The 141,950-nt window shown below is 45.8% G+C and overlaps 5 protein-coding genes across 12 annotated transcripts in view; 1 reads left to right on the top strand and 4 right to left on the bottom strand.

The window, feature by feature from the left end:
* The window catches only part of LRRFIP1 (LRR binding FLII interacting protein 1), a 180,441-nt gene extending 167,578 nt beyond the window's left edge, over nt 1-12,863 (bottom strand). For 3 of the 6 annotated variants that reach the window (XM_051999230.1, XM_051999232.1, XM_051999234.1), the window contains exon 1: nt 12,735-12,851. In XM_051999230.1, coding sequence (XP_051855190.1) covers nt 12,735-12,830 — 96 coding nt within the window. In that variant the 5' untranslated portion in view covers nt 12,831-12,851. Of the gene's footprint in view, nt 1-12,734 lie in introns of all 6 variants that reach the window. The other 3 variants (XM_051999217.1, XM_051999218.1, XM_051999238.1) reach the window with 2 other exon arrangements.
* A 15,215-nt stretch (nt 12,864-28,078) lies between these two features.
* RAB17 (RAB17, member RAS oncogene family) lies at nt 28,079-50,217 on the top strand. Its single transcript, XM_051999207.1, has 8 exons — nt 28,079-28,216; nt 29,091-29,178; nt 29,288-29,541; nt 32,999-33,158; nt 39,480-39,631; nt 42,251-42,376; nt 46,589-46,682; nt 47,540-50,217. The coding sequence occupies exons 4-8, from the start codon at nt 33,002-33,004 to the stop codon at nt 47,650-47,652; spliced, it is 642 nt and encodes a 213-aa protein (XP_051855167.1). The 5' UTR covers nt 28,079-28,216; nt 29,091-29,178; nt 29,288-29,541; nt 32,999-33,001; the 3' UTR covers nt 47,653-50,217.
* Nucleotides 50,218-50,692: 475 nt separating this feature from the next.
* PRLH (prolactin releasing hormone) lies at nt 50,693-52,769 on the bottom strand. Its single transcript, XM_051999208.1, has 2 exons — nt 52,331-52,769; nt 50,693-50,954 (listed from the first exon to the last, which is right to left on the bottom strand). The coding sequence occupies exons 1-2, from the start codon at nt 52,428-52,430 to the stop codon at nt 50,791-50,793; spliced, it is 264 nt and encodes an 87-aa protein (XP_051855168.1). The 5' UTR covers nt 52,431-52,769; the 3' UTR covers nt 50,693-50,790.
* Nucleotides 52,770-59,336: 6,567 nt separating this feature from the next.
* MLPH (melanophilin) lies at nt 59,337-112,537 on the bottom strand. Of its 3 annotated transcripts, XM_051999203.1 has the most exons (17): nt 112,331-112,536; nt 98,905-99,040; nt 92,910-93,131; nt 91,839-91,972; nt 89,943-89,981; nt 88,420-88,517; nt 87,659-87,772; nt 86,533-86,713; nt 85,718-85,884; nt 80,123-80,209; nt 70,913-71,101; nt 68,423-68,566; nt 67,764-67,856; nt 65,741-65,809; nt 63,406-63,463; nt 60,866-60,966; nt 59,337-60,023 (listed from the first exon to the last, which is right to left on the bottom strand). In XM_051999203.1, the coding sequence occupies exons 2-17, from the start codon at nt 99,012-99,014 to the stop codon at nt 59,997-59,999; spliced, it is 1,833 nt and encodes a 610-aa protein (XP_051855163.1). In that variant the 5' UTR covers nt 99,015-99,040; nt 112,331-112,536; the 3' UTR covers nt 59,337-59,996. The 3 variants fall into 3 exon arrangements, with proteins under 3 accessions (XP_051855163.1, XP_051855165.1, XP_051855164.1); XM_051999205.1 differs by lacking the exon at nt 68,423-68,566 and having other exon boundaries at nt 112,331-112,537; XM_051999204.1 differs by lacking the exon at nt 80,123-80,209 and having other exon boundaries at nt 112,331-112,533.
* On the bottom strand, nt 72,666-80,114 carry LOC127563028 (3-phosphoinositide-dependent protein kinase 1-like). Its single transcript, XM_051999206.1, is given in 2 exon segments — nt 72,666-74,044; nt 74,047-80,114. Coding segments are annotated over 2 exon segments (1,575 nt in total). The 5' UTR covers nt 75,149-80,114; the 3' UTR covers nt 72,666-73,571.
* Nucleotides 112,538-141,950: the final 29,413 nt, after the last annotated feature.

Below are 141,950 nucleotides of genomic sequence, written 5' to 3'. Positions count from 1 at the left end.
AGAGACAAAAACACAACATAGAGACACACACACAAATGTACATACACAGACATAGACACACACACAGACACACACAGACACACACAGACAGACAAAAGCACAGCATACAGAAACACAGACACACATACATACACAGACATAGACACACTGACACACACAGGCACAAACAGACACACATACACACAGACATACATACACAGAGACACACACGCAAACACACACAAAAACACAACACACACAGACACAAAGACACACATACAAACAGACATATACATACATAGACACAGACAGCCCTCCTCCACCCCTCCCCACCAAATCCACCTTCTGGAGCCCGTTCCCAAGATAGCCTGACAGATGTCTGTCTTACTGGCCCCATTCTGTACATTCCTGGGCCTGGGCCATCAGGCCCTTTATTCCCCGTCCCCCAGAGGCCAAGCTCAGGCGCCCCCCAGCCCCCAGCCCCGGGCTCACTCCAGAATTTGCTAATGTTTACACAATTTCCCCCTTTCTTCATCGCTTCCTCCCTACATTTCTCTATCACATCCCCTGAGGGTTGTGGGGGCCCCTTTCTCCATCCACATTAACTTCTCTGAGATTTCAATTCCAGGAATAGTCCGTGAGGTACTGGTTCCGGTTCTGGTGAACCGTCTGGGCCCGCTTTTTCCTTCTTCCCAGGGACCCGACTTGCCTCCCGGTGGCCAGCCGAAGGGCAGAGTTTCTCTCTGCAGTTCGGGCTGAGCAAGGCCAGAGAAGGCAGGCAACCTGCGGGGCGCCCCAAGAAGTGCACGTTGGAGGCTCAGGGCCAAGGGCAAGGTGGAGAGGAAGGGGAGGTGAGAGCTGCTAAGGATGGGAGCGGGGGGAGGTGAGAGCTGCTAAGGATGGGGGGGGAGGTGAGAGCTGCTAAGGATGGGGGAGGGGAGGTGAGAGCTGCTAAGGATGGGGGGGGAGGTGAGAGCTGCTAAGGATGGGGGAGGGGAGGTGAGAGCTGCTAAGGATGGGGGGGGAGGTGAGAGCTGCTAAGGATGGGGGAGGGGAGGTGAGAGCTGCTAAGGATGGGGGGGAGGTGAGAGCTGCTAAGGATGGGGGGGGAGGAGAGGTGAGAGCTGCTAAGGATGGGGGGGGGAGAGGTGAGAGCTGCTAAGGATGACTTTTAGCAAGAGTCATGTGCAGGATGGGTGAGAAGCTGCAGAGACTCTGGGGCCAAGTGGGGCCACTCTGAGGAAGGCTAAAACATAACCTCAGAATGAGCTGCTGAGGCCCGTGAGGTCCGAGAAGACCCTGCAGGTCCTGGATGGGACCGAGGTTTTCCAAAGAACCTTCACGAGACCCAGGGTAGCTCTGAGAGTTGGTTGGGAGAGAGCAGACGGGGCCACTCGTGAAGGTGCTGGCTGGTGACTTCTAGGAGCTGAAGACGCAGCCCAAGGCCCGGCCCTCGCTCCACGAAGCCCCTTTCGGATTTCCCCCAAACTAGTGTCCTCCCTAACAGATCGATCGATCGATCAACAAGTATTTACTAAGAGCCAAATACAAGGTACAAGGTACAGATATACAGAGCAAACTATCCCTATTTACAAAGGGCTTCCATGTTTATAGGGGGGACAAGGCCAAGCATATGTATATGCAAAATAGCTGAATATAAAGCAAGGTGGGAGGGTGGGCAGCAGTAATTGGTATATTTTTGTGTTATATTTATTAACATAATTATATATTATATATTATATATATTAATCAATATATTAATATGTCATATTTATTAATAAGGAACATATTTTTGTGTTTGCGTATTGTCTCTCCCATATCCTCTGAGGTCCTTGCTGGTAGGGATTGTTTCATTTCATAGAAGTATCTCTAGCACCTACTAAGCACAACAGAGTCATAATGGGACAGAGGGCAGGGATAGATACTATAACTGAGTTAGTATGGGACCCTGCTGGATAAGGAAACTCCCTCTGCTAATATAGGAAGTACTTTCTCCACAACTTATGACTCCACTTAAGCGAAGTAATTGCCCAGGGGCACACAACCTGGATAGATCCAAAGCATGTTTTCCTGACTTGGAGAACAGCTCCCAATCTACTCAGCCATATTGTGCTTCTTGGGAGGGATCATAAAACTTAACAAACTTTAAGGAAGCAGATAAAGGAAAAAAAAAAAAAAAAAACCCATTTATTATGAAGAGAAGAAAGCTTCCATTTTTCAGGAATCTGCCCTAAGAAAAACTGGCTTGGAAAACAAATGGTGAAATGCCTCAAGCTTACTGAGACATCATGAATGCTGCAAGCGGATTCTGGAAAACATTACTGGGTTTCCATTCATCACTTTAAAAGGTGAAAGGATGGGTTGGTTCTTGTCCCATCTCCATCTAGCTACTGGACCTCAGACAATTCAGATCTCCCCGGGTCTCATTTTCCAATTTCCAAAACAAAGGAGTTGGACTAAATGGCCCCAACTTCTGGCCTCAACTCTAGATCTAGGATCTTATGTTTGTATAGAAACAAGGTTATTCTTTTGGTGGAGGAAGGACAAGGACAGTCAAGAATAGGGCAGGAAATGAACTGAGCCCTGAAGAGTTCTGAGAAATAGATGTGAGGAAGGACAACTGACTAAGCATAAACCTTTGCAAAGATGCAGAGGTGGGAGATGAGATGCTATCTACAGGATGAGGAGCTTGCGTTATTTGTGTAACTCTGGTATCTCTCCTTTTTGCTTGATTGTAGCAATAATGATAATAGCTCTAGCAGTTCTAGAACACTTTCAGGTCAGCAAAGGGCTTAATAAAATTGTCTCACTGAAGACTGATTTCTGAAGAGCCCGGAAAGACTCACATGAACCAGGAGAACAAGGTACCCAATAACAGCAAGATGATGAGATGATCGACTGTGATGAACTTGGCTCTTTTCAGCAATGTGGTGAGCCAACGCATTTCTAATAGTGTTGGGATGGAAACTGCCATCTTAAAAAAAATCTTTACATATATTTGGAAAAATAAAGAATCTTTGAGGAAAAAAACCAAAATGCAAAATTGTTTGTTTATTGTATCTCTAGCACTTACGAGTATCTGGCACATAGTAAATCTTTAATAAATGCTCTATCGCTGTATTTATCTATTTCTCTCTCTCCCTCATCTTGCTTTCCATCCAATCATCTAGTTAGCTATCACCCCACCATCTTTTTTCCCCTTTTTAAAAGCATTTTACTTTTCTAAATACATGCAAAGATAGTTTTCACCATTCACCTTTGCAAAATCTTGTTCCAAATTTTTTTTCTATCTCCCTCCCCACAGACAGCACATGTACAATTCTTCTAAATATATTTCCATATTCATCACGTTCTGCAAGAAAAATCAGATCAAAAGGGAAAAAAACACAAAAAAGGGGGGGAAAACCAAGTAAACAACAAAAAGAAAAGTGAAAATACTTTGCTTTGATCCACATTCAGTTTCTCTCTGGATGGGGATGGCACTTTCCATCCCAAGTCTATTGGAATTACCTCGAATCACCTCATCGTTGAAAAGAGTTAAGTACATCACAGTTGATCATTATATAATCTTGTTACTGTTACAATGTTCTCTTGATTCTGCTACTTCACTCAGCATCAGTTCACGTAAGTCTCTCCAGGCTTTTCTGAAATCAGCCTGATTATCATTTCTTAGAGAACAATAATATTTTATTACATTCATATACAATAACTTATTCAGCCATTCCCCAGCTGATGGGCATCTACTCAGTTTCCAGTTCCTTGCCACTACAAAAGAGCTACGATTTTGCACTTCCTTTTCCCTCTTTTATGATCTCTTTGGGATACAGACCCAGTAGAGATACTTCTGGATCAAAGAGTGTGCACATTTTGTTAGCCCTTTGGGCATCGTTCCAAATTGCCCTCCAGAATGGTTGGATCATTTCCCAACTCCAACAATGCATCAGTTGCACATCCCTCCAACATTTATCATTATCTTTTCCTGTCATTGTAGCCAATCTGAGAAGTCACACTACCGTCCTAAGGAACTATAGCCGGGATCAGATAAGGCTGGATTCAGGGGCCAGGGCACAGAGAGGACTCATGCTCACCACAGAAAGGCAACATCTGTGTCAAGGTCACAGAGTATTTCTAGAACCAGGGCTCCGGGTAGGGAAAGTGGACTGAAGGCAGTCTGAGAATCTTAGTGCTTCAAAGAACAATTGCTTCCATCCAGTCAGAGGTCTCCGGGGATGGGACTTCAAGGGGCCAGCCCCCAAATTAGTCCCTGATGACCGTGGGGGGAAGCTAGAATGAAGTGAAAAGCTCCACATCTAAACCAGGTCTCCAACTGACTATCCCCTCAGCCCACACACTTCCTGCCGTTACTGGGGGCACTCTGGGACAAACAAGGAGTATAAACTTGCTTTAAAATCCCTGACTTCAAATTTTAAGGGTTGGCCAAATCCTTTTGCCTCTCTGCAGCTGTTTCTGCAGCTGTAAAATGGGAGCAGTGATATTTGTATTGTGACCCCCCCCCCATTGTTGTGATCAGGATCAATAAGAGGGCTGAACTCCAATCCTCAGAGTCCCTACTGTCGCTATCTATAAAGAGATGAGCCTATGAAATGAGATAATGTGTGTCAACAGGCACTTTTAATACAGAGCCATTTACTTAAATCAATTTAACTCAATAAATATTGATTCTGCATCTTCCATATGCAAGATGCTGAGAATAAAGGCATTTTCAGATGCGGTTCCTGCCCTCCAAGAGCCTCCATTCTTCCGGAGGAAGAGGGGAGCGGAAGTGGAGGATGCACCAACAATGCAGCTAAGCACAGCACACGTGGGGTCATAGAATCTTGGACCTCAGCGGCCATCGAGTCCGACTTCCACATTTTACAGAGAGGAAAACTGAGGTCCAGGGAGGGGAAGAAGAGCTGGCTTTGATGCTGTATTTTAAGGCTTGTGAAGTATTTTGCATGTTATCTTATTCTATTCTCATAACAATCCTGGGGGTAAGGGTGGAAGCTGCTGCTATTATCCCCATTTTATAGATGGGGAAACTGAGGCAGACAGAGGGGAGGTGATAATAAATGTCAAAGGCAGAAATTTAAACTCAGGTTTTCCTGATTTCCCCACTCTAGGGCAGTTAAGATAAAGCCCTCTGTGAACATTTAAAGAAAGAGAAGAACAGTGGGAGGAGGGGAAGGAAGGCTGCCTGTCTCAAGGAAGTGGGCCTTGAAGTGAAAGGATTCCAAATGACAGAACTGGGGGGGATGCACTCCAGCATGGGGGCTGCCCCTGACCCGGGGGACAGCACTGAGTCTGAGCAGTGCCACATGGTCCAACTTGGCCAAAACACAGAGCACCCGCATAAATGGGAGACTCAAGTATTTGTGTTTTATCCCAGAATCAACAGGGAGCTATGGAAGGTTTCTGAGCAGAGGGCTGGCCAGAGCTGTACCAAGATTACTGGAGGGACAAGCAGAGAGGACCTAGGACTGAGAAACATCATTACGTGGCAACAGGAATTATGGGTCACTTTGGAGAGAATGGTTTCAACCGAAGGACGCGTCGAAGATAAAGGGAAGATTGAGAATTGGGGAGAGGGAAAGGATGGTGCCCTCTTAAAAACAAGGGAGTTGTAATTAAGGAACTCTGGGAGGGGGAGGTCCCCTCCGACCCCTCTGTCCCACTAGAAACATAAAACGGCCGGGTGTGGGCCTCCTCCCTGGTCAATGCTGATGAGGATCCGTTAAGGGGCCCCCCAGGAGTGATGACGGGGGGATGTGCTTGGCGGCTGGGCGGGGAATTTCGTCTGTGCATCTGCTTCCAGTATCTGGGGCTGCTGGCCTTGGATTAGGGATATAAATATCCAAGGGGCCCACACTTGCCCCGGCCATTCCTGGCAAGGCAGGAATGCTGTAGTTGCCCTGGAGATAAGGGGATGGGGAGGGGGTGGGAGGTGACACATATTTCTTCCCTTGATGGGTTTTATTCCTCCATCTGTACAGGAGGAATCAGGTAATTTAAACCACAAACAGGGTGGAGGGGAGAGAGGCGAGAGATGCTGACCAGTCAGCGTAGCTGGAGACATTGGCTGGAACAAGAGGGAGACAGAAAAGTCAGAGGGTTCGGACATCACTAAAGCTATCGCCATTATCAGGGAAGCAAAGGAAAGAACCGGCCTTCTCGTCCTGGATTTAGGGCCAGCAGGGCCGGGAGAAGTCATCCGTCCTCTTCATTTACAAATGGGGGAATGGGTTGAGGTGAAGGGACCCGGCCAATCATCACGCTAGCAAGGGCCCAAGCAGAATTGGAACTCGGGATGGCGGGTCCGGCACCCCCTGCCTCTCAGGATGATCTGTGCCATTTTCTAGTCTACTTATCCTTTAAAAAAAGAAATAAAGTGGGTCTGGAAAGGGCCGGCAAATGGGCTTCCCGAAACCCGCTACCCAGCCGGTCGGTTCCGACGGCTTTGTCCTTTTCTCAGTGTTCGTGAAGCAGCCCTTTAGAACCAACTCCAGAATTCTGCCAGGAATGAAGTCAGGCTCACTGGAGTTTTTATGACAACTTTTCAGAGCATGAGAAGCCAGTCGGAATTCTGGGATGGGTAACAGCTGCCGCAGCCCAGGCCCATGAGCCACTGGGGGAGCCGCGAGTCTCTAGCGAGTTAAGCCCCAGCTGGCCTTCCCTCGCCAGGAATGGCTCTCAGGTGGCCCAGGGGTACAAGACAACAGGCTTGTTTCTCTGGTCTTGGGCCAAGATTTATGGCAAGACTTGGTTTGGCAGCCTGGTAAGTCCGGGTGACGCCAAGGGCTGTACGGGGGGCAGGGGAGGTCTCCCTAGAGCTAGAAGGGTCCGGATGAGGCGACACCCCCCACTTTCCTGAGGGTTCTCAACTTCCAGATACAGCCAGTGAAAACACAAGAAACCAAGGGTTTAGAAAGAGGGCCCGGCCCCATGTGGGGCACAGGGAAGGCCCAGCAAGGATCCTGCAGCAAGGGGAATGTGCCCGACATCAGGACTGACGGGGCAGAGCCAGACTCTCTGTTAACTCAGGTGCTCTCCTGCTTCCTCCAAGACCAAGTCAACTCACCTTCCAAGGAAGGTTTGCCAATTCCTTTGGTTGTTGGGGTTTCCTTCCATCCACCCCCACCCCCGTTACAATGACAAGTTCTAGAATCAGGGTTGTTGAAAAGGACAAAGTAATCAGTAGAGCAGCCTGGGGAGCATATTCAGAAAAGCCATTGACAAGCCAACGGAAATTATATTTATTTTAACTGAATTCATAATGTCTATATGGGTAGTGCCCAGCCTGGAACACTCCTCTTCCTGAGCTCCAATCCAGCCTCAGACACTTACTAGCCGTGTGACCCTGGGCAAGCCATTTTGCCCTGCTTGCCTCAGTTTCCTCATGTGTCAAATGAGCCAGAGAAGGAAAGAGCAAATCACTCCGTTTCTCTGCCAAAAAAACCCAAATAGGGTCACAGAGAGTGAAAAGTTACAAGTAAAAATGACTGAACAAAAAATCGGGATCCGTGGTGTTTCCCCATAGGATGTAAGTTCCTGCTTCTACCATGAGTGATTTTGGTTTGTCTCCATTCCCGGTGCTGAGCTGCCCGAAGCTTAGTAAACGGGAGATGTTTAATAAACGCTTAATGGATTGAAGTGGATCCTCTGACTCCACATGGAGCACTTCTACGGGCCTCCACTGCTCCTCTGGGGCGATCAAGGGAAGCATGGGAGCCCCAGCTACACATGGAGCTAAGAGCCACGCTCAGCCCCAGCGCTGGTCTGGAAGAAGGGGAAGGAAACTAAGAGAATCAGTGAGGAAAGTGGAGGATCCTCCGTGCTCTAGCTCATCCAAGACAGCGGAGGGAAGGGGGCGGGGCAAGAAATCCGTACCAGTCAGGTCACACGCCAAGTCTCAGGTCCATGCTTCCACTAGGAAGTTCATGAAAGCCAACAGATCCCCGTGTCCTGGGGACTCAGAAGCACACGCACAGGAACTGACAAAGAGGCGCTTTTTTGTTGTTCTGGCCCGTCTCAGTCTGACTAAGGATTTCCGGAGCTGGGGCTCCCCGGGCTTCCAGACTCACCCTAGACCTGGATGGCTTCTGGCTCGCTACGACTGTCAGAGCCTGAGGGTTTTACACGAGGGCTGCCAGAGGGAGGAGGAATCCCTGGCTGTGCCCTGATCCTCTGGGGACAGACAGGCCGGCCGGCGTGGGCAGGAGTCTCACTCCCTGCTCCCCTCACTCTTCCCTCGGTTAAACGGGCCCATCTAACCCGCCCGTGTCACCATAGTTGGAGGACTACGAAAGAAGGCTCAGAAAGGGGAGCAGCATGAAGGCTTATGGGGGCCTGGAGGGCAAGAGAACATCAGGCACTAAATGGGTGAACACGAACAAATCAAAAGTAGCTTCACAGCTGTGGCAAATCTGAACTGGACTGGGCGGAGATATCAGCTTGTCCATAATGGTCCACAGACAAAGCTAGGCTGGTCCCAGCTTCGGCTGGAGGAGCAGACCGTGAGGAAAGCTCAACTGCAGGCAGAGCCGAGGCTTCCCGACGGCGCTGCTGGAGAGGACTTGTGAGCCTCCCTTGGACAGCAAGGAGATCAAAGAAGTCGCTACGCAAAGAAATTATTCAGACAATTCACCACAAGGTCAACACTGAAATACTTTGGCCACAAGAAGAGACGAGTCCTTGATAATGGAAAGAGAGGAGGCAGAAGGAAAAGGGGAAGGTAGAGGATGGATGGATAGAGAATGTCATGGAAGCAATGGGCACGAGCTTGGAAAGACTTTGAGAGATAGTGGAGGATAAAAGGACCTGCAGCGCTTTGGGCCATGGGGTCACAGATGGACGCAACTGTATCCTACCATCATTATCAGCAGCAGTAACAACGCTCTAGACTTCAAAGGGACCTCGGGTCAGTTAGTGCAACCTCCTTTTGCAAATAAGGAAACTGAGGCTCAGAGAAGGTCCTGGAGTGCTTCGGGCCATGGGGTCATAGATGGATGCATGGGATCCAGCACCACCAGCAGCAACAATAACAATGCTCTAGACTTCAAAGGGACCTCGGGTCAGTTAGTGCAACCTCATTTTACAAATAAGGAAACTGAGGCTCAGAGAAAGGCCTCAACAGCATAGATTTGGAACTGAAAGGGATAGAAGCGGCTTCTCTCAGGATAATAAGACACTTCAATGCTTTATTAAGTAGGGGGAATTCTCTGGTTTTTAGTTTCAAGCTCCCCCACTCCCTCTTTCTTGTTCTCTCTAATAATCCTAAAATAGAGAGTATAAAACACAAGATCATAGATGAAGAGTTCAAAGTCCTTGTGGCCCCCTAGTCCAATATCCTCATTTTACAGATGAATAAACTGAGGCTGGGAGAGGGAAGAACTATTTTCCTGAGGTCCTATAAGCAGAATTTGAATGCAGGATCTCTGACTCCAAAGCTACTGCGTGGCTTGGGAGTTTTTATTCCTCCTTCCTTTCTGCTCTGAATCACTGGTCCTGATGGACTCATGACTCACTTCTGGCCCCCATGACACCCCTCTTCCGGCTCCACTGCTCCCACAAGCAAAATCCAATTAAAGAAACCTCAATCTGGCAGCGACTCTGCAAGGTGCCGGGAACGCAAGGACAAACAGAACCAAAAGGGAGCCGTCCGGCCCTCGGGCTCGCTAGCTTAAGAGTCACCTAAAGAATTCCACGATCCCAAGGGGAGCCGGGCCGGGCCGGGCCAGGACCCTGGTGCAGATTATAAATAACCACTCACAGCAAAGAGGTGTCTATGTGTTTTAAGTGTTTACCCGGTGCTAGGCCAGCAGCAAAAACCTGGGGCCCCGGGGGGTCGGGCTGGAGATAAGGGCCCCTCCTGCTGGCCCCTCTCACACGGTCCTGAGAATCCCCCCTCAGCTGCGAGGGACCGTCCCGGATACACTGACAAAAGCCCTGAGCGCAGGTGACCCCACGTGGGGCCCGCACAGGCCTCTCCCGGGGGCAGCGGAGATAAGGGTCCTCCTGCTGGCCCCTCTCACACGGTCCTGAGAATCCCCTCAGCTGCGAGGGACCGTCCTGGACACACTGACAAAAGCCCTGAGCGCAGGCTGACCCCACGTGGGGCCCGCACAGGCCTCCCCCGGGGGCGGCGGAGATAAGGGTCCTCCTGCTGGCCCCTCTCACAGGCTCCCACGTCCTAAATCCCCTCAGCTGGGAGGGACCGTCCCGGACACACTGACAAAAGTCCTGAGCGCAGGTGACCCCACGTGGGGCCCGCACAGGCCTCCCCCAGGGGCGGCGGAGATATTGTCATGTTTCCCTTTAAAGGTGTTCAGTTAGGAGCCGCCATTCTGAAGGGAAATGAGCAGGTCCCAGAGGCTTATGGAGTCTAAGTGGGTTATGTCTCCTGCAGAAACGTGGACTCCAGCAGGAAACTTGGCCCGGACAGCCGAGAGCTTGGCCACGGGGCCGCCCCCTTCTCTGTGGCTTAGCCCAGCGCCGGGAGGCGCGTTCTAGACCAAGGGCTGCCCGAACCCAAGGGTCTGCCCCTGACCAGTGTAGAGCACGTCGGCCCCACAGGCCTCTGAAAGCCAGAGCCCGGCCTGGCCCCCACGGGCACAAGGAGCCCAACGGGAAGCTGTCCCTCCTCCGTCCCATCCAGCAAAGCGCCTTTGCTCTAAGACTCCGCCTCCACCCCCCCTCTCCCCACCCCCAGCTGAAAACCCAGCCAGGACAGCCGTCTAAGCTGGCCGTTGGGGGCCTTCCCTCCTCACGGAACTCCTCTTGTGAAAACTCCCTTCACCGGTGCTGATTGGCTACCGGCCTCTCCCTGCGCTTAAGCCAGTTTTCTGGGGAATTAGAGAAGTTAGTGGTCCACCCCGAGGCCACAGAGCCAGAGAGTCAGGCAGCGCCTGGACCCTGCGACCCACCCTCTGTGTACTACAATCCGTGGCTGCCCACGTTCTCTCAAAGCACTTTCAGAAACCTTACTGGGTTCTAGACGGACGAGCCATCTGTCCCATTAGCCATGTACAGTTTCCTCCATTGGCCAATTCCTTTCTTCCCCAACAACCCTCCACGTGAGGTTAGCAATGGAAGCATTACTAGTCCTGTTTGAAAGGGGGGAAACGGGGGTGATGAGAAGAGGAGGCTGGGAAATGTCTAAGGCTGGCCTGGAGTCCTGGGGGAGACCCGGCAAGCAGGCCCTTGGGCCTCTATCTGCTCATCTGCAAAATGGGAGAAGTTCCTTTCCGGCCTTAAATCTAGGCTCCTAGGATCTCAAGTATTTACTTTGTTATCATTTGAGGAGGAAAAGACACTAAGTTGTCACTAAGGGAAATTAAAAGCTTCCCTGGGGAAAGATACTAGAACTCATTGGTATGAGGAACTTCCTCTCTAATGGAGGCCATTGCCTCCCCTGCCAAAGATAGTCTTAGCAGCTGCCTCAGAGATTGACTGAGCTGTCCAGGGTCACAGAGGAGGGAGCTGGGCTTCTATTCCGGTCTTCCGGGCTCAAGCCAGAGAGGCTCTCGGAGAAGGTGGGCTTTTTCCGGAGGCTGGAATCCCGAGTGATGGCTTTACCCGGGAACCTTTGGGACGGAGGCCAAGGGAGGCTCGGAGGCAATCACTTGTCTCCTTCCCTGCCTCGGTGGCTCATTTGTGCCGGTCTCCTCAGGAGGAGGAGAGCTCTCTGAGGGCAGGGCCTGGCAGTTCTCAAGGCACCAAGCCAGCAGACCAGAAGCAGGAAAGCCGGGCAACTGGAAGGGAACAGTCCCTTGGCTCACCTCTGGGTGGCTCCTCCCGGAGCATCCATTTAGGGAGAGCCCCAGGCCAGCAGAGGGGGAGGGGGGTATCTCCCCCCTCCCTAAGTTTGGGTTCCCCCATTAGAACTGAAGCTTCAGGAGGCCTGCAACGTGTACTTTTTCCCCTTGAATTTGTATCCTTGGGGGCTTAGCACAGAGCCAGGCACATAGTAAGCCCCTAATAAATCCTTATTGACTGAATAGCTCCGTCATTCAAGGCACTTTTTTGTCCCATTACCCTCAGCTCAAGCGCTATGTTCCACACATAGTAGGTGTTAATATTCATTAATAAATGAATGCTAGACATCTAGCAGCAGATCTAAGGACAAACCCTTCTGCCCAAAGGATCGCATATGTAAGAGTTGGAGGCATCCCAAGGATCACGTAGCCTGCAATTTTACAGATCACTGGGATCCAGGGAGCTCACCAGATTTAACCCCTCTACACTCCACTACCCAGGAGAGCCGCATTTGAACCCAGGTCCTCTAGTCAGACGTCATCCAGTTCTGGGCTAAATATCTCCTTTTTGAGCTAGGGAAACTGAGGGCCGGGAGTTTTAAGGAGACGTTAGAACTAGAAGGCGCCTCCCAAGTCACCAAGTCCAACCTTCTCATTGTGCAGATGGGGAAACTGAGACCTCGTCTAAGAGACTTAAAGCTGGAAGGGGTCTCTCAAGCTGTCTAATCTAATCCTTTTATTTTACACATGGGGAAACTGAGGTCCAGAGAGATAGAAGAGCAGAGGGGCTTTGCGGGCTCAGAAGCCGAGAGCTGGAAAGGGCCTCCCAGGCCACGCGGCCGCTCCCGGGCCCCGGCCCGGCGAGCTGACGTCCCGGGCCGCTCCGAGCAGGCTCTTTGTATGTCCCCGGCGGGCCGGCTCAGGCGGCCCCGCGAAGGTCACCGGCAGCCCCGGCCCCGGCCCCCGGCCCCGGCCCCAGCCCCGGCCGGCGCACCCACCCACCTCGCGGGCGATCTGGCTGAGTGCGTCGTCCTCCGCCGTGAGGCGCTCCCGCTGGGGGAGCCTGCGGCGCCCGGAGCCCTGCGTGCCCATCTCCATCGGCCGCCTCCGCCCGGCTGCCCGGCCCGGCTCCGGCTCCGGCTCTGCTACTGGCCCCCGCCCCGCCCCCGGCCGGCCCCGCCCCGGCCCCGGCGGCCCCGCCCCGCGCTCGGGCGTCCTGACGTCAGCCACATGGGTCGGGAGGGGGGGCCGGGGACCGCGCCGCGGGCTGGCGGCCTCTGGAGGAAGGCAGGGAGTTTCCCATCATCCTCCAGTAGGGATGGGCGGCGGGCCCGCAGGGATGCCCGGCAACTAAAGCGGTGCCGGCGTGCAGCGGGGAGGTCGATTCTCCATCATTCTCCCGGAATGGCGGAAAACCGCAGTTTCTACTTTCATTTCATTTATTTATTTCAGACCAACAAACAAGTAAAATGAGCACGTGAGCACGTCCATAGGCAACGCCGAGCAGATGGAGAGGGCGGAGCAGGACACTAGAGACTCCCTGCTAGGTGGAAATTGCTTAAACGCTTTGTATGAGGATTTCATATTTCTGTTCATGCTTCTATCGTTCTCTCAACTTTTAACAACTTTCTAAGCAGTTAAATTTGGAGAACTTTAAGGTCTGCTATAGAGACTCACGCAGAAAATGCAGGCTGGCCCCTTCTCTGCAACTTAGCGACTTAAGAGTTGCCTAGAACACTGAGAAATGGGCACAGTCACCATGTCACTGTGAAGAGACTAGAACCCAGGGCTTCCTGCCTGATACTGAAGCCATCTGTCTTCCTAGCATGCTGTGCAGCCCTAGTTAACGAATTTCAAAAGGGAGCATTGTCTGATAGTGGCAATCCGGCATGAAAAGAGAGAATTCCCCATCACTCTCTGTCTCTCTCTGTCTTTGTCTCTCTGTCTCTCTGTCTCTCTCTCTCTTTAGGGAAAGTGCCCTAATGCCAGAGCTATCCCCAAATGGATTGACTTGCCTTTAGAGGATGGTAGAGAATTTCCCATAATACTTCAATGATGAGCATAAAAGCTGCATTGATGTCTGGTAAAGTGCTCTTTTAAAAAAATTTCAATGGTATTTTATTTTTCCAATTACATGTAAAATCATTTTCAATATTCATTTTTGTAAGATTTGGAGTTTCAATTTTCCCTCTTCATTCTGCCCAAGACAGCAAGCACTCTGGTATAAGTTATACTGTACAGTCATATTAATGTATTTCCATATTTATCCTATTGTAAAAGAAAAATCAGAATGAAAGGGAAGAACCATGAGGAAAAAAAAAATCACACTTCAACACCAAGACTGTGCTGCAATCAACTATGACAGACTCGGTTCTTCTCAGCAATTCAATGATCGAAGACAATTTTAATAAACTTTGGATTCAAAATGCTATCCACATTCAGAGAGGGAGAACTATGGAGACTGAATGCAGAGCGAAGCATAATATTTTCATCTTTTTTTCCTTCTGTGGTTTTTTCTTTCATGGGTATTTCTCTTTTGTTCTGGTTTTTCTCTCCCAAATTGGCTCATATGGAAATAGTAAAGAATGAATGTACACATGTAACTTTAAAATAATTTAAAATATATAAATTTAAATATTAAAAATCAATATAAATAAATAAAATAATTTTAAAAATTAAAAAAATAGATCATCATTCAGTCTCCATAGCTTTCTGTCTGAATTTGGATGGCATGGAAAGTACTCAACCCTACCCTCCAAAAAACTCTTTCATGTAGGTCAGACTACCTGGGATTAATGACTATCAGACTAAGAACTCTTTCCATTCTGAGAGTCTGTGATTATATGCTGTAGACTACACACAGTCTCAGGAAAACGGCAGCTCCTTGAGGGCAGAGGCCATTCCATTCCTATTTTTGTAGTCAGAGAGTATAGGGAACTCCCAGATGTGGAAAGTCCTTTTACCAATGCAAATCTGCACCTGCTCTGCTACTCGTCTTGGAGGGTTGCCTGTGAGACTGAGAAGTTAAGTGACCTAGTTAGCTTGTATGATTCAACAGTGAGATTCAAATTCTAAGGCTGGATCTCTTTCTACTGCACCACACTGCTCTTCTTCCTGATGTATCGAGGGTGATTAATAAATGCACTGAACTGAATGGTCCATCCTGTTCTTGCTTCAAGTCCTTCCTTCCCACTGATTTGCAGGGAGTCTGAAGGCACCATATTTCCATTTTCTTTCTTTTTTTATTAAAGCTTTTTATTTTCAAAACATATGCATGAATTAAAAAGTTTGTGGAAAAGGACCTACTGATGCATAACCTAGAGGAGACAAGAATTAGGTAAGGGATTGTCTTTAAACATCTGAAAGCCTGTCATAATGACAGAGGATAATATATTTTTGGTTGATCCCAGAAGAGGTTTGTGGGGAATAGACCTTAGCTAAGTATAGAAGGGAAAAAAAAAACTTTTTTATTTTTATTTTTAACAATGAGAGCCATCCAACAATGGGGCAGGCTGACTCTCTTGGTGGTGAGTTTCCCCTTTCTGAGAATGCTCCAGCAGAAATAGAATGGTCACTTGTTGGGAATGTTGTAGAGGGAATGAATGGAAGAGATGTTTGGGAGATTAAGATTCTATGATTAGGTGCCTACTTTATGCTCCAACTTTATGCTTCTGGCTAAGTTTTGCTTTTCTTGGGAGACTTTGGGTCTCTATTTTGATTTTTTTTTGCTGGGGTCTGTATTTTTTTGGGGGGTCTGTATTTTAAAAGATTTTGTGATACTTTGCACAGTCCAATTCTATTCTCTATTTGCTATCTCCTTTATTTTCTATCCTGCTGTGCCTGGTCTATAGTAGCCTCTCCACAATGTTTGATGAATGAATGAATAATTGAATAAAAGATTATTGACTTGCCTTTGGAAAAAAAACCTATGCATGGATAATTTTTCAACACTGACCCTTGCAAAACCTTGCGTTCCAATTTTTCCCACTCTTCCCCTCCACCCCCTTCCCTAGATGATTTTCTTATCTATAAAACAGAAGCTTTGAATCGGTTGATCTCTAAAGTTCCAAAGACAGGCAGGATTCAATGAGCTGTGAGTGTCTCCCTCTATTGGAGGGAGACATCAGTGGAGACAGAACTAGCCAAGAAGATTCTCAAGGCTTTAAGGGACCACATGCTTAGTTTGAAGTAACAGTGTGACATGGCAGTCAAAAAAACTTACATGATATTGTAATCATATTAGATTGCATTAAGAAAGGCTGGGGGAAGGGGAGGGAAAGCATTTCTATATTATGTACCAGTTATATGTCAAGTACTACTTACAAATATCTCCTTTGATCCCCACAATAACCCTGAAAAGCAGTGCCATTTTGTTCTCATTTTAAAGTTGAGGAAACTGAGGCTGATAAAGGTTAAGTAATTTGTCTAAGATCATACTGCTAATTAATGGCTGATGCTGAATTTGAACTTGGGTCCTTTGACTCCAAACCCATTATTCTGTCCACTCTGTCACCAGCTGTCTCTAGAGTATGCAGAACACTATATTCTGCTTTGTTACTCAACTCATGGAATCTTGTATTCAGTTCTGGGTGCCACATTTAAGGAAAGAAATTAATCATGAGGGTTTGTGCAGAAGAAAGACACCTGGAGAGTGAAGGGGCTGAAATTCTTGCCATGAAGACTGCTGAAAAGAAATGGGAATGTTCCATCTCGAGAAGAGAAGACTGGGGGTGATCCCAATACAGCCAGACTCATAGAATTTTGAATTTTAAGAAACCCCAGTGACCATCTAATCCAGTCCATACACCAAAAGATTCCTCACTCTAACAAGTCTGACAAACGGCCATCCCTCCTCTGTTTAAAGATCTCCCCGGAGATAGAACTGATCACTCATAAAGGCAGCCCAAGTCATGTTTGGACAGTTCCAGTTGTTAAGAATTTTTTCCCTTTCATATTGAATTTAATTTGCCTCTTTACAACTCCCACCCATTGCCCCTGGTTCTGCTTCTTGTGCCAAACAGAACAACTCTAATCTCCCCTCCAAGTGATAGACTTAAAGATGGCTCCCAAGTCTCCTCAATACTCTTCTGTTCTCTAGGCTAAAAATATTCAATTCCTCCAAGGGATTTGGATATTAATGCAGTTGAGGCAGCTTGATAGTTTTTGTCTGGGAACTCTTCACTTTTTCAATGGAAAGGATCTTGAACTGTGCTGCCCAAGACTGAGCACCATACTCTTCACGAGAGCAGAGTTTGGTGGTACTATTACCTCGATTCTGGCAGCTGAGCCTCTCAGCGAAGCCCAGGATTGTACCAGCTTTCTCTGGCTGCTATATTATACTGCAGACTAAAACCAAGCTCAGTCTACCACAAACCTTTAGAGATTTTTCTAAATAATTGCTATCTAACCACACCATCTCTATCTCACAGGGATGAAATTACTTCTTTTTGCTACCAAAGTGCAAAAGTTAATGCTTTAAAAGATGGACTCTTATGAGTATAATTTCTTCTATTATTGTATATGTTTTCTTGAAATGGAAATGTATTACCCGATACCAAGATAATGTTGAAATGGGTCTATAATTTAGATATAAAGGGTGATGCTATAAGTAAATGAGGGGAATAAGGGATAGTCTATCTCTCAGATCTGTGGAGAAGGGAGGAATTTATAACCAAAGAAGAACTAGAGAATATTATGAAAGGCAAAATGGATAATTTTGATTATATTAAATTAACAAGGTTTTGTACAAACAAAATCAATGCAGCCAATATTGGCAGTGAAGCAGAAAACTAGAAAAAAATTTTATCATGTTTCTGATAAAAGCCTCATTTCTAAGACATGTAGAGAACTGACTTATATTTATAAGAATACAAGCCTTTTCCCAAATGATAAATGGTCAAAGGATGTGAATTGACAATTTTCAGATGAAAAAATTAAAGCCATTTCTGGTCATATGAAAAGAAAAGCTCTAAGTCATTATTGATTAGAAAAATGCAAATTAAGACTAATCTGAGGTACCATGTCACACCTCTCAGATTGACTAAGATGACAGGAAAAGATAATGATAAATGTTGGAAGTGATGTGAGAAAACTGGGACACTAATGCATTGTTGGTAGAGTTGTGCCCTGATCCAACCATTCTGGAAAGCAATTTGAAACTATATCCAAAGAGTTATCAAACCGGGTACACCCTTTTATCCAGCAGTGTCTCTACTGGGTCAATATAACAAAAAGATCATAAAAAAGAACCCACAGTGCAAAAATGTTTGTACTATTTTTTTTTTTTTTGTAGTGACAAGGAACTAGAAACTGAGTGGATGCTCATCAGCTGATGAATGGCTGAATAAGTTATGGCATACGAATATTATGGAATATTATTGTTCTATAAGAAATGATGAGGAGGCTGATTTCAGGAAAGCCTGGAAAGCCTTGCATGAACTGATGCTGAGTTAGTAGAACCAAGAGAATAGTAACAACAAGATTTTATGATGATCAACTAGCATGGACTTGGCTCTTCCCTGAGGTGATTCAGGGCCATTCCAATAGACTTGGGATGGAAAGAACTATCTGCATCCAGAGAGAAAATTATGGAGACTGAATGTGGATCAAAATAGAGCATTTTCACCTTTTGTTGTTGTTTGCATGTTTTTTTCCTGTCGTGTTTTTTCCTTTTGATCTGATTTTTTTTTTTGCACAGATATGGAAATATGCTTAGAAGAATTCTATGTTTGACTTATATTTGCTGTTTCCTATGCATCCACACTGATCTATTTAAACAAATCCGAATTTTCCTCCTCACTGGAATGGTTTCCTTTTGTGCCTTTAAAATTTCATTCTTGAATATCTGCTATCCCTCCTGGGTTGGCTTACTCTGAAGCATTTTACTCTATGGGATCCTATCTTTCTTTTCTCCTAATCCTTTGATATTTTTGTTTCAGAGAATCTAGGCTGGTAGCAGACTATGTCCAGTTTTCTTCACTCTCTCTATCAAAGTAGATGGCACAGTGGAGTGGGCAAGATTCAGATTTGGGAAGATCTGAGTTCAAATCTTGCCTCAGATACTTCCTAACTGTGAGACCTTGGGCAAATCATTTAACCTTAAGGTGCTATAGAAGTGCTAACTACAGTCACTTCTCCCCAAGATTTCCTTTAATTTCACCCCAGCACTAGTTTTTTTCCTGTTAGTGAGAACCAGACCCAGAATAGGCATTCCTCTTTGGTGGTGCTTGTGACCTTTTGAAGGATAGAATTAACCCTAAAGCGAGTCAAGAAATTATTGGCCTAAAAAAAAAGAAATTATTAGCTGAGAGAAAGAGTTACACAAAGACAGAGACAGAAATAGGGAAAGATAGAGATAGAGAAACAAAGACAGAGAAAAACAGACAGAGATAGACAGAGGAAAAAAATCAGGGAAAGATGGAGAGAGACAGAGGCTGCCAGAGACAGAGAGACAGAGACAGAGCATTCTGTCAGATTTGGGGTCCCCCATTAGTCTAGGGACTAATTTTCATGCCTCTGGGGCAGGCCTGTGACCTTTTCCCAGACCTTTATTTTTCTTTCTGTCCAGGTGAAATGCTCCCTCAGAAGAGGGCTCCCATCTGTCCTGCTTGACTCCAGAAGGCAGAGCTAATAACAACAGGTAGAAGGTGCAGAAAGGCAGACTGAGGGAGCAAACCTTTCCAAGAAGCCGTGCTGATCTCTAGGAGAACGGCTGCCTTGGCAGAAAAGGGTCTTCCCCTGGCTAACGGCCTCCCAGAATCTCAGGGGTGGCCCCTCAGGACCACCCAGCCCAGTTTCTTCCCAGCATGCCTCACAAGGGCTCATCCTGTGTGGGCTCAGAAGCCCTGATAACGTGCAGCAAGATGTGAGTTTGGCCCTGGAAGGAGAGGGGACCAGCCAGCCAGATCCCAGGATGTCATGGAGGAGAGCCTGAAACAGGAAGAGCGGGATCCCGATCCCGCCTCTCTGGCCCGCTTGCTTGCTGTGTTCAGTCTTCAGTGCATCAGGCGACTCTCTATAGTCTGCGAGTTTTGGGGAAGGCCCAGTCCTGGGAGAGGGAGTTTCTCCAGCACTTTCGCCGGCCCTCCCGGCTCGGTGGTGCAGGAAATATGACATTTCTTGGGTTGGAGAAGTGGAAGGGCCGGGCAGCTCCAGAGCCAGGGATCACCCCCCCCCCAATTAATTCTCAATGTGCTGGGACGTTCCTGGAGGCCGCGTAAACTTCCAAAGGTCCAGAGTCGGCTTGAAGGAGCCGTGCCAGGGGCTAATGGCCAGACCAAGCCAAGCTGTGGGCAAAATGCCAAGGAAGCCGGTGAAGACTCGGAAGAAGGAAGAAGTCAGCTGGCTGTTTGGCACTCAGAGGGCCGTGAAGAGGAGCAAGAGGAACGACCCCTTCCCCTTCCCCTCTGCTTCCTCATCCATTTACTCCTTTTGAACGCCACCTCTTCCAAGAAGCCTTCCCTGATCAAGCTCTGGAGCTGAGAGGGCTCAAGGCCATTGGACCATCACCCTCATTCACACGTGGGGCCCAGGGGAGCTCTTCTCGTACACCCTGAGCTAGTTGGGACGTTAGAGTTCTCCCAATACAGCCCTCGTTAGACTGGTGAGGTCCAGGAAGGACTTGCCCGAAGCTCCCACAGAGACCGGCTCCTGGCTCCCTCAGTCACATCCCCTCCCTCCTGCACTCCAGGACCTCATCTCTCTACTGACCCCAAAGCCACTTCATTGCCATAATGAAACTAAGGAGGAGGAGTCATTCATTCATTCATTCATTCATTCATTCATCGGGTCCACAGCCATTTGGTAAACATCTGCCAGGTGGCAGGCTCTGAGCTTGGGGCCGAGGGCACAGAGATGAAAATGCCCTTGTTCCGCTCTGGAGGAGCTTCCGTTCTATCGGCAAAGATGGAGGGGAGGGAGCAGAAACCATTAACTGTAACACTCACACACTCACTCACACTCTCACACACACACTCACACACACTCACACACTCACTCACACACACACTCACACACACACTCACATACACACTCACACACACACTCACATACACACTCACACACACATGCGAGCTCATGGGGCTGGGGTTGTTGCTGCACCAGCAAGGTGAGGAGGAGGTGTTCCGGTCACACAGAACAGCCTGTGCTCCCGGTGTGGAGTCTGGCAATAGCGGGCCATTCACAGCACCTTACATTGGCGGTACTTTGCTAGTACATATTTATCTCCTCAAAGAAAAGGCGAGCTTCATGAGGGCACAGGACATCCCTTCTTTGGGTCTAACCTTAGCATTTAGCACACACCTTGGGCATAGAAAATGCTTAATAAAATTGAATTGAGGGGCAGCTAGGTGGTCCAGTGGGTAGAGCACCAGCCCTGAAGTCAGGAGGACCTGAGTTCAAATCTGACCTCAGACACTTAACACTTCCCAGCTGTGTGACCCTGGGCAAGTCATTTAACCCCAATTGCCTCAGCAAAACAAACAAATAAATAAACGGATGGATAAGCAAATAAATTAAATAAATGAAAGAAAATACAATTAAGTTGAGAGTCTGGGATACATAGATGTTCCATGAACTCACAAGGGCACCATGAGACAGTCAGGAAAACCTGATCTGATCCTTAAGACCCCAGCTACCTTAGCAAATAACCTCCCTCCATGGGCCTCAGTTTCCCCATCCTCATGGCCTCTAAGGCCTCTTTCAAAGCTTTCATCCTTTATGACAGTGGGCTTTGTGCCCAGCCAGGTCACAGCTTCCCGGGACCAGACAGAGGCATCGAGGGCAGCCCACCAGAGGAAGCTTTGTCTAGAACCAGAATAAAACGTAATTGAGAAATATTTAACAAAATAAATAAAAATTCGCTAAAACACATAATGGTCATTTGTGGCTTTCTAATTGGGAGATTTCGATTTTAGTTTGAAACCACTGCTTTTGGATGAATAATTTATGGGCAAATGGCTAGCCAGCCTTGGGGGAGGGGATTTCCACAGCAGTGAAATCGGAGAGCTGGACAGAAAGCCACGCCAAGCCGATCCCACCCTAGCGATGGGCTCCGGGGGCCGGTTATCAGAGATGAGGGGGCAGCGTAGCCCAGCAGAGAGACGCTGGCCCTGGTTCAGACACTCGGTCACTCTTCCTCCTGTGCTGCCCACCCCAAGGAGCACTGGGTCAGCAGGGCAGCCGCTGGGAAGCCCGTGACACTTCCCAAGAACCCGAGGGGCAGAAAAGGAAAGGGCCCGAGGAGCCCTTGGCTTAGCCAGAGATTTGCCATGTGGCCATTCGAGGGATCTACCGGACGTCACTTAGGGTGCTGAGCTCCAGAGTTCAGGAAGTCTTGTGTAGGTTCCAGTTGCGCTCGATGGCCCAGGCAGTCCCCATAGCTCCAAGATTCTGGGTCCCTGTAATGGAATCAGTACCTTGAAACACAATAGAGTATCACTATTGTTCTTTGCAGAAGAGAAAAAGCCAAAAAAATTAAATTAAAATTTAGTTATTAATTAATAATAAAAATTAAATGACCAATTTCTGGCTTGGACCCTCTTCACACAATTTGTTATAAAAATAGTAGCCAGAGTCTCCCCTCCAGGCTTCTGAACAAATTCAAATTCCTTCCAGAAAGTTTCCTCTGGCTCAGGGACTCCCAGAGTGACTTGGAGTTGAAAGGTGGCAGAGCGGGGAATCTCTCCCTCATTCTACTCAGAGTTTCCATAATGAATTTCCCCTTGGCAGAGGAGTTTAGAGCAGGTCTTTGAAGGACCCCTACGTTGCCCCCTCCCCACATTTGAGGGCCTCTCTTTCAGGAAGTGCCTTTCCTGCCAGGAGGTGGCAAGAATGAATCCTTCACACTCATGAGTGAGTCATTGACCGGAATTCTGGTCTGAGGCCCAGGGATTGAATGTCCTCCCTGTCTCTTACTGCCTGAGTGATCTTAGGTCACGTATTCTTTCTGGATCTCAGTTTCCTTCTGTGTGAAAGGACTAGATGGCTATGTACTAGAATGGAGAAAATGCCTACTATGCGCTGGGTACCGTACTGGGCACTGGACTTGCCAAGATTATAAAGAAGCCGGGGCCCTCTGCTCAGAAAGCTCTCCAGCTGTTACAGTCAGACAATCAATCACTTGTAAAGCACCTACTGTGTGGCAGCTACTGCATTAGGTTCTAGAGAGTTAAAGGAAAAAGCAAACATTCTCCAGAAAGAGAACTAGATGTGGGGTGAAAGGCTCCGATGACCTCAATGCCTTTTGACTGGGTTTTGCCACTGACTTCCTGGGTGACCTTGGGCACAAATCCCTTCACCACTTAGGGTCTCAGTTTCCCCATTTCTAAAATGAGGGGAATGAACCAGAAGACTTCTAAGGCCCCTTTCAACCTTAAGGGCTTTGAGATCTAAAGTCAGGGGTTTGGAATCTATGAAAAGAAGGGGGTGGGGGCTGGGGATCAGTTTACACAATTTTGTCCTTTTCCTCCTCAGTTCTTGTTCGGTCCTATCAGTCTGCAACAACAGAAGCTAAAGGAGGGGAATTTTTTTTTTTTTTCACTTGAGGCTTGTTTCTCTTCACCCTGGTCCAGAGTTCCCCGGGTTAATGTCAGTTTTCTCGTCTCCCTTAATATCTCATCAGCCCCAGCATTCCAGATGCTTTCCGGAACAAACTGTTCCTCCGACACTCACAGACAAACGTTTGCTCTGCCGCCCCGACTCCACTCCGGCAGCCTCTGGCAGCCCCGCGGCCTCCACGTTAACTGAAAGAATAAGAACAACGACGATCCGATCGCCGATATTCACCCACTTTCAGTGTTTGCAAAGTTCCTTCCCATCGGGTCTCACACGATCCCATCAGGGAGGAGCCTATTCTTTTCTGGACAAGGGATATGTCGGAGAAAGCTCCTACCAGTGCATTGGTATTGATCCTAGGCCGCGGATGCTCTTTCCCATGATTCTCTTTCAAGAGTTGGGGTCTCTAAGGATTGGAAGGACACTGGAAGGAAACGGCCCAGCCCTGGTTCTGCGGCTTACAGTCACAGGGAGCCCTGAGATGGGAAGGGACCGATCCACAGTCACAAAGCCAAGACCGGTCAGAGGTGTCCCAGCCTCCCCCACCCATCGGGACGCACGGTCTTTCTCCATGACTTTATAGCAGGCTTTTTTGGTTTTTTTGCTTAGCCTCAAACTTGTAATTTTCAAATGAGTGAATTAAAAAAAAGTATTTCTTCCAAGCTACGGGGTAAATCTCGCGGATTAATACTGCCAGGAGGTGGCAGCACTGAACCTCAGCCGCCCATTACAAGGAAGGAAAACACTGATCACTGTCATTAAAAAAAACAGTGATAACTACTATTATTCTGTTTATCGTTGGGTCTTAAGGACTGCCAAGTGTAATCCACACAGAGACACTTCTCTGCCCTCTCTAATATATCTCTCTTTTCTATATGTCCTCTCCACACATATACATACACTCACCCTATGTATATAACGTAGACACACCTACATGTATCCATACATATTTATATCTCTGCCCATTCCATATGTCCATAGGGTAATTATTGTAAACTTTAAAGCCTTGTCTATATCCCAGCTATCACCATCATAACGATGTTCACATAATATATGTATATAATAAAGTACATAAATATACACACAGATTATATCTGCATACATGTGGTAACCACACAGTGCACATAGAAACATGGTACATATAAACATACAAACACATGCCTACATAAATATACATGCATGTGCATATATACATGTCTCTCTCAGATCTCATTTAATTCTCACAACCCTGGGAGCTACTTTTACTATTATCCTCCCCATTTAACAGGTGAAAAAACTAAAGATGAGAGAGGTTCAAGGGCCCTGAAGTGTTTGATGAGGGATTCCAGCCCAGAGCTCCCCGACCCCCAGGGTCACTCCGTTACCCACTTTGCTGCCTCCCGGCCTCCTTGTTAGGACCCCGACTGTTTCTGTCCCATTGGAGTTTGGGCTGGAAGGATGGAAGGAAGGGCCCCAGAGTTCTGGAAGGGCCCTGCAGGGACAGAGGCTCAAGTGTTGGGGGGTCAGCTGCAGAGATACTAAGGCAGACAGAGGAGAGGGGGAGGGGGAACCCCAGAACTGGAGGAATTCAGGCAGACAGTGGGACCAGAAGCCTGAGGCTCCCCGGCAGGTGTTGGCACCCAGAGGTGGGAGTTGAGTTCCGGGGGCAGGACGCTATCAACGAGAAGGGGAAGGGCTGGGTCTTTGGTGGGCTCATTGCACAAGCCTCCCTCCTTTACATCCAATTCACTTGCATGTGACAGCATCATCTCTATGACGTCAGGGTCCTCTTGGAGAACGAAGGGCAGAGTTTCTGGGAGGAAGTGCGAGCTCTGGCAAGTCCTGCATTTGGAGGAGAGCCTGGGGGGGCTCTGCCCCTCACCTGCCCTCACTGAGGTTTCCTGTCCCCACATGCGATTCCTTTGAGTGCAAACGTGTTCCTCTTTAGCAAACACTGATGAGTCCTACAGGCAGAGGCCCAGGGGGCTTTCTGGGCCATCTCTCAGTCCCTCCTACTTTACTTTCCAAGACTGCTGGGTCTGCCTTTTGAGGTGAAGGTGAATTCGATTTCCGAAGTCCCCCAGGTTGGGAAGGCCTTGCCGGAGAGAGTGCTGGGCTTGGAGTCAGGAAGATTTGGAGCCAAAAGGATTCAGAGAAACCAAACAGCTCGTTTATGAATCTCACACATGGATGGGCGGTGCCAATTTCCTCATCTACAAAATGGGAATCATAATAGCACCGATCTGAGGATCAAGTGAGATAATAGATGTAAAGTGATCTGAAAACCTGAAACACTAAGGATGCTCTCATCACCATCATCATCAATAATATCATCATCATCATCACTGCCATCCTCACCAATATCATCATAATGACCATCATCATCATCATCATCTTATAGAGCATGTCCGCCCTCACTCTTCGCCCAGCCCAGCTCCCCTTCCTGTTACCCACCATCTCTAACAAACACTTTTTCCTTTTCCACTCTTTTATTTTTAAATAAACTTTTTACTAATTTCTTTTGAGGCTTTTTTATGCCACCAGAATTTCTTCAGGGCCTCTCTCCCTCTCCCTTTCTGGAGGAGCATCCCTCATAACAAGGATATTTTAGAATAAAAAATGGGAAGAGACAAGATAAGTAATAAAACCCATCCATGAAAACGTCCATGCACATGTGTCTCTCTGAATCCTTTTCACTCTAAATCTGGGCTTCTAGGATCCTAAGGATGAATAAAATCCAGTCACTAAGGAGATGGTATTTAACCTTCCAAAGCTGGGATGGATGGCACAAGTTTCCCAAGCCTGGTTTGACCCACCAGGAATCCTCCATCTTCCAGAAACCTGCTGCTATCCAGCGCCCTCTCTTTTCTCCCTCCTGCCTTCCCTTTCAGCTCCCCTCTCCTTTCTCCCTCTTTCCTTCCCTTCCAGTTCCCCTCTCCTTTCTCCCCCCTTCCTTCCCTTCCAGTTCCCCTCTCCTTCTTCCCCCCTTCCTTCTCTTCCAGCTCCCCTCTCTTTTCTCCCTTTTTCCTTCTCTTCTAACTCCCCTCCTTTCTCCCTCCCACCCAGGGGATCTCCATCTAGATATGGCAAGGATCTGGGGGACATCCTGCATTTCTCAGTGTGGTCCAGACTCCTTCATTATAATTTCCCAACACTCATTTTCCATCCTTCTGAGGGTGGACTCTCCATTTGTTTCCTTCTCGACATTGTCTATTGTTTCCCTGGCTCTGCTTCCCTTACTTTGCATCCACGGGTCACTGGCCGGTTCCATTGACCTTTGGCCGCCATTGCTGCTAGCTCCGTTTTACAGCTGAACAATTTGAGACTGAGAGGTTCATCTACCAGCCTGAAGTCCCTCGGCTGGGAAGTGTCAGAGGCAGCATCTGAATCCTTGTTCTAGAGTTAGAAGGCACTTCTCATCCACCCCTTCATTCAATTTAGAATCCCACCTCCACTTGTACGAAGTCTTTTTCAAGGTAATTGGAGTTAAGTGACTTGGCCAGGGTCACACAGCTAGTCAAGTGTCTGAGGATGGTTCCAAGACTACCTATCTACTCCTTATCCTTATCTGAAGTCTTAGAGATCTAGTTCAATCTCCTTATTTTACGGTAGAGAAATTGAGGCCCGGAAAAGTTGCGTGACAAATTATCAAATGATTATTTAACAGAGCTAGAAAAAATAATAATGAAACTCATGTGGAAGAACAAAAGGTTATGAATCTCAAGGAAATAATGAAAAGAAAGGAGGAAGGAACCTGAGCTAGAACTCAGAATATTAGAAAACAGTCCTTATCCAAACTATTTGGTTAAAAAATTCCTAGATTGAAGAGAGGAAAAGATGAATTTTTTTCTCTGTTAATTCCAAGCTGTAAAGTTGTCTTGGGGAGGATTGAGGCAGGAGGGGAGGAAGGTGGGCCCCTCTTCTCTCCCTCTCATCTCTCCCATGTGATGATTTCAAGGCTGAGCTGGACAAGGCTCTTGCCCTCAGGTTCCCAGGCTGTCCTTATGGCAGCTGGAGGAGACATGGTAGTCGAGGTAATGGCGGTGATGGTTCACCTTGACTGGAATTGTCCCCCCTTCTCCCGTCCTTGTCCCCCCTTCTCCTGTTGTTCCCCCTTCTCCCATGATGCTTCAGCTGGATAGGCTTGCCCATCCTACATGGACATTAAAACACCCCAATATAGAATAAGGGTTTGCAGCAGTCACCCTATTATCAAGCAATAGGAAAACATTTATTAAGTGCCTACTACATGCCCTGCGCTGGCTGGGGGAGACAAGTGCTCTACCGACAAGAAACACATCAAAACGGGGGGGGGGGGACACATTAAAGATGTCGGGGTGAATATGAAGTGAATTAAAACGGAACCCACAGCGCAGTTCAATACCAGGTATCCCGGATGGAGGGAAGGAAGCTGGAGGCAAGAGCTGAGTCCCGACCTTAAAGGAAGAAGAGAGGGACAAAGAAGGAGATAAGGAGAGAGGGAACCTCCCAGGCACGTACAATGCCGGGGGCAAGGGAGACGGGACCTCGGGGTGAGCCCCCGCGCGCCAGAGGAGGGGAGCCGGTTTGGGCGGCCCCCAGAGGGGAAGGGAGAGCAGCAAAGGGGCAGGGGGATTTCCGATTCCTCCCAGCCCGGGATCTGGGATCCCGCCTCCTCTTATCACCCCCTCCCCCTCTCTCTCAGCCGGGAGGGGCGGCCTGGAGCAGGAGGCCACGCCCCAGCCGTCGGAAGCCCTCAAAGCATTCCAACTCCTCCCAAAGGGGTTAGGGCGATGGGACGGCCTCACCTGGCGCTGGGGCGGGGTGGGGATGGGGTGGGGGTGGGGATGGGGTGGGGGTGGGGCGGGGGAGTCAGAGCAGCCTCCGGGCTGTGAATATCTGAAAGGAGATCCAAGACAGGAAAATTCCTCCCAATCTCTGAAACTTCTGGACAGGGAAAGCTGGAAAAATTGGTCAGTTCCAAGCACTCGGTTTTCTGGTGCCCTGGGGAGAGGGATGGGGAGGAGGGGGGAAATGCTGGTTCTCTATCTGCCATCCATCTCTCCCCTGTCTGTACCTCCTCCCCCCCCCTCCCCTTTTTGCCTCTTCATCTCCCCCGGCCCAGGGACAGCTCCCTCGAGAAAGAAAGCCTTGAAATCTTAGGACGTTCTGAAAGGCATCTTGGGTCATCAGTCTAGAGCAGACTAGTACTAGAAAAGGGGTTCTTGACCTTTTTGGGTCAGGGGTTCCTTTAGCAGCAGCCTAGTGCCCAGAGAGGTCATGTAGCCACAATTCAGGGGAGCTAGGATTTGATTTCTCCCAGGAGTCTTTTCTCAGCACCCCGGGAGTTCGGTGCTCCCTAAAAAGCAGAGCCTGACAGGGGGGAAAAATCCCTCCGGCCTTCCAGCCTGGTTTTCGGAAGGTTTCCTTGTCCCGGGCACGAGTCAGAGGCAGGGCACACTTGGCCGATTTTGTCGGTGCCTTTGATTTTTCTTAGTGCCTGGAACTGCTGGGGAGTCTGTAGCAATGCAGATGCCCCCTGTTCCGGCCCGAGCAGGGCTTTTCCAGCTCCAAGGCTAGTTCGCGTCAGAAGCTACAATGGAAGCCAACCCTGCTGGGTCAGGAGCCACCATTTGTATAAGATGGTAGGTCTAGAGCCGGACGATGAAGGCCGTTGGACTAGATGGTCCTTCTGGCTCTAAATCATGGCCCCATGAGCCTGCAGCCGAAGAAACGGGCCCACAATGACCTTGATCAGCAAAGAATTGCCCTTTGTCCCCTGGCCAGGGGTTTTCCGGCCTCGGATCAGCCGCTGCTGGGTGGGACCTGACCCTCCCCTACTCTCAGGTTTATGGCTCAGCCCTTTGGCCCAGTCCCACCGGCTGCATCCTGACGACTGGACCTTCAACTCTCCTCCCCGGTGGCTGTTTGTCGTGTGAGTGAGTGTGCGCCCCGGGGAGGTGGGGGCCCAGCAGAGGAGGAGGGGGGAGGCAGGGCAGGGCAGCCTTCCTTCCACCTGATCCTTTCCCTCTTCTTTGTCCCAGCTCGGGACCCCCAGCCTCTGCGCGCTGGCCAATCACCGACCCCGCTCGGGGAAATGAGCCCTGTTTGGTTCCAGGAGAACAATCCGGCTGAAAGGTGAGCTGGGGCTCCTGCTCGGCTCAGCCAACTGCAGAGCGTGGGGCGAAGTTCTCAGGGAAGTATGAGGAAGTGAGCCGCCCGTCATCCTCCAGCCCTGCAGCCAGACTCACAGGCCCGTCTTGTGGAGCCCCGGCCGCCGGGGCAGGCCCGAGCCCAGGTGAGTGACCAGAGCGGGATGGAGCTGTCCAGCGGGACCAGCAGCCTCTTGGCTGGGTCTCCTGGGGCTGGCTGAGGGAGGGGGGCAGCAGCCAGGGCAGTTTGGGGTCACGTCCCCGAGGGCAGCAGAGGTCACTTTCACATCCCTGGCACAAACTCAGCTGGGGGCGGGGCCCCGGGGCCCTGGGGCCCGGAACTGGTCCCAGCCCACAACTCGTCTGATCTAAGTCCTTGTTATTAGTGGGACTGAGGAGGCGGAGGAGTGGGAAGAGTCCTCCCAGGTCTGGCTTCAACTCTGCCAGGGGATACCCAGCTGTGAGATCTTGAAGGAGTCACTTCCCTTTCCCTGCTCCTGATTATCTTCTCCAAATTTGTGCGTGTACATGTGTATGCTTGCACAGGTACAGATAGACATGCATGTGCCGTATACATGTGAGCACGCACGGATAGATACATGTGTGCCTTGCACACACACGTGCATACATGTGTATGTGTATATGTGCATGGCCTGGTGTGGGCCTTACATGTATGTCTCTGTGTGTACCCACAGAAGTGTATGCACATGTATCTGTGATGCGTGTGCACCTTGTGTGTGTGTCTGTAGTGTGTGTATATGTGTGTGTAAGTGTCCACATAAGTTCGATGGGGGGAGAGTTCCATCTCTAATTTCATGACTCAGTGTTATTATCCCCCTTCCCCCCTGGGCCTCAGTTTACTTTTCTGTAAGACAAGGGATTATATTCTATGGTCTCCGAAGTCCCTTCCAGGTCCAACTCTGTGCTCTTATTAACCTGTACAAATGTAAGAGAGCCACTGCGCTGCTCTGGGTTTTAGGGCGTCATCTTGGCTAAGGAGGGAGGGGGGCTAAATGCTGGATGGCCGCCGGCCCCACCTCCTGCCCCGTGGATACAGGGTCCATTGTGGCCTCTCTGAGCTCCCCCATTTGTCCCCCATCTTGCTCCCAGTCTCTCACAGTCACTCACTTTTGATCTAGCAAAGGCTGATGTCTTTTAAGTGGGAGCTAATGAACCGCATTAGGAAAATGGGGGGGAGGGCAGATATTTAAAATATTTAAAAGCCTTGCAAACAACTGAAATTCAAATTCATCTGGAGGATATTTGGGCTGGAAGGGAACCCAGTGTTTGTAACACAATGGAAGGATCCACGGCCCTCCCCTCAAATGAGAGGTTGTGTGCCTTATCCAGCCAGTCAGGATTTGAACTTGAATCACAGGACCACAGATGTAGCTGGAAGTGACAGCAGAGGCCATGGAGGCTATCCCTCTCATTTTACAGATGAAGAAACTGAGGCAAATTAGGGTTAAACGACTTGCCCAAAGTCTCACTGTCACACAGTTGGCTTGTTGTTAGTTAAAGCAGTTTGTCTCCATGCTCCCAGGACATCATGTCCCAGCCTCCTTTGGATTCCTATGTGTACTTGGGAAAGAATGATTTTCTCATTTCAGATTTTTTGCTCATATCCTTCTTTCAATGCATTCAGATTACGGTGGGTTTGATGTTTATGTTGGTGAAGTGGATTAATAATAATAACTAACAGTCAAATAGCACCTACTATGTGCCAGACACCTGTGAAGTGCTTCAAAATAGTTTCATTCGATCATCACAATCTCCCTGGGAGCTAGGTGCTGTCATTATTCCCATTTCCCAGATGAGAACATTGAAGCAAACGGATGTTGCAAGCTCTATGACCCTGGGCAGATGACTTCCCATCTTTTCGGCTCGGTTTCCTCATCTGTAGACTAGGGACAATAGCACTGATGGTGTCTGCCTGATGGAGGTGAGCACGGTGCTTTGCGCTTATTGTGTACTGCAGAAATTGATCGATTCATTGGACCCAACTAGAGAGAGTCTTTGATCTGGATTTTATTGGACAGAAAATCATGGACACCTGGATTTGATATTGGAGATGAGAAAGGGCTCGCCCTTGGCTAGGACCATTGAGTAGCCAAAGCCACGTCTCTGCCAAGTTGGAATCATGTTCTTGCTCCCTCAACCCCCAGAAAAGGCAGCATTTTGGAAGCGATTTTGAGAAATCCCGGCCACGGAGTTGCCTGAGTAGAGGAGGAACGGGGTCAGGGCTACGCTTTCGGAATTTTGGCTTGGGAATGCGGCCAGCTGGTCCTTCCTAAAATGGACTTAATCGTAGTGAACAGAATCTCTCCAGACGGGGTCTGAGCCAGACCATAGCAAGAAGCATTCTGGGAGCCTTCTCTAACACAGCCAGAGCTCACACTTGACTCTTCACTGCCTCAATGGTACTATTGGCTCCCTTCAGCTTTGTGGTCCACCGATACCTCTGGCTCTTTTCCTAGTCCATTCTAAGCCAGGAGATATTCCTGTTTTCTAAATTCACACTGTCCTGAGATTGTTTCATTTATTCATTTTGTCATTTAGTGGCACATTGCCTGGGACAGCTCCCTACCTCTGTGTGTGTCTCTGAGTGCATGTGAATATATTTGTGTGTGCGAGGAAAAATGAAGTTCTGAAAAGCTGATGCATTTGGTCATGATGGTCACTGGGGAGCTTGAGTGAACACTATCGGGAGAGCTTGTCCAGGCTGTTTTGTGTGCTGGGGAGATGGCCAGACTTGGTTCCTGATTCTTTCTCTTCCTACATGTATCATCTTAGGCAGATCACTTTGCCCTTCTTGCCTCAGTTTCCTCATCTGTAAAATGAGCTGGAGAAGGAAATGGACAATCCCTCCAATGTCTCTACCAAGAATGCCCCAAGTGGGATCATGAAGAGCCAGATATGGCTGAACAGAATGGAAATGTAGCATTTCCTATGCTTCTGGGAAGGATGGGGGAGGGAGGCCTATGAGCTTCTTCAGATACTGCTAAGAACACATAAAAAGGAGGAAGCCCTGGGTGAGGGATCTCTCAAGTGCTTTTGAATGTCGATATTTTATGAGATGTTTTAGGAGGGCCCAAAGGCGGTAACTGTTCCCAGTCCCATGGCTTTGATTGCGGGTGATGATGAAGGGCTTTCAGCTTCTCCTAGTTTTCTGCATGAAAAATATTACTGATGCTCTTAAACAGTTAAGTACTATAGGAATCAGTGTTCCCATTTTCCAGATGAGTATACCGAGGCACAGGGAGGCTCATGCAAGCCCTTCAGCATTAAGTGGCAGATGAGATTCTGATAGCCTCTCCTGGCTCCAAATCCACCATTCTTTGATCCTCTCAAAGGGCTTGGATTAATTACTAGAAGTGAAGCATTATTTTTTCATTGATTGAAATCCTGCCAGGAAAAAGTCCCATGTTCTGCTCATAATGACTTTAACCCAGTGCTCCTAATTGGGACTTTGGTCTCTACCCTCTAGAATTGTACCCATTAGAACATTAATAGGCAGCCTTGCAAGTGAGTTGGTTGGCGCCATTGGGCCTCCTTAGGGCATCTGATAGCACCTGTTTCTGATGGACGGTGTTTTTTTTGCAGGGCATGGCACAGATGAAGGGAAATACCCAGCCTGAGGGTGCCCCCCACCAGCCCTCCGTCTTCAAGGTGGTTCTCCTGGGGAGCAGTTCTGTGGGCAAGTCCAGCCTGGTCATCCGACTCATCAAGAATGACTTCAAGGAAATCCTGCCCACGCTGGGCTGTGAGTTCCCGACTTTGCTTTTTCCTTCACGCTAAGACCAAGGGAGCTAAATAGGGTTGGGGAGGAGATAGAGCTGCATTTCCCCTTAGCATGCTTCAGAGGTTCACCTGGATTTTAAGGAGCCAGGAAGTCATGTCCTTTAAAGGGGAGCTTCCTATCTGCTGTCTTAGGGCATAACCCTCCTCACCATTGGGCGCTATTGCCATGAAGTCAGTGCCTCCTTCCAGAGAGACCAACTGTGATGAAAAGTCCAAAGTGGGGGTGGGACAAAGGGAGCGGTTTTTAAGAGTGTGAAGGGTTACCCTATGGAAAAGGGGTTAGATCAGTTCCTCTTGGTCTCAATGAGCCTCAGTGGGTGCAAACTGCAAAGAAGGAAATTTGGGCTCCATGCAATGAAGCATGAGAATATTTCTGGGTGCAATGAAATTCCTTGAGAATTCTCTGGCCCAGTGGGCTACATTGCCATCCTGGGGGAAGAGGAGGAGCTGTTATTGGGGGATCATGGCACTGCCTTCTTTCCTTTCATGGTAGTCTTCTTCTCATTCAGCCATCTACATCTAATACCTTAGGAATAAACAAATGGATAAACCCATGTCTCTATCAATTCAACAGTGAATATTGATGAAGCATCCACTCTGTTCTGGTCTCTGAGTTAGCCCCCTGGGGATACAAAGATAAAGACCAAGGTTCCTTCCCTCAGGGAACTTATATTCCACTGGGAGGATGTACCCCTTTCTCAGATAAGTAAACAGAGGCACACGAAGTAAATATAAAGCAAATGGATGGCAGTTCAGCATCCAAGAGAGAGGGTGCAACCTAGACCATGCTGTAGAACAGGGCCATCTTCTAGTGAGAGCCATCCATCTCTTCTGCTCTCTGGACTCAGATAGAATTGAAGGAATAGCTCTACATTCCCTGAGGAGCAAATTTCACAGCAAGACCAACATTAATTAAACCAGGTACCATCTCCATTCCTAGTTTTGGAGGTCATGGGGAGAAGGACCTGGAAGTTTTGGGACAGTGGAAAAGCTACTGACGCTGGAATGGGAGTGGATGGGGCTGGGTTCAAATCCTGCTTCTGTCTTCTACTCCCTGTATTTCCACTTCTGGGTTAGATAGACTCTGAGCTGTGACCCTATGATACTGAACCACTTTCTTCCCTTGTGCCTTATTTTGCCAGTATAGAAAATGGGGGAGTTGGATTACATGACCCCTAAGGTCTCAGATCTAAATAACAGTAAATAATTATAATAATAGTACTCGTTCTGTAGGGCCCTAAAGATTTCAGAGTGATGCATTTGTCTGTCACAGTAGCCCCCGGAGGCAGGTGTTCCCATGTTATAGATGAATTAACTTGAGGTACCCAAAGAAAGTACTTGCCCAGAGTCATACAGGATTTGAAAAGAAGTCTTCCTGATGGGGATCAAAGACTTACCCTCTCCAATTTACCCTCTGAAAGGGAAGCTTGGGAAATGAAAGTCATTCCCTTTGAGCCAGCCCGGGGACTATAGAATGTCGAATCAGGAGATCTGGAGCCTCTGCCTGGGCTGACTTGGTGTGGTCAGGTGACCCTGGAAGGGTATCCATCAGCTCCGGAAGTTACTCGGAGGCTCCATGGAAACCTCCCGGGAGGAGTACTGCCCTCCACTGCTTACTCAGAAAGCTCCCTCAAGCACTTTCACTTCTGTAGGCTTTTGGGGGCCATTGTGTGGGATGAGAGCAACACCTAGTGGACTTTTGGATGATAGCTCCGGAGCTGGAAGGAAAGCTAGAGTTCTCTAGTCCAATCTTCTCATTTGACTTAGGAGAGAAACTGAGGCTCAGGAAGCTGAAATAACCAAAGTCATTCATGCCAGTCAGGCAGTCAGGTGGTGCACTAGGTAGAGCCCAGACTTGGAGTCAGGAGTCAAATCCTGTCTCAATGGGTGCAAGAGGACTAACATGACATCATTTTGTTAGAGTACAGTGCCAGCATGTCCTACTGTGGCTGATCAGATCAATAGGAGCTCAGAATACTCTGTCAAAACTTGGACACCAATAGTTCCCATGAACATTTGGGTTGGCTTCTGTAAAACTTGGCTGTGTCTGCTATAGTTTTCTTATCTGTAAAATGGGGATAATAATAGGATGTATCTCCCGGACTTGCTGTGAGGGTAAAATGAGAAAATGTTTGTAACATGCTTGAAAAAACCCTCAAAATGCTAACAAGGATTGGGGCCTTTCCACCGATCTCTGTGTGATTTTCTTTAGAGGAAGTGGGGTTCTAGAGGGGTTCTAGGGCTTGATTCCATACAGCCACTTGGGCAAAATGTTAATATTGAAGAGAAAGGCTTTTGCTTTCGTGGGCACTCAGGGTCAGGAGAGAAGCCCATCTTCCTCTTCCTGTCTATATTATTTATTCCACACCCACACACTGTTCTAGAGGCTCTAGAAGTGTCCATTCTGCTGCTACTGAAATCTAGCCCTTCTTCCTGTACTTGGGGCTTTCTGCATGCTGGAGTAAACCAAGCTCCTCTGAGTCATGAAAGATCTCTTCCAGGAGGCTCTCCCATGTCCAGGACCTTGATGCAGTCAGCACAATTACCCTGCAGAAATGACTGGGGGACATCATTGCTACAATGTATTTGTCTACTTCCCATCTGTATAAGCCCACGATAGTAACTAATGTTTATTTAGCAACATGTTTCATATATGTTTCCTCTCTGATTCTCCCAACTGTGGGAGGGGAGTGCAATTGTTATAGATGAAGAATTGACTCTAGGAGAGGAAATGACAGCTAGGAAGTGTCTAAAGATAGATTGAGGTTCAGGTCCCCTTGACCCCAAGACCAACAGTGTTCACTGTGCAATTTATCGGACGAGCCAAATAAGTTTTAACAAACAAATCGATATGGCAGCAGAGTCCAGGCTTTGAGCAAAGAGACAAAAAGTCTTAATTCAATAATCAAAGAACACTTCAGAGTTTAGATCATGGGCCAAACGGTCCTTGTCCTTGTCTTTGTTGTTGAAGTCGGGCAGGGGGATTGGTCTTCTTCAGATTGGCCAAGAGGGCAGAAGCAAAAGGAAAAGGGCAGGATGGACTGCCAATCCTCAGTGGAGGAATCATTTTGGGCCTTAGGTGGCAGCCAAAGATGGCAGGATGTAGGAAGGGGAGATATTTTGGGGGGCAGAGCTTGGCCAGATTAGGGGTTCATGACTTGTTATTTAGAACATATTGTTTCAACGTAATTGGTTTCCCTTGTTATTCCCCACATTTAAGAGCATTTGTAGGGAGCCAGAACCCTGGAGAAGTGTACTTGAAATAAGGTGTTAACGCAGAGGAATTGATGAGACAGTGGTTCTCTAGTTTACATGTACTTAGTGCTTAGTATGGTGATGTCATGGTTCTCTAGTTCACACATACAGAGTGTGCTGTAATGTATTTGTAATTGTAATAGGGTGCATGAGAATTGGGAACAAAAAGTCAAACAGGAGTCAGACTGCCAGACTGCTGAGGGAGAATGGGTCAGACTGTGACAGACGCAGACTGAGTAAGAGACAATAAAGACTTTGGACTCTTGTCCATTCTCGTGGTGACTATTCTGCTGAGACCGATGCCCTTCCAGACGACTGCCAGAAAGCTAGCCTGGGCATTATAAGCATTACTTTGAGCAGGATCCTCATGCTTTGCCAGACTGCCCAAGGGAAAGGACCTAGATGGTCTTTAAGCACTGACTTTGGATTCAGAGGATTTGGGTTCCAGTCATACCGTTGTTTTACCTTGGATGGTTACCCACTCTTTCTGGGGCCCAGGGACTACTTCTTTGATGGGAAGACACTGGATTTGTTGGTTCTGAGATCCCATAATTCTCTGAATTAGGGCCTCCCCGGAGTGGGATAGGAAGCGTTGGGAAGTGGTAATGGAGTGAGGTCTCCATGAGGGGAGATCTTTAATAGGAGCCCGGATTAGCATTGCTCCCAGATGTTGTACAAAGGAGTCTCGGTTAGCCTAGAGGGCCCCTGCTGTGCTAGTTCTGCAAACATACGCCAGATGGCCTCTGCTTCATTATTGAAAAAATCGCATAATATTACACGGGACACCATGGGATTCTTCACGGCCAGTAAGATAGTCCTCCTCGGTTGCTACTTCCATAGCAAAGGAAAGGGCAATAATAGAAGCAAAATATTTGCTCAGACAAGTGGGTATTGTCCTGTGCCCACACATAAGGCAATAGGAACAGCCGGCGACAGATGCAGCCTGAGTCAGCTTCCAAAGTTAGCACCAGGGCATCCAGTCCTAGATGAGTGGAGGCAGCAGGTGGGGTGGGAGCAATGCCGGGGCTGAGGCCAGAAGGCTTCAGTCCTAACTCTGCAGTGGGGGACACAGCATGGCTGTGGGACTCAGCTTCTTCATTTGTAAATGAGGAAAACAATTAATAAAATAATGATATAATAATAATAACAATATTGATCTCATGGGATTGTTGAAACAATTTAACAAAATTAACAAAATTTGAAAAAACCAATCCCCCCCCCCCAATTTAACAAAATAAAAGGCATTAATGCAAATCTGGTATTAATTTACATGTATAGATGATTTTCCCTATTGAGAATATAAACTCCTTGAGGGCAGGGCCTGATTTATTTTTGTAAACCCACCTCTAGCACAGTGAATGGGTCTTTGGGAAAATGTTTGTCGATTGGCCGATTGATTAAGATCCTGGCAAAATGGAAATTGCCGGGATTGTCACCTCCAATATGGCAAGAATGAATTCATCCCACCACAGCTTGTCTGGTGGCCCTGAAGGTTCAAGCCACAGAATGATCAAGGTAGATACAGGAGACTCTGCGATCCCCATTTTCTATTTTTAAGGGGTGAGAGACAGAGTCAGTTTCACTGGAACGTACCAGATGCATTTCCTATTAAATGCCTTGTATAAATGTAATCATATGGATGGTGGGCTCTATTAAGGCTCCACAGTGACAATTCTCAAACCTTTGGTGTCCGGGTTACTTTTTCAGTCTTAACAATTATGGAGACGCCCAAAATACTTTGGTTTATGTGTCTTAGAGTGAGATCCCGATTGGTGCAAATGATGAGCCCCTTGAAGTGGTTGTATGTACCCACTCTATTTGAAGCTATAATTATGTATATGAGGGTCACTGAGTTTAGCTCAAAGGAAATTCAAATAATATCAGCACTGTAAGGGATTATTAGGGGCACTAACTGGGGCCTGGCTCTATGTCCATCAGTATTTACCAAATTTAAAGTTAAAACATCTTAGCATTATTATAAAAATCACCTTCCATCAGGTCTCAGAAATGCCCAGATTGAAGGATGCAGAGATGAAAAATACCCAAGATTTTGTCCTTGAGGAGTTTACAGTCTTGAGTTCCAAACAATCCAGTTCAGTAAACATTTATTATTCACCTATTGTATGCAAGGTCTGACATATCCTGGCTATAACTCTGGGCAAGTCAGTTAATCTGTCAGAGCTCCTCATTGCTAACCCTCTGTCAGGGAATTGTCCTTCTTGGCATTCGGAGGACCTGAATTTGAATTTCACCTGGATACTTACTGTCTGGGCAGGGTGTGACTGGGGCAAGACACAATGTCCCCGTTCTCCGAGACTATATATTGTAAGGAAAGTGCCAGAGAGAGATTTCTTCACCAAGTTCCTTATGCTAATGAGGTTATATGACTGATTCTAGTGTGTCATTGTGTTCTAGGCCCTGGACTGGGGAGCCTGAGAAAGAAACCAAAATAGGACTGGTCCTCAGCGAGATTCTGTTCTACTGGAGGGGGAGAGGGGAAAGAGAGATTCAGTATTTCAGGAAGGAAAATACACAGTAATCTCTAGAAGAAAGAGTTAGCAAGATCATGTGTATGTGCATGTATATGTATATACATGTGTATGTGTGTACACATGCACATATGTGTGTCTGTGAGAGTGTGTGTGGAGGGTGTGTATACATATATATATATGTAGTAGTGGAAACTGTCAAAAAACCATGTCATGTGAGAAATATTGGAAATATCTAGGGGATCTTGGGAGAGGAGATGACTGATTGGTGGTGGGAGTGAGGTAGGGAACCCCACCAGCATCTTCAGACATTTGAAGGTGGGAGAGGGTTGCACAAGACTGGATCGAGAAGTGCACTGGTTTGACTCCATTATAAAGGGTGAAAAAGGTTTCCTGTGATGCGAGTGGATGGTATTTGGTCACAGGGCACTGAAAACTTTGGTCCCGTCCCCAGGAACCATAAAACAGATCACGGCTCACGATGGATGACAATTCCTGCTTCCAATCAGTCCCCTGATGCAGTACTTCTCTCCTCCCAGGTGCCTTCTTCACTCAGATGATGGAAATAGACAACTCGACCTTAAAGCTGGAGATCTGGGACACGGCGGGACAGGAGAAATATCACAGCGTTTGCCACCTCTATTTTCGGGGAGCCAATGCCGCCGTCTTGGTTTATGACATTGCCAACAAGGTCTGGATGCCCTGTGTGCTTATGGTCCCTAGATAGCCTTTATTTGGTCTTTGGGTCTGTTCCCTTTTTTTGAGCTCACATGCAGATTAAATCCAGCCGGAGTCCTGAGATTCCTTCAGTTGTCACCCGATCTTGGAGGCCTCCCTTCCACTTCCCTCTCCTCTGACCTTATAGCTCATCAGAGCTCTCATCTGCCCCCTTCTTTTCCCTTAGATCCCCCCTGCCTCCCCAGTCAGGCCCTCTCTATGCCTCACCTGGACATTTGCAGGAGCTCCTAGCTAGTTGTTGCCTCCAATCTCTCCAATTCCACTTTAATTCCATGTCTAGTCATTTACCAAGTATTTAAGAAACTACTATGTGCAGCACTGTGCCAAGTGCTGAGAATACCAAAAAAGGCAAACCCTCTCCTCCCACCCCCCCAATGCAGTCCCTCAAGATAATCACAGCCAGACAGCATGCAAATAACAGTACAAATACGAAGAATACGGGGTGAACTGGAGCTATTCCAAGAGGGGAAGCGCCAATTGAAATGAAGATGGCTGGGAACGGCTTCCTGTAGAAAGGGAGATTTTAGTGGGAACGTGAAGGAAGCCAGGGAGGCCAGGTGATGTAGAGGAAGGGGAGAGAATTCCAGGCCTGACAAACATCTCAGGTTGCACAGCTGCCAAGGGCTATTCCCAAAATTCAGGCCAGATCATCTTACTCTCCTGCTCAATGAACATCAGCGGCTCCCCATTACATTTACAAGACACAAGCTATTCTGTTTGACATTTAAAAGCATGACCCGGCTCCAGCATATATTTCTCTCTGAGTCTGCACCATTCTCCCTAACATAATTAATATAACTAATTATAAATTATAATTAACATAATTGGTTAATAACCAAATTGCCCTATGTGCTCTTCCCCTCCGTGAATCAAGAAGAGCCGAGTTTGAATCCTGCCTCAGATCTTCCTAGGGTTGCAACCCTGGCATGTCACTTACCTACCTTGTGCCTTAGTTTACTTATCTGTAAAATAGGGATAATAATAGCATTTTCCTTCCAGGGTTATTGTAAGGATCAAATGACAACATATTCACAGTGCTTTGCACACTTTATGGAGCTACGTAAATGCCATCACTTAGCATGACATTACCACTCATCACCACTGTGGCTTTACATAGGCAGAGCATCATGCTCAGAAAGCCATCCCTCCTCACTTTAGCCTCTTGGAATCTCAAACTCCCTACACAGCTCAGATCTCCAGGGCTACCTTGTACATGAGGTGCTCCTTCCCCATTATTTTATGTACATTTTGTAGTTTTTTGTCTGGATATATTATATCCTTGAGTTGAATGCATGGTATGGTGGCTAGAGCTGGGCTCAGCTATCATCCCACACACCTGTTATTTGGGTAGCACTGGATAAAACACTTAAGCTCCCTGGACCTCAGTTTCCCCTTATGTAAAATGAAGTGCTAGATTCAGAGACTTTAAGATTGCTTCTAGCTCTAACCCTTGAACCTGTGAGATCAGGATCGGGTTTCATTTTCTCTTTTAATCCCCCAGTGCCCAGCACACTGTTTGGCTTTGGGTAGACACTTAGTACATACTGATCCAACTGAGCTGAGCATTAAATAATCTCATGATATCACATGCTAAGTCTAGGTTAGTCACTAGAAAAAATAAACATGAGAAGCACATTCATTCTCATTAGCGGGTCTTAGCATCTTTTTGAATGGTAATCTGGATTTATGTTGCATCTTTCCCTCCCACGTGCAAAACTGGTTTAAAAAATATTAGCTGATGTGCTAACACTCCCTAAAGAGGAGCCAAAATTCCGAGATTACTCATTGAAAATTAATTTAGTCTAGAGTGCCCCAGGTGCTCCTCTTTGGGACTGAGCTGTTGTTTGTGCTTCCTCCTGGCTGCAGTCTCTCCATGGTTATTTGATCACAGCCCTTTGGGTTTTCTGGGGACAGCTGTGGCCAGAAACTAGTTCTCCTGGGAAAGCCACATGTTCAGAAGTGCATGAGAAAATTGCATGGAGGACTGACTGGCCACTTATCGGCTCTATCGCCTTGGGGATCGCCTTTGTGTTCAGTTTGGATGAAAGGGCTTTTCCCACTGGTTCCCTTCCAACTCTCAGATTCGGGGATAATCATCCCCGTTTTATGATGCTCTCAAGGGACATGTTATTTGGGACTCTGAAGCAAGTATTAATCATATGTGAATAAAAAACAAACCAAAGTTGAATAATGATCAAAGCTGAAAAACCAAATCATGGGAATAGCAAACATCAAATGGGAGAAAAAGGGTCTCAATAGCAAATCAACACATTAAAAAAGTACTTGTTATTGGGAGGCATAGCAACTAGAGTGCTGACATCTGACTTCAGAAGACCTGAGTTCATATCTTGCCTGTGATGCCACATAAACCATCTCATTTCTTTAAATCTTAGTTTCTTCCTCTTTGAAATCAGGAAAACAATCCCACTGGAACATAGCTTATAGGTACAGAGGAGATGATGTTTGTAAAGTACTTGCCAGCCTGGAAGCTCTCTGAAAACATCCCTTTTCCTGCTACTTTGTTCTAGCCAATCAAACTGAAGAGATGATTATATGCTGTTTTCTTTTTAAGGATTCTTTCCAGAGGGCCCAGAATTGGTTGAAAGAGCTGGAGAATGAATTTTCACCTGAAGAAATTGTGGTGATTTTAGTAGGCAACAAGACAGATCTTGAGGATTCTCGGCAAGTGACCCTTGAGGTATGTGTTTGGTCATTGTCTGGATACCATTGCCGAATAGTGCTCCAGGTTAAGAGACAACGGCCTAGTCTTTAAAAAAAATTAAGTTTTATTGATGTCTTTTGTCACTTCCGTACATATGGTAGACAAGTCTCCTTTATGGCAAAGAAATTTAGTTAAGTGCAAACACTGGATATAGACACTATATACCATATTTTGTCATGGGGCTCCCTCTTCATCAGGATCGTTATTGGTTTTTCCATTTCTCAGAGCTCACCTGAACATATCATCATCTTTTGGAAAGACCATTGGATTAGGAATTGGGAGACCTGGGAATCAGGACAGCTGGGTGATAGTGGCTGAGTCTTGCTCCATTCTCTGCCTTGTCTGTAAAATCACTGTGTTGATCCAGCTCTAGTTCTCCTTGCTACTTTACAGCTTCTTCTTGTCTGGGCTGCTATGTGCTTTGAGACTCAGAAAAAGACCTGTATATTGGGGTCTTGGTTTTACTTTTATTCTTTGTAGAAAAGCTTTTCAGTTTTTCTTGAGAAGGTCAAAGTTAGGGAAATCAGTAGAGGTCAAATCCAGACTAAGAGAATTGTCTTTTTATTCACAAATTGGGAAACTGAGGCCCAGATGGGGAAATCACTAACAAATCACGTTACCTGAACCTAAGATTTCTCAATCATAAAATGAAGGGATTTGGCTACAGGGCCTCTGAGGTCTCTTCTAGTCTATGGTTTAATGATCATCCTGACTCAGTTTTCAGACTTGTAAAATGGCAAATTTAGTCTTTATGGCCTTTGAGTTCCCTTCCAACTTTCAATTTATGATCCCATGACTGGACTGAGCCTCAGTTTCTTTATCTGTACAATGATAGGGTTGGATCACATGGCTTCTTCCATTTGGAGCTAGAAGGAACCTTAGAGATGATGTAGTTCCACCCTCTCATGTAACAGGTAAGGCCAGATTCAGACAGAGTACATGTCATTGGAGGTCAGAGACTCATTTGTTTATACCAGTCAGAACACATCTGGGAATTGGTGCTCAGTTCTGGGTGCCCCATTTTAAGAGGATGCAGTGGAAAGAACCTGAATATTGAGAGGTTCTGAGAGTCACAAGCTGTGTGACCTCTCATAAGCCACTTACCAGGTCTTGAGCTTTCTTTCAATTTCTGTAAAATGAGAGAGTTGGACAAAATCATAGATTCATCTTTTTTTTTTTTTAACGTGACCAATGCCTTTGACACTTTGGTGATTGATACCAAGGAGGTCTTCTTGGAGTCTTGTTTTTAAATGCTTTCCACATCTTAAAGGGCTTTATAAATAGAAGCATGCACCAAAAGGAAGGGGATTACAAAGAAAACTGGTTACATTGAAATAAAGAGGACAAAGATCCATATTAAAATATCAAGGTCACTATCCCAGGCGAAGCATCCCAGGGGAATATGATTGCTGTGTTTTCTTAAAACTTTATAGCCTCTGATCTGTGATCTCAGAATGCTTGGGGACCTGCCACTAACTAGCTCCTTGTACTTGAGTGTTGTGTCTGAATCTTCATAATCCCATGGACCACAGCACTCCAGCCCCTTCTATGCTCTATTTCTTGAGTCTGTACAAGTTCATTTTGTTGCTTCCATGACAAGCTCTAGTCATCTCATCCTCTGCCATCCCTTTTTCCTTTTTTCCATCCATCTTCCCCAATATCAGTCTCATCTTCTCATTATGTGGCCAGAAAATTTAAGCTTCAGCTTCAATATTTGACCTTGCAGTGACTAGTCTGAACTAATTTAAAAAAAAAATATTGACTGATTTGATCTCCTTGCTGTCTAATTCAAAAACATCACTTCTGCAGCACTCAGCTTTTCTTACAGTCCAACTCTCACAGTCATGTTACTCCTGGAAAAAACATAGCTTTGATCATACAAACTTTTGTCAGCAAGGTGATGTCTCTGTTTTTCAGTATGATGTCCAGATATGCTATAGCTTTGCTTTTCATTTTATTTTAATTTCATGGCTGCAATTGCTATCTCTAGTGATCTTTGAGCCCAAGAATGTAAAATCTGATGCCGCTTTCATTTCTTCTCCCTCTGTTTGCCAGGAATTGATGGACTCAGTTGCCAAGATCATAGTTTTGTGTTTTTTTTTATATTAAGCTTCAAGCTTTTACACTCTCTTCCTTTACCTTCATCAAGAGGTTTCTTAATTATTCGCTTTCTCCCAGCAGAGTGGTATCATCTGCTTATTTTCTATTTCTCCTGGCAACTTTAATTCTGGCTTTTGATTTATTCAGCCTGACATTTCTCAGGATGTACTCTGCATATAAATTAAATAAGGTGAAAGTATATAGCCTTGTACTCCTTTTCCAGTCTTAAATTAATCAGTTGTTCCATGTTTGGTTGCAACTATTTTTTCTTGGTCCACATACAGGTTCCTCAGGAGATAAATCAGATGATCTGGTCCTTCCATCTCTTTGAGGGCTTGCCACATTTTATTGTGATCTATACAGTCAAAGGCTTTAGGGTAATCAGTGAAGCAGAAGTGTGCTGGAATCTTTACAAACTGCTAACTCATTAGAGTTGAGGTTCGTTTTTCTGGAGCTCTCTTATTTTCTCCATAGTCCAGCTAATGTTGGCAATTTGGTCTCCCGTTCTTTTGACTTTTTACAAACCAGCCTGTTCTGGTTTCTTGGTTTACATAATGCTGCAATCAAACTTACAGAATCTTTAGCATAACTTTTCTAATGTGGGTAATGAGGACATTGGTTCAGTAATTTGAACATTCCTTGTCATTGCCCTTCTTCAGACTGGGACATAAATCGATCTTTTCTAATCTGGTGGCCGCTGTTGAGTTTTCCAAGTTTGTTGGCTTATTGAGTAATCATCTTTTATGATTTTTAACAGTTCAGCTGTTGTCATCACCTCCAGTAGCCTTATTGTTATTAATGCTCACTTGATTACTTGATATTATTATCCGTGTTCACTAAGGCCCATTGACTTCATGCTCCAGGATGTCTGGCTTTATAGCAGTAACCATACCATTTCTTATAAGAAAGCCTTATCTCTTCTTCCTATTCTCTGCAATTCTGCAGTTATTTGAGTGTATTTTTCTTTTTCTTCTTTCCCTTTCCCTTTCCTTCTCTTTTTGTAAATCTTCCTCAGAAGCCATTTAGCTTTCCTACCCTTCTTTATCTTTGGGATTTTTTTTTGTTGTTGTTGTTGCCTCTTGTTCAACATTATGAAATTTTTTTCACAGTTCTTTAGGTACTCTATCTACCAGAGCAAATCCCTTAAATCTATTTATCATCTTCACTTCATATTCATATTCATATTCATCCTCTGAGTTCACTGACATCTGAGATGTCGATGTTTCAATTTTCCATAATCTGATTGACCACATCTAGCTCACCTTGTTCATTGTTCTTCTATTCCAGGTTTCTCTGCAATATTGATCTTTACAGACTCAGACTTTCTTTTCATCACCAGGCACATCCATAGCTGAATTTCCTTTCAGTTTTGGTCCAGCAGCTTCATTAGTACTGGAGATACTTCTAGTTGTCTTCTACTCTTCCTCAGTTGTATATCAGGCAGCTTCCTACCTGGGGGACTCATCTTTCTTCTTCTTCTTCTTCTTCTTTTTTTTTTTTTTTTGCTGAGGCAATTGAGGTTAAGTGTCTTGCCCCAGTTCACACAACTAGGAAGTATTAGCAGCTGTCTGAGGCTAGATTTGAACTCAAGTTCTCCTGACTTCAGGGCTGGTACTTAGCCACTATGTCACCTACTTGCCCCTGGGGACTCCTTTCAATGTCATCTCTTTTCTCATTTGAGTGTGACCCTTGGGATTTTCTTGGCAAAGATAGGTTTGCCATTTCCTCTTCCAGTGGGTCACCTTTTGCCAGAATTCTGCACCAGAACCTGTCTTAGATAACCCTGTATGGCTTAGCTCCTTGTTTCATTGAGCTACTTAAGCTCTACCACCCTACCAAGGCAGTAATCCGAGGGGGATAAATTTGAGTCCATGTCAATAAATCTCTCACACTCTTTATGTGGAAAACGAGAAGCTTGTAGAGGCGATCTCTAATATTCTTTCTGCCTATAAAGTGAGGAAATAACAAGTGAGAGAGTCTAATCAAAGTGCTTTTGCAAACTTTAAGCCAGTAGAAATGCTGGCGACACCAGTCGATGTTAGTTTTCAAGATTCTAGGATTTTGAGTTCATTTTCTCCTCTCTTTCAGGAGGGAAAAGCATTCGCAGAAAGTAAGAAGTTATTGTTCATGGAAACCTCGGCCAAATTAAACTACCAAGTGACCGAAGCCTTCACTGCCTTAGGTAAGTAAATAATAATAATAAGCTAACAATTATATTGCGCTTACTGTATGCCCAGAACTATGCTAGATGTTTCACAATTATTATCTCCTCTGACCCTCATGGAAGACCCTTGGAGGTGGGTGCTTTATTAACCCCATTTTACAACTGAGGAAACTGAGATGCCCTGAGACTGGGGAGCCAGAAGATTCAGTTTTGGTCCTTCCCTCCCACCTGAGTCCCTTAGTGGCTGTTCACAAATCCACAGTGCTCTGTAGTTCAGAGGTCAACTAGTCCAACACCCTCATTTTACAGATGAGGAAACTGAGGCTAAGAGAGATCACAGGACTAGATTTAAAACTGGAAAGGCCATGTAGTCCAGCCTCCCTCAATTTGTGGATGAGGATTGGGGTCCAGGGAAAGACAATAACTTGCCCAAGTGTGCACAGCTTATAGGCAATAGAAACAGGATTATATGTGTATAGTCTGTTCCCCAAGGAGATGGAAGCTCTTTGAGTACAAGTATTTTGGTTTCCTTGTATCCCCAGTGCCTAGCAGAGTGCCTGGTATGCAGTAAGTGCTTAATAAATATTCATTGATGGGTTGATTGGCAGCCTTCCATCTTGGAGGACTACAATATAAGCTTATATAAAAGGCCCTGTCATTAGGAAGTGTATTCAGGCACACTGTGGGTGTTGTCCATCTTCCAAGCATCTTGGTGCCCAGGAGAAAGGCTGGGATAACTCAGATGGATGATGAGAGGTAGTGATTTGGGACCTTCCCCTCCACAGATCCCTCAATGTGACTTTCAAATGAGGGAGGGAGGAGTTGGCTTCTTGGGCAAACATCTTGCTGCCTTCTCTTTTTCCTTCTTTTCCTAGCTCGTGAACTATTAAAAAAGGAAGAACAGAATGGGGGCCAGACTCAGCAGGGGAGCCCCCCAGTCGACCTGAAGACAACTAGAATAGAGAAGAACAAATGCTGCCTGGACTAGAGGAGGCAGGGCCACGAAGAGCCCTCCCCGCACTTTGGCTTCCTCTTGGCTTTCCCTCATGAAGATGAGGCTCTCGGCCCATTCCTGAAAGCGCCTTTGTTTTAGCCGGTGGATGGCCCTGCCCCGGCCATGGCAAGGGTGACCTGGAAAGTTGACTCTTAAAATGCCGGACTTGCTGTCATACAAGTTCCCCCTCCCAGGCGCAGAGGAGACTCATTGGCCCTTCAAGCAAAGCCTCCCCATGGAGCCTATGGGAGGAGGAATGGGCCAGGGGTGTCTGGGAGGCTGGAGCCAGAACATGATGCCTCCACCTGCAGGCAGCTTCCCAGGGACACCACGGCCTCTCCCTCTCTGGTAATCACTGATTTAGAGCTGACGGGGAGCTTGGAATTCCCTCAGTTCCCAGCTGAGAAAATGGAGACATGGATTATTGAAGGGACCAAGTGTAAGGAACCCATCTGGCAGGGGGCCAAGGCAGGCTCCGAGCGCTCTAACCGCTGCACTGCCTGGCTGCCTTCTGATGGGCCAGAGCGAGGCATCCCCTTGGTGGCTGGCACCGGGGGAGCCCAACTCCAGGTGGACACGCCATCCAAACACAACATCCGAAAGAGCTGAAAGGGGAAGGGCAGAAACACTTAAATACCGTGTATACGTCTCCATGCCTCTTCCTAGGTGATTAAGAAGATGCTTTTCAAATCAGTGTACAGCTTCCTGAGCCTCAGTTTCCTTCTCAGTAACTTGTGATAATGACATTTGTGCAAAATTGCATTGGAAATATTAGTGTCTCCAGAGCCACAAGACTCACTTCTTGTACTCACTTACTACGTATCCTTGGCCATGTCACTGTTAGCTCCCTGGGCCTCAGTTTCCCTGTCTATAAAATAAATTAAGCCAAATGGTCTCTAACCTCCTTCCCAGTTCTAGATATACCGAGGCCTCATACTTCCTCCATCATGGGGTTGATGTGAGTAAATATCATGCAAATTTAAAAATAATATGGAAAGGTATTCAGTCAGTCAGTCAACAAAAATTTATTAAGTGCTTACTGTGTACCAGGTACTGTGTTAAGAATTGGAAATAGAAATGGAAGTAAAAAGGACAGTTCCTGTTCTCAAAGAGCTTGTGTTCTAATGAGCACAATACGTAAAAGGAAGCTGAAAGGCTGAAGGTGGGGTGGGCTCTCCAAGGAGCAAGAGGAGGCAGCCCAGTGAGAAAGGAAGATGTTATTAATAACAATAGAGAAACTATAGTCATCTTAACTTAGCAGATTGCTCTGTCTCATTGTCTCCTTGCTCATGTCACAGTGCCAGCAATCAGCTGGGCTTGGAGGGATCCATCCCATTTAATGCTGTGATTATATAATTATTAAAAAAAAAAAAAAAACAATCAACGAAACAGCATTTGGTCTTGTTGCTGCCATGACCCAAAGACCAACAGTGGTGCTGTGTTTCTGAGGCAGAGAGAGCCTATTGCTTCTGGAACCTGATGGCCATGTGAACCTTTTCTCTAAGACTTAGTTATCAGTCACTGATCTCAATTAATAGAGGGATTTTCCACACGGGGAGTAATAACCTACAAGAAGCTCCCAGGCCTGGATCAAAGCAAAACGTCGTCTTCGGTCATTGATGCTTAAAGTGTTTCTTTGGTGTTTGTGTTCATTCATTTTTTAAAATTGAAGCATCTTAGGTTTTTGACTTGGATGCTACCACTCCCTTTCCCCTCCTCTCACTTTTACTCTTCCTCCTCCTTCCCCTCTTCATATTCCTTTTCCTCTTCCCTCCTTATTCTTCCTCTTCCCTCTTCTCTTCCTCTTCCTCCTCCTCCTTTTCCTTTCCTTCTTTCTCCGCTTTTGCCTCCATCAGCCTAGCATTGAAGAAGTCAGCTCCTGCCTCACCCACGAGGACAGTCAGGGCAGTTGTGCTCCTGGAGGCTTTGTTTATTAAGAGAACACCAGTCTAAGGTGGTCTAAGGAAGTGGTTTGCTCAGAGACACCAGTGAAAGCTCTGAAAACCAGGAAAGCTGGGAAGAAGGTGCCTCCCTGAGGAAAAGGACAGTTCCAAGGGAGGATGGGCACTCACTGAGGCCATGGAATTAATCATTAAACTTAGCTTCGAAACTTTCTAGGACACTCACTAATCATATGACCCTGGACAAGGCATTTCCTCTTCCCCACCTCAGTTTCTTTATCTGTAAAACAAGGAGGTTGGGAGAGAGAAGTTCTGAGGTTCCTTCCAGCACGAGACCTGCATTTCTATGACCCTGTGGAGGGTTGTTTTCGAATACTTTCCAGGTCAGCTCCTAACTCCTTGAATGTCCAGCTTTACAGGCGTGGAAATGGTCTGCTTGTGTCTGGTGCATCATCGATGTATGTAGGGACTGCCTGGTGTGGAAACTCCCTTCACTGTTGGAAATTGGTACCACCTGTAATTTATCAGTCTAGAGCATTACCTGGAGTGGTGAGAAGTGGTGACTTGCTCAGGGTCATGCAGTCAAGTATGTATCAGAGGTAGGGTTTGACCCCAAGGCTTTCTGACTATTTGTAATAAAGCTCTGTTATAAACATCATCTATTAGATTCTTCATAATAATCTAAATCAATCAGCAAGCATTAATTAAGCACCTACTATGTGCCTGGCACTGTGCTAAGTGTCGGGGATACATGTACAAAGAATAAAAGAACCCCTCCTCTTGTTGAGATTAATTACCTTATGAGATGACTGCCATAGGAATTATCCTCTTGGTCATACAGATGAGAAGACTTAAGCATGGGAAAGCTAAGTAATTTAATGGGTACACAGCTAGTAAATATTGGAGTTTTTTTTTTTTTTTTTGAGGCAGTTGGGGTTAAGTGACTTGCTCAGCGCCACACAGCTAGGAAGTGTTCAGTATCTGAGGCCAGATTTGAACTCGGGTCCTCCTGACTTCAGGGCTGGTGCTCTATCCACTGCACCACCTAGCTGCCCCTGGAAATGAAATGTGAACTCGGGTCGTCATGCAACTCTTTGGTTTATTTCAGTTCCAAACAAAGACATTGATTTAAGTAAGATCGAATACTTTTATTTGCCGAGAATGAAACTAGGGAGTGGGAGAGAAGGGCCGGGGAGAGAAGGCGTTTGGGTTTATTTCCAACAAACGCATCTTACTCATCTTGGGCAGACTCATTACTCTCCTCCACGGGAAAGCAAGTTGGATGTCGTCCAGAGGCAGTCCTCAGATAGTCCTCCAAGGTGGCCCTCCTTCGGCCAAAGCGTCCCACGGGTCTGATTCCTCGGCCCGTGTACCAGGAAGGGTCAATGTCGGGATCTGGAAAAGAAGGGCAGGAGGCTTAGAAGATATAACAGGCCTGAGCATTCATGCTTCTCAGAGGAAAAATGGGTGGGCTCGGGACAAACAACATTGCTGAGTGACTGAAGTATCCTCAGGACCACGGACAGGGAAGGGTCGTGGTTCCCAATGGGCATCCCAAATGCTAGCTCCCCAACTCAGAGGTCATATCTCTAGTGACCCGAGAAACCTAAGAGGCCAGTTGGTCCAACCCCCCCATTTTGCAGATGAGGAAACTGAGGCCCAGGGAAGTGAAGGACCTTGCTCAAGTTCACACAGTTTAGAAGGAGCCAAGTTGCAATTTGATTCTGGGTCCCTTGATTACAAATTCATTCCCCTTGTGGAGATCATGTGTCTCACCTGTCAAATGAGGGGAGTGGATTCTTTAGCTCGAGGGGTCCCTGGTTGTTGTAATTCTGTGACCCTGTATCCTGTGCAATCCTTGTGTTTGTGTATGTGCCTACCTGGGTTGTCTCTCCCATTAGTACATAAGCTCCTTGAGGGCAGGGACCATTTTCCCCTTTCTTTGTATCCTCAGTGCTTAGAACATGGTTTGGTACACAGTAAGCACTTACTAAATGCTGAGTGACTGACTGAATCCAAAATTCCCCGTGCACTAAGAGGGGAGCACATTTGGGAGCAAAGTTTAGGGAACGAAGCCTGTTTTTATGCTGAAAAGTCCTGGCACCTTTTCGTGTGTATGCTGCTTCTCAGTGTCCTTGAGGGACCCCCTAGTAGCACGGATTTGCCTCTGCACTTCCGAAGGCCCCACTGCTGGAGCACAAGGGCTGGGCTTTATCCTCAAGCCCAGTTCAGCCTGGTTGTCCACGGTTGGGCCGGGCTGAGTCTGACCGGCATCCCCAGCCAGTGGCTTCTGGAGGGATGAGATTTTGGGTAACTTATGGAGACTATGTGTGGAATGTGTGGGAACCCCCAGGGACCAAATTTCTTGACCTTAATGAAAGTGTCACATCTTGTGTCTTTGGCAATGGACGTGACTTTGGTGACTTAGGGAAGAAGATGTCTGCAATGGGTCTCCCAATTGAAGGAGCCCCTTCCCCCTTACAGAGCTCTAAGGATTCATGGTGAATAAATCCATTGAGTCAGACTAATCTCTTCTTCTTAAACTTCCTGCCACTGCCCTACATGCAGCCTACTTCCTTTCCTCCTTTTCTCCATCTACAAAGCATTTTTGGGGGGGGTTTCGATGAACCCATAATGATAAAACCATCACTGTAGACCCAAAGCAGAAGATACTAGCTTTAAAGTCAGAAGAAACCCAGGGCTTTGGGGGGGCATCCTGGAGGAGAGGGGTGGAGGTAGTCTGGCCGATTGGGTAGGGAATGGGTACTCACTCCTGATCTCCACTGAGCCTTCATGAAGTCGGCATTCAGCCTTGGGTAAGACGAGGCAGGTGAGCAGCAGGTACGGGAAGCAGACTGCGAGGAGTTTCATTGTGCTGAATTCTGCAGGCGGTGAGATAGATGTACGCCTCACCTGTGGATGCAGGAAGCCAGAGGACTTGAGGGCATAGCCTTAGAATATTCCTGATAGTTCTGATCAAAAGACTTAGGGCTTACTAAGGAGGAAACAGACTCAAAAAATGGGAATCACTTGTTGAAGGGGACACGAGTTGTGAATTAGGGAGCCAGGATTTGACTCCAGATCCACTGACTCCAAAATAAATGTTCTTTTCTTTTTCTTGAGCTGTGGCCTCAAACTGATGATGTGAAAGTGAATGAGAGACAAATGGATAGAAACAGAAAAACACATCCATAGAGAGAGACACACACAGAGAAGGGGAGGAGGGGGAGGGAGGGAGGGAGAGAGAGAGCGAGAGAGAGAGACAGAGAGAGAGACAGAGAGAGAGAGACAGAGAGAGAGAGAGAGAGAGAGAGAGAGACAGAGAGAGAGACAGAGAGAGAGAGACAGAGAGAGAGAGAGAGAGAGACAGAGAGAGAGAGAGAGAGAGAGAGAGAGAGAGAGAGAGAGAGAGAGAGAGAGAAGGAGGGAGGGAAGGAGGGAGGGAGAGAGATGGAGAGAGAGAGAGAGAGAGAGAGAGAGAGATGGAGAGAGAGAGAGAGAGTCCATGCCACTGTTGCAGACTCTAGGAGATGAGAAATAGTGCTCAAGATAAGGGCATCAGACATAGGATCACAAGACACTTCCTGAAAACTTGCTCCTGACACTGTGACCTCTCTCAAGATACTTTTCCTTCCTTTAAAATGGTGATAATAATATGCATAGAGCCTGCCTCATGGGGCTTTTAGCCCAGATCAGATCAGATCAGATCAGCCTGGAAAGTGCCTTTCAATCCTTCCAGAGACACAGGGATGCCAGCTATCATTAGGGGACAGCACCTTTATTGATCGATTGAACATCTCATTGCTAATATCTTCTTCCAAGTATAATTATGAGAATCAAGGGAGACATCTGTGTCTCCTCCCAGTGTCTTGCACATGTAATCACTCAATCAAAATTTGTTGAATTGGATTTATTTTCTGAATCTCAGAGCAGAAAATGAATAATTTAATTAATAATTAATCAAATCCTCAAACTTCAAAAAACAACCACCAACTACAATCCCTTGAATGGTTATTTTTGTTTTTAAAGTTTTTATAACACATAAATGTTAAGACCTTTTACCTTGTAGTTTTTATAACTTACAAATTTCAAAGCTTTTAAAATTAACCTATAGCTTCCTTCTAGTATTTCTGCTAAATATTACCTTTTTGGTTTCTTTACTCTGAGCCTATCCTTTAGTTAAATGATACAGTGGGAAAAAAAAAGTTTTGGGATGATAATAGCATCCACCCCACAGAATTGTTGGGAAGAACAAATGAGATGTTCCATGTAAGGCACTTTGCAGATCTTAAAGTACTATAGGGATGCCAGCTATTATAATATTAATATAGTAAGTGAGAATTATGATCTAACTGAAGTGGGCAAAATCAGAAGACCTTTCAGGAATATAATCTCTTCTTCTTTGAGATTAACCCATTGGAAAGTGTCTCCTGCACAAAGACCACAGATGATGGCAGCACACAGAGCCACCATTTGACTACATTATCTTTGCCTTTTTCCTCTCTCCTGCCCCCATTCCTAGCCCCAGCTAGCATTTACTGCAGCCCTACAGGATCTAGGTTATTGAAGGGCAAAAGGCATCTATTTCCTTCACCCCACTCAGATCTCCCCAATATCAGTTGCCCCATTTGGGTAGAATATACTTACTGTGCTCTCAGGAAAAGGAGGAGTTTAGCTTCTGGGGCAGATGGTCCTGCTGAGGTTTGAGTCCAAAGTGAGCTGAGGTGCCTGGGGTCCCTGCTCTTATATTCTCCTTTACTGATTAGGTCATAGGCATCCACAGCCTCCCTCCAATCAATTACCTCACCCCTCCCTAATCTCATTAGGGGAGCAGACAATAAAAAAGGTAAGGATTTGGCTTTTTTGAATCACCAGAGATATAATTTGATCCCCCCAAATCTTCATCGAGACTTAATGGCCTTTAAACAAGTTACCTTAGCTTCATGTGCATGGTCCTTGATGCCCCCAGGAAATGAAGCATTCTCTTTTTAGCACCCACCTCCTCCAAGATCCATTATCTTCAGAGTTCAAAGGCAAATCGATAACTATGACCATCTTCCTGCAATCCTTATGTACCATTGCAATGACTTTGCTATTTTTGTTTTCAAAAGATGAAGGGAAGGAAAAGTGCCAATCTAGACTGGATTCAATTAAACAGGAGGAACTGGTTGCTGAGAACAGACATGAAAAGATTTTTGTGCGGAAATGACCACTTAATCTTAGATTTCATGGTCAATAAGGTATAGCCAGACATCCAGCCTTGATTTTTGGAGGAAGAGATTTCTAGAATACCAGATAAAAGAAAGGTAGGACCTCACGGCCATCGGTTCATTCTTTAGAAAGAGTTGACTCAGAAGGGATGGAATGGTCTCAAGAATGGAATTGGGATGATGTAATCACAAATGATTCCCATGAAGAAGAACAAAGGAAATAGCTTAGGAGAGCAATGTGGCTGCCCAGGGAACTTATTGGCCACCTCTCAAAAGACATGGGCAAGGAAAAATCGGAACGGAAGTGAGTGCAAGGGATAATGTTGTAAAAAATTACCCTGGGGGAAAAAATTACCTTGGCATGGGTTCTGTCAATAAAAAGTTATTAAAAAAAAAAAGACATGGGCAAGAAGTAAAAGCAAAGCCTGGTCATCGAGGATGAAAACAGAGAAAGGAAATGATAACGCAAAGCAAATAGGAATGGAAGAACCTAACTCATGACTTGCAATGAATTTCGATGTTGGCTTTTATTGGTCATGTAGAGACAAAGGAAAAAAAATCCAAGATGGAGTAGGACCATTGCTTGAAAGTGATGAGCATGATGATAAAGGAAATAGGGAGAAGGTAGAATCACTCAACTGTTATTTTGATTTTGTAAAACCATTAAAAAGCGAAAGGGAGAACCAAAAATGAAAGCTAAAATAAAGGAGATAGCAAGAGAGCCCTTAGCTTTTCTCAGTCACTTCAAGTCTTCAAAACCAGATATAGCTCAGGTCCTTCAAGAATTTATATATATGATTGCAGGGGTGAATTTATGAATCTTTCAAAAAAAAAATGATGGAGCATTTAAAAGGGACAGGTCTTGGTTCCTTTAAAGAGAAAGAAAGTGGATTATTTTTTTTTTCTAATAGTATTTTATTTTTTCAAATGCATATAAAGATAGTTTTCAACATTCATTTTGTAAAACTTTATATTCCAAATTTTTATCCCTCTCTCTCTTACTTCCAACCTCCCCAAGACAGTAACCAATCTGATATAGGTTAAATATATCCAATTCTTTTCAACATCTTTTCATATTTTTTATGTTGCACAAAAAAAAGATCAGATCAAAAGAGAAAGAAAAAAACAAGCAAACAACCACAAAAGCTAAAAACACCATGCTTTGATCCACATTAAGTGTCCGTGATTCTCTCTGGATGCTGTTGGCACACTTCGTCCCAAATCTATTGGAAATGCCTTGAATCACCACATGAAAAGAGCCAAGTCCATCACAGATGATTATCACATAATCTTCTTCTTCCTGTGTACAATGTTCTCTTTGTTTTCTCACTTCACTCAATGTCAGTTCATGTAAGTCTTTCCAGGTTTTTCTGAAACCATCTTGCTCATTGTTTCTTATAGAACAATAATATTCCATTACATTCACATACCAAAACTTATTCAGACATCTCCCAAATGATGGGCATCCACTCAAGTTCTAGTTCCTTGTTAAAAAGAACTGCTATAAACATTTTTGCACATATGGGTCCTTTCCTCTATTTTATGATCTCTTTGGGTTACAGACCCTGTAGAGACACTGCTGGATCAAGGAGTATTTGCAGTTTGATAACTCTTTGGTAATAGTTCCAAATTGTTATCCATAATAGTTGGATCATTTCACAACTCCACCAACAATGCATATGGGGGCCCAGTTTTCCCACATTCCCTCCAACATTTATCATCATCTTTTCCTGCCATCTTAGCTAATCTGAGAGGTGTAAGTCGTGCCTCTAATTAATAATGATTTAGAGCATTTTTTATAGGACTAGAAATAACTTTAATTTTTTTCAAATGAAAATTTCTGTACATATCCTCTGACCATTTATCAATTGGGAAATGGCTTGTAGTCTTATAGAGTCAATTCTCTTTATATTTTAGAAATGAAACCTTAATCAGAAACACTGGCTATAAACATTTCTTCAGCTTTATGCTTCCTTTATAATTTTGGCTGCATTGGTTTGTTGTGCAAAATCTTTTAAATTTAATGTAATCAAAATGATCTGTTTTGTATTTCATGATATTCTCTAGTTCTCCTTTGGTTATAAGTTCTTCTCTTCTCCATAGATCTGAGAGATAGACTATTCCTTGTTCTCTTAATGTGCTTATAGTATTACCCTTTATCCCTAAATCATGAACCCATTTATGTTGGTATAGGATGTTAGGTGTGGGTCAATGCCTAGTTTCTGCCATACTCATTTCCAATTTTTCTAACAATTTTTGTCAAATAGTGAGTTCTTATTCCACAAGCTGGGGTCTTTGGATTTATCAAATACAACATTATTATAGCTATTGACTATTGTGTCCTGTGATCCTAATTTATTCCATTAATCTACTATTTTATTTCTTTTCTTTTGTCCTACTCTGTCTTAACCAAAAAATGGTTTTGATGACCACTGCTTTATAATAGGATTTTAGGTCTGGTACAACTAGGCCATTAAGAAGGTGGATTCTCTACATTATTGACTGATGATCTTGGCTTCAATTGAATTCTAGAACATGTTGTTAGAGACAGTTTGTGAGACCTTGTGGTTGTAATGAGGTGGTAATCAGTTCCAACCAGGAAATCTAGATTGAAGCCTGATTCTGCTTCTCACAAATCCTCTGCTTGCTTAAAAATATGTTTTGAATGTTATCTTCAAACTAGCACAAAGATGTCAGTATATAAAGGACAAGAAAGAGGACCAATTGGGAACTTGGGCATTTCTGTATCTGTGACCCACATCTCCTAGTAGAATGTAAGACCCTTGAGGGCAAGCATTCTCCTATTCACACATTTATATCCCCAGCAGTATCTGCTGCATGGTAAGACCTCAGGTAATTCATGTAATTGGCTCGGTGTCTCGGTCTCTTCCTCTCTAAGGAGGGTTGTATAAGATGGCATTTAATGTCCCTCCTAGGCTTAAGCCTACAATCTTATTTCTTTTTTCAAAAATAATGAATTAAGAGAGGAATGGGGTCCATGCAAGATTTAAGATGGTTTCACCTTTGCCGCTGAGGGAATTGAGGGGAAATATTGGCCCAGGAGTTACATGGTGATGGGACTTTTGGGGTGACAGCATCGCCACCTGGTGGTGTGACCTGGCAGAATATCATAAATTGAGGTGCAGGGAGAGGGAAAATGGTGATGGACCTTCCCAAAGAGAAAACATATCCCTCTGAGAAGAAAGTATCCACCTTCCTGTTCACTACCCACCTGGCCTCCTCTAGAGCACTCTGGGAACAAAGATAATTCTGAGTATAACTTTTTTTATCCCCATTTTACCGAGTAGGAAACTGAAGCTCATGAAGTAAAATGAATTGTCCATCATTATATAGCTATCATTAGAGCTGGGATTTGAATCCAGATCTTTCTGATCAGAGTCCACAGTTTTCCACCACATTGTGGCAATTCTTACTTCTTGGGTATGATTCCCAGATCCTATAAGTTCTTAGCTACCTTTTCAAAGTGGCTACGAGGGGTCAGTGAAGTTCCCAAGGGCAACCAAAGTAGATCGAGCACATCATAAAATTATGGGCCAACTGCTGAGGCCATCTCAGGTCCCAGTGGCTGAGATGATGCTTCATCTTCATTTCACTCTTATGCTAGGATAAGAACGGGGCTCCTGCCTGCCCTGGGTCTCAGTCCCTCTTCATAAAATGGGAGACTTGGGCCAAATTGCTTCTGAAGTCACTTTCAGCTCTTATCTGTGATTCCACGATCATTAGGTGCCAAGCACTGTGCTAAGTACTGGAGCCAAATCCATACTGTATGATTTTGTTAGTGGATGCCCGGAGATGCTACTGGCAGGGAAGTGAATGGGGCACATGGATTCTATACAGACTTGGTTGAGAGACCAATGGTATGTGTGAGTTTTGCAATAAGACCCAAGGAAAACATCCTAACTCACTGCTGGAAAATGACAGTAGTAGTAGGAATAGGAATAGGAATAGAAGTAGGAGTAGGAGTAGTGGTGGTGGTGGTAGTAGTAGTAGTGGTAGTAATGGTGGTAGTAGTAGTAGTAGTAGTAGTAGTAGTAGTAGTAATTGCTGTTGTTGTTGTTGCTGCTAAATAACCCAAAGGAGAATGAGAAGATGCAGGATAGATACAAGCAACTTGCAACACATTGCCAACATGATGTGTAAGTGGGAAGTTATATTAGAGTATCCTTAAGCAGATACCTTTGAATGACCAGCCAGGAAAGCAGGCCAGTCTTGTAGCTCGAGAGGCTACCCAATGAATGGCTCAATTGTGACATAGTGCCCCCCAGACACTGAAAGAAGCAGACAGCGATAACTCTATGGAGAAGACAAAACAGGGGCAGGGAATGATAGCAAGGAGGAGATTATTATCAGCATTGGTGAAGGTAGCATAGCGACGGTAGTAGATTGTAAGGACTGGGGTCAAATTCTGCCTCCTTTATTTATTAGTTGTGCGACTTTGAGGAAGTTTTTCTCCATTCTGGGTCTCAGTTTCCTTATCTGTAAAATAAGACTAATAGTTGCCCCTGGTCCCTGCCCTGGCTCACAGTTATTGTGAAAGTCCAATGAGTGTATTTACAGATATTTATTTGTGTTGATCTCAATGGTTTTTCATACATTCTTTATTTTCATTTTGATAGCAACAATGGTTGGAAAAGCAATACAAGAAAGTAATCATCTAACAGGTGTCTAAATGGTCCTTTGAGGGTTGACATCCTCTTTTTGAGGGATCTAGGTTTAATTCTCAGTTTTGCTATTTATTACCTTGGAGATCTTGGCAAATTCCTTCCCTTCCCTGGATTTTAATGTTTTCAAGGGTAAATTGGGGTGTTGGATTAAATAACCTTAAAAGTCTCTCCCTATTCTAAATCTATGATCCTATATTTCCATGAGTAGATGTAGATGTTCTTTATCTTTCCTAGTTCTAAATCTATGAGTTTATGGAATATAAATTCAGAGATCCATTAAACTGAAAAGAAACAGCATCAGGTAGCAAGTAGGTTGCAATGATCTGGGAAGTGATGCGCCATGTTGTTCTATTCTTAAATTCACTCTGCAGAGGCTTGGAGGAAAAGTTGGCAACTATCATCACCTTGAAGCAGGAATCCTACACAAGCAATGTTTCTTCTTTTCTCCAAGGAAGAATTGAAGAGGGAGAAGAAAATAATGGTGGTGATAGTGGAGAAAACATTAGTTATTCTTTATCTGATTTCTATGGTAAAGGTTTTCTTTAAGGCTGATGGGTCATCACAGGTTTCTGGGAAGTATCAAAAAAAAAAAAAATGAAGAGCAAAGAAAAGTTAAAAACCACTCAAATAAAATTCTGAGATTGGGGGCTATTCTCTGCTATTACACTTCTTTCACTACTTCACTGCTATTCTCACATCTTAGTCAAAACTTGATTATTATATTATTAGTCAATTAACCTCTTAGTGACTAATATCCCCATTTGCAAAATTTTTAACGACACTTCTCCTAGCCTTATTATTATTATCATTATTCTCTCTTGAATCTCTCACCTCTGAATGAAAGATAAATCTTGTCTTTTTTCTATTTCTGAGACATCTTTTTTCTGTTCTCTGATTTTCTACTACCCTTATTCAGTCCCTCATCACTTCTCATTTAGACTATAACAATGGCTTCCTTCTACTTTTCCTACCTTCTTTTATTTTACTTGCCTTCACATATGCTATAGTCTCCTCACACTAGTCTATCTATTTGCTATTCCTCACACATTCTATCTCATGCCTACAAACATTTGCCCTAGTTATCCCCCATGCTTGGAAGGCCTTCCTTCTTCACCTATGTTTTTTAGAATCCTTGACTTCCTTCAAGACTTTTCCTAGTCTCTCCCTCACCCTTTGCCCTATCCCCCAGCTGCTAAAGACTTCTCCTCTAAAGTTATTTTTCATCTTTCCTAATGTTTAACAAATTCTTGTTGATTGATAGAGTTCCATTTCATCCCCAAATTATTTTTGATCATCCTTTTCTTTACCTTAGCTTGGCTTAAGACTAGGCTGACATGTATTATGCGTATTTAGCTACAGACAATAGCTCATTGGGCTGAAGTATGAAACTGAATTGGGATGACAGTCTTACCGCAAAAATGTGATCCACCCTTCTGTTTTTCCCATTGGGATTTCTTTGAGTCAGGGATCCTCGGTAAGGTGATTTTCGGCTGAAAAGGCCATCATCTCCGTCTTCATGGAAAATAAATGGTTTGATTTAATCATTTAGCTAGATTCAACTATCAAGGGCAATGGTAGTCTCCATGCTGGTTTCTAGAACAAGCCTCTCCAGATATTTCAATCAAAGCAATCACCTTTCCTCCTCAGCACCTTGGACAGTACCTCTAGCTATCTGAAAGATCAATCCTAACTCTTACAAGAGGAATACTCAGTCTGTACTTTGTTTACCTTGGATCAAGAATATCCATCTTTCCTTCCTTCCATCCATCTATCCATTCAATGAACATTTATTAAACTCTTCTTTTATGCCTAGACTGGGTGCTATATTTTCCCTCTTAAGAAACTTCTATCCTATTCTATTCTTAATATAATGTAATAAATACATGTTTCAAAAGAAACATGTATTCTATTGTGGGCACAGGGCATTTAAACTTCTAAATAAATAAAATATCATTTAAGGAAAAACACTAATAATTTGAATGATCATGAAAGGCTGAGGCAGGTGATGGCTGAATTCAACATTGAAGGAAATTAAAGATACTGAGAATTGGAGATGAGAAGGAAACATAATCTTGGCATAGTGGACACTCCGTGCAAAAGTATGGAGGTAGGAAATTTAGTGTTCAGTTCAGAGATCACCAATTAGGCTTTCCCAGTGTGTAAAGGGAAATTAATCAATAGAAGTCCACTCAGACCTAGGAATCCTGATCTGAGGAAAGAAAGTTGGAAAAAATCTAACTTCCTCCAAGTATATATACATGCATTTATAGATACACTCATACATTTATGCATCCCCCCAACTCCCCGCCCCCCACTTAGAGGCTGCAAGGATCTGGAATTTCTTTGGAGTGGATGGATCCTCAGATCTAGAGGAGTAGATCATGACTGCTCTGTTCACAGATGACCTTTGAGGGCAGCAGTGGCCAAGAGATGAGTGTGACTCAACTTATCTAGGCCAATCTTTGGGATAGAGCCATAGAATCTATTGCTAGAACTTCACTTAAATTTTTTCAGCCTGACCAGGCCTGAGACAGCTTGAACGCCATGGCGTGGTCTTTGAGAATCCCTCATCATTGGGGAATATTCTCCTTTTCAGTTTCTTTTCACCCCAATTATTTAAAACCCTGGAGATCCAAAAGGCAAAGCAAAAAACTCACTGAGCATCCTAAATGAACTCACCAAATTCATATTCTCTACTTACAGTAGAGGCCCCTTCCTTCAGGCCCTCTCTTGGAGCCTATTTACTCTTGTTTTAATGAGCAGTCCTAACCACTTTGTCGGTCTGGTTATCAAGCCTGTAGCAGATTAGGAGCAGCCAATTAGAAAGGTGCTGCTAGAGGCAGGCACGTGGACATCAGGAAGGAATGACAGTAAAGGGCAATTGGACATCAGGAAGGAATGACAGTAAAGGGCAAGACAGCCAAACTATTAAAAGCAGCTATGAACACAACAAGCACAGCTCTTGGTGGGTCAATTAACGCAGTGATGAACAGCTCTACACAGCTCAAAGTCAGGTGGATGGGGTAGGCAGTTGGGAAGAATCACTGAACCATGGTTTGCCCCTAACAATGACCTTGGAGTATCAAGGAAATGATATATTACATTCCTTCTGCTCTGTTGTAGGAGAAGAGGAACATTGACTTTGGGTAAAGTGATTTTCTCATAAAGCTATAGGGTACTGGGCATGATCAGTGCCATGCTGTCCAAGTCAAAGGTTCTTTTTCAGGACCAAACTACAGAGTGAAAAAAGGCAGGTGATCTATCTCTGGCCAACATGATAGCTGGCATTTTTGTTGAACTGTTTTGGGGGAATGTATTCGAGGGACTTGGGTTTTTATTGTTGGGAACTCCAAATCAATTGAAAAAGGCTTTATCACCTACTATGGCTCAATAAATAATCTCTGTTAGGTACTGGGCATACCAAAGTATAGCTCCTAGCCTCAAGGAGCTTACATTGTATTGAGGGGATATAAACTACATGCTATGTTGAGTATATTGGACATACACAAACTAGATCCCAAGCAGAACAAAGTGATTTCAAGAGTTCTGGCCAATGAAAGCAGCAGGGATGGCCACAGGGAGAAGACGTTTTGATGATCTCCTTGTCCATTATGGACAGAGTCCAGCATATGGCAGCCAATGGCTTCTCTTTGACATTCTGCTATCTACTAGCTGTATGAACAGGAGTACTTGTTGTATTTAAAACAAAATGACTTTGTTTTTAAAAGGGCAGACTTTTAACTTGAGTTTCCAGAGTGACCAGTTTCTAGAGAGCTCCAAACTGTTGGGTTTTCCTTATTTCCATAAAGAACTTGCAGTGGAAGCTGTATTAATTCACTTAGCCCATGCAAATCCCCCAGAATGTTTCTTCTTGTCTGTTCCCTAAATATTTGTCTCCAAGGTCCCTGCCTCTCTATGGCTTCCCCAGCAGACAGACCTGATGATTCTTACCTTGAAGTTTAAGAGAATTATTGAATATTCTCTTCTGGACATGTGGCCTAGACATTACCTATAAGAAAAAGAAATCTTTTGGCTTGAGACGTCATTGAATCCTGAGGGCCAATTCCTCCTTTTGGGGAGTTGAGTGTAGGGGTGAGGGAAGAATCAATGCTTGAAGTTTTAACAGATATCCAGTTTCTGAAGTATAAGTGCTCACCCTGAAAATGTATTTAGCAAAATGCTCTCCTGAACCGGCAGAAGCTGGCAAGCCCTGGCTTCTAGTCCTAATTTATGATTCGATGAGTCAGGAAGGCTCATATCTAGTCTCTGACTCATAAGATAACAGATTTAGGGATAGAACAGGGACTCAGAGCTTCTCGAATCCAACCTCTATATTTCACAGATGAAGAAACAAAAGCCAAAGAGGTCAATCCCAAGGTTACATGAGTGGGCAAGTCTCTCTGTTTTCTCATCTGCCAAATGACAGAGTCAGACCAGCTAGCCTTCCAAAGCAAAACTCTACTCTGAATCGGTGGTCTATGCTTAGCTGAAACATTTAGCCAAGACCTTAGCTTGAAAAATCTATTTTCCTGCCAGTTAAGACGAACCACTGGATCCTGGGTATAAAGACCCTTGTATAGGGGAATGTGGGGGAACCTGAAAGGTTTTTTTTTCCCAAATGAGATAAGAGATAGTGAGTAGGAAGAACCAACATCTTGAAATGGCATCTGGTGATCTGACTTAATGAGCCTGATTTTGGTCTGAGCTTTGGAATCAGTCCAAACCCAGGGTGTACTTGGAGACAAAAGAAAAGGAGGTGAAAAATGGAGTAGATTCATTTGCCTTTTTGGTGCCAGCCATCCTTCTATCAATAGATAGCCTGTATTAGCTGAGTGGGATGCACGAAACTCAGCCATGGGTTTGCTTTTCTTCCTGATGTGTCTCAAGTTCAAGGACCATTTGGGCAGACCCAGTGCCTTGGTGCTATGTCTATTCATTCTTCAACCTATTTAAGCCATTCCTAATAGCAGGTTGGCTCTAAGCTATCTGGGGAGGCTCCAAGCAGCAAGAGGCAGTGGTTAGGCGGACAATAAAGCAAGTGTTAAGAAACTGAATAGGGGGATAAGGGGAAGGGAAGGGAGGAATCCCATACCAATATCCCCCTTTTTAAAGTCTCATTTGTGCATTCAACAATTAGGGTTAGAAGGGAAGTTACCTATCCATGTTAACTTAGAATGTCTTCCACTTTTTAATTCTTACTTTCAGTCATTTCTCCAAATCTTTGTGATCCCATTTGAGGTTTTCTTGGCAAAGATACTAGAGAGGTTTGCCATTTCTTTCATCAGTTTATTTCTATAGATGGGAAAACTGAGGCAACAGTGTTAAGTGGCTTGTCCAGGGTCACACAGCTAGTGTCTGGGGCTGTATTTGAACTTAGGTTTTCCTGATTCCAGGGCCGGCACTCTGTGCACGATAGTGCCATCTCACATCCTAATTCTTACATGTATGTAATTTTTTTTCTGTTCAGCATGTTTTTCTCTCTCTCTTCCTGAACTGCTTTAACTGCATGGAAATGTTTGATTAATCAGAAACATTCAAAAGGTAAAAAAAAAAAAAAAAAAAAAAAAAAAAAAAAGGCAGCAAGGGGCAGCTAGGTGGCACAGTGGGTAGAGAGCATCAGCCTTGATGTAAGGAGGACCTGAATTCAAATTTGTCTCCGATACTTCCTAGCTATGTGATCCTGGGCAAGTCACTTAACCCCAACTCCCTCAGCAAAAAAAAAAAAGGCAGCAAAAGAGTAACACTGGAGAGAGAACTGAGTGCATGGCATAGAGGAATTAGTGTCAGAGGACCCGAGTTTGAATCTCAACTCTGCTACTTATCACTTGTGCAAACATGGACAAGCCTGTGTCTCAGTTTCCCTCCAATCTATAAAATGAAGAATTTGTTTTTGATGGCTTCTAAGTTCCTAACTTAGAAATTAAATTTCTAACGAACTAAATTATTAACCCTCTGTTTATGTGACTCCCCCAAGTTTAATAGCTTTCTTTCCACTTTTTGCAGAGGTGGGGGACTATAGGTATAAAATAAGATGTACTTTGTTAGACATGAATGTGTCTATTGGTTTTGCTGAAAGTAAAATATTATCAAAAATAGCAAAATCTTTGTTATAAGGGAGAGGGGCAAGGGAGAAGGTTCTATTTGGAAATAGACAAGAATAAAAACAAGAGTTTTTAAAGGGCCTATAAGTATGAATAGTTCTACTTTTTGTCATCTGACATCGAGCCTTCATTATCCCTTCCTCCTCTACTTTTCTGGCTTCTTTAAGGGATGGGCTGTAACTCACTTTGATAACCCCAGAGTCTTCGGGATTTTCATCCCCCGGGCTGTTCTCAGAGGGCTGGAGTGGAAGTATCTAGGAGTGAAGAAAGGAGACATCATTTCAGAGGCTTCTTTATGACACCCAACTCTGGTCAGGTCACTCCAAGCTGGATGGGAGGCTGATTCTATTCTATATGTGACCATGAATCTGGGATGCTGCTCTAGACCTACAGGGATTTCAGAGGTTGTGTGGTCCAACCCCTTCATTTAATAGGTGAAGAAACTGAGGCCCAAAGAGGTCATAGCCCCCAAGATTCTAAAGAGGCTGTCTATACCAGCCCCCTCATTTTCCATATGAAATGGAAAGGGAAGGAGGGCCAGTCGTAGGCTTACAGAATTGGAATTTAAACTTGATGCTTCTAAATACTCTAATACTCCAATGGAAAGCCTCCTTTGTGGCTCTCCATTTGAAAAAACAAATGAACCAATATCAGGTCGAGAACAGAATTTAGGTCATTTTTTTGGATCTAGGACTATGGTATAGATTGAGGACTTGCTAGTGTAGAAGCTCCCATTCATTGAGGAAGATTAGAAACTCCTGGATTTGGAGTTGGGGGACCTGGGTGCAAATCCTGTTTCTGATGCTTCCTGCCTGAATGATAATCGACAGATCAATTAACCTTTCCTTGCCTCAGTTTTCTCATCTGTAAAATGAGGAGGGTTGGTGTAAACAGCCTATAGGGCTCCTTCTAGTCCCAAACCTGCAATCCTACCTGAATGACTTCGGGCAAGTCACCCAGCCACGTCTGAGCCTCAGTTTACTCAAATATCAATGAAGGAATCCGGCTAGATAGATGATTTCTGAGGTATCTTTTGACTCCAAACTCATTATTATTATTCACTATTTTTATTCCTAATGTTGAGTTTTTTCTCCTTATATTAAGTTGGAGGTAAAAAAATTAACAAAAATTAACAAAAAATTATTTTCTCCTTCTCACTGTCCTTTCTTTGGGGGAGAGGGGGAAGGAAAACAAATGCTTTGCAAGTAATATGCATAGTTAAGCAAACACTATTTGCTTATGGGCTGTGCTGAGGGTTATTCAGCTACTAAGTGTTGATGTCAGGATTTGAATTCTGATCTTCCTGATCCCAAGTACAGGGTTCCATCCACAGGGACTTGGAATCAGGGTTGGAACTAATTCCATTTATAATCCTAATTCCTTTAGACTATCTCACATATTTTATACCAAAACAGACCACAAATGGATCTGTGAGCTGGATACAAAGTCACAGCATAAATAAATAAGGGAAACATTTTAAAAAATTATGTATCAGCTCTATGGATAGTAGAAAAGCTCATGATCAAAGAAAGATTAGTGAGGATCATAGAACATAAAATGGATAAGTCTGATTACCTAAAATTAAAAAGAAGATTTTGCATAAACATTCAATAATGCTAAGACTAAAAGGGAAACAGCTAGTTGGGGAAAAATAGTTGCAACAAATTTCTCTGCAGAGGTCTCATTTCTAATTAAACAATTGAAAATTTTAAAAATAAGAGCCATTTCCCAAGTCATAAATAATCTAAAGATTCATGATTAGGGAGCTGCTGAGAGAAGAAATCAAGGCTATCTATAACTTGATGAAAAAAATGCTCCAAATCATGAAGAAGAAAGAAGAAAGAAGGAAGAAGAAGAAGAAGGAAGAAGAAGAAGAAGAAGAAGAAGAAAGTAGCAGCAGCAATAGCACAATATTACAATAGTATTTCTTAGCAGGTTTCTTTGTAGTGGCACAAGATCAATAATGAGTCTCCAGGACGCAGCAAGGGAAACAGGAAAATAAAAAACCCTAACGAATGTCTAAATCACAGACTCAGCAGATCAGCCATATACTTCCCCTGCTCCTACTCCTTTACCCCTCCCCCAATCACCCCCAATCTCTGTTTGACTCTAGGAATTGCAGCTGGGGCTGGGCTTGCTGTGGACTGTGATTCCATTTTCCTTCTTCAACCTTCCCTCCCCTCCCCACCCTCAGTGCCTCCTACCAACCTGGAGGTTTGATTTCTTCCTGGGTTTCTCCCAAGTTTTGATAGGGAGTCCAGCAGCGCTGAGGGCAGCAATCCGAGATTTTATATCTGACACCTAGGGCAACACCACATGTTAAATACATACAAGGATCCCTTGTCAATCTGGCTTGCTAAATGAAACCTGAGAACAGTCCTCCTTATCAGCATGCTCCAGTCTAAGGATTCTTAGCCTTTTTTTTTTTTTTTTTTTTTGAGTTCTAGATTCCTTTGGCAGTCTGGAAGAAGACCCCTTCTCAGAACCATCTTTTTAAATGAATTGGTCTACTGGGGAACGTACTAATGAAAGCACAGGTCTGAGCTATCTATCTATCTATCTATCTATCCATCTATCTATCCATCCCTCTATCTATCTATCTATCCATCCATCCATCCATCTATCCATCCATCCATCCCTCTATCTATCTATCTATCTATCTATCTACCTATCCATCCATCCAGCTACCTCCCTACCTACACATTCATATTATATATACATACACAATGTATATACACACATGTAATTCATATAACAATGTAAATTTTTTTTGGCCTTTCTTTGTTACAGAATTTTGCTTAGTGCTTGATACCGAATGGCACCTACTAAATGCTTATAGATTTGCCTTAAAATCTTTTGGTAATTACCTCCCTCTTTGCATGCTGCACCTCAGTGGCTGTCAAGGCCACTCTGTCCTCCAGCTCTGAGAGCGCTGAATCAGGGGTTCTGGTACGTGGGACTTGCTCCTCAAGGTCAGGAAGCCTGTTCTCCTCTCCATGTGTCTGGCCAGTCTGAGAAATAGGACAGAGTCTACTTAGTTCCATGAGTAAAAGAGACTCAGCTGGGTGCCAGATGCATTGCTAGGCACCCAGAGTGTCAACCTAGATGTAGAAAGAGGGGGTCGTACAGACCAGAAAGCATAAAGAGTCCCTTTCAGCTTCAAATCTATGCTCTGCTCATCCCTGTCCCCGGAGAAGCTGCAGAAAAGCAGTGGGTGGAGTGTTGTGGAGAGTGAGATGGAGCAGAAATCTAAGCCCTGGGTTCCGGTTCCATCTCTGACTCTGACTGTCAGTATGACCCTATTCAAGTCTCTGCATCTGCTCAGTGGGCAACTCTCTCTAAGCCTTCATATTACCCAATGGCTTGAACAGCATGAGTTCTTGCTGCTGCTGAAATCATAGGTCCTGCCTCTCCTCCGATAAATGTCAGTTATTGTTAATCAACCTTAATTAACATCCTTCTCCCTTGCCTTATTGTAGCAAGGCCTCAAGGGGATCCTGGGAGCTTAAAATCAGTGAAATGAAAATGCTGCATGTCTACACTAGTCATAAAGGGCTGGAATAAAGGGTAAGTGGAAGTGAACATGTTCAGCATGCTGATGGTCTAGGCATCTGCTCTCTGAAGACCAGTCCGGCTCAGTGTGGCCCTGAGTGTTGGGCCCAGATTATGGAAGTTCATAAAGATCTGTTCATAAAGGCATGGCGGGGCTGCTATCTGCCTGATGGGAGGAGATACTCTGAGACATTAAGGATGCACAGAGTGATGGGGTCCATGCTTTGTGGGAGCCCAGACTCAGGGACGGAAGGGTCCTGGGAGCCTCTCTAGTCTAACCATAATGGCTGAGAATCCCCTTGTCCACAAGCCTACCAGTTTTTATTTGAAGACTTCCATGGAGAGGTTGGGAGTGGGCAGCCCTTAGTCCATTTTTAGATCACTCTCAGCTGTTGGGTGTTTTTGTTGACATCACCCAAACCTTTTAATTTCTACCCAAAATTCTTTGCTCTTTCCTGTGGGGCCATTCAGGTCAAGTCTAATCCCCCTTCTCCAGATCAGTTCTTTGGATACTTTGAAAACAACTATCATGGCCTCCCCAAAGCTTCTCTTCTCTATCTCATAAAGTAGGGATTGAGGCCCTTTATTCCCCACCTTGCCCTCAGGTTCTGAAAGAATGGCTCAGATGGCAACCCCTAAAGGCCCATCCATGGGTCTCTCCAGCCTTGAGAGTTCCCAATGGAAGAATTGGTGGAAGGTTTTCACATAGAATGGGGCCAATAAAGTCAAAACAGAGCAGCCATGGGGCCTGAAGGCAGGAAGTTTTCACATTCCTGAGTTCAAATCTCGCTTCAGATATAGTGTATTAGCTTAACTCTGCCTCAGTTTCCTCGACTGGAGAAAGATATCAGAAGCCACTCTAGTATCTTTGCAGAGGAAATTCTAAAATGGAATCATGAAGAGTCGGACGTGACTCAAACAACTGACTCATAACAAATGAATCTAGTCAAGTTTGGTCCGGGTGTGGGCCAGCTGGCTTCGTCCCATTCCATGGCTATAGATGGAATAGCTAGACCCTTGTGTCCAGCACCCTGTCTAGTAGCTAGCTAGCTAGGAGCTTATTGGAAGAAGAGCTGGGGGTTCTAAGGGACTGCAAGCTCAACCAGCATCCAGAGTACTATAAGAAAAGCAAAAAAGCCAATGGGATCTTGGATTTCATTAAGAGTAAACAGCAATATCCAGGACTAGGAAACGATAGTCCCTAGTCAGACCACGCCTGGAGTCTTGCATTTAATCTGGGTGCCTAATGAAGGCCACTGAGAAAGCTGGAGAGGACACAGCTAGGAAGGCGAATGACTTCAAATTTGGGTCAGATGAGGGCTGGTAGAAAGGATCTCACCTAGAGGAAAGAAGATGAGGGGTGGTGGGGATGGAGGGTGGGCCCAAAGCTACTTCTGTACTCTGAAGGGCTGTCTTGTGGCAAACTTGTTCCCCCATGCCCCATAGTTCCAAAGAAGGATCCATAGGTGGTAGTTAGAGAGAGGGAGATTTTGATGGGATATAAGGAAAAAAACAATTATCCCAACAATTAGAGCCATGCGATCTCTAGGGATTCAGGCAAAGACCTGACTGCTTGTCTGGAAGGTGGCAGAGGTGATTCTTACTCAGTGAAAGATGGACTGAATGTCTCCCTTAAATCCCATGAGACACTAAAGCCCATATTCCCTCTGGGCTGGATGGTCTTGGGCAATCATGTGATGAGTGGTCTAATGGTCCATTGGTCACACCTTTCCTAACACACTCCACAGACCAGGCAGGAAGGCCAAGAAGTTAGGGATCAAACAGCCCAAGATGTGAACACCAACCTGCTGGGCCTCTACGGGCCTGGTACCAGGTGCAGAGCTCCTTCCTGGGATCAGCCCACTCTGGCCGTCCTCCTCTTCTTCCTCTGAAGACCCTCCCTTGTCACTGACCTTGCTGGTCAGCTCTCCAAGCTTCCTCTTCAGGGCCTCCTCTTCTAGATCAGCATCGGTGTGGACCTCTGGCCCCAGGGACTGAAACAGAGAAGAAAGGAAGCTGCCTTCACTTTCCCATCCCCTACCTTTCAAATTCTGACAGACAGGAAGTTTGAGCGGGGATTTAGCTCCGAGGGGGCCAGATTGGGAAAGTGTTAAGGATGGAGTAGGAAAAAAACAACAACAACAACAACACCCAATTTAGTTCCAGTGACTGGATGGAGACACTTTTTGATTGAATCAGTCAGTGTGTTTGATTGTATATCTCTTTGAATTAATCAGGGCCACAGAGGAGCCCCCCCTGGGCTTACAGAGAGCTCCTACTTTATTTAAGTGCAGGTGGGGAGGGAATTCCCAGCCCAGTCAAGTTAGCACGTCCAGAGTTGAAAGAAAAAGAAAGCTCAAAATGGTTTCTGCCTTCAAGGAGCTTATATCCTAATAAAGGAGAACATTAGCCAAGGTCTAAGTACTTCCGAATATACTGCATCCCCAGCCAAGCTACTTATTACCTTGTGACATTGAGGAAGTCACAGTCTCTCCGGGACTCAATTTCCTCCCGTTTGACCGGGAGCGTTAAACTAAAAGGATTCTCTTCCAGAAACTCTGAACCTAGTGGAGGTAAGCTCCCTGAGGGCAGGGATGGTTTCATTCCTGTCCGCCGCACCCGGCCCAGAATGAGCCTTAATGTTTGTCGATTTAATGACTAGATGACCTCTAACTGGAGTTTTCTTTTTGGCCCCGGAGCTGATTGTGTCGCTGTAGGCAGGTGTCCAGCAGAACCTCCAAAGAACCCAAAGAAGCAAACTCTCCTACTTTCATGGCCACTCTTGGAGGGGCTCCTTTGGATTGTCTCTGGATAATCCATTGACTTAATAATTGTTTGACTGACTGAAATATTTTCTTCCTTGCCCCTGGCAACTCCCAGGGAAGGGACTTTTAAAAGTCGTTGTCTTTCAAGAGCTTGGGAGTGTGTGGGAGGGGCTGGCCAGGAGTAAAATAAATGTTTGTTGACTGAACTGCAGGAACGTAAGCTTCTAACAGATTTAAGGACAGATTTTCTCTTGTTTTTTCTTCCTAAAGCAAAGGAGGATTTAGCACTTAGTAACTGTTTAAAGGTCACTAAATACCTAAGTGCCAGGAGCGGTGCTCTTGGGAAATAAGGTGCTAATTATCCCCATTTTGTGTTTAAGGAAAGTGAAGGAGACAGATTAAGTGACTCACTCAGGTTCACACAAACTCGTAAATGTCTGAGGCTGGATTTGAACTCAAGACCTTTCTGTCTCCAGACCCAACACTCTTTCCTGAAAGGAGCTCTTACCCGCCTTTGTGCCTCTTCTCAGAGTTGTATTTTTAAACACATAAAATAATAATAATAAAAAACAAAGTTATAAGGCATCCGATTATGTCGAAATAGAATGATCAAAATGTTTTTAAAACCCAAGTTCTTGGACCTCAGGTTCAGAACCCTCTAGAATTCAATGTGGGCTCTGGTCAAGGGTGAGCCATTGTAGCAAAGGCTTCAGGGAACTCGGGCAAGAAGGAAGAAATGTTTCTAGGTGCTGGTGTGGTGGATTGGAAAGAGAAGGAGGTTGGGTCTCTAGAGTTAAAATTCTGCCTCTTATTTATTCTCTGTAATCCTGGGTGCCTCCCTGGGCCTTCCTTTCTGAAAAGGGACACCCTCAATTATCCCTCATGCCCCTGTCGGCCCTAAAGCTCCAGGAAAAGCTTCACCTCAGTGGTATCTGTGAAGGAAACAGTCAAGATGGGGAAGGAAACCTTCCACCCACTAATCCGACTTCTATTGCCCAAGCTAAGTTCTCTCCCCCACGCTCCCCTGAGCCCCAGTTGGAGTCCCACCTGTCCCTGTGCACCTTACTCCCGTCAATCAACCTACAGACTCTTCTGTACTTGGTTTCCATTGAGGACGGCGACAAATAGAGAAGTGTTAGAGAGCCAGGGTATTATCCCTCTCCTAGATAACATGTCTTAAACCCAGTTAAAATAGATAATGATCTTTCAAGTTCTCCAGATCAGGCAGTGTTTCCTGACTCTCCTTAGAACACAGGCTCTTTGAAGGAGGAGCTTTGTTTCTCCAGGTTTTTATTTTTTTTTAATACAAAAGTTACCAGTTATTTCTTTATTAATTCATTCATGAAATCTTCTGGAGAAGGACAACTTAGCAAGACCCCCTCAGATTCATAAAACAGCAAGCAATAAAGTAGAAAGTAAAAGCAATTTATTCGTTTTTGCTACATATTTAAAAAAAAAAAAGGGTGGAACAGAAGAATAAAATACAATAAAAAAAAAAACAAGTTTCAACAGAGACATTAAATTAATCCCCAGGTTTCAGTGATCATTAAGGGGGGGGAGGTTGAGACAAGATGGAAAAGGCCCCCACTAAAACATACCTCCTATTACATAGGAAAGTAAGGCTTGGGTTGGCAGGTTTGCGATTTTAAGCAGAACTTCTTAAGGTCCTTAGAGCGGGTGCCAGGGCTCTGGGCCCCCCCTAGGCGGCAGCCTGGGGATGGTTTGATCTGTTTTGACAAAGCTCCTGGATCTTCTGGCACCACTTGTGAGCATTCCCGCTCGGGTCCCTCAGGTGATGGATCTTACTGGGTGTGTGAAGGAAAAAGGTCTTAAAATTCTTGGCTTCTGGCCACAGTTGTGGGGACCACGGGATTTCTCCTTTCAGGACTCTCCTGACAGGATCCACGTAATAGAGGTGGGGGCCTTCGGTGAGAAGCAGCTGGCGCCGACGCGCAAAGGCCGTTTTTCGTTTGTCCACGGGACCCATTTTCAGGATCAAACGACCGTCTACAAAGGGATGCCACGGGTTCTCCCGAGCCTGCTTCTCCAACAAGAGGCCCTTCTCCTCTTCCGAAAAGGTGAGGTCCAGCTCCAAAGAGTTCTCGTCCGCTCGGTGGACGTAGCTGTCCACGGCACCTCGGGGCGCGCCGGCCTGGGCGCAGCCGCGGGAGGGGAGGAAGATAAAGGCAGACCCAAGAGGTGGAAGATATCACAGTTTTCCAAGTCTTCCGCCTCATCTTCATCTTCGGCTGCGGAGACGGAGGACGGCGGCGACAACGGAGACGGCTGCAGATGGAGACTGTCCCAGGAGACGTTCTCGAAGAACGGGTGGGCCTTCAAGGGGCCGTAGCCCCCCATTTCTTCGCAGCCTAGTCGATTTCGGGGGTCCAAAAGCAGCAGCTTTTCCACCAGGTCTTTCGCCGTTGGGAAGAAGTGGTCTGGAAAATCATACGCTCCCTTCAGGATCTTCTGGAACAGAAGATACTCGTTTCTGGCTTGGAAAGGAGGCATTTCAGTCACGAGGAAGTAGAGCACGCAGCCCAGAGCCCACAGGTCCGAGCTCTTACACGCGCTTTTGTCCAGGAGGAGCTCCGGGGACATGTAATACGCCGTCCCCACGAAGGAGTTGCACCGGGCCTGGGGATCCCCGGGGGCCAGGATTTTGGCCGAGCCGAAGTCTGTGATCTTAATGTGCATCTCGGCGTTCAAGAGGATGTTTTCGGGTTTCAGGTCCCTGTGGATAATTCCCAGGCCGTGCAAATACTCCAGAGCGGACACGAGCTCGGCGGAATAAAAGCGGGTGCAGGGCTCATCCAAGGGACCCATTTTCTTGACGTACTTGTGGAGGTCTCCATTTGGGGCGTAGCTGAGGCCGAAATACAGTCTCTCGTCGTCCTGGAAGGAGAAGTAAAGCTTGACAAAGAAAGGGTGGTCCAGGCGGGACATGGCGTCCCGTTCGCTGACCACGTAGCGAGCCTTCTTCTCCCGGATGACTTGTTTTTTCTCCAGGATTTTAATCGCGTAGTCCTTGGAGGTGGCCAGATCCCGGGCCAAGATGACGGTGGCGAACGATCCCTCCCCCACGACCTTGCGGAAAACGAAGTCTTCGGGCCTCTTCCCAGAGGGCTGCGCGGGGTGCTGCTCCAGCGCGGGATGCTGCTCTAGCCCAGGGGTGTCTGGGCAGATGGGGTCTTGTCCGCCGGCGGCGGCGGCGGCGGCGGCGGCGTCGGGGTCCATGGGAGCCCAGGTAGAAGCTGTTTGGGGATCGGCCTGCATAGCGGGGCTAGAAGGGGCTGGCGCGTTAGCTTCGGCGGAGCACCAGGATAGGACTGGCCAACGAGTCTGCCGCTCCTGCTACGCCTCGGCGGGCGCCGCGCTCTCAGACGGCGAGCTTCAACCTCGGAAGGCCCGGAACGTCCTCCAACTCCACGGCTGAGCTAAATATGGCAGCCAGGTGCAACCTGTGCTTTCCCCGCCCCTTTCCCCCCTCCCCCTTTTTCTCTCTCCCCTCCCTCCTACTTTCCCCTCCCCTCCTACTGTCCCACCCTTATCAACAGACTCCGCCCTTAAGCCAATTAGACGCGATTGAGCAGAGACAGCCTTAGGTCACTTGGAGGTGTTAAAAAAAGAAAAAGCAACAAATAGAATCAAAGTTTAAAAAAAGAGAAAACATTCACATTAAAAAAAAAAAAAAAAACTGTTACAAAAGACTAAGAACAGCCGAGAGGCGAAGTTAGGAGCCCCCGATTGAAACTCGACTCCTCGGATCATCGACTTGAAGCCCATTTCTCAGAAGCTTTGGGGTCTGGGGGTACCGTCCAACAGGCAGTTTGTCCTAGAAACAAAGGCCCATTGAAAATCCGACCAATTGGCAACATTGGGCGGCTGTTTTTGTGTTGTCCCGTCATGGAGACACTTGGAAAAATTAAAAAGGAGCTTGAGAGCGAGGGCGGGGGCCAAGACAGAGGCAGAGACCCTAGGGCGCTCCGGGCCCTCCTTTCCGAGAGAAGTGAAGAAAGCAGCTCACGAAGCAAAGAATTCACTTAATTTAGAAAGGGAATCTGCCTCCTATGGGTCAGAGCGGGATTTGATTCCAGGACTTGGGACTCTAGAATACGCCGAGGTCTCCCAACTACGCCACACTCTCTCCAAGTCAGCGGCGACCCAGAACAGGGACTCCAAGCCCAGCGCTGATGACGTCGGGTTCCCCCCCTCCGCCCCCCAACTATGCCCGATGAAGACCGGGGACCTCGGAGAGAAAAGACAACAGCCTTTCTTCTGCTTTGAACGTCCTTTCTTACCCCTCCCCCCCACCTCTTCCCTTCCCTCAGTGGTACAGCCATGCCTTTTCCCCTTCTCCTCCCCTCCCCCAAATCTCCCTACTGGTTTTCTTCCAGATTCAGCTCAAATCCCATCTTTCCTCTTTCCCCTCCACGCTAGTGCTTTCCCCTGAGCTCGGGGTCCATCAATATGTGTGGGAACATGTGGGTGTAACTATGTGCAGAAAATAGCAACCCCAGCTAACATCAGGCACTGGGCTAAGGGCTTTATCTCGTTTGATCCTCAAAACAACCTTGGGAAATAGGTACTATTAAATATTATCCCCATTTTACAGATGAGGAAACTGAGTCATAGTGAGGTCAAGAGGCTTGTCCAGAGTCACACAGCTAGCAAGCATCTGGGGTCTGAGGTGACCTCTTCTTCCTGAGTCCAAGCCTAGCTACTGCACCGTGTATATGTGCCTACATATATATATTATATACATACACACAACAATATACATATATACATATTAGTCATCTATGTCACCTCATTCTTACATGAAAGGGACTCCAAGGTCCCCAAAGTTCTGCCACAGCGCCCAGGCTCTGGTAAGGGATGCATGGAGAGTTCCTGAGTGGGGTGGTAGGGTAGTGAGAACAGCCAAATTCTGGTTAGGCCGGTCCCCTGGTGAGCAAATATCAGGTTCTAAGGAACACCACCAGTGAGATCATGGAGGGGCTGCAATTCATGTCGGAGAAGACAGTGAAGGCGCCATCCTTTGGAATACTGAGGATAGGAAGACTTTACGGTATTCGAGCATCATTTATTTATCACATGAACCTTTAAAATAATTTCTTTTTGAGCTCTTCATCACAGCAAAGCCCCGGCTGTTTGAGTGACAGCCCTTCCCCTTCTCCCCTCCAGGTAAATGAATCCTAGTATCTGCCCTGTGGCCTCTCAACAGCTGGACAGGCAGCTGGACAAGCAGAGGTCCCCAAGAGCCAGATTTTCAGATTGGGAAGTCAAGGGAACTAGATCTAGTGACTTCAAGGAAAAAAAGACGACAACAAAACCCCGTAATACTCATTATGATTCCTCTAAGAAAGCACTTTTCTCAGCTAGGATGTTCCTCCCAGCTACCCCATGGTCACACCAAAGCACAGCCAGCTCCTTCTCTAGGTCACTTTTGAGAGAATCGTGACTGCTCCAAAGTGGGGGGGTGGGGGGGTTAGTTTAATTAGCACTACCGTGGAGGGGCGGGGTGAGAGAGGAGGGAGAGGAGAAAGAGAGACAGAGAGACAGAGACAGGCAGAACGAGAAGACAGACAGAAGGACAGAGACAGAGAAACAGAAAAAAGACACACAGAGAAGCAGAGAGAAGGCTGAGATGAACAGAGAGCCAGAGACAGACAGAAACAGACAGAGACACAAACACATAGAAACAGAGATGCAGGAAGCTTTCCCTGGGCCCTTGGCACTCCACACCATCAATAGAGCTAATTAAAAGAAGAATCAATATATACTTTGGGTGCTTTAGTTCTGCTGAGGAAGCTGAAGAGGAAAAAAGAAAAGCTGTTTCAAGGGTCAGGAAATGGTGAAGCTAATGCACTCAATTCTGACCAGAATGGACAAGAAACTGACATCCAAAGATAGGAAGGGATTTGCTCAAGTTCATGAAACTAGTTGGTAGCAAAGTTGGGAAGTCAACACTCCTGACTCCTAGTCACATCCCTGTTTTCCCTGTTTCCAATCTTTGTTCTTTCCTTTCTCCTGTTTGTCTTCCTTCCTTCCTTCCTTCCTTCCTTCCTTCCTTCCTTCCTTCCTTCCTTCCTTCCTTCCTTCCTTCCTTCCTTCCTTCCTTCCTTCCTTCCCTTTCCTTCCTTTCCTTTCTTTTCTCTCTGTCTCTGTCTCTGTCTGTCTGTCTGTCTCTCTCTCTGACACAGCCATTTGAACCCCAGTCTTTCTGGATCTAAGCCTAGCACTCTAAATAGCAGGCCACCAGCTCCCTAGAGGCTGGAAAGATTAGAATTCGAATCTTGCCTTACATACCATCTGTGTGAACTGGAGCAGTTAACTTCACCTTTGAATGCCTCAGTTTCCTTAGCTGTAAAACGATGGGGTTGGACTAGACAGTCCTTGAGGTGCCCTGTGTCTCAGCACCAAGGGGCTGCTGATTGTCCTTCCTCTCTATCCTATGTTGCTGCTTCCTCATCCCCAACCTTTCCCATTACCCTCTGGTTGATTTTGCTGCCCCTTTCCAGCTCATGCAGCCCACCCCTGGTCTCAGATGGGACCCAGGACTCTTCCTTTTCTCCTCCCCCATCCCTGCCGGGTCTCCTGCATTCTGAGAGATGTCTTTGGTGTGCACTGACAGGCTGAAAAAGCTTTGGGAACAGCCTCGAGATCCCTTGTCTAATGTAGAAGAACCAGCCTAACTTTATCCCAAGGCAATCATGGGTAGATCTTGGCCAGTAGATGAGGGTTTTTTTTTTTTTTGGGGGGGGGGCAGGGCTATGGCTTTATCACTCATGAGAGCCTTTAATGAAGGCATTTAATCTCTGTGCTGGGGGAGGCCGCAGTCGGGGTAGGACAGGAGCAATCTTTGGAGGATCTGAAGTAAGAAATGTTATCTCCGTGGGAGACTGAAACATTGATGAACGAATGAAAAAAAGCTCGAAAAACTTCCTGTGTCAGGTCCTGTGCTAAGCAATGGAAATGCAAATTCAAGCAAGCAGGACTGTTCCTGCCCTCCAGGAGCTTGTGTCCTGACAGGAAGGCAACACAGAGAAGACAGCTATGATGCTGTGAAGAGATAGTCGGGAGTCAAAGGAGCCGAGTTCAAATCCTGCCTCTCCCGCTTGTAACCTCAGGGAAGCCAATTTCTTTCCCTGGGTCTCAGTTTCCTCACTGCAAAATCAGGATGTTGAACTGGATACCTGGTGTAAGGGAATTCTGGATTGGTTGCAGGTGGGCCTGCCTGGCTGGCTTCTCAGGACACACTTTCTACAAGGAGAACTGTCCCAGAGCAGCACGGGTCGCTTTCAGGATTTATTGCCTTAGCTGGGTCGCTCGCCAAACTACGCCGCCAGCACTCGGGCGTCTCGCTCAAGCCTTTGGCCTCTGCCCTGGGGATGCCGGCCCCTGTTTCTCCCAGGATTCTTTGCCTCTTCCCTGCTACCTTCCCCAATACTCCGTCCAGCTCTCCTCTAAGAAGTGTTTCCCCTAGTAGAACATTAAGCTCCTCGAAGGCAGGGACTGTGCTTTTATTTATATTCTTTAGGACTTGGCACAAGTCTGGCACTTAGTAAGTAATTAATAAATGATTTATCATTTGTTTGGTCAAGGTCTTCCTAATAATAAAACTAGCTGACATGTCTATGGTATTTAAAAGTTTGTAAGACACATCACCTGTGTTATCCCATTTGTCCTCACGGTCCCTCTGTGACAAGGAAACTGAACTCGGGAGAGATTGTGTGACTTGCTCAGGATCCTACAGCCTGCGAATGTCTGTAGGTTCTTGGGATCACAGATTCGGAAGGGCGAATGGCCCGTTGCCTTTTAAACCATTTGCCCGGGGGGATCACTTAGCCAGTTTGTGTTGGAAGTAAGATTTCCTGACTCTAAGCTGGTTATACATCCATGACTCCATGCTGCTTCTTACCTCACACAACATGAATACATAAGCTGAATTTATTTCCCAAGCATATTTAAGTGGTTCAGTGGATAGAATGACAGCTCTGGAATCAGGAAGGCCTAATTTTAAATCTAGCCCCAAACACTCACTTCATAGCTCTATAACCCTGGACAAATCTGTCTGCCTCAATTTCCTCATCTGTAAAATGGGCATAAAATTAGCACCTCCTTCCCAGAGTTATTGCGAGGATAAAATGAATTAAAAGGTGCTCTATTTAATTCAGCAGCAGCATTTCCTTTACTAAGCTAGGAACAGGAGGGAATATGGCTTCCCAGAGCATGGCTCAGCATTACCTCCTCCCGGGGCACCAGGATTCTCTCCTCTAGCCGGACCAGCAAGCATTCGACGGCCCGTATGCGCCGATTCACGTCAGAGAGAATCTGCGGCAGAAGAAAGAGGGAGAACGACAGAGGAAACAGATCCTGCTGCCCAACACCGGCACCCACCACCTCGAAAGCCCAGAGCGCCCAAAAGGAGCGTGTAAGGGGAGACCCTCGGGAAAGGATGGGAAGCACCCCGAATGGAGAGTCCAAAGCAGCCTTCAAGTGCAGCCCGTCCCCCAAAAGAAACCCTGCTATTGGAAGTCACCAGCTGGAAGGGTCTGAGAAAATGGAATTACAGAAAGCCGCAGTGATGTGGCTACGGTCACTTACAAAGCTGTTTGTTTGGTAGTAACTCACGTTTGCCTGATTTCAAGGCCAGTCTCTGCCCGACCCCCACTTTGCCTCAGAGTTCAAGGCAGAAAATGGGGTGACTTGGCAAGAGAGGTCAGGAAATCACAGGCGTAATGAGCAAACCAAGGAAAGATCTTGTGGGATTGTAAGTTCATCCAAACCCAGGCCGGCGGACATTGGGGCCTCCCGTTCCTCCTCTCGTGGGGAGTGGGAATATTTACGGTTCCGGCCAAATAAGAAGGAACCCTGCTATCGATCCGCTTGGGAAGGCTCCCGCTAATCACACCCCCACTGGTGGAGGCGAAGTGGCCGCCGGATGCTTCCCGCCTGGATCCCAGGGTCTGCAGGAAGGGGCTCTGACCCAGCTCTGCGTCACCCCAAAGTTGTCATTCTCTTGGGCTGAGGCTGAGGCCGAGGAAAATCAATTAATCTCCATTTCCATTCTACTGACACAGGGGAAGTCTTGCCATTATCGGATTTGTTTCTCATTTTGTTGTTTGAAGAAAGGGAGAGGGCCCGTGTCCTTCTAGGCACTCGGTTTGAGTGAGAGGGTCCTTCTGAACTGGGAGAGGTGTGTGTGTATCATAATGGCTGCCCCCCACGCCTTCAGTCGTTCGATCAATCATCCTTTTATGTATTAAACCCTCTGCTCCAATGAGTCACATCCTTCAGCCGATCAATGTGAGTCGATAATCCCCCAGTCGACTCTGTTCCCTGGGAACATCTCACAACCGAACGTGTTCACAGAGCATGAAGGAGAAAAGTATCCTAACGTTGAGCCAAGAGTAAAATCCCAAGACAAAGTTAGGTGGTCCTGGGTCTGGCATCGGAGAGACCCGAGTCCCGTGTCTGCAGTTGGATTTGAACTCAACTTCCCCCTGACTCCAGGGCCGGTGCTCTAGCCAGTGTGCCATCCTCCCTTCCTCTACCATTCTATCTTTGTAACTTGGTCAAGGTCCCACCACAAGACTTGGGTCCTTGCTTTTGATACCACAAAGGGAAGAATGAAGAGTCCCAGCAGGGTGGGAGGCGGCATCCTAAGAGCTTTTTATGCCAGGCTCTCAGTCCCAGCATCAGGGCTCTCAAAGGCTCTGCTGCCAGAGGGCAATCCCTCAGCCGGTCGTTTCTACCTGGAAAGGTTGGCTTCTGGGCCCACAAATGGCCTGCCTGTGTCTGGTGTCTGCCTCAGAATGAATGAACTTAGTGCCCAAGGCACCAAATGTGGCTTTAGATCAACTCTATAATTCATGGAATGGAAATAACACAAGTAATTAAGAACCAGTTAAGCTGGGTGGGGAGAGGACAATGAGTTACTTATAGTAGTTTAGGGTGTGTACAGTGGGAGCTTCCTATTTTAACTACTCCTGCTAACTAGGTGCTAATGAGGTAATTTCTAAGTGATTACCTATCTTTCCCCCTCTAAATTTTAGTGCCTTGGCCAAAAGTCCCATTGGCCCCACCCTTGTTATGGCTCTGGCCATCTCAGGCTCAGACTGGCTAAGGTCTGAGAAGTTTCTAACCAGAAGGTTGCCATTAGGCAATTATTGTTGTCATTTTAGAGAAATTCATTTCATTGTCAGCTAAAGTACAGGAGTTTCGAATAAGTCCGCAAAAGTGCTCGAGGCAGGTCATTTTGAACAGACAAAACTTTAAACACTTTTTCCTGTTGTTTAAGATACTGTAGATACAGTCTCTGTGTCTCCAGGGGCTATTGTGTGTAAATTCATTATTCTCAGAACCAAGAGATAAGGGCTCAGCACTTGAAGTTAAAAGGGCCGGGTTTGGCTCCACTCCTTTATGTATTAGATGTGGGATCTTGGGTATGTCTCTTCAGATGTGGTCCTCAGTTTCCCCCTGTGTCAGATGAAGGGGGCCCTGTGGGGCCCCCTTTTGTTCCCAGATTCCATGAGTAGGTGATTCTGGGTTGATCCCACTTTGGTGACAACCAAGTACTTAAAGGCTTGTGAAAACCTGGCCCTTGTGATGTGGCTCTGGGCCAGCTGGGGATCAGTTTCCCCTGCTGTAAATTAAGAGGAATGGATGTGATGAAGACTAAGGCCCTGTAGACCTTCTCCCAGGCTCCTGTGGTGACCCTGAGGCTGAGAGGGAGACAGAATTAAGTTTTAAGCCCGATGGACGTGGCCCCCTCACAGCAGAAGGACAGCTCTTACACTCCATGGAAGCTTGAACTCTGATGGAGAGTTCTCCCCCTTAAGGGGCTTCTAGGCCTGCCCTAAAGACCTGTAATTGGTAAGAAAGGCAGAGAACTGAGCCCCGAGGAGTCTGGGTAAGAGACATCGCTGGCCCTGGCCCCGTCCTTCCTACATCTGACCTGCTATTTCCCACCTCTGACACTCTGGGCCTTAGAGCTCGAGTAAGGCAGGGAATCTGCATCAAATCCTGGGGAAGATCAGATAACTGTGGAAGGAATCCAACGCCCTCCTTTTATAGACGAGAAAACCAAAATCTAGACAAGTAAAGGGACTCAGGTAAAGTCACACAGCAATAGGGAACAGAGATCTACTTGAACCCAGGATCCCGGCCCTAAAACTAGGACATATTCCCCTGGGTCACAGGGCATCCTTACATTGAAGAATCTCATTTCCCAGCCCCATTAACCAGGTTCCAGCAAACAGGACAAACCCCGGCAATGTTCCAGGCTCGCTGAATTGATCGAATTAGCTGAAGCCTGAAGCCGTGGAGCCTTAAATTCATTTGCGACTCTCCCGGGGAGCAAACCTTGGACTGACCCACCTTGGTGTGTGGGGGGGCAGATGGTGGACATGTGGCCGTTTAGCTGCCGACTCACCAATTAGCGTGGGGCACCTGAGTCACGGGGGGACGGCCCTGTCTTCCCTGCATCCTGCTGAGCTTTCTGTAGGCCTCTCAAGGGGCCAAAGAGAAGTGGCTCCTCTCACCTGCCTCCTTTGGAATTATTTGTGGGTGAATGGACTGAAGTCCTGGGAGCTTCCCATCACAGCCCCCCTTCTGAATAGGGGGAATACAGAAAACAGTCCCTGGGCCCCTGGAGGAAAGGGCAGAATGGCCAAGGTCTGGGAGCCAAGAACCAGAGGCATTTCCATTTTGTCAGGGGCTTAAAAATTAAAATAAAATCTCACTGGCTCCTCTTCCATTCCAGGGATTAGGGGAGCCTATGTCTCTCCCTGTTTCTAGATGAGGAAACCATGCTCCTTGGAGATTAAAAGATTTAAAATGACAATATCATCAGTCTAGAGTCAGAGGCACCTCCAAGGCCATCTACAATAACACCTCCAGTTTACAGATGAAAAAACTGAAGGCCTGGGAGGATCAGAGACTTAGAGCTGAAATAATAACAACATTGCAAAGCCTGTAAGTGCAGTTATTAGCTCATCTTTCAGATGAAGAAACTGAGGCCAGCTGGGGTCAGTGACTGGTCCTGGGTCACATAACTCATGTGAGACACAAACACAGTCTTCCTGATCCCAGGTGCAGCATGCTACCCACTGGGCCTCCCGGCCGCTTCCCGCCTCGTCTGAGAAGGAGCGTTTGCCTGAGACGCTTTCTGGCTGTAGAAGCCTGGGAAAGCTACAGCCTTGCTTGGGGTCTCAGTTTCCTCCTCTGTAAAAAGAGGGAGTTGGACCCCTCTGAGGTCCCCCCAGCTCTATCAGTAATTATATAATCCGTCAGCAGCTCCCTGCCACCCACAGAGTAGAGTCTGACCCCCCAGCCTGGCTTTAAGGCCTGTCTTAGATGCCTCTCATTATTTTCCCAAATTTGGCTTTCTTACACACTAACTCTGGGGAAACTCAAATACTAGTCGGGTGTCCCTGAATCCAGGGTGAGCTGATAATACACGTTTAACTACTGGCTCTCTGAAAAAATAAGTATTCAGGGTGAATCTGAAATATTAACATTTCCCCATCACTTTCTGATATTCAGACAATTCACCAAGCAGTAAACCAAGCCCTGATTTGTAGCATTTGCTGATTTCCAGAAGATAAATGCTCTCAGGGAATGCTGCACAATTGGCTCTCGGAGCCAGCACAGCCCCACCTAAAGCTGACAGGTTATTTCCCACCTCGGTGGCCCGTGGGCCATCGCTGGATCCGGAAGGCCTTCCTGCCTTCTCAAACTTTTGGGATCCTTTTCTGTTTTCAAGGCTCAGCTCATGCTCCATATTCCATGGGGGAAGCTACCCCTGGTTTCTCCTCCCAGGAGAAATTCTCTCCCCGTCAAATTCTCCTAGAGCACTCGGTCTGATGTTTTCTGTGTCCCTTTTCTGCCCCTCTCTATCGTATGTGTTCATGTGTGTGTTACATTCAAGACTGTCCCTTTTGTCTTTGTATCCCCAGGGCCCGCCTTGGGGCTCGGCACCTCCGATGGTGGGTAAATGATGAGATTGATTGGCAAGCAATAAACCGTCCAGCCTTTTACATCTTAAAAAAATAATTTTATGATTTGCAAGATTTCTTTTTGCTGCACTAATTGCACCCAATTTGTGGATGTAAGATTTCAGCACCTACCCATGAATGCTTCCTCATGAAAACACACTTCATGTCCAATACCAAGTTGGTTTTTGAAAATAAGACGAGTTTTCCAAGTCTAGATTTGACCGTGTAGTTCATAGGTTTTCAATGGGTTTTAAATCAGACCACAGCTTCAGGCCATCAAACCTACTCTGGAGGACACATCTGCTTTTGGGGGGCATTTCTTAACTTCCCACGAAGTGTGGCTTGGTGCAGGATCGCTTTGCCATATTCCAGCTGCGCCTGGGGATTTCTGATTCAAACGCACCCATGGGCTATGATGGAGCCCACACTTGGAAGAAGCCGCTATTTGTCAAAGGGATGCTGAGGATCACGTGGACGGACCAGGTGGATTAAATGATTTGGAGCTTTGTGCCTTGATGTGTATTCTAGAAAGGGAGAAGCTGAGGAGAGAGCGAGGGGAGAAGTCCCAGGCCCAGAGCCAAGGCCCGGGGCCTTCGGACCCAGTTCTAGGGAGCAGCTAAAATTTTCAGGAAGCTGCCTGAGAGCACAAGGCTGAAGGCCTGTGTCCATGCTCAGTATTACTCAGTGTTTCTGCACGATGGAGTTGTTAGCACTTTTGTACACGTGTCTGAAGGAAAGCATTTTGAGGACGCGCTTGGGCACATTTTGTTCTAAAACTCTCTGTTCTTTAGAACATAGGGAGGAGAGGACGGAGGCAGATTCTTGGGACCATCACTCTTACCTGGGTTTCAGAGTGGGCCACGCTCTCCGGGGAGGAAGTCCAACTTCCGCGTTTGGAAGGGTAGGGAGGGGCCGCCATCTTGGGGGTCTTTCCAAGGTCCTCGTCTGAGGTGTCCAGGTCGGCAAAGTACTGGAGCTGGGGCTGGTCGCTCCCCGTGGCTTCTCCATCTGTGGGGATGAGCGTTTGAATTTGTAGATCTGGAAGTGGAAGGGGAGCCCCCACCCTACAATCAGAAGGCCATAGATTTACAGTGTTAAGGGCCATTGAGCGCAGCCTCCTCATTTCATGGGAGAGGAGACAGAGACGCAGAGAAGACAGGATCAGGATTAGCCAGTTCCTGGCTAAGGAGTCCAGAGCCCCTGACTCTAAGTCCATTTCTCCATTACCCTGAGCCAAGTGAAAGCTCCCACTCTAGATAATCAAAACTGAAGGGCCTGCTGACCATTAGAAGGGCCTGCTGACCTGTTAGAAGGGCCCGCCGACCTATTAGAAGGGCCCGCTGACCTGTTAGAAGGGCCCGCCGACCTGTTAGAAGGGCCCGCTGACCTGTTAGAAGGGCCCGCCGACCTGTTAGAAGGGCCTGCTGACCTGTTAGAAGGGCCCGCTGACCTGTTAGAAGGGCCTGCTGACCTGTTAGAAGGGCCCGCCGACCTGTTAGAAGGGCCCGCTGACCTGTTAGAAGGACATGCTGAGCTGTTAGAAGGGCCTGCTGATTTATTAGAAGGGCCTGCTGACCAGCACCTCCTTTGGACAGGGCAATGGGCCCATTCCTGGAGAATCCCACGTCCCCTCCCAGAGAGAACCCTGAAGCTTACCAGGGCTGGGCTTCCTTTCCAGACTGGAATCCCCCGGCAGAGAGCCCTGGGGGCTGCTGCGTCCCTGCTCCTCGAGGAAGTCCCGGGACTCTGGGGTGAGGCCGGTATGGCTGATCAAGGCATCTCTGAGGGAGGCAGCTTCCTCGTCATGGACACTCGCACTGGGAGCACCGGGGAGGGTCTGAGCACCGCAGCACATAGTTAGGAGAGCGAGCAGTCTGTGGCCCCTCTTGGGGAGGAACCCCCCCCCCCAATTTAACTCATTCAATGGGGACAAATGAGGCAAAAGAGTTACGGAAGGTCTATGGACCAAAAGTTTTCATTGTGGGAGAAAGGATCATGGGGGAGAAAAGGCTTAGAGAAGCCGGGAAACACAGAGGCCCTTTTACAGAGGAGGAAACTGAGGCCCCGCAGTCACCGGTATGACTGGCCCAAAGTCACACAGATAATGAAGAGCAGCTCCTCCCCCTCCAGACTGGCCCTTCCCACTGAACCCCACTGCCGGAGGCCCAGGAGGACACGACTTATCCTCAGAACTCAGAGCGCCCCTGCAGGGATTTTTCAGAATGCCGACTAACAGGCTCCTGCCTGCGCTCCCCTCTGGAGCCCCACAGCCGGGCGGGATGGCCCTCCCCCAAGGACAGAGGCTCGCGATCTGGTCCAGCGGAGGGTCTGGATCTGAGGGATTCTCAGCCTGTCTGTTACCATGGGGCTTGCTGAGAGCCAGAGAGCGGAGCTGACCTTTGCCCCTTCGATAACTCTAGTCCTAACTGGTGGCCAGACAGTTCTGGGTGTGGGTGCTGCTGGCTGGGGGTCTGGGTTCAAATCCTGGCTCTGCCCTAATACTCACCCCCTCAATGGGCCCCATTTGCTTCTTTATCAAAAACAAGATGGGTGGGGGAAGACCCTGAACATGAGCCCGAAGCCCTACCAGCCTCTCTAGCAGCTGGCCCTGACTTTAGTAGGAGACCGAGCCAGAGAAATAGGGGAGGGGTCACGGACAGCTCTGGGGGGCTGGTCCTTGTGTGGGAGGTGGCCACGCTGCCAGGCAGGATCCCCCCAGTGGATGGCGCTAGTGTGCCGCTGCCAGGGCAGGGCAGGAAAGCCCCTCCCCCCAACCCCGTACCTGGAGGCCGTCCAGGGCCGCTGGAGAAAGCTGCGGAGACTGAGGCCGAGGCTGGGCAGGGGGGTCGGAGTCCAGGTCAAAGTCAAAGAGGTGAACTGACAGCAGCCGCTTTTCCTTGGGAGAATAGGGGCAAGGGAGAGAAGGGCAAAGTCAAGGTCAGCAGCGTCCCCTGGGGGGCACCAGCACCCACTAGGGGGCACCAGCGTCCGCTGCAGGGCACCAGCGTCCACTAGGGGGCACCAGCGTCCGCTTTTCCTTAGGATAATAGGGGGCAAGGCAGAGAAGGGCAAAAATCAAAGGCACCAGCGCCCACTGGGGGGCACCAGCATCCACTTTTCCTTGGGAGAATAGGGGCAAGGGAGAGAAGGAAAAAGTCAAGGTCAGCAGCGTCCCCTGGGGGGCAATAGCATCCACTAGGGGGCACCAGCGTCCGCTTTTCCTTAGGATAATAGGGGGCAAGGCAGAGAAGGGCAAAGTCAAAGGCACTAGCGTCCACTGGGGGGCACCAGCGTCCACAGAAAGACACTAAAATTCATTGCCGGGCACCGTGTCCACTGGAGGATGTGACTGATCCCAGGACTGAAAATCTTGTTCCTCCCCGGCTGGGACCCGAGACAGAGTAGCCGAGTTTTGTGACAGAGAGCTCAGCAGCGCCCCCTCTGGTGCCTCCCGGAGAAGCCCTGAGTTCGCGGCATCAGGGAGACAAGAGAAGGGCCCCGGGGCAGGGGGGGGGGGGGGGGGGGGGGGGCTGGGACACTCACTCTGCCGGGACGCGGAGCCTCGGTGCCCTCCAGGGCCTCATCTCCAGACGTTTGCCCGCTGTCCCCGCTGCCTCCAGCGGGAGAGAACCGGCCGCCACCTGTGATGGACGGGGACTGGCTGCATCACTGATGCAGAGCTGAGAAGGCTGAGGGCAGCCCCAGGTAAGGGGACAGGCCAAGAGGGGCCGCGGGGCTTGTCCAGGGTCACGCTGCTACCCAGTGTCCCAGGGGGCTTCGAACTCAGGCCTCGACTCCAAGTCCAGGACCCTGGCTACTATCCCTCCCTGCCCAGGGACGATGGGGGGATGGAGGACAGGCATAAGGGCCGGTTCTCATTGAAGTATCTGTGGTTACTAAAAATCCCATGGATAAAATGAGTCCAATTCAACCTTTCCTTCCTTCCTTCCTTCCTTCCTTCCTTCCTTCCTTCCTTCCTTCCTTCCTTCCTTCCTTCCTTCCTTCCTTCCTTCCTTCCTTCCTTCCTTCCTTCCTTTCCTACTTTCCTTCCTTCCTTCCTTCTTCCTTCCTTCCTCCTTCCTTCCTTCCTTCCTTCCTTCCTTCCTTCCTTCCTTCCTTCCTTCCTTCCTTCCTTCCCTACTTTCCTTCCTTCCTTCCTTCTTCCTTCCTTCCTTCCTTCCTCCTTCCTTCCTTCCTTCCTTCCTTCCTTCCTTCCTTCCTTCTTCCTTCCTTCCTTCCTTCCTTTCCTACTTTCCTTCCTTCCCTACTTTCCTTCCTTCTTTCCTTCTTCCTTCCTTCCTTCCTTCCTTCCTTCCTTCCTTCCTTCCTTCCTTCCTTCCTTCCTTCCTTCCTTCTCCTTCCTTCCTTCCTTCCTTCCTTCCTTCCTTCCTTCCTTCCTTCTTTCCTTCTTCCTTCCTTCCTTCCTTCCTTCCTTCCTTCCTTCCTTCCTTCCTTCCTTCCTTCCTTCTTCCTTTCCTCCTTCCTTTCCTCCTTTCCTTCCTCCTCCCTCCCTCCTTCCTTCTTCCTTCCTTCCTTCCTTCCTTCCTTCCTCCTTCCTTCCTTCCTTCCTTCCTTCCTTCCTTCCTTCCTTCCTCCTCCTTCCTCCTCCTCCTTCCTTTCCTCCCTCCCTCCTCCCTCCCTCCCTCCTTCCTCCTCCTCCTTCCTTCCTTCCTTCCTTCCTTCCTTCCTTCCTTCCTTCCTTCCTTCCTTCCTTCCTCCCTTCCTCCCTTCCTTCCTCTCTCTGTTGCTCCCTCTCTCTCCTTTTCCTTCTCCCTCTTTTTATGTCTGTCTGTCCATGTCTCTCGTTCTCTCTCTGTCTCTCTCTCTGTCTCTGTCTCTGTCCATGTTTCTCTCTCTCTGTTTCTGTCTCTCTCTCTGGGTCTCTGACTCTCCCTCATAGATGAAGTCTCTTTGAGCCCCATCTCCCATCCCCTTTCTGCAGACTGCAGCCTCTCCGAGTAGAAGCATAATTGACGGAGCAACGGGGGCTTTCCCTCAGGGCTCTGGGTGATTCTCTGAAGGCTGGTCAAGCGTGTGAGATCTCCCCCAGAGCGGGGGCCACTTACCGTGGACATCTGGGACGCTGCGGGCTCTGCTGTGAAGACCTGGGAGTGAAGGGAAGACATTCACTGAGAAATAAACGAGATGATGTGGAGGAAGCTTCAAGCCATTCATCTAGGTGCTTTCCCCTCCTTCTCCTCCTCCTCCTCCTCCTCTTCTTTCTCCTCTTCCTCCTCCTCTTCCTCCTTTTCTTCTTTTTCTTCCTCCTCCTCCTCTTCCTCCTCCTTTTCCTCCTCCTCTTTTTCCTCCTTCTCCTCTTCCTCCTCCTCCTCCTCCCCCCCACCATCACCACCATCATCACTGCCAGTAGCATCCTCTGGAAGGCAGCCCCCAGCCCCGGGGTCACAAAGAGCAGACTGGGAATGTGACCGAGACACTAGCTGGGGGACCTGGGCAGGCCTGCCTCGCTTTACTTTTCTGTAATATTGGGACCATACGGGAACCTGCCTCAGTGGCGCTGGGAGGATCACATGACTGCATTGAAAGAGCTTTGAGAACCTAAGAGAGCCAGGGAAGTGGCAGCTGGGGGCTTCCTTGTAAGGACTCCGCCTGCCATTCAGCAGGAAGTCCTGCAAATGTCCCTTCTCAGACCCTGCCGGCCGCGCTTCTCCTTTCAGAGGCCATTGGGCGCCCAGAGCCCATGTCGAACCCGGAGCCGGGAATCCTGCCTGAGACCCTCACTAGCTGGGGGACCCCAGGCAGCTCGCTCAGCCTCTCTGAGCCTGCTTCCCTGTAATTCGGGGGGTTTGCACTTGGATATCCCTGCTCCGGATCTTGGCCCTCCAGGGAGCTCTGCGCCGGAGGTGGGATGCTCGGCTCTCCGGCCCATCCTTAGGTACCATGGTCTCCTCTGGGGCTAGAGAAGGGGCAGCTGAGGGAGACAAAGTGGCCCAAAGGTAGCCCCGACCAGGGAGGCTCGCGCTGTACAAGGCCGCCACCTGCTGGTGGAAATAACCTCAGCTCTGTATGATCACGAATTCAGAGAGGAAAGAGACCTCAGGAGCCGTCTCTGCTGATACTTCTTCCCCCCAACCCCCATTTTACAGAAGAGGAAACTGAGGCTGATGTAGATTAAATGACTTGCCTGAGGAGCTGCCCCCATTTGTGTAACTGGGAGGGAATGATTTGACGATTTGATTTCCTCTTCTTATTTACATTATTTTTGTCTTAATTGATTTTATTATTAGGATGCTAGATGGCCCAGTGGCTAGTGTGCTCGCTAGAGTAAAAAAACCTAGCTTCAGGGACTTCCTCGCTATGTGATCCTGAACAAGTCACTTAATCTATCTGCCTCAGTTTCCTCATCGGTAAATTGGGGATTATAACACCTAAATCCTAGGGTTTCTGTGAGAATTGAGATGCTTGTTTTCATATCTGTCCCTCTCTCCCCTTCCCCCTTCCCCCCCCACATTCTCTCTCCTATTCTCTCTCCTCCTCCCCCTTTCTTCCTGTCTCTGCTTTTCTCTCTCTGACTCTCTCTTCCCTCTCCATCTCAGCTTCTCTCTGTCTTTGTCTCTGTGTCTCTGTCTGTCTCTCTCCTCCCATTCCCACCCTCGTAGCCCCCACAGGCTCCTGCTGAGATTCGCATCCTTTGATTACCATGGACAGTTCACCTTCAGTTTGGAAAAGTCACTCGGGATTCCTCCTGTGGATTGGCCCCATGAAATTCAGATCCCCCCCCCCCACTCACTCCCTACACAAATGGGGGCAGCTCCTTGGGCAAATCATTTAACTTGTACCAGCCTCAGTTTCCTCATCTGTAAAATGAGGGAGGGCGCCCTCCCCCATTAGGCTCCTGAAGAAGTCGAGATCCTAGAGAGCTGAGCTTATTTTCCACCATCGTATGCAGAGGAGAGCAGACTCAGATTCGGACTTCTCTCTTCCCCACCCCCTACTCTTACCTAAAGCAGGGGAGCTCCTGGGTCCGTGGTGCAGCCTGCCCCAGAGAGAGCGCATCACCTTGTCGCTCCCAAAGCGCTTAAACCTGGCTCTCACGTGCTCATAGTACCACTCAAGGGAGCCCGTCCTCACGACTCTGCCAGAGGAAAGATAGCCTCGTGAGCCAGGTGCCCGCTCCTCTTCTGCTCCTCTCCCCATCACTACGCTGATGTCTCACCCAATGGTCCCACTACTCAAAATCTCAATAATTCAGAGATCTCCGATGTCATCCGACTGATGCTCCCTTCACAGATGCAGATAGCAACCTCTCCATGACTTAGCCACAGCTCAGTTTTTGGAATGAGTTTGCTCCCAGAAGTTAACGTGAGAATGAGCCTTTTTCAGCCCCATTAATGTCTTCCCAAAGCCTGCAGGGAGGGGGCTCCCCCTCTAGCTTTTGCGGCCTTTCCTAGAGATTGTGTTCCCATGCCATAGCCTTCAGGACCCCAAGCTTGTCTTCTTGCCCCATGGGGACAGCACAGTAGGACTTCAGTAGCAGGATAAAAGTCCCCGTTAGCCTTCACAAAGGACTTTTCCCACTGTAATCCTCTGCTTTTTGGTAGAGTGGGAAAAACCAACAAACGCTAAATTTGAGTGAATTCCTTGGAAAGAAAGGATGGTGCAAAGGACAGAAGCTTGGATCCGGACTCAGAAGCTTTGGGTTCCAATCTTTGCTCCGTCATTTACTCCCTGTATGAATTTGGGTAAGTCCCTAGGTCCCAGTTTCCTCTTTTATAAAACGAGCAGCCTGGCTTAGGTGATCTGTGAGATAGTTTCTAGTTCTCAATCCACAAATTGTGCAGGCTGCCTTATTATCCCCAATTTACAGATGAGGAAGATGAGACCCAGAAAGAAAGTGACTTGCCTAAGGTCACACAGCTTAAGTTCTGTATCCAAGCCGATTCCAAGTTCCCTGTTCCCTAACAATCTCTGATCATAGGCTTGCAAAGAGCTTTCCTTCCCGCCTTCCCGCCAGCCCCACGGAACCCCAAACACTCGTCCAGACTGGTCAGCCCGTCCCACGGGGCCCTCACCTGGCCAGCTGGCACGGATCGCAGAGCCAGCCTTGCTCTCGCCGGTTGTAGGTGCCGCACTTTTTGCAGGTGTACAGCTGACAGTCCAGGCACTGGCGTTTGCTATTGAGCAGGAAGCGGTAGGGCTGGAGGCAGTGCCTGCAGTGGGTCTCGTTCAGCTGGGCCTGGTCGGAGAGCAGCTCTTTCTTCGTGCTCTCTTTCTGGATCTTGCCCTTTAGTTCCCTTAGGGAAGTACCAGGAGATCGAGAAATGGCTTGTGAGGATACTGAGTCCAGGCTGCCTAAGTCACTCTAATGATTGGAGCCCAAGGCTATGGGTTCATACTCTAGCTCCCTCTGAGGCTCCAGAGGGGCCTTTTGAGCCTCCCCGGGGCTTTGCACATAGTAGGACGTGTCTCAATGAAGGCTTTGAATGACCGATTTAATGAGAATTTGTACATGGATTGACCGGATCAATGAATTTTACTAAATGTCTGTGGCCGGTGCCTGGCCCTTATACAACATGTAAGATCCTACCCCGAGATTGGCAAGAGCTCAGAGACCTCCTCCTCTTCTTGCCGAATTAAAAGCCGAGGATCCAACTTAGGGAACGCGTTCAGAATTGAACTGACGGAGGAACAGGTTAAGGAGGGGCCGTAAATGGTGAAAGATTCAAAAGATGGAAGAGAAAAGATGGCGCCAAAGAAACGCAGGGACGAGGAAGAGAATGGCAGAGTCCTGGGCCTCTTCCACTTCCCATTTCAGTGATTTGGGCAGGTCACTAATCTCCTGGGTCTCAGTTTCCTTATCTGTATAATGGGAAGAGATTAAATAGGATCTTTTGTTCATTCTGCCCTCCTTAAGATTGAGTGGCAGTCACACTCCCCTTTAGTCTCCTCTGAGACCTGACCAGAGCATAAAGATGGTGGGTGATGGTGGTGGGGAAGTCAATGGCAGTGGAGTCCAAGCTCAGGCAGGTCCTGCTCAGCTGGTGACAAAGTAAAGAAAGCTTTGGATCTGGAGTCAGGAAAACCCGAGTTCAAATCCTGCTTTAGTCAGTTACTTGCTGTGTGACTCTAAGCACACAGCTTACCTTTTTCTGACTCAGTTTCCTCAAATGGGGATAATAATACAGCATATTGGGGACCAGGGTTAAAGTCCCACGTCAGACATGGGCAAATCAGACTTTACTCTCTCTGAGCCTCAGCTTCCTCCTCTGGAGAATGGGGATGATAACTGCCTGGATATGGAGGTTCAAGGTGAAAACAGTCATGTCTTGGGATCCTAGTGAGAAGCGGGAAGATATCTGCACCAAGCTGGTGGCCATTCAAGAGTTAAGGAAGCTGGGGCCCTGTGAGGATGCTCCAGCTGGCTTTCATTTGACCCCTGGAGATTCAGAGGCTGGTGTGTCAGGCCTCCACTGCCATCTCCCCCTCGGGGCAAGCAGCTGACTCTCCCTTCCAGCTCGTGTTGTATTTGCTCAGCCCGGTGCCTTCCAGTTGGCTCCCGGCGGCCCCTTCTGGAGCACTTGGCGCTGGGCAGCTCCAGGGGCCTCCTCCCTGAGCAAGCTGGAGTCTATTTGTGTCCCAGGCCCCAGATTCTGCCTGAGTTTATCTCCGGAAGCCCTGCTGGTTCGTAGTGACTCCCAAGCCTCTCCTCTTCCTGTTGGCCTACCGGGGGAAGGTGAGCACAGTGATATTTAGCTTCTAGGCTGGGCCCTTTAAAGAAGGTGTTTTCCATTGTGCCTTCTCTAGCCAGGTCGGGCCTACGTCTTTCCGCCATTGATACCTCACCTAGGAGCTCCCTCTGAAACTCAGGGATGTGGGCAGGAAAGGGGCTGACAACCCAAATCACTGCACCAAGTGCACGCGGAAGTTTCAACAGTGCCAAGATCCTGGGATGAAGCGTGAAATGGAACATTATATATGTATATAATGTCTGTATGTATACACAAACATACATATATATGTGTGTATTATGGATGTATGTGCACGCGTGTATTTGGGTTGAGAGCACTTGAGGAAAGAATGACCAGGTATGGGAGACTAAATCATGATGCAGCGAAAAGAGCCTCGGGTTCAAATCCCTTCACACCTGGGTGACTGTGAGACCTCAATTTTCTCCTTTGTAAAAAGAGGAATAGGAGTGGGAGTAGATCAAATACCCTTAGGAACCCTAGTTCTAATGAGGGAGATAGCAAATACATAAGTAGGTACATGCAAGAGATTATACGAGCAGTCAAGATGTGGGGGAAAGGGAATCTCGTAGCTGGCAGGGCCTGGAGTGAAGAGCTTGAGCTGAGTCAGTGAAGATCGCAAGAGGTGACTCACGATGGTCTCTGACTCTAGCCCCGAGTGACTCTGGCCCAGGTCCTCCCATGATTCCTTCGGCAGCAGTCCACCCAATGTGCTGGCGGGGGTAGGGAGGAGGCATTAATTGGATAAAACCTCAAAAGGTAGAATCACTTCTCATTATAGTAAGGACCCGGAGGACCTTCATCCTGAATTCTGCATTGTCTTTGACCTTTCCTCAGCATCCTGACCCTTTGTTATAAAGAAAATACCTGAAGACTACCTAGTCTCTCAGGTCACAGAGCATCCATGATCACAAGCTTTGTGTAAGCAACATGACAAGTATTGACTTGGGGGCCTTTGCTGTTGGGGAAGATTCTTTCTTTCTTTTTCTCTCCTTCTCCCTCTCTCCTTCCTTCTGTCCCTCCCTCTCTCCCTCCCTCCTTCTCTCCCTTCCTTCCTTCCTTCCTTCCTTCGTTCCTTCCTTCCTCCCTTCCTTCCTTCCTCCCTTCCTCTCTCCTTCCCTCCCTTCTTTCCTTTCTCCCTCCTACCTTCTTCCTTCTCTCTCTCTGTCTCTGTCTCTCTCAGTCTCTATCTCTCTTCTTCCTTTTCTCCCTCTTTCATTTTAAAAAAGCATTACTGCTGTCTTTTGTTTGTATATAATAATCATTTCTGGAAAACAAACAACAACAAAACCCAAACTCTCCCACTTCTCCCTCTTCTTTCCCCTAGAAGAGAATCCTTCTTTGAACAAAGCAAAAACAGTTCTTAATCCAAAATAACCTACACAGACTATGCAGTGTCTGACAATGTATCCATTGTTTATCTCCCCCCCCCCCCCTTTTATTTTGCTGGAAGAAGGAAATGGATTTCATTATCTGTCTTTTAAGATCATTGTTAGTTTTTCAATTACTCATATTTTATTTTCTTTCCCGTCTGTGGAGATGTGGGGACTGCGGGTGTAGAATGCTGTATGTACTTTCAGACATAACTAATGTTGATTGATTTTGTTGAAGTGTTTTTTTCCCCCTCCTTTTAAAAAACTTTGTTATAATAGACAATCTGGAGGGATGACTAGAGAGTTGGTTAGAAAGACATGAGATCAAGTACTGCCTCTGACATGTAACTGGTCATGTGATTCTGAGCAAATAATTTTTTTCCAAAAGTCTAGGTAGCTTCCTAATGCCATAAATCTTAGAATAGATGCTGATCTACATTGATAGAGGGAGTTCTTGTACTAAATGGAATTTCCCTCGCTTCTCTATTATTCCTTGTGTTCATTTGTAATTCTTTTGAGAACCGTGTGCTCATATAAGGAGGGGACAGTTGGGAAAAGAGACATACAGTTGTTTCTCAAGTATCTGGGCAGAGCGGTAATGTCCAAAGTACTTTAGCATTTTCATTACAATATAGTCATGGCAGTACTTTAGCCTGTAGTCCTGAGGGAAAGCTGTTTGATTCATTTTTGTATGTCCCTCAGTACAAGAACCAAACTTTTTAGGCAGGTCTTATGCTAGATGCTAATGGTTAAAAGATGGTCAAGAACTGTCCTCATTTCTCTTCCCAACCCCCTAGTATGGAAGTTCCTAGAGGGCAGTTCTCTTCTTTTTGACTTTGCATCTTTAGAACTTGGCATACAGTAGGTGCTTAATAAATACTTGTTGAATTGATTTGCATTGACTATGATATATGGTAGAGCAGGATAAGCCTAGAAACTGAGGAGTTCCCCATTGGAGTTCCTGATCCATTGTGTTAGGTGTAACATGGTGGGCTTCCAGTGAAAGATCTGGGCCTTGAAGAAAAGGTAGTCTTTCCACAGATAGATACGGGGGTGAACGGCTGGTGATGGAGACATTTGGTGACCTGATATCTTCAAGAACCAGCCCTCTGAAAAGGAGAGATGGTCACACTTTCCATACCTCCTCTGATGGGCAGGGCACTGATGGCTACTTCCTCTTTCTTTGAATGTTCTTCTCTTGGCTCTCTCGACTCCATTTCTATCCTAGCTGGTCTTTTCCCACTCCAGAGGGAGAAAGACTTTTCTTCTTCCAATCTAGCAAGCTAAGAATCCTAAGGATCTACCCTTGGACCTTTGTGCCTCTCTCTTGCTTTCAGAGAACCGCTCTACTTGCCTGATCTCAGTGTCCCTCTATTGCCAGGTCCCAATTAGAGCAAACCAGGAACCTCCTGAAGTGATTGCAGGTTTTTGAATTTGCAATATTCAAAGTTATAAGTCTATAAAACATGGCATTGGCTCTTGCCCAATGGAAAGAGGCAGTGAGAATGTGATTAATGTGATCACTTAAGGGGCTTTGTTATTGACATCAATGCAGCTGATGCCTAGATTAGCCCCAACCATCCTTCTGGGGTCGAGTGCCAGACCGTCTCCTAGCCGCTTATAGGACATCATATCTAATGCTAAGGTTACCTCCCACCCTGGTCCAGTTCCTCCTGCTATAGCGAGGGAGGAGGCGATTATACATCCTGGGTCAACTGTGAAAATTCTACCTTCTCCCTTTGCAAATGGCAGCCTGGCTGCAGCTGTTCCCTGCAGACTTGAGCCTTCATACTTACAGATTTAACTTGACTTAAAACAAAAATACCTATCTATCATGGGTGGTGGTGTGCCACAGTATCCTTTTATTGTCCTGCCTGAGTTTCACAATTGTTCTGCCTCAGTTTCCCTGAATTATTCTGCCTTAATTTCCTTAATTGTTCTGCCTCAATCCCCCCTCCCGCAACACCACTCTTCTCTCCTAATCATTAGGACTGATAAATGTTTAATCCAGATAAGGACAACGACCTTCTATCTTAGACATTATGACTTTAGACCTTCCCAACTTATCAGAATGTCGGTACCTTCCCCTATCCTGTCAGAACTGGATTGATAGTCTGTTCCCACTCTCAATGTTCTGCCTCTGCCTCTGCTTCTGTCTACACTGGTAGCTGAGAGCCACGTGTATATATATTTCATGGGAAACTCACATTGACTGCTGGATTCGATAGTCTCATTCCGCCCTGGGATCAAAAATGGATTCATTTGGTCCCAGCAAATCTCTCCCTCTCAGAAATCCAAATAAAATATGAAAAGCTTTCTAATCTCTATCTTGCCTCAGTTTCTCTGGCATTATAGTGGAAGAATTTTCTGGCATGTATGCATCTATAAAGTTCATTTATAAAATATGTTTAAATTTCATTCATAGGATCCCACATCTTGAACTGGGAGGAAGTCAGAAGTCCTCTAGCTCAGTAGTGTTAAGCTTTAATAGCAATGGAAGCCATTAAACAATACATAGATCCCAGTGGACTGAACCACATATTAATAATATCCATGTTTTATTTTGTTTTTAGTTTAATAAAAGTTTCCCAGTTGCATTTTAATCTGATTTGGTCCTTACTTGAGGGCTATATGTTCGACATCTTTCATGCAGTCAACCTCCTCATTTTACAGATAGGGAAACTGAGGCTCATGGAGGTAAAGTTACTTTATCAAGGCCACAGAGAAAGTCATCATTAAAAGTGGGATTTGAATTCAAGTCCTTTAACTCCAGAGCAATGCTCTTTCTGTTGCCTTAATATATGTATATTAAGCACCTACTGCTTACCAGAAACAAAAGATACAAAAGAAAAAAAAATAGTTCCTGTCCTCTAGGAGTTTCCATTGTCCTGGGCTAAGATACCCCATATAAACAGAAAACTAAAGACAAAATAAATGACCACACTTACTCCAATCGTTCTTCTTCTTTCTTTCGAAGATCGAAGTCACGCTGAACCACCTCCCAAATATGCTTGGCTTCTTCATCTGTCAGCTTGGAGAGATCCAGTTTTCTGCCCATTATGGCTGGTGGGTCAGGATGACACCCTAAATGTCACAGAGAAGGTAATCAGCCAAGGAGAAGCCATACCATTCAATTGGACCCTACATCATAGGTACCGTCTGTGACCTTGGAGCTTGTGGTCTACTAAAATCCCAGATTTCTTTCAGACAAATCACTAATTAGTTGCCTCCTAAACTTCAAGCATCTGTGACTTTGTCTGGGCCCTCAATTTCTCAGTGAAGATTGGAGCCCCTTTCCACCTCAGTAGAGAAATTTTAATAATTGTTGTTCCCAACAAAATAAAGATGAGACATGTCACTTACCACCTGATAGAGAGGTGACGAACTTAAAATGAAGAAAGAGACCTACAGTTATGGACATGACTAATGAGAATTCCCCTCCTCCACAGGACTATGTAAATATGAGCTGAAGAATTTATTTTTCATTTAAAAAAATTCTTGTTGTAGGTAAGGATTGTGGGAGGAAAAAGAGTCATTAAAAAATCAGTTACTTAGGAAGAAGAGAGAAATGTTGTGACTGAAAAATTCTGTATTCATAAGGAAGAGCATCTCTAAGCTTAGCTGGTCTGGTCCTTGGACAAGAGAACTACAGTCTGTGATCAAAACAGAGTGCAAAAAATAGTGCACACTCATGCGCACACACGTGCACATACACACACAGGCATATGGTTATAGCTTACCTTTAGAGTTAGGAGTGAATTTTGAGACGATCTCACCCAACTTTCTATTATCAATTGCGAATATGAAACACTTAAGCTATACCAGACTCTGTCCTTGGTGCTGAGGACACAGTTATCAAACAGTTCCTGCCCTCTGGGAGCTTGCATTTGAATGGAGGAAGTAACATGTTGATAGAAAAATATAAGAAAATATATACCCAGTAAATAGATAATTTTGGGGGATTAGCAGCTAGGAGGGAGGCCTCTTGTTGGAAGCAGTGCTGGAGCTGAATTCTGAAAGAAGTGAAAGATTCTCCTCCTCTTACTACCATTGCCCCCTCCACTACCAGGCATTTCTAAAACATTTTAAGATGCACAAATTGCTTTATATATAAGATCTTATCTGAGGCAGTTAGACACTCTGGGTGTTTATTCTCATTTTGCAGATGAAAGAACAGTCACAGGGGGAGCAGCCATTTGTCTAGGTTCATATATTTAGTAAATTGTGTAGCTGGGATTCAAACCCAGCTCTCAGTCTAGAACTCTTCCCTTCTACCATGAATCGAAAAGGTTTTAGTGAAAAGGAGATGAGAAAGCCTTAATGCAAGCTTGAGGACATGGCAATATGTGAAGAGTTTAAAAAACATCTTTCTTCAGGGTTCACTGGGGCTTTCAAGTCTACCAGGCAAGTTGAACGTCCAAAGGCCGCGTCTGCAATTGCAGAAAGGCATCACACAGACTTGGTTCTTATGAAAGGAAATGTCTGCCTCACGAAGGGTCATGCGCTTTCTCTGCTGGGTTTGGAGTGATGATGACGGGAAGGGGGAAGTGGAAGGTTGGACTGCATCAGATATGGCTGATTCTAATGGGCTCAGCTGCTGTCATGGGGTTTAAGGTCACACTCCTGCTGAGCCTGATGGAATAAATGATGAATGATTTCTAAAACCAATTGGCTAACAGAGAAGTCTAGCAGACCTTGACACTGAGGACCAAAGGCCTTCATGAATGCAGTCCACAGTTGGCCGCCATTTTGTATCAAAGTGACCTGTAGTTTCTAGTTTGTGAACATATTGTATCTGCCAGTAAAATATAAGATATTGGGGGGTGGAGTTGGAAAAAATCTTTGGATCCCCAGTTCCTGGCATATCATAGAAACTTAATAAATGTTTAGGGCAGGTAGGTGGTATAGTGAACACAATGCCATCTCTGAAGTCAGGAAGACTCCTCTTCCAGAGTTCAAATCCATTCTTAGACATTTATTAGCCATGTGACCCTAGCTAAATCATTTAGTCTCCTGTGTAAAATGAACTGTAAAAAGAAATGGCAAACCACTCCAGCATTTCTGCCAAGAAAACTCCCAACGGGGTCAAAGAGAACCGAACGAAAGTGAAATTGCTAAGCAATAATAACTAAACACTCGCTGATTGACAGAGTAGCTTACGAATCTTTCTAAAGGGGGTTGATCAAGGTTTTCCCTGGAGAATCAGGGGAGGCACGAGAGCACTTTTGGCCATTTTAAAATCTGTCAAGCAACTGAAGGATTGTCCTCGTTTTGCTTGGCCCCATAGGGGAAAACCCAGAACAAGAGACTGAGGGGCAAAGAGGGAAGTTGGGCCTTTACAGAAGGAAAAGCTTGCCAAGGAGACCTGATCCAAAAAGGAATAGGAGGGGAGAAGGAAGAAATAGGAGGAAAGGAGGAGGGAGAAGGAAAGGGGGAGGGGAGGGGAGGAAGAGGGGAAGAGGAGAAGGAGGGAAAAGGGAGAATGAGGGGAGTTCCCCTTCCTTGGAGATCTGTAGGCAGAGAATGGACTAAAATTCCTGGTCAGAGGTGGGGATTCCTATTCAGGGCCAGGTGACTTCTTCCCCAGCCCCGAGATGTGGATTTTCACAATCCTTACATAGAATTACTGGGAGTTTTCCGAGTGGAATCCAGCCTGGGCAATAGGTGAGAGCACTGAGGGTTTTCAGGGCCCTTTCCCAGGCCCTTTGAGCAGGTGGTCCACTGGGCTCACTCTCCTAGGCTGATACTGAGAAGCCTCAGAAATGGGGAAGTGATTTCCCCTCCTTGGAGCGCCCTTTTTCCATTCTGGATTCCAAGGCTTTTTTTTTTCCTTCAGACCAACCCACTGACCAAAAATATTCACCATGAAAACGTTAATCAAACAACCTCTTTCCCAGATCCTGGGCTTTTAGATTCAGAGTTGGAAGAGTCCTCAGAGACCATCTGATCTAACCTCCTTGATTAACAAATGAGGAAACTGAGACCCAGAAAGGTCAAAGGATTTAGCTGGGCCGCACATGTAGTAAGTGACAAAATGAGAATCTGGGATCCTATCTGTCGGCTTCCAGTGGAATCCATTCTCCACTCTGGCATACTTCTTCCCTCCAATTTATTATACCAGGAAGATGGGCAAAACTGGCTTTTGCCAGCTGGAAATTGCCCATCAGCCTCTTCATGGCCAGCATGAGAAGTCACCCAGAGCCTGCTGCCTTTATAAACCTCTAGGAGCCTCGGGGTCACGGCAGAGCTCCAGTTCACAGACTACCCAGTCCGACCGCCCTGAGCACCCAACGCCAGCTTCACAAACAACACTGTTCTGTGAGCGGTGTAAGGGTGGGGAGGAGAGTTGGTATGCCACAGGCTTCCCGCTTCTCATGGAAGGTTCAATTCGGTTCTTGGGTGGAAAAAAATCCTTCCAGATGCCCCCTAGAGCAAAATGAATGGCTGGATTTCAATGGAACAAAATGCCCTCTTCCTCATAAAAAACAGGGGTGGTTTTCTTTAATTTTTATTTTTCCCATCTCTCCCTCTCTTCTGAAGTATTTAAGCCCACAGTGAGGGCATTCATTAACATCAAAGCCACACAGTATATCCTAACAACCAAACCAGACCATGACCATCAGCTGACTTAGCTGTTCTCTCACTATACCTTGGAAAGGCCAAACCCCAAACCTCATATGGGAAAAAAATGTGGCTCTTAAAAGTAGCACAATCAAAGCCAATTATGGAAACCCCTCACTTATTCATGTCCCCCTCCTCCCCCAATCAATCAATTAACAAGTAGTTATTTATTGAGTTCCTCCAAAGTTCTAAGCCAATGAAAGGCAAAAAGACAGGGTTCCAGTCAAATGCCCAGAACGTAGCTGAGATCTAAAGAGTAAACAAGAATAGGCTCCGGAACCTAAATCATCATCATAGAATTTGTGTCTGAAAGTCGTGCTCTAGAAGTTCTTTGGAGAATCTCCTGAGCTTCTCTCTCAGATCCTACTTACTTTTACTCTAGACAAAATTCTAACAAATCTGCTTCCAAGCTTTGAAATTCACTTTCTAGTAGATCTCTCATGTGACCCCTTGTGGCTTCCTTGCCCACAGCAAATTAGGGATGCTGCTGAGCTGCTGGAGACAGTGAAGAAGAGATAAAAACTGGATCCAAAACTCAGAAAGTCAAGTCCCTTCCAATGAAAGAAGTTTCTCTTACAATAGCCTGCTTGGCCTGAGTTCTAATTCTGCTTCAGATCTTTATTGTATGACTTTGGACAAGTTATTCTCTGGGACACTGGATCCTCATCCACAAATGAAAGGATTAATGCTACAGTCTGGAGATGCTTAGATCTCTGAATCTTTCAATCCCTTCATCTCTTTTTCTCCTTCTGCATCTGTACTCCTTCCCCTCCACTGCCTCCTGACCCCACAGAGTTCAGGTATCTCTAATCTCAGGAAAGAAAAAGATTTTCCCCTTTTCTTCTCTCATTGTCTTCTCTCTCACTGTCAGTCCAAGAAGAGAGATATCTATATTTGCCTTCCACTCTACTCTTCTTTCTCAGCCCTTTGCTACTTGGCTTCTGACCCCACCCCTATTCTGAAGTTGCTTTCTCATAGGCTGCCTGGGGCTCCTTGTTGGGTAGAGGGTGGGGTGGAGGAAGGCAAGGGTTGGGTTGACAACTCATTGGGGGTCTGCGGAAGGGGTGGGCAGGGAGTCTATATCCAAAAGGCAGAGTGAAGGGGCTGTGAAAGAAGAAAGTAGGAAGTGTGCACGAGACGAGGAAGTGGACAGCAGGAAGGGGAAAGGAGGTGACGAACCATCTGTAGGGCTTTGAGGGGAGGCTGCTGGACCCAGCTCCAACCAGCTTTCAAGAGCCCAGTGTTAAATTTCCAATATGAGTTCATAGCTCTGAAATTGGCAAATGGTACCAAAAAATGGTACAGGGCTTGATCTATCACTTTTTTTTGGCTTGTCTAGTAGACTTAAGAAAAGTGATGGAGAAAATATTAATAGTGCAGATTAAACTTAAAAGTGGACAGGTCGTACTTTTTGGGAGCAGGAAGGGAAAAGCTGATTGTTAAACATTTATCAGTATTTCTCTTGATCAACTTGTTACCCCAAAGCCTCAACCCAAATTCCCATAGACTGATAATGAATGCCCTCCAGCATTTAACTCGAAGGTACTTTCCCAGCCTTATCTCACGTTCTAGCAAATCTGACTTGCTCCTCTCTCAGACCCATTAGCTCTTTCCCTTCTGTGCCTTCATCCTTCAGCATCCTGATTCTTCCTCAAGAGCCTGAACAACTTGTGGAAAGAGAACTGCATTTGGACTTTGGGGACCTGGACTTACTTCCTGGTTCTACTACTTACTGGTTGACCGAGAGGTAATGTCACCTCCCTGATATCACGAAGGATAAACAATAAGAGACAGACTGGACATTACACCACGTGTGCATCCATCTGAGGCAGAAGGTCTGTCAAGAAAGGTTTATTCACTGCCTACTCCTATAGGTGGAATTTTGCTCTAGGTGAGGGGTGGACCTGGAGACAGAAGTTCTGAGTTCAAATGTGACCTCGACACTTAAAACAAATGGAGATAATGGTTCTTCTCTCCGGGGTTATTGTGAAGATCAAATGAGATAATGTTTGTAAAGTAGTATGTGGATCTTAAAGAAGTGCTTTGTAAATACTCTCATCATCCTCACCATTATTATTATAAAAATGTAGAGAACTTGGTCTCTGTACTTAGAGAGCTTACAGTCTTGTCGGGGGCAAGATACAAAACGAGATCTCCGTAATATGCCATATCACATGACAAATGATCACCTCTCATCTGGACCATTGCAATAACCTGCTTCTTGGGCTGCCTGTCCCAAGGCTCTCCCCACTCCAGTCCATCCTTCCCTTAATCTTCTTAAAGCCTAGTCTGACCAGATCATCCCCTCCCAACTCAGTAAACTGAGTAAACACCTTCAGGATCAAATATAACATTTTTTGTTTGGCATTTAAGGCCCTTTCCCCTCTGTCCCACCTTTCCAGTCTTCTTATCATTTACTCCTTTCCACTAAATCTGTTCTTTGCACATGTCAATCCATCCCTGAGCTCCAGGCTCTCATTGGTTTTCTCTCATACCTGGATTGCTCTCCCTCCTTCCTCCCATCTTTTTCAATGCTAAAATTCCCTCTAGACTCAACTTAGATTCCACCTTCTTCATGAGATCTTCATGAAGTCCAGATTCTAGTGCCCTCCCTCCCTTATCCGTCACCTTGTACCTAATTTACATTTATTTGAAATATATTGAATTGTAAGTAAGCCCCTTGAGGGCAGATATTGTTTCATTTATTTCAGTATCCCCATTACTTAGTAGTGTCTTGCATGCAGTAGGTGCTTAATAACTGCTTGTTGTAGGGTTTGCATGGGTAAATATTGAAAATTATCTTTGCATATATTTTGAAAATAAAAAGTTATTGTTAAAAATATTATGGATCTTTTTGGACTACTTGCCATGTGGGGAGGACATGGGGGAAAGGAGGAAAAATTGGAACACAATTTTTTGCAAGGGCTAATGTTGAAGAAATGCCTGTGCATACGTTTTAAAAAATAAAAAGCTTTAATAAAAATGATTTAAAGAAAAAAATTAAGATATCATGATTACTTTTGTTGGAGATGACATTTTTGGCCACAGACCTAGTTATTTTGATTGTCAATATATAATATCCCAGGACCTGTGGTCTTTTATTGTGGAAGATGATCAATCCTGTACAATTCTGATTATAGTTCCAGCATGTTTGGATTTGTTGTTGTTTGTTTCTTGTAGAATTTTCTCTTTGAACTGGGGATTTTGAAGTTTAACAAGAAAATTCCCCGTATTTTTAAAAAATAAATGTTTGCTGTTTGAGAGAATGTTAGAGAGTTGGGCAATAAAATGTATTTCCTCTCCTTCAACACCAGGATTTGGTGTCCTGTTACTGCCCATATTTTGAATGCAACCTCGGTTCCCAGGAACTGTGCAAACAGCTGGAGCAATCCAGTTGTCCACAGATAGGACAAAGAGTCTCTGTCTCGGAGCCCAGGTGGGCGTCTCTGGCTCATATATCCTGTGAGTGGAGTCAAGTGCTTCCCTTCTCCTTTCCTGTTGGGCACGAGAGTTCTCTGGAATCCCTGAGCTCAGAGCTCCAATCTCTTCTCCTGCAAACATTCCCCATGAGTGCTTATCCACTGAGTCCCAGAATCACTGATTCTGAGGCTTGGAAGGGACCTCTGACCCAATCCTGAACAGGAAGCCCTCTGTAGCATGTCCAACAAGCGGGCCTCCATCCTCTGCCTGGAGACTCCACTGAAGAGGCTCCGGCCACATCCCAAAGAGGACTGATCTGTAACGGCTCTCATTGTTGGCAGGACTTCCTTGCCATCCGTCTACATCAGCTCCTTTTTGCAAATGTAGCAACTGGTTACCAGCTCTTCCTGGTTCTGTCCTCTGGGGCCAAGCAGAGCAAAGCTAATCCTTCCTCCTCCCTACCAAGTCATCTCTGAGCTTTCTCTTCAACTTAGCATCCTCGGCTCCTTCCACTGCTTCTCATGACACAGACTCCAGGACCTTCCATCTGGTCGCCTCCTCCAATGGATCTGTGCCCTTCCTGAACTGAGGCTTCCCAAATTGAACACGGTACCTCAGGTTTTAATGAAGGTGGAGCAATAATAGCCATGTTATACACTTGTTAAAGCTCTTTAAATACATTCTATCATTTGAGCCTTGCAATGTCCCTGAAAGGTGGGCTCTCTGTATGCTATTATCTCCATTTGACCGATAGGGAAACTGAGGCTCAGAGAAGGAAGCGAGGGAAGCATTTTGTGCCGTTTGTACGATACATGAGGTAGTGACTCTGTGGGCCAAAGGGTCCTTCCGCTCTGAGGCGGCAGACATGTCTTCCTGAGTGCAAGTCCAGCACTCTATTCCCTAGGTTTCACTTGCTTCCAGGAGAACGACAATCCTCTCCTTAGCAAGTCCTGATTATCCCATCTCTCTTGAGACTGTTAAAAAAAATAAATTTCTAGAAATTATCTCCTGGTCATGAGATTCCTGGGCAAAGTAATCTTTCTTCCTCATTCTTCCGCTTTCGCTCCCCGAGATTGGCAGTCATCTCTGTTTGTTCAAAGAGCAGCTGGGGGTGGGGCAGAGCCCAGGGCCACCCAGCAGGGGGGGCTTGGAACCCTTTGCTAAAGACTAAGGAGGCAAATACAGATTATTGGCTTTTCTTAGCTATCTTAAAATAGTCTTTCTCTCCTTTAAAAAAACTAATTTAAATTGCTGGTAATTTTTGAATGAGGTTTAAGGAAAAGATACAATTTTTTTTTGCTGAAATATTGATTTAAAATTAAACTCTGTCTACTTCTTGTCTTTCCTTGATTGCAAGAGAAATTTTGACCCGACGGTAGGACATGGGTTCTTGGCCAACAGAAATTGGGGAGCAAAGCTCCGCTGGGAAGTCCTCCCCTTCCCCCAACCCATGTAGCCTCTGATTGTAAATGGAGGGGAGAGTTTCTCTGAGTCACTCTCTCTACACTGGTGGCGATAAGACAACCCAGAGTGTTAATCTTACAGTCATCCCCGGTTTGAAGGACGTTGATAATCTGGAGAGGGACCAGATAAGGACAAACAAGAGTTGAATTCGTAGAGTTAAGTTTGAAAGGAACTCTGGGGTCTGACCTGCTCCCTTTTAAGGCTAGTGAGTGTCAAAGGCAGGGAGAGTGTTCTCTCCATGGTGCTACCGAAGTGTCATGTGAGGAATGATGGAGGAAAAGGGGAGGTTTAGTTTGGAAAAGAGAAAAGACGCAGGGGGACAGCAGAGCTAAAGATTCAAAGGCTTTCCCGAGACCCTCTGTGACCAAGTCTTAATTAGCCTGTTCACTGATTGGTTTTTTCCATAGTTGGAAACCACATTTCTAGTGGGTCATAGATGAGAGATTCACCCAGAAGGTGGCTCTGAATCCTTTGTTTTTTAGGCTCTCATTTTTACAGGCATAGAAATGAAAGTTTAGACAGCTTGACCAAGGTCACACAGGTAATGAGTGATCGGCAGATCCGGGATTCAAATCCAGGACCCCTGACTGAATCCTGCATCGTCCTCTGGAGGATGAAAGGGATCTGGGAATGGAGAGAGGAGAAGCAGTAGAGAGTTTATCTCTTGAATTAAAAAGTAATTGTGGGAGCTACAAGAGAGGATATGGCCCAGTGGAAAGAGGGCTGGGTTTGGAACAGAGCTTGTGATTGTTCAGTCACTGCAGTCGTGTCCAACTGATTATGATCCTACTTGGTTTTCTTGGCAGAGTGACTGGTCTGGTTTGCCATTTCTGTCTTCGGCTCATTTTACAGATGAATAAACTGAGGTGGTGTGTGTGTGTGCGCGTGTGCGTGTGTGTGTGTGTGTGTGTGTGTGATATGTGTGTGTGTACAATACACGTGTGGTGTGTGTGGTACGTGGCCATGTGCGAGCGTATCTTATACAAGGAGCATAGACCGGCTGCTCCTTGGGGGCAGGAACTCTCCTGTGATCACGCTTGCATCCCCAGGGCTTTACCAAACTAGGAGTTTAATCTAAGCTAAAATCCTAACTCTTCCATTCACAACATCCCATATTTTCACTCTGCAGGCTTCTCTTACCTCACTTGGCCATTCTAGCCTCTAGTTTCCTTCTACAGCTCAGCTCATGGGAGCTGCAGGAGGAATGGGGGTGGCCTGGGGTCATGGCCCACCAAGGGGTCAAGTGATACAAGATCTCCGATTTTGGGTAGAAAGGCTTCCGAGGCCTCATGCTACCTGATCACTTTACACCACAGGAAACTGAGTCCTGCTCTGTTCTTCCTTAAGGCTCAGCTGAGAACCTCTGAAGCATCTCCTAGATCCAGCCCTTTGTGCAGTGACCCATGACCCCAAGCCACTCTCCATCCCTCCTGCAGCTCCCACGAGCTCATTATAGAAGGGAGTGGATCCAGCAGAGCGGCCGAGGTTCGGTGCCAAAGGGCCTGGGGTCAAGGGCACAAGTTGATGGCAGGAGGAAAAGGCTTTTGGCCTTCCCCACATGTGTGGCTGCCCCCAAATGGGGCCCTGGCTCACGATTGGTCGATAAGCATTTATGAGGAACTGGGCAGACAGACAAAGCTGAAGTGGATCTTACATTCTACTGGGAGAAGGAGCCTCCGTAAAGTAGACCAGATGTTGGTGCTTACGGCTCAATGTCGAGTCACGAACACTTGGGTTCCATCCTGCCTGTGACATGGATGGGCTTTGGATCCCAGGGTCACTTCACCTTAGGGTTCCAGGCTATTCTAAGAAATCATTGGGGGATGGGGCCCATCTTCCTTATCATTCCCAGCAACACTTGCTCCCAGGTTACTGCTAATGGTGGAGGGAGGCTCCTGGATGGGGCAGCAACCCCAAGACCACTAATCCAGACCAGCCCTCAGAGCCCTTTCCTGGACAAGGGAGTCCTGCAGGGAAGGATATGATTTTATTAGTGGAAAGGACCCCAGAGAAGAGGCCTGACCATCCATTAAGAATCAGGGCTTCCATCTGCCTGGCTGATGAAATCTCCCCCATTAGAATGGGAGCTCCTTGAGGTCAGGGGTTAATTTTAATTTTTAAAATTTGTAACCCCCCAATATATAAGTGCCCGGCACACAGTAAAGTAGATCCCCTGGTAGCTAGGTGGTGCGATGAATGAGTGCAGAGGCTGGAGTCAGGAAGAACTGGGTTTGAATTCAGCTTCAGACACTTCCAAGTTGTGTGACCCTGGGCAAGTCACTTAACTCTGTTTGCCTCAGTTTCCTCATCTGCAAAATAAGCTACACTCCAGTATTTCTGCAAAGAAAACGTCAAACAAGGCCATGGAAATCGATCACAGTTGAAATGACTGAACAATAATAAGTAGGTGCTTAATAAAATGTTTGTGAAAGAATGAATTTCTGGCAAGTAATTTCATTTCTCTGAACCCCAGTTTCCTTATCTATAAACTAAAGGCAATAGTAAACTGCCCGACTTATTTCTCAGGGCTGGTTCTTGGAGAGTCATCTGTCAAATCCTGAGCCTTGCTTGTTATGGACTGGCATCAGGCTGAGGGTTGCTGGGTAATATGACACGGGCTTTAAATGGCAAAGAGAAGCCGGAACCTTTCTGGATGCTGGGCCGCTTGGCAGAATGGGCCCTAGCTCTGGCAGGACCTAGCTCTGTGACCCTGGATAAAGCACTTTGCTGCCCCAAGCCTCAGTTTCCCCTATAAATGGAACTAATTATACTTGTCCTATTACTAATTGTCTCGCTGGGTTGCTTCCCTTCCTCCTTCATGTCTTAGCCTCTCGACTCCCTAGCCCTAATCTCTTTCCTTCTTCTTTATAAGTGAGGCAATAAAGAGCAATACTGGCAGCCAAGGTAAATAGGGACACACTCATCCAACAAACATTTCAGAGCTTCCTTTGTGCCCAGTTCTGGATATACAAAGTACTTTGAATACTCAGGCTAAGAAAGCAATGCAGCCCTGAATCACTCTTAAAGACAGATTGTGCCGTGGGGAGTGGGACAGTACGGGGAGAAACCAACCTGGGAACTCAAGGTCTTCTGGGTAATGACCCGGGGTTGCCGAATAGCCTCTCTTGGGAGAGGGATGGGTTATGGAGAAGGACTTCATCCTGTGCAACTTTGTCAGTGAGGAAAAGGGGGCAGGAAAGGGGAGGACAAGCATCACCTTGGTTGTGTTTTAAAAACTGATTTTTGCCGTCTCAGTTGTATTTCTTCAGCAAGCCCTCTCAATTTGTCAGCACCCTAGGACAAAGCTCAGTTGTCCCATCGTAGTTCCAGTTCTGATGACCAATTCCAGAGCGCCTCTGAATTTGCCCTATTCATTGACTACTTGGCTCTAATTCCCTTCTTACCCCAAAGATACATCAGCACAAAAGAAAGTCATTTCCAAATAACAATTAAGAAGATGATAGTTTTCCCCTGGGAGGCACAAGTTCCTGTAGTGACTGCTTTCGCCCACTCAAACAGCCACTCTCCCAGCGGACACACTTGTCAGTCTTGTTTCCCTCATTTCTTAGGTGCTGTGGAGTGAGTATGGGTGCCTAGTTCAGTCCTGGGTGGATGGGAATTGTTCTACTCTTATTTCATAGATCCTGGCTCCCTACCCCATTCCTGGGGCTCCCAGGGTATCCTCTACTACTTGGAGGGATTGGGGAGGGAGGAGAGAGTGTGTGGAGGGGAGAGGTGAAAGTTCACAGCTCCAGACTCCCAGAGTGAACAGACCCCTTCCTCTGCACCTGGTGAATCAAACCACCTGCCAGCCCAGGCAGACCTTTCCAAGCTCTACACGGAGCCTATATACTAAATGCCAATGGGATTGTGTCCCATCCTCCTTCCCTTCTCTTCTTCTTGGGTTCCTGCCCCTGCCCTCCTGTCCCAGCTCTCAGACAGCAGATCCTAGCAGTCGTAGCAGCACTAGCTAAAACCCCCTGCAAGTGACCACGACATTCATTCAGACTTCAGATTCATTTGGAAGAGAGGGAAGGAAGGATGAGGGGAGGGATAAAGAAAGGAAGAAGGAAAACTAGGAAGAAAAGAGAGAGGATCATAGATTGGGAGGTGGAAGAGAGCTGAGATGCTATCTAGTTCAATGCTCCCATTTTACAGATGAGGAAACTGAGGGAGTTAAAGACTTCACCCAGGGTCACAGAGCTAATAAGAAAAGTAGCAGAGCAGCATACGGCGCCACATTGGTCTTGTGACTTCTTCACTGCTCTTTCTATGGTACTGGATTGAACTGCAGAGGGAGAAAGAAGAGAGGGAGGACAGAGAGAGAAAAGGCTAGAAAAAAAGGAAAGAAAGAAAGGGGAGGAAAACAGAGAAGAAAGGAGAGAAAGGAAAAGGAAAAAGAAACAAGAAAAATAAAGAAAGAGGGACTGGAGAGAGGAAGGAAGAACAGAAAGGAGGGAGAAAGGATACGGGAGAGAGAGGAGGGAAGAGAAAAGAAAAAAGAAATGAAGGCAGAGAAAAGGTGGAAGAAAAGCAGGAGGGAAGAAGAATAGAGAAAGAAGGAATCAGAAAAAAGGGAGGAATTATGGCAGAAATGGAGAGGACAGAAAAAGACAAAAATCAGATTAGTGAGAAAGGAAGAAAAGGAAGATGGAAAAGAGGAAGGAAGGGGAAAAGGAAAGGACAAAAGAACGAAAGAAAGAAGGGAGAAGAATAAAAAAAGGGGGAGAGAAGAAAAAGGGATCAGAGAGAAAGAAAGAGCAGGAGAAGAGGAAGAAGAGGAGGAAGAGCGGGGAGGAAAGAAGGGAGGCAGAGAAGAAAGAGAAAATGCAGCTGCCGCAGAGCCCCGGAAAGGGACGGCGCCTCTACCTGTGTCGGCCCGCGATGAGCGCCCCCGGCGGCCCCGGCCTCTCCTCTCCGCCGGCGAGCAGCAGGCAGGTGCCCCGGCTGTGGCTGCGCTCCCGCGGCCGCTCCGGCTCCTTTCGCGCAGAGCCGCGCGGGCACCTCCCACCCCAGGGTGCCAGGCAGAGGGAGGCACCCGGGGCGCCAGGGAGAGGGAGGCGCCCAGGGCGCAGCAAGGGGCGGCCGCGGGCCCTCCCCGGAAAAGAGAGAAAGCCGGGGCCGAGCCGAGTCACCTGCAAAGGGGCAGCCTCCGCCCGGGCCCCGCCCCCGCCGTGGCTCTCGGTTTTAAGCCGTTCCCGTGTCTCTCCCGGTATCTCTGTCCCATCTCTGCCTTTTTTTTTTCTCCCTCGAACGTTCTCTAACGCTGAACCTCACCTTCTCTGTCTCTTTCTCTCTTTCTGTCTCCCTATTCCTGTTTTTGTCTCTTTCTCTTTCTCTGTCTCTCTGTCTCTCCGTTCCTGTTTTTGGCTCTTTCCCTGTCTCTGTTTCTCTGTCTCTGCCTTTCTTTTTGTCTCTATTTTTACGATTCTGTGTCTGTCTGTCTCTATTTTTTTTTTTTTTTTTGACTCTGTCTCTCTTTTTTCTCTTTCTCTGTCCCCTCTTTGATTCGGTTTCTCTGTCCCTGTCTCTTTCTCTCTCTGTCTCCATCTTTGTCTCTTTTTCTTTCTCTTTCTTTCTCTTTGTTTCTCTGCTTCTGTCTCTCTGTTTTTTTGGTCTGTCTCTGTCTTTCTCTGTCTCTTTCTCAGTCTCTGTCTTATCTCTCTGGTTTTCTGTCTCTGTTTCTCTGTCTCTGTTTCTGCCTCTGTCTCTTTGTTTTTTTCTCTGATACCGTCTCAGTTTCTTCTTCTTCTTCTTTATGTGTTCTTCTTTATCTGGTTCTTTCCCTCCACCCTCCCCAGCCTTCCCTCCCCCCACCCTCCCCAGCCTTCCCTCCCCTTCTTGTTTTCTCCCTATCCTGGTTTCTCTCTCAGGCTCTGCGTTAGTAAAAGGTCTCAATTGTCTCAAAGGCACAAAGGATGATGGGTGTAACCCCCATCAGCTCCGGGGTGACGCAGGCAACCTAGGGCTCAAGCACAGAAATTATCCCCTTCCCATTCAGAGCTTTCAAGACTGAGGTCCAGCACAAGGAAATGATAAAATAAAACAGGGAGTGAGGAGTAAAGGAGAGACTTGAACGCAGAACTTGGGACTCTTCCCGATGAGCCTTCCCCTGAGATGAGCTCCACTTTATCCTGCCTCCATCTTTTTTATCCCATAGTCAGCTGCCCTTGTCTCCCCTGTTAGAACGTGAGCTCCCTGAGAGCGGGTACCACATTTCTGCCTCTCTTTGTATCCCCGGCTTTTAGCCCAGCCCCTGGCACACAGCAGGTGTTTAATAACTACTCAATGACTGGATTGGAAGGTGTTGGTCCTTGGTAATTTCTATTAATACGCTCATAGATGAAGATCCGAGGCTTGGGAATTGGGAGAGGGGAGAAGCTCTCCCCAAAGGTCTGCCCGATTCTTCATGTTAGGGCTGTGGAGGCCAGGAACAGCCACCAGGATCCCTTGGGAGCTGGCTGGGGCTCCCTCGGGAGTTTGGGGCACTTGGTGGCCACAGGGGCCAGTTGTGAACGACTTGGGCAAAAATTTCTCTGTTTTAAAAAGTTTTAAAAAAGAGATTCCCATTTTCAAATGATGAACCTGACAAACGTCAACAAACATGAATATTCTCACACACCAAAACCAGGAGAATAGCATCCTAAATGGCCAATCTCTATAAGAAACAGCTGCAGGTTTTTTCTTTTTTTTCTGAAGCAATTGGGGCTAAGTGATTTGCCCAGGGTCCCACAGCTAGCAAGTGTTAAGTGTCTGAAGGAAGATTTGAACTCAGGTCTTCCTGACTTCAGGGCTGATGCTCCATCCATTGCACTACCTAGCTGCCCCTAATTTTTTATAGTTTTTTATTTATAAATCTATGCATGGGTAATTTTTCAGCATTGACAATGGCCAAATCTTTTGTTCCAACTTATCCCCTCCTTCCTCCATCCCCTCGCCCAGATGACAGGTAGTCCCATACATGTTAAATATATTGAAGCATAAGTTAAATATAATATAAATATATATGTCCTAACGGTTATTTTGCCATATAAAAAGAATCGGACTCTGAAATAGTGTCCAATTAGCCTGTGAAGGAAATCAAAAATGCAGACGGACAAAAATAGAGGGATTGGGAATTCTATGGAGTGGTTCCTAGTCATCTCCAGAGTTCTTTCCCTGGGTGTAGCTGCTTCAGTTCATCACTGCTCCATTGGAACTGATTTGGTTCCTCTCTTTCTTGAAGATGCCCTTAGTTTTTTAAAAAGTCCGCATTTAATTTACAACGATAGGTCTGCCACTTCCTGCCTTTCAGCTTCTTCCTGCTCCCCTCTGGATCATCTCTCCTAAATGTTTCACCAACATTCATTTCTTTCGGCCCAGTTGAATCTTACGCTATTAGCAATTCGTCAAGACTTGTGGAATAAACTTTGAGGAAGAAAAGACTAGCTCGCGGAGTGGGCAGAGTTCCCAGTCACTGTGTGGCGAGGCTGAGCCCCAAAAGGTATGATGTTTGGGGAGAACTGAAGGCTTCTGGGGCAGTCTGTCTACATCGGCTCCTCTGATCCTCCAACAACCCTGGGCGGCGGTCGCTTGTTATTTCTATTTTGCAGGCAAGATTGGGGGTTATAAAGTGACCCGCCACAGCCCAGTAAGTGAGTAAGATGAGGAAGTTGGGGGCAAGAAATCCGACCCGGGCCCAAGTTAATCGCTGCCTCTTACTATTTATCAGCGAGTCACTTAGAAGTCTCTCTGGCCTTGGTTTCCTGATCTGTGAAATAAGGGGATGTGGCTAGATTGGCACTAAGGGCCCTCGTCACCCTGTCTTTGAACATTTCAAGATGTGAGGCAGGATTCCAAAGGTCTTCCTGTCTTACCCCTCTGACCACTGTACTTTCCTGCCTCAATCCACCCCTCTCACCACCGTATCACACTATATCACACTGTCCCATTCACCTCTCTGTTTACTGTATCCCACTGCTTCAATTTACCTCTCTGACCACTGCACCACATTGCCCTGATTCCCCAAAGCTCAGGACCTATCACCTCTTACCTGGACTATTGTTACAGCTTCCTAGTTGGCCCATCCTAGTTGCCTCCAGGAATCTTGAAATGGGCGGGGGGCGCCTTCTTTTTCCTCTCTCCTCCGTCTCACATCTTCGGGCACTTTGAAACAGCTCTCAGGCCCCCCCTTCTTCTCCATATTCAGAGCCGGGCATGCTCAGGATCACCGCGGGGCTCTGGGGTTGGGAAACAGGAACGACTGCGGATGCTTGTGTCCAGCTACCGGCCCCGGGGACAGACGTCTCGAGCTCATCGAACGCAGCCTCGTGTCCTCGGGTCCGGGGTATGGCCACCTCCAAACTGACCTTGTTCCGAATCAGTCCTTTTGATCTGTTCTACCGGGCGGATCTTCCAGGGAGGTGGGGAGGAGAAAGCTCTTTCACCTTTCCATTATTCCTTTGCTCTACAATCTCCCAGAACTCCTCAGTGCCCACTGCAGCAAAGCTGACCTGCAGGCTCTCGCCTCCCTACCTGTCCACCTTCCTTCTCCCTGTTTCCCAGTGTACATCTCCCAGTGAAGGCAGCGCTTCCCTTTCTGCACAAGCACGAGACTTTGTCCGCTGGCCCCATGCGGCGGCCCTAGAGAGGAGCACTTCGTACCTGTCATTGCATCTAGTCTCTCCTTCTAAGCCACCTGCCAGAAACTTCCCAAGCAATCTTTCTTAGGCGCACGTCTGATTATCTTTCTCCCGCTCAAAAACCTTGTAGGGGCCCCTAGGACTTCCAGGATAAACCCCACACCCAGCTTGGCATTTACGGCCCTACCTGACCTCCCCAACTTGAACTTTATAGAGCCTTGAAGGTAGAATCAGAAAGCTGTTTAGTTACTGCAGTGATGTCCAATTCTGTGACTCCATTTTTTTTTTTTTTTGGTTTTGTTTTCAGCAGAGACCGTGGAGAGGTTTGCTATTTCTTTCCCTGGCTCATTTTATAGATGAGGAAACTGAGGCAGACAGAATTAAGGGACTTGCCCAGGGATCTGAGGTAGATTTTGAACTCAGGCCCCCCTGAGTCCAGGGCAGATGCTCTCTCCACTATACTCCTTAGCTGTTCACCAGAATCAAGAAGACCTGTGTTTAAATCCTGACTCAGATCCTGGCTAAACCCCTTGCCCTCTCTGTGCCTCAGTTTCCTCACTGGTAAAATAAGGGATTAATCTCAATGGTCTCTAAGATCCCTTCCAGCACTACATTCTGAGCCTCTGTTCTACCCAGTTGCCGCCTCCTGCTTCGTCCAATTCATCTCATATGCCTGGAAAATCCTTCCTCCTTATTTCTGCTTCGATGAATCCCTCCTTTCTTCAGGGCTTAGCTCAGAAACTACTTAAAATGAGAAGCCTTTCCTTGTCCTCCAGCTCCAAGCATTCCCTCCGTCCTTGAATTTTCCTAGAATTGGCCATCTTACTGGCTGAGTGGTGCAGTGGATGGTGCAGAGCCAAGAGTCAAAAAAGATTCTTTTGGAGTTCAAATCCAGCCTCAGACATTTACCAGTTGTGTGACCCTGGACAAGTCACTTAACTCTGTCTGCCTTACTTTCCACATGGAAAAGTGCTCCAGTATCTCTCCTGAGAAAACCCCAACTAAGGTCACAGAGAGTCGGACATGACTCAAGTAACAGAATAACAACAAAAACATGGAGAGTGTTTTGTCTGGCTCTCCAGCAACTAGGGAATGCAATGGGGGAATGCTGGACCTAGAACCAAGAGACCTGATTTCAAGGCCTACTTTCAGCCCTTACTAGTAGTGGGACCCTGGGAGCAGACTGCTTAACCTGCCTCAGTTTCCACATATGTAATGTGAGGAAGTTGGACTTAGTAACAATCTAGGATCCATACTTTCATTATTTACACACATAGCCCATTCCCTCAGATATTCCATGTTCCTCAAAGACAGGGACTGTCATTTTTTATCTTTTCTTCAACAAGATGCTTAGCACACAGTTGGAGTTTAGATATTCTTTTTCCCCTCCTCCTTGACTTTGTGATTTCATTTTTTTTTGATCAAAGCTGTTTATTTTCAAAACATGCCCAGATAATTCTCAACATTCACTCTTGCAAAACCTTGTGTTCCAATTTTTTTCTCCATTCTTTTCCCACCTTTCTCCCCTAGACAGCAAGTAATCCAATATAGGTGCAAATCTTCTGTGCACATTTCCACAAATATCATGCCGTACAAGAAAAACCAGATCAAAAAGGAAAAAAAAATGAGAAAGAAAACAAAAAACAAGCAAGCAATAACAGTTCCCATACTCCTCCCTGTGTGTAGATGGCTCTCTTCATCATAAGATGAACTGGTCTGAATCATCTCCTTATTGAAGAGAGCCACATCCATCAGAATTGATCATTGTATTCTCTTGTTGCCCGGTACAACGATCTCCTGATTTTGCTCATTTCACTTAGCATCGGTTCCTGTCGGTCTCTCCAGGCCTCTCTGAAATCCTCCTGCTGATCGTTTTTTACAGAACAATAATATTCCATAACATTCATATATATAACTTATTCAGCCATTCCCCAGCTGATGGGCATCTGCTCAGTTTCCAGTTCCCTGCCACCACAAAAAGGGCTGCCACAAACATTTTTGCACACATGGATTCTTTACCATTTTTCATGCTCTCTTTGGGATCTGGGCCCCGTAGAGACACTGCTGGATCAAAGGGGATGCACAATTTTACAGCCCTTTGGTCATAGTTCCAAACTGGAGCTTAAATATTCAATTCAATAAATAAGGATTAGACTCCCACTAAGTTTTGTTCCTGTGCCCAGAATTCAAGAAATAAAGAAAACTTAAAGAGTTCCAGACCTCAAAAAGCTTGCATTCTATTTTAGAAGGCAAACAACATGCTCCCAAAATAAATACTGAATATATAAAAATGAGAAACAACATAATATTAGGAAGGAAGTACCATCAACACCCGGGAAGGAATACCAATGATATGGCTGACGTTTGTATGTTATTTAAATATTTGCAAAGGGTTTTACATACATTGACTCATTTGATTCTTGCCACAACCCTGTGAGGTAGGTGCTATAATCTCCATTTTATAGATAAGAAAACTGAGGTTTAGGGAAGTCAAATGGTTTATCCAAAATCACACAACTAGGTAGTCTTGAAAATGGGATTCGAACCCAGAATTTTAGTTGCCTCAGAAAAGGGATCAGGAAAGTTTCAGTTGGAAACTCGAGAGCTTTTTATTTTTATTTTCAAAGGTTGCAGAGGTAGAGAAGCACTAGTCCAGAGTTAATGCTGTCCTCCAGGAGAGGTTGGTGGTCCAGGCTGCTTTGTCCTCTGTACCTGAAAACTGAAGGAAACCCATTGGATAGAGGTTGGCCCTCTTCTCAGGGTCATTGCCTGCAGGCCCTTCCAGGAAGCCCTTTTCTGTGACTTGTGTCGTCTTAAGAATTTTGAGAGAGGTAAAACTACTCATTTAGGGTCACACAGCTGCTGTATTTGAATAGCAGACTTCCCGACTCCAAGATCAGCTCTGCAGCTTCCTCACCATGCTGCCTCTAGAAATAGTTGTCTGAGAAACAGAGGAAAGTACAAATATTCTAGAAATGAGAAAATCTGGCTTTCTTTTGCTGTTCTCCTGACTTTTAATTGCTGCCCAGTAGGAAGAGCAACTCAGTAATGTTTTGTCAGCCGGCTCCAGGCTAGTTAATTGGGCCATTCGGAAATCATCTGACTTCATTTTCTTTCCAAATTTTTTTGTGAGTTAAAAAAAAGATGATTATTTTTTAAACAAGCCCTGGTTATAAACTTACCAGGAAGCCATGCTCCCTGACTTAAGGTCTGAGCCCTTTAGAAACCTTCTCTCTTGGTTCTGATGGCCCCTTGGACAGTCCTGTGGATGGAAGAGTGGAGGATTTGTGTCCCCTTCTAGAGGCACGACACGGCACTGTGAGAAGAATCCTATCTCTCCTAGAGATTAAGGTCTTAGAAAACTCTTCCCTAGAAGGGAGGAAGGGGCAGCAAAAAGTGGTTTCTCCTTAGGAGAACCAGAAAACCTTATTGGTTTCTCCCCAACCTTCCTGGTTGCTGGCTCCATTCCAATCTGCTTTTTCTCATTTGGTTTTCTTTTCATTTTTTTTCTGCTAGAAAGCTCCTGGCTCATGAATGTTCAGATTTCTCTCATCTATTTCTAGATCATTTGTTCATTCAATCACTTATTCAAAGGGCACTCACATTCTAAGCACCTACCCTAGACTGGAGACCCCAAAATTTAAAATGAAAAAACCCTTGTTCTCAAAGAGTTTTGATTTCATTTTAGTGAAACAAGATATATGTAGATAAGTAAACATAACTCATGTTTAATTTCCTTCCTTCATGTTTCTTAAGTTTCTTTGTCCACTTCACCTTCTACCCTGAAGTGTTCATGCTATTGTCTATTCTTAGCTCCTAGAAGGCAGGGACTGTTTAATTTTGGTTTTTAATCTTTAGCTCTCCAATGCCCTAAATAGTATCTAGCTTATAGTAGGCGTTCATTCATTCAGTAAACATTTAGTAAGCACTTACTGAGTCATACAACTGGTATTTTGGCAGAGGTCGAAGGCAGGATTCAAACTCAAAACCTCCGTGACCATAAATCCAGCACCCTAGCCAATTGAACACACGGCTGATTGAAGGTACAAATAAATCAAAGTTGTTCAGTAGGCACTATCTATTAGGTACTGTGCTAGGAAATGAATCATTTCCTATCCTCAAGAAGCTTACCTTCTAGCAGTACTAAAGAAAAGAAAATGTAAAAGACATACAAAGGAGAGGTGAGATGCACAGACATATATACATGTAGATATATCTCTATTTCTCTTGCTTGTACATAGTGTTTTCATGTTTTTTTCACCCCATCCTCCACGTGGGATAAACTAGAGATAATCAACAGAGGAAAGGCACTAGAAATAATGGGGATCGGGGAGGGCTTCCTGGAATAGGTGGAGTTTTAGTTGGGACTTAAAGGAAGCAGAGAGGAAGAAAGTGAGCAGGGGGGACAAAATTAAGAACCTTGGTCTTAAATGTCTTTTTTGCCTCTATTTTCTTCCTTTCCAATATATTATTCACATGTTTGATAGAGTACTCTTCAAATGGTTAATTTATCTTTTTAAGATTGCTGTCATCATCTCTAGAACCTTGGATGATTTCCCATTGATTCTCAAATAAGGCACACAATTCTTATCTTGGCATTCAATGCCACTCCCAACATGGCTCCTATTGACCTATCTAACACTCTTTCCATTCTCTGAACTCTAGATCAGCTGTCCAGCTAACTCGTCCCCTTCCTCATCCTGACCCCCAGAGTCCTCTGCATCTTAGCTCATGCCTCCTCCATGTCTGGCAATCTCACAAACAGATGTCCAGTGGAGATGAAGCCTAACTTTTGAAAGCTCTCTGCAGCCCAGGTGTTTCTTGGGAAGTATTTCTGCCAATAGAGAAAACCCTTTTCTCTCTCAAAACCCTGGGGGGTGGTGTGGGGGTGGGGTGGAGTAGCCGCCACATCCATCATTCCCTTATGACTTCATATTCTGGCCACCTGGTGGATCTTACTTGGAAATAGAGAATCTCACAGAATCTCAGGGCTGGAAGAGACCACCGAGGCTACTTTGATCCACCTAGAGGAGAGCAAGAATACCCTCTGCAGCACTCCTGACCAGTGATCACTCAGCCCTTGCCTGTAGATCTCCAGTGAGGGGGAGCACAACTTTCTGGGGGGTAGTCATTTCCTCTCCAGGACAACTCCTGTTCTCAGGGATTTTTTTCCTGACATTGAGCTTCTGCTTCTGACATAGAAGAACATTTGCTCTTCTCCATTTTCTACCCATTTCAATCAATTAATCGTCAAATATTGATTAAGAGTCTCCTCTGGGCCAGGTACTGTCCTAGGTGCTGAAGATACAACTCTGAAGGTGATACAGTCCCTGCCTTCAAGGAGCTGACATTCTGTCAGTAGAGACAATGAGCTCATACGTATATTTAAGGACATACAAAATATAGATATAATAATTTAAAGACACTGAAAAAAAAGGGGGAAAAGGAGTCACACTACAATCAATCCATGGGTACTCTATGCATTTTCACTGGCTGCTCAAAATGCTTCTAATCGCCATCTTTTAGAAACCGAATTTGCCTTTAGACCAAGTGTAGGGACCACCTTCTACATTCCTGATTCCTTGCCCCCTAGTTAGCTTCTAGCTAATTTGAATTTATTTTGCATATAATTATTCACCTTTCACATATAAGTACACAACTGGTCTGTAAGTAAATTCTTTGAAGGCAGACATTATTTCATTTTTGTCTTAGTGTGCCGAGCACTTCACATGGGGCCCGGCATACAAAATGTACTTCATATATGTTTGTTCATTCTGATATGTAACTTTAAAAGAGGTATCGTGTATTTAGCATTATAGATTCTTAGCTAGTCAAGTGTAAGATCTCCCAGAATAGGGATTGCCTCCCTTTATGTACCTATTGCTGAGCACAGTGCTTGGCAAATTGAAGACACTACAAAATCCTGTTGAATAAATGACAATAATAATAACAACTTATATAACATGTACCCATATATGTGTGTTGATCAGATAAATGCAAATTAAAACAACTTTGAGGTCCCACCTTTTATTTATCAGAGTGGCTAATATAATAGAAAAGGAAATATTGGATATTAGAGGGAATTTGGGAAAATTGGGAAAATTTGGGAAAACTAACACACTATTGGTGGAGTTGTGAACAGATCCACCTATTCTAGGGAACAATTTGGAACTATGTCCAAAGGGCTTTAAAACTGAGCATACTCTTTGAGCCAACAGTACTACTACTGGGTCTGTATCCCAAAAACATCCAAAAAGGGGGAAAAGAACAATTTGTACAAAAATTATAGACACTTTTTATGGTGACTAAAAATTGGAAATCAAAGGAATGCTCATCGATTGGGGAATTGATGTAGTAAATGATTGTAATGAAATATTATTGTGCTATATGAAATGACAAGGCAAATGGTTTCAGAAAACCTGGAGAGACTTACATGAATTGATGCTTAGTGAAGTGAACAGAACCAGGAGAATGTTGTACACAGGAATGACAACATTGTTGGATGAAGAGCTGTGAACAATTTAGCTATTCTCAGCAATGCAATGATGCAGGGCAATTTCAAAGGACTGATGATGAAACATACTATCGGCTTCCAGAAAAAGAGTCAATATTGATTAATTATAAACTGAAGCATGCTATTTTTTCACTTTCATTTTTCTTTTATTTGAGTCTTCTTGTGCAAAAATTCTAATATAGAAATGTTTTATTCAATTGCACAAATATGATCCTATATCTCATGGTTTACTGTCTCAAGAGGAGGGGAAGGATAGAATTTGAAATTCAAAGATTTAAATAAAAATTCTCAAAAATTATTTATATATATATATATATATATACACACACACATACAACATACACACATATATATTATTTGCTTGATTGGTTCTTTCTGATTCTTCGTGAGTTTTTGGGCTTTCTTGGCAAAGATCCTCGAGGGTTGGCCATTTCCTTTTGCAGCTCATTTTATAGATGAGAAAACTGAAGCCAACAGTTAAATGACTCGTTCTGGATCACACAACTAGTAAGTGTCTGAGGCTGAATTTGAACTCAGGTCCTCCTGACTCTCTCTACTGAGCCACTTAATTATTCATAGGGGTGTGTGTGTGTGTGTGTGTGTGTGTGTGTGTGTGCATGGCATATATTTGGATAAGGTGTGAATCTACCTCTCTGTTTCACTGAGATTTGCAAAGCCTTTTAGACGATAATCTATTGTCTCACTTGACCTGTTGACTCTTCACTTTTCCGACTACTTTCCTCTCTATCTCCTGGTTGCCCAGGGCTTCGTATTATGATTCTGAATATCATTTCAAGTGTCATGGCAAGCTGGGGGATCTTACCCTGAAGGGTTCATCAATAAATTTCAGGGAATCCATAAACTTGCATGTTAAAACCCAGCCACATTGCACCTTCCCTCTCCCCCCACCCAATCTCCAACTGAAATTTAGTATTTTCTTTGGTCATGAATGTAGACAACAAAACAAGTCCTCAGACAGGTCCAGACTGTCCAAGGGACCAGTGACACCAGAAAGGTTGAAAGGGGTTCTCAACCCCTGCTTGCTTTAGAGATTTCCCGATTGCTGAGCCCACCACTAATTTACCTGTTTTCGAGAGGTCATTTCCTCAACCCCTCACCCTAGAGAGCTGCCAAAGCCTTCATAGCTGCCAAGGCTAATGTCCTTATTTGTTCCACCTTCACTGTTCCCCCAGGTTAGATCCCCATATTCTATCTTGTCATCAGCACCATCTCCAGTCAATGGGATGGATCTCACAGTAGACAAGTAAGCATTAAGTTCATCAGGGGAATAGTTTTCAGATAGGGAGCTTGAGTGGAAATCGCACGTCATCTGCAATCATTCCATAGCCAGTACTGATTTACACTTCTTCCCTGATTTTCACACTTGTCAGTCACATGGCCAGCACTGAAAGTTGGGGTTGGAGGTCAGTCAGACCCCCCAACATTCTACCCCCTTCATCAGGGCATGGCTGGGGGTGGGGCGAGATGGACCACCAACATTCTGCTGTCTTCATCCACCTTCTGGTGGGTGTTGGCCGACAAGGAGGCTGTGAATTCATTCCTCTCTGGGGCAGTAAAACCTCAAGTAATCGTGCTTGTTAGGACTCATTAATTGCCAGGACGCAAGGAGTCACCAGAACAGAACAAATGGCCCCAGTTCTTGCAGATTTATTTCAATGTCCTCATGCTAATGCAGGATCTAATTCTGGCCTCCACGTCTCTAGCCATGTGGAGAGATTGGAAAGAGATCAGAGAAGATCCATTCAAAGGGAAGGAGAGCTTCAAATATCCTTGGGCATTGCCTCCCCCCACTCCTCTCTCTCTCTCTCTCTCTCTCTCTCTCTCTCTCTCTCTCTCTCGTTGTAGACAGACTCAAACTGTTACATGGGCTAAAAATGCCAGTTTGTTTGGAACATGGAGAGGGTCAAATGTTAGCACATCATTTTGTTTATAACAAGTGTTTCATAATGTGTGTAGAATGAATGAATTAAAAAAGAGGCTGAGGAAGCCTGGAAGGGGATACCCTCTCCTTCCTTCTAAGCCTTTGGTCAAGGGTACCTGGAGAAGGAGTTTTCTAGGAGGGGTAAAAGACCACTGTCTGGGGCAGAATCCCACGGTCAGGGAAGGTGACTGAGGAATCAAAGTGCTCAGTGGAGGCAATCCTCAGGGCCTTCCTGGTCACTGCCTATCTGTGCCATTCAGTCTCCCATCTATTGATCCTTTAAAGGCTCTCTGTATCTCTTGGAACCTTTTTGGTACCTCTTCAAGGCTCTCCATAAGGGCCACCTCCTTACCAGTCTTATCCTGATTCCCTCCTGCTAGCACCTTCTTGCCCTGAAATTGGATTTTATTCCTTTTGTATCTATTTATTTATCTGGATGCATGTCATTTGACATGGATAGGGACTGTCTTCCTCTTTGCTTATATTCATCTTCCCATTGAAGCTCAGAGTCCGACACAGAATCAGCACTTAATAAATGCTTGTTGATTGCCTGCCTGCCTGCCTGTTGTCTTATTCCAGGAGAATATAAGCAAATTGAAGGCAGGGATTATTGTTGTTTTTGATTTGGATTCCCGGTGCCCAGCAAGGGACCTGGCACATAGTAGGTCTTTAATAAATACTTGTCAATTTTATTGATAATTTCACAGTTTGTTCAGTCTGTGAATTGAACTCAGTTGCTGGGCACTTCCCCTCCCTCCCCCCACCTCCCCCAGTTCTTGGCCAGCACAAAAAGCACTGTTGTAAATATTTTGGTATAAATTGGACCTTTGTTTCTGAATATGACCTTCCTGGGCTACGTGCCCAGTGAGGGGGGGAGCTGGGCCAAAGGGGCTGCACAATTTAGTGCCTTTTTTCAATTGCTTTCCAGAACCACTCGCTTTGTTCTCGAAACTCCCTGTTTTACTTGTATGATATTTTACTATAAGGAGTCTTCAACTTCTCTAACTTGGTCTTCCTCCATTTCTCTGCCTCTCTGTGTCTGTCTTACTGTCAATTTCTCCCCTCCATGACTGTCTCTCTGTCTCTGCCTTTTTCTCCTGTTTCTCTCCCATCCCTAAGGCTCCATCCATGACCTTTTATCTTTTCCTCTTTTCTCTCTATATACGTACATATTTTCCTCTATACTTACTCCGTTGGTAGATCCCAACCACTTCTATACTTTTGGCTAATTTGCAGATTTGTGTTTTCAGTCCAAGATACCAGTATAACTCCACTCTTCCCTTTCCCAGCTCCTGCTGCCCGCTCTCTGGGGACCCTGCTGTCCTGTCAAACACCTTGGGTCTGAAATGGAGTTCCTCATTTTCCCACCCACACCAGCCCTTTTCTCCAACCTTGATACCTGATTTCCATCCACCCTGAGTCCCTCAGGTTCAAAATCCTGAACTCTTCCCAGCCCTCCAACTAGCCACCCAGTTCTGCTGCTTCTTCCATTGCAGTGACTTTTAAATTCTGTTCCTTCTATCTATTTCAAGGCTCAGCATCCTGAATTTGCCCTGATCTTTCACTCCTGGATTTTGAACACAAGCTCCTTGAGGGCAGGGATAGCTGTGCTTCTGTCCGTTGGATTCCCGATGCGGAATCCTTTTTGTTTTGGTAGCAGACGAGGGATTTCATGGCTGAAGGAATGATCAGGAAAGAAATCCTTTTACCTGAGCTGTTCAACACTTGCTTTGACATTTAGAGTCTTAGAGGTCAAAGACCTGATGAAGTCACAAGATTTGTTATCAGAAGTGAAGTGAGAATTTGGACTTCCAGGCCAGCTCTTTAACCACTGAGCCACACTGTCTTGCCTGGAATATAGTAGGTTATTGAATTCAATTCAACAAGCATGTATTTAGTGCTTACTAGGTTCTAGCTGCTGGGATATTAAAAATGAAAGAATCCTTCTTCTACAGCAGCTGACTGACTGACAACTAACCCAAAAGCCTGCTGATTTCCCTTCCTTTTGGGCAGCGATCAGATCTCCTACTCCTTTTTCAATTTCCATAAGTTCCTAGCTTATATAGCATACACAAGGCTGGTCTATACCTGCTGCCTTAACTTCCTCACTCTCTAGTCTCCTTAACCCATAACAATTTTATCTTCATGTCGATCAGTCTGCTAATATTTGCGGGAGTGACCGGTGACCTCCCAATCCAATGGCCTTTCCCAGTCTGCAATTGCTCTATTTCTATTTCCTTTGCTGGCTCTTTTCCCTCCCTGAGCTCCCCAAATGTTCCCTTAAGCACCTATCCTTAACCCTTTACTCCTCTCTCTTTACTTTCTCATCCTAAATACTCTCATTAACTTCCATGGTTTCAATTATTGTCCCGATAAGGTGAGACATAGTGGTTTCTGATTCACAAGTTTGCATTTGTCCTGTAGGGAGAACTAGTCCGATGTTACCCAACATCCAACAGGGCAGACATATCAGGAAGTACTTATTTTCACTTCCATTTTGACCACACCAACCTGGATGAGCCAGTATTACCTCAAACTCAGCATATACAAAATCAAAGTCATCATGAATCTTTGTTCCCTTCTGCCCCTCCAAACTGAGAGCTCTCCTCCCCATTTTCTCATTTCTGTTGGTGGCAATTGCACTATCTTGTCCAGACAGATTCTAGACCATCCTTGCTTCTTTCCTCTTCTCTCCTCTTTATCCAATCAATTGCCAAATTCTATCGGTTCAAATGCATATTTGCACTCCAGCATCGTGTAGTGAAGGGAGAGCTGCCCTTAGCTTCAGAAGACCTAGACTTAATGTATGAAACACATACTAGCTGGGCAAGTCACTTAACTTCCTGGCACCTCAATTTCCTCATCTGTAAAATGGGGATATTAATAGCACCTACCTTCGGATTGTTGCGATGATCAGAAGAGATAGCATACATTACATGTTTCCTCTTCTCACAAATGAGCCTTTCCTTTTAATAAGGAAAATTAAATAAAACTGACCAAAAAGTTGGCCAGTTCTGAACAGGCATTGTTCCATTTCCAGACCCTCACCTCTCTATGAAGGAAATGAGGGATGTACTTCTGCCTTCTCTTTTCTGTTTGTCCTGCTTTCTTACTCTGTGATTCTCTCTTACTCCTTTTCTCATGCTTTCTTTTTCTCCTTTTCTCTTATACGCTTCCTTTCTTGGCCCTTCTTTCTTTGTCTCTGCTTCTGACTTTCAAATTTTATTGGTGCCTTTTGATTTTATTATAGTCATTTTTGAATTATCCCCTTCCCCCTCCCCCCTTCCTCCCCAGCCCTGACTATGGATTTAAGAAAGAAAAAGGCAGCTAACAAGCCAACCAGAGCATCAGTCACATTCCCAAGTTTACATTTCCCACATCTCCAATGAAAGGAGGATGTCTATTTCCTCCCTTTCCTTCTCTGCTTTTTTCTTCTTTCTTGTTCTCAATATGTCTCTTTTCTTCCCCTTTTAGGTATCTCTTTCTGTCTCTCTTTGTGTCTCTGTATATCTCTTTCTGTCTTTGTCTCTCAGTCTCTGTGCCTCCCTGTCTCTTTTGTCTTCAAGTTTCATTTCTGCCTTTTGTTTTTACTTCGATATCATTTCAGAATGTTTCTCCTTCTCCCACCCCCAGTATTCTTTTTAACAAAGAACAAAAGGAAGAAAAACTTCGACAGAGATGAACAATATATGCAATTTTGCACATCCATAAGCTCTCACCCCTTTAATGAAAAAAGGGAGATGCATTTTTCCCTGATAGTCTTCCCCAGTCTCTCTTAATTTTTTTCTTTTTCTCTCCCCTCACCCCCTGCCATGGCCCCTTCCCCCGCAATTCTCTAACTCTTTCCAACAAGACTCCGAGTTTCCTGTTCTCGTCAATTTGTGAAACATGCAGTCTCCCAGTGGAGGGATTTTTAAAAAAACACCCAGGGAGATTTATTCCATGTAATTTTTTTTAATGAACAATATAATCCTCCCTCACTGGCTGGACGTGTTTATCCAGGGATTCCACGTGGGCTGACTGGCTCTCATCCCCAACCAGATGTTTTCAGACACGATCTCGTTCGCTCTAATGAGCAGGGCATTCATGGCGAGCCCCAAGGGAGCATGGGAGCCCCCAGTTAGCAAGTACGTGCAGAGAAGGCGTGTGGATTGTACACACTGTATCGTACAGAACATTTGCTGTAAGTTCCTCGTAACCAGATGGAAACATATGGATCTTTGAAACATTCACTGGCCCTGCCTGCCTGCCTGCCTATGTTTAGCAAGTTTCCTAATCAGTTGGGTCTTTATCCCAAACTAAAGATTCTGGGGGATTCCTGGCCTCTGATCTCAGAGCTTCTTAATCAGTTGGGTCTTTATCCCAAACTAAAGATTCTGTGGGGATTCTTGGGTTGTGATCTCAAAACTTTCTAATCAGTTGGGTCTTTATCCCAAACTAAAGATTCTGGGGGGTTCCTGGGTTGTGATCTCAAAGCTTCTTAATCAGTTGGGTCTTTATCCCAAACTAAAGATTCTGGGGGGTTCCTGGGTTGTAATCTCAAAGCTCCTTAATCAGTTGGGTCTTTATCCCAAACTAAAGATTCTGGGGGGTTCCTGGCCTCTGATCTCAAAGCACTTAAGATGGTGACTCTTCCATGATTTTACCAAATGCTGTTCAGAGAGGTCATGTCTATTAAGGGAGTGCCAAGGATCAGCTGGGAGATTTCTTGGTCCATCACCTCTTAATGGTAGGTATAGGGACTCTCAGCAGGGACTAGGAAATGTAAAATGAGGCAGGTTCAATTTTTGACTTTAGAGGATGCTAAGATACCCTCATGCTCCTTGGAATAGATGTGGTCCATCCAGGATCTGAATAGGGATCTCCTTGACAATAAGGTCAACCGATAGCCAATCAGACTTTTCTTGAACACCTGCAGGGAAGGGAAACCATCACGACACTTTCCCATCATAATCATGCCCGGCCCTGCGCTAAGCACTATAGCAATATAGCTTTTGATTCTCACATCAATCCTGGAAGGCAGGTGTTTTTCTTAACCCCATTTTACCGGTGAGGAAACTAAGGCAGGCAGGGGTTGAGTGACTTGCCTATGATCAAATATTTAGTAAGAGTTTTGAAGTCCTGTATGAGCTCAGATCTTCTGGATTCCATGCACAGGCCTCTCTGCTCCTTTCCCCTTCTCCTTTGGTAGATTTTCCCTCTGAATGGTTTGGGGGACACTCTTCTCTCCTGGATCCCCCTGTCTGTCCGATTGCTCCTTTTTGCTCACACAGCCATGCCCCACCTGTGCCTCCCCCCTCTCTTTCTCCCCTTCCTCTCTGGAGCTCCCAAGTCTAATCTGGGGGTTCTGAGATTTCTATTTTTCTCTTCGATGTCCCTCCAAACATTTTCTCCACACCCAAAGCCCTTACACAGGGCCTAGACCACTAGAAGCTGTTCCCAGTGACTGTTTAATGACTGACCCACATCACTGAGGCTAAACGGGCATTTCGAAGGGGAAGTCTTGGAGCTTCCCAAACTCATGTTCTTCAGAGAACTCGCTTTTCCCTTCCAAACCACCCCTGTTCTGAGCCTCCCTATTTTTGGTTTCTTCCAGCCACACTACCCCAAAGGAGAGAGCTGGCCTTGGAGCTAGGGTTCAAGGACTTGGATTCAAGTCCTGCCTAAGATATACATTGGGGGTGACTTTGAGCAAGTCACTTAGCTCAGTGCCCCCTGGGAATCCCTTTAAGATTTTAAATTGCAAAAGGGCCAAGATCTGCATTGGTAAATAGAGTCATAGATCTGAGTTCAAAAAGTTTATTTACTTTAATTTGCTGGAAGCAGAATTATACAGCCCTTGTTGAGCTTGGGGTCCACTAAAATCCCAGAATTAACTTCAAAGGAGCACCTGCTAAGCCCTGACTCTTATTTTGAACTGACACCATTAATTTTATTGAAGCAAGGCATAGGATAGCAGATTCTTTCCATTCCATTTTGCCTAGCTAGATTTACCTTGGCATTCCATCGAATCTAGGGGTTCTTTGGCACCCCCATTTCAACAGGAAGTAGTTCAGAATCTATAGGCGATGAATTTCCAGGAAGGGAGGGATGCTGCTCTCTTTTTAACTAGTGACAAAAACTCTACAGACATGATCTCATTTAAGTCTCACACCCACCCTGACAGGTAAAGGCTAATATGATTTCCATTTTACAGATGAAGATACTGAGGGTCAGAGAGGCAAAGTGGCTTGCCCATGTGTTGTTACACAGAGAGCAAGTATCAGAGGCAGGATTTTAATCTCGGTCTCTTTGATTCCATGTTTGATGCTCCGTTCACCTCAGTGGGCAGCCCAAGAAGAGAAGCGGGGAGATTCCAGACAATGGGGATGGGGTGCTAAGACTTTTCTGTAGAAATGGCCCACGATCTCTAGTCAGGGGACCTGGATTCAGAGTTTATCTCTGATAGTGAACGCACTGTATGTTTGACATCTCCTCCATCAGCCTCAGTTTCTCCTCTGTAAAATGAGAGGGCTGGAGTAGAAGGCCAGGGAATTCCTTCCAGTGGAGTTCTCAAAGGCTCATAAATACATGGGGGCAGTGGAGAGAGTGCTGGGCTTGGAGTCAGGGGCCCTAAGTACTCAAATTCTTATAGCTGTGTGACTCTGGGTATGTTACATAACTACTATCAGCCTCAGTTTCCCCCCTATAAAATGGGTACCTACTACCCCCCAAAGTGGTTGTGAGGTTATGATGAGATAATATCAGTAGAGCAAAGTTTACAGTGTAAACTTTGGGAAACATGAACATTATTGTTTTTGTAACAATCCCAGCATGTCTTTTCCTCTTACCACATGTTCTACATATAAGGAGAGTAGCATCTCAGAGACTCAGAGTTGGATGAGTCTCAACAGATGGGGAAACTGAGGGCAAAGGGAGGTGAAGGGACTTGAGCAGGTCTGCACAGCTGGAATGGCAAAGTCCAGACTCAAACCCCAGCCTTCTTCCCTTCCTAGTGCATGGTGGAATCAGGAAAATTGGTGGGCATTTCGAGGGCCGGGAGCACCGGCTGACATTCAGGATGGGAAAATGCTTTGAAAACCGCAGCTCTGAAAAGGAAGAACATGGTTAAAGAGGGAGGGAGCTGGTTTGGGTCGTGCCCAACTTGACCAACTCAAGAGATGCTGAGAAGCCAGGCGGAAGCCAGGAGGCTTGTGGGAAGAAAGTATGAACCGTGTGTGGAAGATGTGCCTGGGAAAGTCAAAAGGGGAACACGTGCAGCCCGCCAGAGCTGGCTAATTTGCTCATGAGGAACCAAGAAGAGAGAGTCCCTCTCTGTCCAGGGAATAATCCTCTAAGACATTAAACTTTTGTTTAATGTAAGTAGTCTGCTTTGTATAGATGTGGTGCATATTATTTCTCCCATTAGATTTTTTTTTCCCTCTGAGGTAATTGGGGTTAAGTGACTTGCCCAGGGTCACAAGCTAGGAAGTGTTAAATGTCTGAGGTCAGATTTGAACTCAGGTCCTCCTGACTTCAGGGCTGGTGCTCTACCCACTGCGCCACCTGGCTACCCCAATAAATACCATTTTGATAAAGATGAAGTGCCATTTTGACTTTGCTATTACCATCATTAACAATTAATACTTTGAGTGTTTCTGGGCTGATCAAGAATAAGGTCAACCCAAGAAAAGACAAGAAACAAACCTCTGAGAAAGAACCAGCCCCACTGCAGGCTTTTGCTTGGACTCTATCCCCTCGGAGGTCCTCTTGCCTCCACACAGACATTGGATAATACCCCTAGCAGAAGAGGAGCTTGCTCAGCCTGGCTGAGGCCCAGAAGAAAATAATCATATTTGCTGACCATATATGTTTTTCTTGGGTCAGCGTTCTCTTCATTTATCTGGTTTCTAAATCGAGATCTGGCAGCGGGACCCGTGTCAAGTATTTCTCGAGAGCCAAGCGGGCCAATTGCTCTCTCCCACCTAGGGCATTTCATGGAATTCCATTTTCCACTGGGAGTAGCAGACATGCTTGTGAATTGGCCCGGGGTTGAGGAGAGCCGCGGGCAAGATAGAGTCCCTTTAACCAGGCCCGGTGGGCAGATGCTTGAGCCGATGCACCGTCTGATCGATCAGAAGGGAGAGCAGTAAGTCTGAGACTCCTGCCACCCAGCAAAGAAGCCTGCTTCAAGTCAGTTTGTTAAGACAAATTCATTTTGTCTCCTTGACAAAACGGTGGTGGGGGCCATGATTAGGAGAGACCTTAGACTTCAGGACACGGGCCTGTGGTGGGACAGAGGTCGCTGAATGGGATAAGAAGGAAGTCTGCTGGCGGCTTCTGATTTGAACTAATTATTCTTGCTAACTAGATACTAAGTAGGACCCATTTCTGACACTGACTGAGAGATCCTGCGTAAGTCACTTCATTTCTTATAGCCCCAGAGAAACTTCTAAAAGGAGACTTTTTTCCATTTTTTTCATTATAGCTTTTAATTGACAGGACATATTTGTGGATTATTTTTCAATATTGACCCTTGCAATCGCTTCTGTTCCAACTTATCCCCTTCTTCCCTCCACCCCCTCCCCCAGATGGCAGGCAGTCTCATACATGTTAAACATGTTAAAGTACATCTTAAATACAATATATGTGTACGTATTTGTACAGGTCTCTTGTTGCACAAGAAAAATTGGATTCAGAAGGTAAAAATAGCCTGGGACGAAAAACAAAAATGCAAGCAGTCCACACTCCTTTCCCAGTGTTCTTTCTCTGGGTGTAGCTGCTCCTGTTCATCATCGTTCAATTGGAACTGAATCGGATCTTCTCATTGCCAAAAAGAGCCACTTCCATCAGAATGGCTCCTCATATAGTATTGTTTAAAAGGAGACTTTTTAACCTTCTTGGTGCTGTGGTTCCCTTTGGTGATTGGGTCGACTTACAATCCTTACAGAAGAGGAAGGCTTTTAAAAACATAAAATAAAAGTCTTCCACAAACGCTTCATAATCAATCCAAGTGCTTTTTTGGGACACTAGCTTTGTAGTATTACAAAGGAAAGGAATTGCATTGAAAGAGCTCTCAAAATATATTAAAAAAAAGTTTGTCGTGCTCAAGTTAAGAAGCCCAGCTCCAAGGCCAGATGGGTACAAAAGGTGCCAATTTGTGCTGCTGGAAGTAGTTTGCTAACTAAAAATGTTACCAATGAACTCACTGGCCTATAGGTCTTGTTAAAGGCACATACACACGCTCATATGCACAAATACATTCACTCACATACATGCACACACATGTACATGCATACACACTCACACACCTGCATACATGGGCATACAAACTCACATACACACACAAGCACACACATGCACACTCACAAACATGCACTCACAATGCACACACATGCACACCCACATACAAACATGTGAAACACACATGCCCCACCCACACAAGTACACACACTCATACATGCACACACATGCACACTCACACATATGCACACACACATGTACACACTCACACACACATACACTATCCCTGTGCCCCTCCCCTCAAGTTTCTGAGACTATATGATCACAGGTTTAGAGCTGTAAAAGTTTTTAAGAGTCATCTTGTTCAATATCTCAGTATTACTGGAGGAAAATGAGGCTAAAAGCTCATCAATGACTTGGCCAAAATCACACAGACAGAAAGTGATAGAGCCAGGGTTCAAACACAGGTCCTCTGATCCCTCATCTAGCTTCTTTCTGAGACCTATTGAAGGAGTACTGAGGCTGTGGGTGCTCTGGGTCAAATCCCCTGCCACCCCTTCCTAGTTACATTTCTGAGTGGGCTATTCTTGACTTAAGCTGTATTTGCTCTCAGGACTTATGGTAACTTACCTCTGGTCTGGCAGATCGAGAAGGGAAGAGAGCAGTAAATTCAATGAACAAAGAAAAATTTCATCCAAAAATCCCTTCTTGACTAAAAAAAAAAGAGTTCTAAGAAGTAGAGCTCATCTCTTTCTACTTGCCCTTCCTTCCTAGCTTCTCATACACAGTTTAGATTAGGTGACAGTAGGGATTCCAAAAACCGAAGTGCAAAAACTCTTTGGAAAGAAAGAAAGAAATGATAAAAGGCCTTTCTGTGGTGCTGAGTGGGCTTCCAGCCGGAGGAGCTTCAGGCTCATTTGATGGCTCCTTGCCATCTTGGCCTTCTTCACTTATTAACAGGCAGGGCTTAAGAGAAACTCATGTCTCTCTTTTGGGGACTCAGTAGAAAGAACAGTGAATTTCCCCTTAATCTCACCTTCGGGTTCTTCTGGCCCCCAAAATAGTTAAGCAAAGTGAATCAAAAACAGGGGTCATCTGACTGCACATCCTTGGGCCCTCTCTGTCTTCAGAAAGGAAGAAAGTGTTTATCAGTTTTCCCAGCAGAGGGATGGTCCAGCACCTTAGTCTGTCAGTGTTTGACTGCTTTTTAACTGACTGCTTTTGAGATCATCATTGTTTACATCTCCAGAGCCATGGTGTGTGGATCTTCCTCTTAGTTACCATTTCAGCTGCTTTGTAGCAGCTGATGCAAAATCCTTCAAGTTTTTCGGATTCCCTCATATTTGTCATTTGTTACAATGCAATGATACTGTCACAGTGAAACTATATCTTGTTACAATGCAATGATACTTCGTTGCAGTGAAACTATACTTTGTTACAATGCAATGATACTTTGTTGCAGTGAAACTATACTTTGTTACAGTGCAATGATATTTTGTTACATTGATATAAAACAATTTCCCAGCCATTTCCCAATTGATTGTACCCACTTTGCTTCTAGGTTTTGTTTTTTCCATCACAAATATGGAGGAAAAACAGAAAACAAAAAACAAAATAAAAAAAATACAGGTCTTCTTCTTGTCATTGATCTCACTGGGGGCTTATGCCCAGCAGTAGGACTACTGGGTTAAATGGTATCCAGATAAATGAATGACTTTTCTTATGCAATCCCAAATGACTTTCCAGAATTCTTGGAACACTTTCTGACTCCACCAACAATGCATTTATGTGCCTGTTTTCCCACATGACCTCTAAAATGGACTCCCCCTCCTCCACTTATCATTCTTGCCAACTTGACCTTATTAAAGGGGACCTTGCAGCGGGTTTGATTGACATGTCTTTCATTAACAGCTCGGAGCATTCTTTCATATCAATTGTTATCAATTGTTTGCAATTTTCTGAGTGTCATTTACTTAATTCCTCTCCTTGTGGGTTGAGAATCTAAGGATAGACCTACATCAGGCTAAAAGAACAAAAATGGCTGTTGTAGGAAAGAACAATTAGGAAATTCATGAATTAAGACCTTAGGTGGTACAATGAATAGAGTGGCTGCCCTGGAGTCAGGAAGACTCATCTTCCTGAATTCAAATCTGGCTTCATACACTTGTTAACTGTGTGACCCTGGTTAAGTCACTTAATTCTACCTCGATTTTTTCAGCTCTGTTTACCTCAGTTTCCTCATATATAAAATGAAAAGAAAATTTCAGTATCTTTGCCAAGAACACTCTAAGTGGGGTCATGGAAAGTTGGACCCAATTCAAATGACTGAAAATAAAGATAACAAAGCTTGCTTCAGCGTCAGTTCTCTGGAATTGTGGTTGGTCATTGTGCAGAACAGAGTTCTTAAGTCTTTCAAAGTTGTTCATCTTTGCAACACTGTCCATATAAGTTGCTCCTCTGGTTCTACTCACTTTACTCTGTATCTCAGTTCATATAAATCTTCCTAGGTTGCTCTGAAACCACCCTCTTCATTACTTCTTACAGTGCAATGGTAGTCTATCATATTTATCTACATACACTCAGCCATTCTCCCACTGATGGACATCCCTTTAGTTTCCAATTCTTTGCCATCACAGAAAAAACTGCTAGGAATATTTTTGTGCCTGTGAGTCTTTTGCTCTTTTCTTTGATCCCATTGGATGATAGCCTCAGTAATACATAAGCCGATGTCTTGATTTAAGCCATATTCTTTGTGCGGGGTGGGGGGTGAGGGGGTGGGTGGGGATGAAAGTAACTGGGAAATGAGACATTAACCCCCTTGTAGTCATTTCTTGTTTATACTTTTGATTCCTTTTCCAAAGAACATTGCCTTGGCAGGGAAGCAATTACACAATGATAGTAGAAGGCTGATGCCTTCTCTCTGTCATCTGATATCATAATTCTGTGTTCCAAAGATGGCAGCAGTCTTATTTTCCCTTTGATCATCTTTCCCCCTCTCCCCCCTTATGATTAAAAAGATTTCCCAAGCCTCTTCCCCAACCCCCTATCCTTAGCATTCTTTGCCAGCATCATTCCTTTTGTCTGAATGCTCCAACTGTTCTTTCTTTTTCTTTGCTCTCTTGACTTGTGACCACCTCTATTGGACCACAGTTTCAAGGAAAAAAGTTTTCAAGGAAAAAAAAAAGACCATTGTTGCAGCCATGCTTTACTTCACTCCCTGTTCTTGATCCATATTTTCCCTATCCATCTCCTTTGTCTTGCCAGCTCTCTTATCTTTTCCTCTTCCAGTTCTGTAAACAAGAATAGGGATCAAATCAATCCTGCTGCTGCAGTTGTTCCTGAATGGGGCATGTCAATTCACTCCTTGTTAGGTACTTGAGTGCAAAGACAAATTAAGAAATAGTTCATGCCTTATAAGCATTGGAAGTGATGATCTCTAAGATCCTTACCAGCTCTGTAGCCATAATCTCAGTGTATTCCCAGTGATTAGTAGAATGCTTGGCTTGTAGCAGAACCTTAACAGATGCTTGTGGATTGACTGGTGGAAAGTTGTCTCAGATATAGAAAATCAGATTATGATTTTCCCAGTGTTGCCAGGGTCAGAGATAAAACCTGAGCTCAGGGCTTTCTGACTATGAGTGTAGCAGGATTTTTCTTTATTTTGTCTTGATGCTCTGGGAGCCAAGTAAGGAGACCCAAAGTTTTCCTAGAATAAGAAGGTTGGCTATTCAGTGTGCAATATGGCATTAAGTCACTTTATCAGGAATAAGAAGTAATAAAAAGAGAGAAATGACTCACAAATAGAGATCCCCAAGTGAATTATGTGGAAAAATAGAGACTATCTGGGAAAATGACTATAAAGAAAGCCATGGATTAAAAGATCATACTGAGAGGTCAGCATTGCCAAACCCCAGAGGGAAACCGGGATTTTCTGTTGCTGGAAAAGATGGTAGCCACATGATAATTTTGAGGCATTTGAAAAATCAGTGGGGACTAAGGAAGTATCTGGAGAAACATCTGTAATGCAGACCCAAAGGGTGGATGGAAAGATAGGGTGAGACAAGGAAGGAGGTATCAAGAGAGGCTAGGTTTTGCTCAATAAAATTGTTTAGCTTTCTTCCATTCTGTGACTTTAGGTAGAGATACATCCTATCCAGGGTGGACATGTGGCAATATTTGTTCTTTCCCATCTTTTGAAGAGAATGAAATTGTGCTATGGTTCCCAGATCACACAACTGGATGATCCCTCTTACGTTGCTCTTTGAATTCAGATCTGGTCTCCATATGTCATTTTCCTTTCAAAATCATAAAAGTCTTGCAATGAATACTTAATTCCTTGGTTGTTTTAAATCTGGTTGAGTTAAAATGGCCTGAGAAAGCCTTTGCAGGCTGATATATTTAGGATGTGACTCTTTTGGTAATTTCTTTTTAGTTCGATCTATGACAGCTGTAATGTAAGATCTTTTGTTACTGCCTCCCTCGCTTGGCATCCAAGAATGCCAGGAAAACATGATTCCCCTGAGACCATAGTGTGGGATGGATAATTCCACTGTGGGTATCTTGTTAGCTCCATGGAAGCAGGGTTGCCAGTAGACACAGGGAGCTTTCTGACTTGATGATGGGTCTTGGTCACAACATTATTTGAGAAACAATGTGTGTTTGACCAAGGGAGATTTTCAGACCATCCCAATAGTCTACAACAAATATTATTTATCAAATGCTTAACATGTTAAACTATGGCAATATAAAGACAACAAAAACATGATCCTCGATCTCATTTTCAAGATGAGGAAACAGCTTCAGAGGGACTAGGTGACTTGGCCAAGGTAATACAAATAGCAAATGGCAAAGTTGGGATTTGAACCCAGGTCCTCCTACTCCAAACCCAATTGCCACTCTAGGGGATAATAATATTTGAGATCTCAGAGTCTGTCTCATCCAATGTCTTCATTTCATAGAAAAACAGAGGACCCCCAAGTTACATGGTACACTCTTTCACCTCCTAAAGAATAATGACAGATAACATTTAGATGATGCCTTAAGTTTTACAAAGTACTTATGTATATTATTTCATTTGATCTTCACAATCCTGTGAGGTAGTCAGGTCAACAAACATTTATTGAGCACCTACTATTTACTAGATGCTAGAGATGCCAAGGAAGGTAAAAGATAGCCCCTGTCCTCAAGGATCTCACAACCTAACGGGAGAGGCGGCATGGAAACAACTACATACAAACAAGATGAATACAGAATAAATGACTCCAAGGGGGGGCAATCTCAGAGGGAAAGCACCAAGATTGAGGAGTACTGGGAAGGGCTTCTGGCAGAAACTAGGAGGCAATGATGAGCAGGTATGGGGGACAGATAGCAAGTGCTCTTGTTATCCTCATGTTACAGATGAGCCAACTGAAGTTGAGAATGGTTAAGTGACTTACTTGGATGATAAGTATCTGAGGCTGGATTTGAACTTAGGTTTTTCCATCTCTAGACCCATTGCTCTTTCTTTCTGTTGTGCCTTTTAGCTACCTTACCCAAGACTGCAGACTTAGGAAGTGGTAGTGTTTGGACTGAGATCCTTTACTGCCAAATCCAGCATGATTACCACTATGCCATACCTGCCCTGCTAATGTTGCCTTAACTTTTTATTGCTGTCCTTTATTGGCTTATGCTTTTATTAGTGTGGGGAACTCCCTCCATTATTTGGAACTTCCTATGCCTTCTAGTTTTGGAGAAGTACTTGGGACATTTTGTCTCTGTCTCTCTATATAATATGCATATATTGTAATACATACATCATATATATACATACCTACATATACTACATACACACATATACATATATACTTTATTTTTTATCTCTTTCCCTAATTATCCTGCTCCAAATCTATTTCTTTGTCATTAGAGAGTATCTTTAAAAATTTTTTTATATTAAGTTGTGATTAGAAACATCATGAAGGTCATAGATCTATTCATGTACAAGTCACTCTGTACCTCAGTTCTCCCCCCTTTTGAGGGGGCTAGATTAGATGTGTTCCTATTCTGGGCAATCCTAATACAGAATAGTAGTGCACAGTGTACCTTCCTAGGCCAGCCCTAGACTGAAGTCTTTCGTGACATAATGGCCCAAATCTCTTTGCTTCATTTATTAGTTGAATTAGAGTCAAACAGCGCAAGAATTAACTATGTCAGCAATGTCTGTTCAAATGCTTATTTCCAGAGGCCCGTCATATGAAAATGCTATTTCCATCGACTATGAGAATTCCATTTTATATTGGAATAACGTATCTTTCTGAAAATAGACTATGCCCACATGCTCCCGTTTCCTCCAAAGATTCTGCCAAGAGTCTTTCCACCACTTCCAAGTGTCCAGAACTTTTAAATATCCCTGATGAGAGTTCACCTCTGCTCTGGTCTGGGACAGTGACTCAGTCAGCCAATAAGCATTTATTAAGCACTGCCTACATTCCCAGCACTGTGTTATGTGCTGGGGAGATGAAGAAAGGCAATTCAGGCCTATTCTTAGGAAACTTTTGTTTTAACAGGGGAAACAGCATGCAGACAATGATTTACATGCAAGATATATACAAGCTGTAGTCTCAGATGGGGAGGCATTTATTGGAGGGAGGAGGTGGAAAAGGTGGATTTGTGTTGAGTCTTGAAGGAAGCCAGGGAAACCAGGGAAACCTGGCCATCATAGGGCACAGCCAAAGTCATGGAGGTGGGAGATGGACTGACATGGGAGGAGCAGTGGATTGAGCAGAGCAGCTAGATTGCAGAGGGTAATCCTACGTGGAAGGAGCCTGGAAGGCCAAGTCTGAGAGATTGGGCCTTTTCTTCCTTCTGTGGTCAGTGTGCCATGAATGGAGCAAATTCATGCTACTTTTGATGGAGGATGCCGGCCAGTTTCTATATGTTCTAGGGCACACCCATTTTACACATCAGCCCACTGCAGTCTCTTGCTTGCCTCAGAATGGAGACCATTGTCTGGGGGTACCATAGACATCAGTGAAAGTTCTATTGGTATTCTTGGCTGCTTCCTGGAGCTGTGGGTCCAACCTTCACCATAGTGGAAGATAAAGGGATGGTGTCTCTGTGCAGAGAGAGAGTAGCTAGGGGCTTGGGAGGGCACCAGCTGTTAGGGCAGGAGGATGTGTCCAAGGATGCGGAACAGCAAATGGGGTTGGTGCCTTCAAGAGCCCAAGTATTTGGGGCTACAGGAGGAGAAACATCTGGATCATCTGTCCCGCAGATGAACTTTTGTCATGTACTGTCCCTCCCAATTAACATGTAAGCTCCGTGAGAGAAGTAATTCTCTCCCCCTCTTTTTGTATTCCCAGTGTTTGGCACAGTGCTTGGCACAGAAGAAGTAATTAAATAATTTTTCATTCGTTCATTCATATGTCAATAGAAAATGTATAAGATTTGGGGTCAGTGATCAAGGGTTTCCATCATGGCTCTTTCTGGACCTTGGTTTCCTCATCTGGACTTGAAGGCATCTGAGGTCCCTTCCAGCCACTTGCTTTCTGTGTGACCTTGGCCATGTCTTTTACACAGACATCAATTTACAGATGAAGGCACAATGGTTCTCTTGGCCCCTAGGAGACCTTGAGAGAAACACTGTGACTCTCTGGGCCTCAGTTTCCCCACTGGTAATATGAGGGCTTAGAGGATGCCAGAGATCCCTCCTTTCTGGCTGTGTGACCACAAACAGGTCCCCTATTGTCTCTGGCCCTCAGTTTCCCTCTCTGTATTTTGAGAGGATTGACCTAACTGGCCTCTGAGGCCCTCTGGGAAGGGCCCTGTGATGTTTTCATGCTTCTGGAAACAATAAATCACGCTCCGATCTCACATGATGTGGAGAAAGCATTTCCTGCGGCTTTAATTGCTTTCTTGTCCTCGGAGGTCAGGGAATGCTGGGTTGGGACAGAAAACAATTTGCAGTTTTGCCAAAATAACTCGAGGAAAGGCCCCCTTCCTGCTGGATTCCACAGATCACTGAGATGGGCCGCCATTTTGTGCTGAAAAAGATCAGAGAATCATTCAGGAGAGTAACAATTAATCAGCAAATGTTTGCCAAGTGCCTACTATGTGCCAAGCACTGTACCCACACCTGAGTAGGGGAGAGGGATGGGACCTGTGATTTCCTTGATATAGGGAACTCCCAGGTGAGGAAATTATTTGTACTGAGAC

This window comes from Antechinus flavipes, chromosome 4 (assembly GCF_016432865.1).
Source record: "Antechinus flavipes isolate AdamAnt ecotype Samford, QLD, Australia chromosome 4, AdamAnt_v2, whole genome shotgun sequence".
NCBI lineage: Eukaryota > Metazoa > Chordata > Mammalia > Dasyuromorphia > Dasyuridae > Antechinus > Antechinus flavipes.
This window is presented reverse-complemented; position numbering and strand designations above follow the sequence as displayed.

Excerpts from the sequence above, each read along its gene's own strand:
- RAB17 (XM_051999207.1), top strand. The coding sequence starts at position 33,002 with ATGGCACAGATGAAGGGAAATACCCAGCCTGAGGGTGCCCCCCACCAG. Across the intron at positions 33,159-39,479 it reads AATCCTGCCCACGCTGGGCT|GTGCCTTCTTCACTCAGATG; the intron begins GTGAGTTCCCGA and ends CTCTCCTCCCAG. Across the intron at positions 42,377-46,588 it reads CTCGGCAAGTGACCCTTGAG|GAGGGAAAAGCATTCGCAGA; the intron begins GTATGTGTTTGG and ends CCTCTCTTTCAG.
- PRLH (XM_051999208.1), bottom strand. The coding sequence starts at position 52,430 with ATGAAACTCCTCGCAGTCTGCTTCCCGTACCTGCTGCTCACCTGCCTC. Across the intron at positions 50,955-52,330 it reads AGGCTCAGTGGAGATCAGGA|ATCCCGACATTGACCCTTCC; the intron begins GTGAGTACCCAT and ends CTTCTTTTCCAG.
- MLPH (XM_051999203.1), bottom strand. The coding sequence starts at position 99,014 with ATGGGCAGAAAACTGGATCTCTCCAAGCTGACAGATGAAGAAGCCAAG. Across the intron at positions 80,210-85,717 it reads TGGCCCACTCTGAAACCCAG|ATTCTCTCTGACGTGAATCG; the intron begins GTAAGAGTGATG and ends CTTCTGCCGCAG. Across the intron at positions 67,857-68,422 it reads TGCAGCATGCAAAGAGGGAG|GTGTCAGATATAAAATCTCG; the intron begins GTAATTACCAAA and ends GTGTTGCCCTAG.